At 43.7% G+C, this 141,251-nt stretch overlaps 8 protein-coding genes and 1 non-coding gene across 20 annotated transcripts in view; 3 read left to right on the forward strand and 6 right to left on the reverse strand.

The window, feature by feature from the left end:
• Nucleotides 1–6,239: 6,239 nt before the first annotated feature.
• On the reverse strand, nt 6,240–19,148 carry WBP2 (WW domain binding protein 2). The gene is made up of 8 exons (XM_033139348.1): nt 19,036–19,148; nt 16,330–16,438; nt 15,560–15,695; nt 13,216–13,308; nt 12,080–12,214; nt 10,983–11,102; nt 9,701–9,777; nt 6,240–8,769 (listed from the first exon to the last, which is right to left on the reverse strand). Exons 1-8 carry the CDS (start codon nt 19,092–19,094, stop codon nt 8,716–8,718), a joined length of 783 nt encoding a protein of 260 aa, XP_032995239.1. The 5' UTR covers nt 19,095–19,148; the 3' UTR covers nt 6,240–8,715.
• A 5,294-nt stretch (nt 19,149–24,442) lies between these two features.
• Nucleotides 24,443–54,450, reverse strand: TRIM47 (tripartite motif containing 47). Its single transcript, XM_033136209.1, is given in 14 exon segments — nt 24,443–26,728; nt 28,312–28,386; nt 30,320–30,515; nt 31,990–32,220; nt 33,057–33,152; nt 41,719–41,873; nt 41,876–42,571; nt 46,261–46,380; nt 47,737–47,786; nt 48,233–48,311; nt 49,691–49,853; nt 51,691–51,924; nt 52,321–52,416; nt 53,980–54,450. Coding segments are annotated over 14 exon segments (3,258 nt in total). The 5' UTR covers nt 54,421–54,450; the 3' UTR covers nt 24,443–26,102.
• Nucleotides 54,451–57,587: 3,137 nt separating this feature from the next.
• Nucleotides 57,588–66,591, reverse strand: MRPL38 (mitochondrial ribosomal protein L38). Its single transcript, XM_033139349.1, has 9 exons — nt 66,470–66,591; nt 65,242–65,421; nt 64,211–64,339; nt 63,908–64,116; nt 62,794–62,866; nt 62,268–62,313; nt 61,472–61,630; nt 58,874–59,010; nt 57,588–58,189 (listed from the first exon to the last, which is right to left on the reverse strand). Exons 1-9 carry the CDS (start codon nt 66,534–66,536, stop codon nt 58,053–58,055), a joined length of 1,137 nt encoding a protein of 378 aa, XP_032995240.1. The 5' UTR covers nt 66,537–66,591; the 3' UTR covers nt 57,588–58,052.
• A 260-nt stretch (nt 66,592–66,851) lies between these two features.
• LOC117043034 lies at nt 66,852–66,970 on the forward strand. Its single transcript, XR_004426125.1, has one exon. It is a non-coding gene; the product is annotated as a 5S ribosomal RNA (ribosomal RNA).
• A 3,384-nt stretch (nt 66,971–70,354) lies between these two features.
• Nucleotides 70,355–94,572, reverse strand: FBF1 (Fas binding factor 1). The gene is made up of 28 exons (XM_033139350.1): nt 94,516–94,572; nt 93,203–93,244; nt 92,469–92,556; nt 92,120–92,180; nt 91,678–91,728; nt 91,417–91,552; nt 90,860–90,943; nt 88,997–89,116; nt 87,949–88,102; nt 86,883–87,016; nt 85,820–85,919; nt 85,294–85,725; nt 84,977–85,048; nt 84,270–84,367; nt 83,393–83,451; nt 82,238–82,393; nt 80,630–80,730; nt 78,880–79,086; nt 78,456–78,563; nt 77,017–77,156; nt 76,485–76,603; nt 74,333–74,455; nt 73,771–73,956; nt 73,154–73,330; nt 72,155–72,292; nt 71,263–71,401; nt 70,994–71,115; nt 70,355–70,627 (listed from the first exon to the last, which is right to left on the reverse strand). The coding sequence occupies exons 1-28, from the start codon at nt 94,538–94,540 to the stop codon at nt 70,544–70,546; spliced, it is 3,456 nt and encodes a 1,151-aa protein (XP_032995241.1). The 5' UTR covers nt 94,541–94,572; the 3' UTR covers nt 70,355–70,543.
• A 4,015-nt stretch (nt 94,573–98,587) lies between these two features.
• ACOX1 (acyl-CoA oxidase 1) lies at nt 98,588–123,141 on the reverse strand. 3 transcript variants are annotated; one of them, XM_033139353.1, is made up of 14 exons: nt 122,922–123,141; nt 120,966–121,125; nt 115,122–115,282; nt 107,775–107,882; nt 107,149–107,268; nt 106,554–106,669; nt 105,516–105,685; nt 105,021–105,183; nt 104,217–104,407; nt 103,613–103,792; nt 102,002–102,107; nt 101,764–101,907; nt 100,818–101,024; nt 98,588–100,288 (listed from the first exon to the last, which is right to left on the reverse strand). In XM_033139353.1, the coding sequence occupies exons 1-14, from the start codon at nt 123,046–123,048 to the stop codon at nt 100,238–100,240; spliced, it is 2,004 nt and encodes a 667-aa protein (XP_032995244.1). In that variant the 5' UTR covers nt 123,049–123,141; the 3' UTR covers nt 98,588–100,237. The 3 variants fall into 3 exon arrangements, with proteins under 3 accessions (XP_032995244.1, XP_032995243.1, XP_032995245.1); XM_033139352.1 differs by lacking the exon at nt 115,122–115,282 and adding an exon at nt 110,938–111,098 and having other exon boundaries at nt 122,922–123,137; XM_033139354.1 differs by lacking the exon at nt 122,922–123,141 and adding an exon at nt 110,938–111,098 and having other exon boundaries at nt 120,966–121,104.
• A 325-nt stretch (nt 123,142–123,466) lies between these two features.
• Nucleotides 123,467–128,611, forward strand: TEN1 (TEN1 subunit of CST complex). 2 transcript variants are annotated; one of them, XM_033139366.1, is made up of 4 exons: nt 123,467–123,531; nt 125,096–125,212; nt 126,964–127,121; nt 128,321–128,611. In XM_033139366.1, exons 2-4 carry the CDS (start codon nt 125,124–125,126, stop codon nt 128,455–128,457), a joined length of 384 nt encoding a protein of 127 aa, XP_032995257.1. In that variant the 5' UTR covers nt 123,467–123,531; nt 125,096–125,123; the 3' UTR covers nt 128,458–128,611. The 2 variants fall into 2 exon arrangements, with proteins under 2 accessions (XP_032995257.1, XP_032995256.1); XM_033139365.1 differs by lacking the exon at nt 123,467–123,531 and adding an exon at nt 123,575–123,721.
• Nucleotides 128,612–130,854: 2,243 nt separating this feature from the next.
• On the forward strand, nt 130,855–140,251 carry CDK3 (cyclin dependent kinase 3). Of its 9 annotated transcripts, none has more exons than XM_033139361.1 (8): nt 130,855–131,042; nt 132,244–132,392; nt 133,139–133,216; nt 134,238–134,358; nt 135,101–135,271; nt 136,277–136,378; nt 138,529–138,732; nt 139,029–140,251. In XM_033139361.1, the coding sequence occupies exons 2-8, from the start codon at nt 132,265–132,267 to the stop codon at nt 139,152–139,154; spliced, it is 930 nt and encodes a 309-aa protein (XP_032995252.1). In that variant the 5' UTR covers nt 130,855–131,042; nt 132,244–132,264; the 3' UTR covers nt 139,155–140,251. The 9 variants fall into 9 exon arrangements, with proteins under 9 accessions (XP_032995252.1, XP_032995254.1, XP_032995247.1 ...); XM_033139363.1 differs by having other exon boundaries at nt 132,247–132,392; XM_033139356.1 differs by lacking the exon at nt 130,855–131,042 and adding an exon at nt 131,133–131,248.
• Nucleotides 140,252–140,677: 426 nt separating this feature from the next.
• Nucleotides 140,678–141,251, reverse strand: part of EVPL (envoplakin) — a 41,712-nt gene continuing 41,138 nt past the window's right edge. The window contains exon 23 of the mRNA XM_033139351.1: nt 140,678–141,251. This exon is cut by the window's right edge and continues 3,394 nt beyond it. Within this exon, the coding sequence (XP_032995242.1) occupies nt 141,229–141,251 (23 nt within the window). The 3' untranslated portion in view covers nt 140,678–141,228.

The following is a 141,251-nucleotide window of genomic DNA, read 5'->3' on the forward strand; positions in this document are numbered from 1 at the left end:
CTGTGGAGTGAGTTCCACAGTTTAACTATGCACAGGCTAGTTTTCTGGACAACTGGCAAACATACATGAGGACTGTGGTTTTTATTCATGACTTGAAGAGCTAATGATGTGACCTTTAGACTACTTCTCAAACAGCAGCCTGACACACAGATTTTCAAAAAGGGTTCTTTGTCTTTGCGGCTAGCTGACAGAAAAGTATTTGAGAGTTTCATTTCTACCTGTAAGGAAGCTGTTATAGGCACACAGCCTCTGTCAGGAAATATAAAGATGACAACTGTAATGACAGTTGCCCTTGGGTATAACCCAGTTTTCTAAAAAAACACTAACCAAGAAGAAATGTCACATCAAAGAGAAAAAATAATAGTCTGTAAATAGGCGGCCTCTGTATGTAACAATCAGACATTCCTAACTCAACACTTCAATATGAAGAATTAATAGTCACACCAGAAACTGAACTATTTACTAGGCCATGTCTAACAAACAGTAGCAGATACAGGTAGGTAGCCGTGTTGGTCTGCCATAGTCAAAACAAAATAAAATTAAAAATTCCTTCCAGTAGCACCTTAGAGACCAACTAAGTTTGTTCTTGGTATGAGCTTTCCTGTGCATACCAAAGCTCATACCAAAGCTCACACGAAAGCTCATACCAAGAATAAACTTAGTTGGTCTCTAAGGTGCTACTGGAAAGAATTTTTTTATTTTAAGCCAGGCATGGCAAAACTCGGCCCTCCAGATGTTTTTGGAATACAATTCCCATCATCCCTGACCACGGGTCCTGTTAGCTAGGGATGATGGGAGTTGTAGTCCCAAAACATCTGGAGGGCCAAGTTTGGCCATGCCTGTTTTAAACAGTAGCAGAGAGAAGGCTGGTTTGTACACAAGTGGGTGTGTTACATCTTTTCAAGGTTTGGATTGGTGAAATCCACTAGACAGATCATTTAGTTGAGGAAATAATTGTACTCGGGGTATTCCATAACCCCCAACTCCACCTAAAATTAGAATAGAATCATAGAATTGTTGAGTTGGAAGGGACCCCAAGGGTCATATAGTCCAAGCCCCTGCAATGCAGGAATCTCAACTAAAGCGTACATGACAGAGGGCCATCCAACCTCTGCTTGGAAACCTTCAAGGAACAAGAATCTACTACCTCCCGAAGGAGACAGTTCAACTGTTGAACAGCTCTTACTGTCAGAAAGTTCTTCTGTGGTGTTTAGTCTGAATCTACTTTCTTGTAAATTGAATGTTTTGGTTTATATCCTACCCTCCAGAGCAGAAAAAAAACAAGCTTGTTCCATCTTCCATGTGACAGCCCTTGAGCTATCTGAAGATGGCTATCATATTTGTCTGAGTCTCCTCTTTTCCAGGCTAAACATACGGTACCCAACTCCTCAACCGCAAGGCTTGGTATTCAGACCTCTTTAACATCATGGTCACCCTCCTCTGCAACTTTGGGCCGGGTGCCTGGGACAAAGATTTGACCAGTAAGAACTCAGTAACAGTCCATTAAGGTACTCATCCGCAAAACAAATTCTGTAATGAGCCCGTTTTGCAGCATTCTAGCCTGAATTGCGCATCTAATTTTTGTCAACTAGATCTCTATAAAATGGCATCTTGTTGAAAGCTAAATTGCTAGCAAAATAAGATAGCAAATAGCAAAACCTAGAGTTCCATGAAAGGCCGGTAGGTTGTAATTAATTTAGCATAATATTATTACTAAAATGGAAGGGGGGCACCATTCAGATTTTTCTCCCTCAGGCAGTTATTTGGGGTGCCATTGCTAGTGAAACTCTAACAGCACTATCTGAAATACAACCCTCAAGCCGAAGCTTGCCCCGCCCTGCTCTGCCTTGAATTCTTTCCTGCAAGTAGCATTTTTCCGCGTAACATCTCTCAGATTTATCAATGCATTCCTTGTTTGGAAGAGAGCTCACCGGCAAATGCCGAACCAGATAAAGACCAGGTGGGTGGGCTTGCAACAGTGCTATTGGGGAGGCCATAACTCACCTCGGTCAGCACACAGATTCTTCTGCCAGGTGTGCCTTTGCTTCTCATGCAGGAAACTGCTTTAACAGCTGACACGCTGGACTGACTCATTGCATTGTAAACCAATGGGCAAGACAGCACTGAGCAGGAATGCAGGCAGCAGTACAGCGCTGATAAATCCCCTGAGGTTGTTGATGGAGTGGACACAGCAACATGCAGCAGCAGCTGGCACCCACTAGACCAGGTGGGGCTGCTAGGAGGTCATGGAGGGGCGTGGCCAGTGTGTGGTCACAGGTGTGTGTGACCAAGTTGTTCTGGTTTTCTCCCCAATCCTCTGCCATTGCAAAGCTACTGTGGATGCTTATGCATTACAATTTTACAAACAGCTCCTGACCAAACTGAAAAATGTATTACTTTGGTTCTGAAGAGTTCCCTGCTGTCACAATTTTGAGCGTGCGTTCATGCCAACGAAGCTGTATATTAATCAGGAGTAAACCCCACTGAATTCCATAGGGATTGCTCCCTGATAAGTAGGAACAGGATTGCAGCCTGAATTGGTTAGCCTTAAAGGTGCCACACAGGACTGTAAACAAAGAACCCCATAATTTTTCTCTGACCTATAAGAAACCATTATTCCCCTGCCATGGTTGTAGCCAGGATTTGGGGGCGGGCAGGAATTTTGTTGGGGTGTGTGTGGCAGAATTGAGCGATCTGTGATACAATTGGTCGGTTAATTATTATTTATTTACTTGATGGGGGTAGCTACCCCCCCTGCACCCCCCTGGCTATGCCCATATCCCCTGCTTATGTACTTCTGTATCTTTTTTCCAGAATGTGGAATTAGGTGGAGGGAATTTAAGTGGATTAGGACCTGGCAGACCAGGGTTAAAATTGGTCAGTGTGTGACCTTGGCCCAGTTGCTGTCTCTCACAGGGTTGCTGTGAGGATAACATGGGGAAAGAGGAGACCCATGAATGTCACCTTCAGCCTCCTGGAGGAAAGGTGGAATGGATAGAAATGTAATACTGATAAATAAACAAAATAAACTTCTCCCTCTAGCTTGTCTGCCCCTTATTTTGAAATGGTGGAGAGGGGGCTAGTTTGGAAACACAGAATCACAGAATTTTAGGGTTTGAATGGACCCAAGGGTCATCTAGTCCAACCCCCTGCAATACAGGAATATCAGCTAGACCATCCATGACAGGTGGCCATCCAACCTCTGCTTAAAAACCTCCAAGGAAGTACTCTACCACAGACTTGTGTGAGTCTGTTCCACTGTCGAACAGCTCTTAGTATAAAAGGAAAAAAAGAATCCGGGACACACATTAAGGATATTCAGGCCTACATACACTGGACTTTACATGTAAATCTGTGGCACGTCCAGTGTGTGGCTGTCTGCTAAGACAAGCTAGTCTCTGTAGGGTGTATGGGCAAGATGCAATTGATAATTCTGTACTACATAAAGATGCTGCACACAGAGTTCTCATCTGAACCATCCTCTGCACCTCCATACTTTTCTGAATTGCCTTTTAAGTTTGCCAGTTTCAGCAAAAACAACAAAAACAGTACTAGCACCTTAAAGACTAAAAAATTCATTATGGCATAAGCTATTGGAGGCTAAAACCCACTTTGTCGTATGCATCATTCTTAGTAATCTCTGAAATCTTAAAGAATAATATTTACTAGTCTCTTGACTATTGTGTCATTTCATGGCTGGTTGGCTAGCCCTTTAAATGAAAGAACACAAGATTAATGTTCTCAGCACCACACGATGAGCCTGTGACAGAAAGGAGGATTTTTATGTTAAGTCTCCAGATCCTCTGGTGCACTTATTTTTTAAAGGTATGAAAATAGGGAGGCTCTTGCCAATTGGCTTTACTGAGAAGGAAAATGTGCAGGCAATATTCTACCCAATCAGGGTGTGATGCAGACTAAGGGCTTTGACTATTAGCACGACCAACTCCTCCTAACAAACCTTAGCACAGGATATAGAATTAGGCCTAAAGGATATAAGCCGCCTTACCACTAAGGAACTTCTGTCTGTATTTACTAAGGCGATTCCACAAGCAACCTTTATATACGTAATATATTGCATAATCGCCACAGTAGAATTTCCTGCTGAATATCCTATCTAGTCCAGCACCTTGTTCTCACAGTAGACCACCACACAGCATGTTTCAATGCAAAACTCTATACCTCTCTCAAATCTAGAGCCACACCCAGAAACCCTATTGTCCCAACAACACGCAGTGTTGAAGGTTGCAACACACATAGAAACCACCCACTATTTCTCCTCCCATTCACATAAATGAATGCAAATTATTTAAGAATGGATATTAATGAAATATACTTACACACACTGTTCACCTTAACAATTATTCTTCATTTAAAAAGCTGCTCAAGCTAGCAACCATAAACTTCTAGTGAATTACAGTATGAAGAATGTGCTTTGAGGCATAGCTTTCAAGAAAACAGCTCTGAGCATGCTCAGACTGCTCTTCAAGGCAGCCCTAATAGGTCAATAATACTGTTACGAATGCTGGTTAGGCCTCATAACAGCAGATGGAGTGGAAGCCTTCATTTGAGGCCTGCCTTGAAGGGCTTCTTTGCTACTGCTGTGTTTTGGGTTTGGCTGAGTGCTGCAGAGACCTGACAGAAATGTTTGCAGAACTTCTGTGAGAAGTAAAAAACGTATGTGAGAAAGGAAATTGTGGCTTTCAGATTTTGGAGGGCTTTTTAATTGCTTGGCATTCTCCTGGGAGGATTATGCCTTAGTGGACCAGCCTCCACTGGCAACATGTGCATGCTGTGTGTGTAAATAACAGTTCTGGAATTATGCGAATTATCGTTGATAATTTTTCATTATCACTGAGACGACTACGTCGTCTTCCAGCCATACATTGTTGAACAACAGACCCCAGAAATGCAGACATTGCCACCAATGCCATCACTGCATTGTATTACCTCTTTATATCACTCCCTGATCACGGAGGTCTTTGGGCCAGTCACTAGTAGCCTTACCCACCAGGCAGTTTGTTTAGTGTTGCAAGCCCAATTTTACAGAATTCCTTTCTAGCTGAAATCAGACAGGACCATGCCCTACTGAATTTCTAGCTGCTGCTGAAGATTTCTTTATTGCATCAGGCATTTTAAGTGAAGTTTGATTTTATACTTCCGATTTTTACTTTTTGTATTGTACCCTTGTAATTTGCTTAGAGACAATTGTGGTTAATGGCATATAAACTGTTTAAACGAATGAATGCAATATCAAGCAGGTGTCCATCTCTTCAGATGTGGCAATGCTTACTCCATCTACCTGAGGGCGAAGGTGATGAGAGGTGAGAGCAGACTTCATGGATTCCTTGAACTTGCTTCTGGGAGAAACAGTCTGGAGTCACCAGAACTAGTACGGTAAGTTGCAAATCACCTTCATTTCTGGATATTGTACAAGGTGCCTCCTACCAGGAGTAGTAAAAGGTATGCTAGAGATTCTACTCTAGATTTTTCATGCAAGAGCTTCATGGGCCAAATTGTGCATTTTTTCATGAGTGATTAACAGGAACTCTTGCCTTCCTCTAAAGGAAACTTGAACCGCCACCACAGAGCTGCCACACGGAAGTGCTCCCAACAACTCCCATCGGGTGGCTATTTTAGAATTTGAAGCAGTCAGGAGTGTTTCCCCTCTGTAGCATATAGTAAAACCTGCCTGTCCCCCACCATCCTTTTTTGTGAATTTCCCTACCCCTACCAGCCAGCGACACAGAGCACTGGTGGAGGAAAGCACATAGTACAATGACACTGGACACATTAGGTGTGTCTATTTGGGGGACTGACACTGAAAACAGCAGCACCATATTTATTGTAAGGTGTAGTCTCTCCACCCCTTGTTATGAACGGTAGGTTACAAATGTAATAAAGCATTTCACAGAAAAGTTCGGAGAGTGAGGAAGGTGGCAACTTTAGGGTCCATTTTGATCCACCACTCTCTCTTCTGCCTTTCCTCTCCTCCTCACCTCATCTGTTCATTTGAGCCTCTGTTGTGGTTTGCATCAATCTTCTGGTGGAGGAGTGAAGTAAACACACATAAGGGCACAAGAACCATCTGATTCAGAACAGGAATGTTCAGAGAGAAGAGCACTCTGTGTGCTGAGAGACTTTGACAGGGGAATAACTTGGGAGTGCTCAATATCTCTATGGCAGAAGGTTGTTGACAGTCCAAGTTAAAAAAAAAACACCCAGCGAAATAGTTAAGCAAATCCAGAAAAAATGATACACTTTATTGTGTTCCACTTGAGTTGTGAATACATTTATGCAGATTCTTTTTTAGCTGGCTTCTGCAATAATATCTAAAACCATGCAATTTATTTAAACAAGGTCTGATGGAATTAACTAACTCTGCTTCAGTTGTGATAGAAATCAGTGGAAGACACAAAAAGAGAATCACCCTGCACAAGCATCCTGGGCTTTATTTGTAGAATGACTCTTCCATCTGAAACCCTGTGAAGGCCATTTCACCACAGCAAAACAGCTGCCCACCCAAATATGCAGTCACAATGAGCCACAGAGAGTTGATGTAAGTTATCTTTACTTCACAGTCTTGAGCAAATCAAAAGTCAACCTTGCATTCAGAAGACCCACTTCACATCCATAAGGTATCGATAGAACTTCCCCAAAATACAATTCTTTAAATAATCATTTCTTTACATCACTGCAGTTTAAATACCAATTCTAGAAAAAAGTCAGTGCATTAGATGGGGAGGGGGCGTGCACACGCATTAACACCACTTGTCAGCTAGAAAGCATTTGAAAATTCAAACTAAGGACTCCAGAAATGGGCTTTGCCTATCTGGGGCATCACACACCTAGTATCCCAGCAAGCTTCATTAGTACAGGGTGTTTTTTGAGCTCCTGCAGGAAACACCTTTCCCACTATTCAAAAAAGCACACAAACTAAATTTGATTCCTGCAGAAACTCAAGATTCTCATCCACTTGGCTGTCACTCAATTTTGCAGCATAGTGCGGTAACTGCAATCAATGCAAATAGGGACATTTTAAAGAATAAACAAGTTTGCACTTCCACCCCCTGGCATAAATCACAAGGTCAGGAATGTTATTCAAAACGAAACAGACAGCTAAGTCAGGGGAGCACAAATCAAGCATTGCAGAGGCATGCAGTTAAGCCATCCTACTTTGCCATGATTTTGGCCACAGGCACTACCTGTGTTTTTCCTTGGGACATCTCTGCAGCAACAACAGGAAGCAGTTGGTATCCCTTGCTAAGTGGAACAGTGTTGCAATGTGCACAAAGCTGGAGTTAACTAGGGTGGTCTCAAACACTGCCGGATACCAAGGATCAAAGCAATTGTGAACAGATGTCCCAGGTTTTCTGCATGGGCTCAGTTAGTTAGCATTTGAGGGAGCCATGATTTGAAGCATTTGCTCTGCGTCACAGATTACAGGGAAAGAGGGAAGATTTTTGTACAAATCAGATTTTGTTTTTATTCCGGTGTAAGTCACAAGTGATGCTAATGAAATAGATTTCTGGTAACCCATGTGTGCTGGGTCACAGAGCTCTGTCAGTATATACCAAATTCCAAATATTCTGGTAAATGGGTTTCTGAGATCTTTGGGAGTCCGCTATGCTCCGTGCATCAAAAGGCTACTGCTATTCAAAACCAATTGCTAATATTCTGCCTCAGAGAGGAAACAGAAGCTGAAGAAAACCCCAAGAGGCTTTTCTTGTTTCCCCATCTGTCAGTTTAGACATCATCTAAGTTATCCCCAGTCCAGAAGGTGATCTTTCTCTACCTCTTTGAGTAGAATTAATGGCTTTTGAGCATAAGCAACCAAAGGGGAAATGCTTTGCCTCAGATTATGACATGCTCAGAATGCTAGGGATAAAAATCAAATAAATAAAATCAAACAAAACTAATTAAATAAATAGATCAAAATACGAGCCATCTTCTTCCCTAGAAATGCTTTCAGTTGCTAAGATGGAATTAGTGTTTAGGTAACTGATCAAACCGCATGGTCAAATAAATTACCAAGTTTACCACAGAGGTATGATGTTTTACTGCCAGAACTTTGCAGCCAATGTTTTGTTGTCGTTGTATGAAAGAAAAGGACCAAGATGCATAAGTGACTCAACAGGAATGTTCAAAATGAAAAGATGATGCATACATTCCACCATACATGCATCTTGCGGAAGAAATGGCAGAAGAGTCCAGTGTCCAAACAGAACCAGATGATCTTGTCAAGAGATCAGTGCACTTCCTTGGTCGCAACATAGCAGGGGTTCATGCAACTAAGGATTGTCTGGTAGATCACAAAGTTGATTTTCTTCCGAAGCGTCACCACGAAAGAGCTGGTCAACACCGTCAGGGTGTCAACACCTATCTAATTCAATAGCTGTTGGTTAGGTTTTCAGTTTAAGTGGTCTTTGTTCAGGAAGGAACGTTCTCCATGACAGTTGAAAGATGGGATGGGAGAGGAAGAACAAAACTCTTTCTCCATTATATCATCAACATGGAGAAAGAACCATACAGAAGAAAACAATATATTTTTAGTTCTATATGTGACAATCCAGGAAAATGTTAGATCTCTTTTCTAATGCCGCACGTATCTACCACTGCTGTTTGTGGGAGTTACGTGTACGAGAGGGAGGTTAAATGGTCCTTACCATTGTCATATCCCTAATCAACATTTAGCCAAATGGCAAAAATGGTGGCTGTTTACTGGGTTTTCTTGTCCTCTGGAGGAAAGTAAGGAGGAGGAGGAGGCTGGTCCTAAAATGAGAGAGAGGGGAAGAGGGAGGGAGAGAGAGAGAGATTGTGTGAATTAACTTCAGTTCATTACCTCATAAACAATGCCAACCGTGAAGGAGCAATCCATTTTACTACTTCAGAGCACTCAAATATGTAAATCAAGGTTGGTGAACCTGTGGTGTGAGGGCTGTATGTGGCCAAATTTTATTAGGATGCAGGGGGTGAAGCTGAAACAGACTGCACAAAAGAAGGAAGAGCGGGGAGACCCCTGTAAGCAATCAGGTCAGACCTCTGGCAACAGCAATCTGTCTCTCCCCTGGTACTCGCTTTTGGCTGTAGCTCCATTCACCACTGGCAAATCCCCCCCCCCCGAAGTTTCCCAGCCCTGAGGTAAATAAATATTGTTAAGCTTGCGAACTCCAAAACAACCTCTGCTCTACAAATAAATTCACTAAGGAGTGCTATGAAGACTGCAATGTGCTTTTTGCATCAAGAGTACTATTCAAGTGATTGAGTTATGAGAATATATGAAACGTCTTCTTGAATTTACATGGACATTTCTTGTATTGAACTAAAGAACCTTCGCCAACCTAGCACCTTCCAGATGATGGTGGACTACTGTATCAGCCCCAGCCAGGATTAATGGTTATTGATCAAGGGTGATGTGAGTTGCCATCCAAAACAGCTAGAGGGAACCACATCAGAGAAGGCTGCCCTACGGTAGGAAACAAGTCTCGCTCTTTTTTTGCCACCAGGATCTATTTCACAAAATCCTCAATGCTTCCCTTGCCCTCTCCTGCTCTTTGACTGCTGCACCACATTAATTTGTCTTATTTATCAACAGTATAATATGGATGGAAGAGATGCCGAGAGCAAGATGGAATACTATGTGCCCAATCTTCCCTTCCTTTCTAAGACTGCAGTGACACGCAGGGCAAGGTGCAAAGCCTACCATTGGCATGTAGACGTTGTGTGGGTTGCCTGGGTTGTAATAAGCACTTGCAGCAGCTTCTGCAGCCTTGGCTTCAGCTGGAAGAAAAACATATCATGGGTTAGGTAGGATCAGCATTTGCAATTGCAGCATCTCAGGTGAGGCTCCCTGTCTACTGATGTCAGCCAGGCACCTTCACTTCCTCTTTTCAGTGCCTGCTAAAAACATTTTTTTAGATAAGCTAAGCCTAGCCATCTATATAGAATGCTGATGCTTGTTTAATCTGTTTTTAGTTTGCCATTCATTGATTTTTATTTGTTAATATTTTAAATATTTGTTTTTAACTGCTCTAACTTATCATCTTACTGTTTGATTCTTTTTGTAAACTGTTTTCTTTTTTGTAAATTACCGATCGCCAAGCATCAAACTCAGACCCACTGTAGGAATTTGCTGCAAGATCTGTGATTGTATAACAGCAGTTCTGTCCTAAGAGCCAAACGAGAAATCTGCGACAGATTCCAGTTTGGAAAGTTGAATCATTGCCTTGTTTCCCAGCCTGGATTCTGAAGCATTTGTCAGGAGATGGAAGTACTGGTGGAGGAGGAGGGAGAAAGGGGGATTACAGGGATGAACGCAGTGGGAAAGAAAAGGTTTAAGCAACTGCCTCCCACCTGTCACTGTAAATTAAGCGCTCTCTGCCATTTTGCAACTCTTCAGTGGTGACACAGATCTGCATCTATTTCAGCCCTCAGAAATGCCTAGAAAACCATCTCTCTCTGTGTGTAGTTCTTGTTTAATCTGTATTACACACAGTGACACCAAATAAGCAAAGCTTGTACTGTTATTCTACGTCATTGCTAAGGTAAACAAAGCTCAACCCTTGCCTGGCTCGTCTGATGGAGCAATTGCTGTATTTTTATCCCTATCCTGATCACCCACAATGTAGAAGAAAACCTCTATTTTCCCTTATTGCATTAATTGCATTCGCAAAGTTGGCAGCGAGGAAACAATAATTTCTTTGTAAACAGATTGTGCTAGCTCTGGTGTTAGAACATGATGTTTAACATGAAACCTCAACTGTACCATTTTTAGAAAGGTGCCCTTTAAAGTTTTGCTTCTCCATGCAATTCTCTCCAAAACCACAACCCCCCACTTTAGGAGGTTTGCAAGGAGAAGCTAAATAAACATTATTCAGGCTGCTTAAAGTCTAATGAATCCTGCTGAATCCAGGCTTGGAGGCCCTTTACAAATATGTCACTGTTCAGAGGACATGTGATGCGGCCATCCTGGCCCCATCTCTTACCTGCTGGAGTCGAGGGAAGGTCTTGACCACTGACAGGTGGTTCCATGGGCCCTGGATAGGGAGGGGGAGGAAGCTGCATGTATCCCATGGCTTCATCCATTGGGGGACCAGGATACAATTCTGCTCCAAGGGAGAATAAAATGTTTGAAGAGAGTTTTGTAATGCATCACTAAACCATATACCTTCCGGCTGATACAATACATTTTAAAGCAATGTCTATATTTTTAAAAACAGGGAATCTGAGAGGAAGAGAGTGTCAGATTCAACCCTGTCATCAGCAAACCATTTTTCTGTATTGTGCCTGGCAAGTTATGGCAGATAAAATGCCAAGTTCAAAGTTACTTCACAGCATGATGGCTACCTTATGCCATGAAGACTACCTCATGGCATCTGAAGACACTCCTCATTATGGGTGTAAGGTTCTCGGTTAGTTGCTCTCGAGTAAGCAGCCAGGAGTCCGCTGTTTCCTTTAATGATTTTATTGTGCAAACTATGTACAGTGCAGAGCTAAAAAGTTCATGTCTGTATCAAGCGGTGTCAGAATCTGGGAATGGCCCCTTCCGGTTCTGACCCCAACAAAAGAGTTTCGGTATACGAAAACCCCGCTTTCCATGCTTTCTTTTCACCCCATGATGTCTTTGGGGCGACGGAAATTGCGTTCCCCCTGTATCGCCCTTGAGACTGGGGGAGTGTTGGGTCTCTTGCATCCCCAGAGCCTCTACTCCCTTTCCCCTGTGAACTCTGCCCCCCCCCTCACTGGACGTCTCGCCGCTCTTTTCGCTACCAGAGGAGGTGCTGCTGGCAAGGTGGGACTGGGGCTCCCTGTAGCATCCAGAGAGGCCTTCCACCACCTTGCGCTGCATCGGGGACAGTTCCCTGACAATGGGAAGTATTAGGAATAGGCTAAGTTGTCTGTGGGAACTCTGTAGTTATTAAAAGTAAGTGCTTTCAAGCAAAACAAAAGTGGTCCACATTTAACAAGGGAGCAGCCAGAAATCAAGACAAAGCAAATGAGCTTTATTCTTTTCTCTCATTTTCAATTTTTTAAAAATAATAATTTAACTACAGAGATTCCCTCTCCCACATTCAAAACTCACCCGGAGGTGGTGGAGGATATGGATACCCCGGGGGAGAAGGGTACATCCCATTGGCAGCAAGCGGTGGGAAGGTATAGCCCCCATTCGGCATGTATGAGTAACCATAGGCTCCATTGGGGACCTCACCCCTTGAGGCTGTAAAACAAAGGAAAGGTTATGATCAGTGTCCGTTTCAAAAACACATCAGCCAAAAACAATATAGGGCACCAACTTCAACAAATTTGAAACTCGCTACTGTAAGGTCAAGAAATCTGCAGTGGGTGAGAGGAATAAATTATTCGGCCTGCCGTATCTTAAAACACCACCATAAAATCTTAATTAGTTCAGAGCACGCGCTGTATGGAGATCATAGTTGGCATGAGGAGTCTGGTGCGCTAGGAAAAGAGGAAATATTCAGCAATGTAAATTGTCTGGCCTGATGCCTAGTGTTCATGCACCCATCAGGCGGGGATGGAGGGAAAGATGACAAGAAGAAATGCTTCACTGAGCAAATAAGCCAAGGAAGGAGACATGGAAATCTACCCAGCTCCCATGACTATCAGCCATTTGGAAGAATTGGGAAGCAGCAGGAGCGGCTGACTGAAAAAGATGTTGAGGAGAAAGGCAGCAATGCATATTAGGGAGCTGGAAGGACTTTGGACTGTCCTTTGATAATCAGAGGGTATATGGAACAACAGGTCATTAATGACAATGAGCCAGGGTGGAAGAGAGAAATCCTGTTGCAAGGGCTAGGTCAGGTGTGAAAGCATCTATTGTGCCTGCCTAGTGCCACACATAATGGAGTGTCTTTGAGATGCTGAATACCAAGAGTGGTTTTGTTTTTTGCAAATAGGGTCAATGAAAAGCTGCAACTTAGCTTGGCAATTTCACTATGGCTTTCACTTTACTGATTCTGTAGCTACAATAGCTGTTATTTTCTCTCCTAGTAAGAGCTTTCAAAGCAAGCTATTCAATCAAAGTACAATTTTACCCCAAACCCTTAGAATTTCTCAAATAACTTAAATCACTCGGCTATATTTTAATATATATCTCTCTGCCTTTCTCTCCAACACACACACACACACTCCTCTTCAGCAAAATATATTCAGACTATATTTAGCTGAACTGGCTTCTTTTACCAAAAAAACAGTGAGTACCTTGAGATGCTACTTGCAGCATACGCTGTCCAAATTCAATGGCACCTCCTGCGGAGAACGCCATTTTGAAAGTTGTGGATCCTTCCCAACCTCCTAGGAAAAAGGTAAAATAACTGTAAGAATGGAATGGGAGTATCTGTTATCAGGCTGTCCTATAAAGCAAGTGTTATTCAGTATCCAAACATGAAGATTTGTTTCTCTTTAATTTGCCTTGAGACAAAGTAATGCACTTCTCTGATGTGAAGAGTTGATATTCTTTTGTATATGAAAGAACGGCTTGTAATATGTTTTTATCAAGCTGGAAATTTGCTGGTAATAAAAATTGTTTAAAAGCAAAAACCACCCATCTCTGATTTATGTAATTTATCATAAAAGTAGAGTTGCAATTTTCTGGATGTGAAACGTAACTAGACTTTTCTCTTATCTTAGGTCCTTAAGAAGGTTGCAAGCTGAGTGGAGTCAAAAGACTGAAAGGTACATGAATTTGAAACACATCCCTTAGAATGTGGTTAAAGGACAACAAAGGACAACAAAATTCTGCCTGCCAACCTTAAATATCAACAAGATTAGATTTATTCTGAGTCAGCAAGGGCAAATTCAATTTGCTAAAAAGACTCTACAACTCCCCTCACTAGCTAGCCACAGATCAGTCTGGAATTATAATCATTTGACAAGAAATTAAATGGGAATTATATCATAAGGCTCACAAAAGTTCCCTTGGTTTAAAGAAATAAAATTAATGATAACAGAACTTGCCATTTTAGAAACAAACAGAGTATATCATCCAGGTCACTGCTGACAATACACTACATGTGACTAAGTGTCTATTAAACCTGAGACACAAGTATGTGTGGAGGCAATATATTCAGGAAAGGGAACTGTTCTGAGGAAGTGTCTTTAGAATTGCCGCCTTTTAATACATTATATGAATGACAGAATTCGGAGTGGGATGGAAGATTGCTAATTTAACTTTTGGCAAAAGCCTCTCTCATGTTGTACAGAAGCAAATGCTGCTCAAGTACTTTTTAGTGAATTAAGTTTGAGGTTTGAAATGAAGAAATATGAGTTACACAGGCAAAAGAGATAAGGCTACAGCCAAGATAAAGTTATAGCTCAATCGTCTTTCTTAAATTCTCTGGGACCTGGACTGCTGTTCATTGTGAGCCATTTAAGGATGCTAAATAGATAAAATAATTTGGCTGATTTAGTTTTATTATCTGCAAAGTGGAGCATGAGCTCATTTTTTTTCTGTGACATCCTGCTTCATCAGAAGTACAAAGGTAGAGAAGGAATGGGACAAAAAAATTCCTTGCAGTTTTGTTACTAAAAAAGAGTTTTGACACACTGAATTTTGAACTTTAACGATGATACGTAGTTGAGCTCAACTGCTTGCAAGAAAAGTTAGAAACCATTTCTGGAAAGGTAATCCTAACTCTCTCTAAAGACCCAACTGGACAGATTAAAACAATCAATACTGCAGTTCTGGCATGTACTTCTAGAAATGCAACATTTGGTTTTTCATAGAACTCATATTTTTGGCAAGGACTAGGACAAAGAATGACGAGAACAAGATAGGAAGAAATGGGTGAGTTCAGTGAATTCATTACAGGAAGTTCTGAAGGCCGAGGGGAGTGGGTGCTCCCATACAATTATCCACTCTCTTAATACTGCAACTTGGGGTCATCTAATAAAATGCACTGGGCTAACAGTAGGTTCAGGATGCATATATATTATGTATCTTTTGACACAGAGCATGACTACTCTTAAGGATTATACAGTGGTACCTCTGGTTACGTACTTAATTCGTTCTGGAGGTCCGTTCTTAACCTGAAACTGTTCTTAACCTGAAGCACCACTTTAGCTAATGGGACCTCCTGCTGCCACTGCGCCGCCAGAGCACGATTTCTGTTCTTATCCTGAAGCAAAGTTCTTAACCTGAAGCGTTATTTCTGGGTTAGCGGAGTATGTAACCTGAAGCGTATGTAACCCGAGGCACCACTGTACTAGCAGAAGATATTGTAGTGGCTACCCAAGCACACAAAGTTTTTAAAACAGATTTAGAAAAATTCATAGCTAAAAATATAAACCACCACGTTTAAATAGGTGCAGAATTATCAGATTCCGAAGCATCTGACTGGCCAGTGGTGGAGATGAATCCTGGAATAAATGCTGCTTGATCAGATCCAGCACTGCAATTCTTAAGCTCTTAAGAGAAGTTTGTTGTTGGTAATAAAGCTGTCATGTGGTCCATAAGAACCCAAATTCTTTGTTAGTTCTTCATTTTCTAATTCATGTCAGAAACTGAATGCATCACCAGACACAATGGCTTTGGTATGATACCCACCTCCTGCCTCTGCTTTCACTTCCCCCTTGATGTAATTTGCTCCAAAAACTGGTTGTTTAATCTCACATTCTTTCATCAAATAAAAGGGCATCATGAAAGACTGCATTGCATCTTTTCCTTTAGACACAAAGATAACCTGCAGGCAAAAATAATACATCTCCTTTAAAAGGTACATTTAGCGCCAAAATAAAAAGCCATCTTACTGTTAGAAGTTAAAATCTGAAAAACTAAAATGGGCTTCCAAAGTGAATACTTTCACAGTTCATGTATTCATTAGAACAATAGCCAAGCCATTCATTCGACTTATACTATGATGCAGCAATGCATTTCAGAAACACACATAAGCTGCCATTGTTGCTCACCTCTTTCCAGAAACTTTCATAGCAGCCCCCCCCCCGAAGGTTAATGGATTTATTACACGAACATGCGTAGCCCTGGAAAAATCCACCTCTCACGGGACTTCCAAGTAACAGGACCTACTCACCCTCCCCGCCCTGGGACCATGTGGAAACAGGCAAGTTAAGAAATTGAATTTATCATCATCATAACCATCATATCTCCTCCACTCCATCCAACCCTCCTACATCTTCACATCAATATGCTTGGCTTCACAACTAAAGATACTTCAAATAGCTAGCTGGGATTCAAAACATCAATTCATCATGGAGCTTCACAGGAAAAGAAGTGCTGAAGAATCATGTGGTCTGTTTCTAAATTCTTCTCTCTTCATATTAGAATTTGACATACCAAATACATGTTTGCCAACTTACTCGATATGGGGTCATGAAGACACTGCCTTTCTTGGTCCCTTTGAATGCATCCGGCATGTGTTCCATATCATGGAATGTTATTTCAATGTGATCGTAGGTCATCAAGATGCTATACACACACAAAAAGAGGGGTTTGGTACATGGATTCACTCTTTAGTAATAATTTCTCTGTAGGTTAGGTAATGTGGGGTCTGACAAATCTCAGATCATCACCCAGCCTCATTCACCAAGTGAAACCCATATACAATGTGTCCATGTTGCTAAACACATGTACAAACATGCTGATTGTCTGTGGGGTTGAACGAAAATAAATAGGAGAGTGAACACAAAACTGACACAAAATTTAATTAGCACAAGAGGCATAGCAACAGCAAAGCCGGTATCCTTGACTCATATTCAGCTGTTCAGATTGAGCACAGGAGGGCTAAGTGTGCACAGGAGCCCTCGTTGGTACATGTACTGGCCCCACCCCCAATGTACTCAGCACATCAGATGTAGCCCCCCTTCCACCCCAATAATCATGAAGGGGGCATTTAACCATGTTCAGCAGAATGTGGTTAAGAGCTTCCACACAATCAGGAACCCTGTACAATCAGGATTCCTGATCTCACAGAGGCTTCTAACTGCATTCAGCTGAACACACAAATGCCCGCTTCAAACCTTTACACTAAAAAGTCAGGGGGGAGGGGTGCACCTCTGCATGCAGAGAATGTGGGAGGCAGGGTCAACACACATCCATTATTCTATACATATTTAGCTCTCCAGTGATCAGGCTGAACTCCTGAACTGGGCCATGACCCTGCCAGAACTATTCAATTTGCAATGGCAACATTTTGTTCACGCCTTATGTTACATGTCCCAACAGGCAATATCTTATCAAGAAGGGCCTACATACAGTGTCCTCTCATTAGCGGTGTGGGAATTCCACACAGCTTTTTTGTGGTGGTGGTGATTTTATGAGCCATTTCAGTGTATCCAATTTATGCAATATGAACACAAAGGTCCCTTCAGATCCCATCGGACCCCTATTCATCTACATGACTGTTAGGAAATACTGTGACTATATAGTTTGAAAGAGGGGAGGTACTCTCATTAGCATTTTCTAACATTGTAGGAACCTGTGAAACTGATGGTGGTGTATAAACTGCTCTGCAATGTTCACTTAATAAAATGTATAATAGGGCTCTATGCAGGTGAATTTTCACCATCTCAATTCTGCTCTGGCAAATATGCTCCTGTTCCATCCTTCCATCTGCAGCATATTTATGTACCCTGCAACAAACTCTGCCAACTGTTTCAGGAAGAAAAACATACACAGAGGAAATTGTTGATATACCCATGTGTGTGTGCTGCCATCTCCAGGGTGCAGTGCTGCTCTTCATCCATATTTGTGCTGTGCCAGGCAGTTGCTGCCCCATAACATTTTGCTACAAATACAGGGAGCAGCAGGAGGTGGAAGGAAAATAACAGTGAGGAGAGGATAGGGAAAACACCCCCTTGAAAATTTATTTTTGCAATACTGTACAGTACAAAGATGGCATCTGTAAGCCTTCCAGATGCTAGTTTCACTTGTAGCTGTAATCCCTTTATACTATGCCTTAATAATGGTTTAAATAGATTCACTCCTACAGCAGAAGTGTATGAAGCACCAATTGTGACGGCTCCTTCTGCAATATTCCCATTACATATACTGGTACTAGCAAGAGGTAACAGCAATCTTGGGATTTGATTTCCTACTGTGGAAGATTAGAGCTCAGCATTAATTACTTTGACGTTTGATGCCTGGAGAAGATGAGCAAAGGCTGTGAAATCTTATCTTCAGACATGACAAACTTGTGAAATCCTATATGAGGAGTAACCAAGACACTTAACTACAAAAGGTTAAGAACAAAACATGAGAGTGGTAGAGGGTAAATCCTTCTGCCAGATGCCCATGAACTCACAGGTCATGTCAACTTTCAAAACAAGCAAATATGAAGAAACTGCATATTCCCTGGTTCCAGCCCTCCAGCATCCTGGATCTACTACCTGGCCCTGGATACCAGCTACTCATTGGTCCCATTTGCACTATGCATTTAAAGCACTATATCAATTTAAACAGTCCTGACTTCCTCCAAAAAATCCTGGGAACTGAAATTTCTTAAAATGCTGAAAGTTGTTAGGAGACCTTTATTCCTCTCACACATATACAATTCTCATAGTGGTTTAGCAATCAATCCCTCTTAGAAGGGAACCCAATCTTAGAGAGAAACAACTGCAAGCCCTCAACTGGGAAACCTAGGAACATTAATGAACTTGTGAAAATAGGGGGGGGGGAGTGTTGCCTCTCCTTCCTTAAAAATGCTAAAGGCTCAGGACAACCAGATTAAGTTGTGGCGTGTTCAAAATAGACAAGAGGAAATATTATTTCACATAATGCATGGTTAATTTACAGCAAGGATTAGGATGCTACGGCCCTCCAAACGTGAAAGTAATTAATGCTGAGCTCTAATCTTCCACAGCAGTAAAGGTGCCGTTGGCCGAATCCTCCAACAGGATCCAGGGCTATAATATTTCCAGCGAAAGGAAGAAAAGACGTTAAGGCCGAGCGAAATAGGAAGGTAAACATTTGCTGCCCCGCCCCTGGGCGGGGTGACCCCCATCAGACGCAGCGCTATGGACGGCATATATACAGTATATACACACACACCCGTCGCACCAGCTCACCTTTCGCTGTTATTGACAATGACGCCGCCTCCCTCGGAATGGTTCCTGTTCAGCGCCATGGCCGCCAAGCAGCTAAGCTCCCCGCGATGCAAACGCTCCCGCCGGCCTCCGCAGAACGAAGTTGTGAAGAAAGCGCTACGCAGGCTCTGCTCACGGCTTCCGGCGTAGCCGCGCTCCGGGCAACGCAGAGACCGGAAGAGGGCGGGAGGAAATGGAGCATGATGGGAAATGTAGTTCGGTGCTGGACCGTCTCTAGGGAAGAGAAAACGGCTGCTGTCGCCGCCGCCGTTTGTAAATAAGAATATTTTTTTAAAACTTTCTTAAGAGAAAAAAGAAAGACAGGCATGTACTTTTGTAAATCAAGAAAATATTTTATATATATATATATATATATATATATATATATATATATATATATATTTGTTGTTGTTGTTCAGTCGTTCAGTCGTGTCCGACTCTTCGTGACCCCATGGACCATATATATACGGTATATAAATTAAAAAAACTTGATGCTGGTCTAGTGGTTGTGAAAAAAGGAAAATCCTGTTGCAAATATGGTTGAAGTTACAAACTGCAGCGCAAATGGCTCGTTTGGTGCTAAACGTAAAAGTAAAGGGACCCCCTGACCATCAGGTCCAGTCGTGTCTGAGTCTTGGGTTGCGGCACTCATCTCGCTCTATAGGCCGAGGGAGCCGGCATTTGTCCGCAGACAGCTTCCGGGTCATGTGGCCTGCATGACAAAGCCGCTTCTGGCGAACCAGAGCAGCGCACGGAAACGCCGTTTACCTTCCCGCCAGAGCAGTACCTATTTATCTACTTGCACTTTGACGTGCTTTCGAACTGCTAGGTGGGCAGGAGCAGGGACTGAGCAACGGGAGCTCACGCCATGGCAGGGATTCAAACCGCCGACCTTCTGAATAGCAAGCTCTAGACACTGTGGCTAGATTGTTGTAAAACCTGAAACGCTGGGAGAGGGAGACATTTGTGGCCCTTGTGGGACTCTGACCCACATCGCTCAAAGCCAGTAGGAGTGGAGTTCAGTTCAATGACATCAAGAGCATCGTTAGTCAATGTGGTGGTCCACCAACTGGTGCTGGTCCACAAGCCGTTAGATGCTGGTCTGCAGTGACTCACAGCTCAGGTTGGGGGTGGGGGATGCTTTGAGGACCAAATATGGTACTGACCATGGCACATTTTGTGGGGTGGGGAATGCCCTTCCCCCGCATCAGATAGTTGGAGAAGCACTGATATAGAGGTCTGCAGGTTAGCCTGGAAGCTCTTGACCTCAGTGGCAAACGGAGCCGCTTGGCTGCCCAGGGTGGCAAATGCGGAGGCACCCCCCGGGAACGGGGCGTCACTCCACAGTGTGCATGCGTCCTGATGTCACGACACGCACATCAGAACAAATGGCACATGTACGCTGCTGCTCCCACAGCAAGACAAGCGGCCGCAAAACAAAATGACCACCCCGCGGCCTCCAACCGGGAGCCCACCCAAGTCCCGGGACTGGTGAAGCGCCACAATACAAGCGGCGGCCACGGGGGGACGCTGCCCCCCTCAGTGCCGCCACAAAACAAAACGACCTTGCGCATGCCAAAGTCCACTACCACGCACACAGCCCCAGGCACACATTACCTCTCCAGCTTTTTCAATCAATCTCTTCAGCTGCTGGAAGGCTCAACCAAAACTGGGAGCCACTCCTGCAGCAGGAAGCGACTAGGCAGGGAGGCCGTGTTGGGGATCAAGAGTGACACCCCTCACTGGCCCGCCCCCACGGCTCCGCCCAACCAGGGCCCAGCAGGGAGAAGAAAAGCGAGCGCCGACCAAACGAGCAAGCAAGCCAGCCATGGCGCCACTGCGCCGAGCGAGGTTTTTGCCGGGCAGCGAGACTTGGCTTGGGAGTCGCCGGTCGTGGGGGCAGGGCCCCAAGTGTCACCCCCTCCAGGGTGGAAACTGGGTCAGACCGCCCCCAACGCCCCGCCCTTGCTCCACCCCTGCTTGATCTTTGTACTGGTACTTCACTTGAGCCCTTCCATGGGGGGAAGAACCCCCTCAAATTACATAAATGTTCTCCTGAGTAGTTTTGCGTAACCAGCGATGGGCAACCTGTGGCACTGAAGATGTTGCTGGACTTCAGTTCCCATCATCCTGTGTCATTTTAATGTAAAGCTTAAATTAGACTGGATAGGGACATTGGGTTCTGGGCTACAAAAACTTATGGTATAATAAAATGTAAGTCTTTAAAGTGCCACATGGCTTGCCTCTTTTGTGTTTCGCTATAGCAAATGAACTCTATTGAAATTTGTCTTGTCTCCAAATTTGTTTGTTTTTCACTGTGTATAATAAACTGTATTAATTCTATGAAGGCCACATACCGGTAAACAGGAAGCAGTAGTGGTCATATGAATCAAGTAACTTGATTTCTAGTGTTTCTGCCAAACAGAACAGCTGCAATTCACAGCAGGTATTTAACCTTTAAAAAAAAAAGATATTGGCACTTTAGTGGTTTTATAAGCTATTTTTACTACTATTTTAGTTTGTTGTGGTTTCATGCCAATTTTTTTAACAGAGAAGTTTCCTGGCTGGCAAAGTCACATGGCTAAAACACTCATTTTTCCAGGGCTTTAGTCCAAATTAAGAGGCTGTAAGCGAGAACTGGATGTACATCCACGACTGATCCCTCACTAGCAATTGTGGTAGAGTTGGCAAGCCCTATTCGAGAGAAGACTGGAGTTGCAACAGAATGGAAACTGGATTATTTTTAATTTTTAGCCAGTTTGGCAGAAATAAAATTTGCAATTGGTCATTATGAGAGACCAACAGCTGTAGCTTTTTAGCCCGTCTTGATCCCTTGGTTTCAGAATGATTACAATGTTGTATTTATATGCTGGGCTCATGCACTTAATATTAGCTAAAGAACCAGGAAATGCTGAAACAAATAAACAAAGCAGACATCTGCTCCTACTCTCTTAGTCCAGTGCTTTTCCAAGTGGCAGCCTAATAGGGAGAGGTAAGACATCAAGGCTTTCACCATCTGCCAGGCCCAGACTCATAATCTATGGGTCCTCCTCCTCTTACAAAACTGCACCCACTGGCCATTCCATCTGACTGCAGCAGAGATGTGAAACAGTGAGGGCCCACCCCTTCATCAGCCTGGATAGACTCAACTACGTTCTGGGTCTTCCCAGAACTGAAGCAGTATTGTCTTTTGCAAGGATCATCCCATCCAGTTCATTAACTTCATCATATAACAGGGGAACACTCTTCATCTCAAGGGCTGCACTCCATCATTGGCATCCTTCAGGGGCCACATGCTGGGGTGGGCAGGGCCCAAGGCAAAAGTAGGTGGAGACAGGGGCAAAAGTGGGCAGAGCAATGGATGTGACTCATACAATAGGTTACATTCCACCCATACAAAAGCCGGAGGTTTCTGTGTGCATGATTCACATAACAAATCCTTGCGCAATGGAGCTTCCTTCCTCTCCTCCCTTGGCACCCCGCAAAATTGGTTCTGGGGGTGGTTGGGAAAACCCCCAGAACAGCACACACAGAGGAGGGAAGATTGTGCCTTCTGACAAGCTGATATGCTTGCACAGGTAAACATTCAACATAGGTCGATGTTGAGTTCCACCCTGTATATCCACCAGATATGCACACCTCTCCATTCAGGCAAACAAACAGCCTTATAACAATTCTATGACATGTTTTAGCCAGGCAGAAGCAGTACAGTAGAGGGTATGGAGAAGGACCATTGAGCAACATGGTCAGGAGAAAGTCCTGAGGGCCACACAGAGAGATGTGAAGGGCCACGTCCAGTCCCTGACGTTACACAACAATATACAGTATACATGTTCTTGGCCAAGTGCTGATTATTTCCCTATTCTCACCATTTTTCTTTCGTACAGTATGTTGGACAAATTTGCCCCAGGGATCTTCCCCAGAGGGAGTCAATTGCTCTGTCTTTGATACTAAGCTATCATTTTCAACTGTTTGCCACCTTCAGCACTTAGGCAGAAAGTGGGTGGGCAAAATGAAGTAAATAAAGTTAAATCCATACTCCCCAAACTACTTTGCCCTCCCCACAACCACAAATACAACCCCTGAACCTGGGCCAGACATACATCCCCTTTACGGCAGAATCCTTTATGGGTCTGCTTAAAAGTTCAATGGGACTTATTTGCCGGGATCATACATTGGACCTTAGCACCCTATAACCTAATAAAGACTTAACTATTAGAAAACCCTGGAGGAGACTTGAGAGTCCCATGGACTGCAAGAAGATCAAACCTATCCATTCTTAAAGAAATCAGCTCTGAGTGCTCACTAGAAGGACAGATCCTGAAGTTGAGGGTCCAGTACTTTGGCCACCTCATGAGAAGGCAAGACTCCCTGGAAAAGACCCTGATGTTGGGAAAGATGGAGGGCACAAGAAGAAGGGGACGACAGAGGATGAGATGGCTGGACAGTGTTCTCGAAGCTACTAACATGAGTTTGGCCAAACTGCGAGAGGCAGTGAAGGATAGGCGTGCCTGGCGTGCTCTGGTCCATGGGGTCACGAAGAGTCGGACACGACTGAACGACTGAACAACAACAAATTAGAAAACCATAAATTTAAAATAGGACACTCAAACCAGATATGGTATTTTCTGCTATTTTAATTGTGTTTACGCTGCCTCTACTGCATTTTTATTTGGTTGTCACGTAAAAAAAACCCAGGATATAATCCGCTCAGAGTCCTAGGAAGGTCACGGGAGGTCATTACTTTCAGCGCGAGTTTGTGTTAAGCTCACTGCCTTACAACTTGATCCTAAAACTTGCTTTGTGGCATTATCAACAGCTACACCATCAGCACTGTAGCTATGGGAAGTTGCTTGGCTATTGCAGTGAGATTATTCCAGTATCACAGGCAGCAGTCAAAACAAACGAGAAACTGGAGCGTGAAGCTTTTTACTGCAAAACAATTATATTGCAGAGGCTGTATCCATTCCAATTTTTCATGGAGAGTGGAATCTATATAATGTGAACAATGAAGATTACTCTGGTTGTGTTACTTACCAGCTAAGCTTGACTTTAGTGGAAATTTTGTAGTGCCACGTGTTACAGTAATCACGAGTCTCTCACTATGATATTTTGTGGTAGAACTTAAAAATTGCAAGACATTTTTACGAAATTAATCCAGATTATTTTCTTCAAAGAGGAAGTACGCGCTGCATGAATCGAATAAATAAAGCCCTCAGTTTATTAAAAATAAATACAGACACATGGGTGCGCAAACTTTATGGTGTATAGTTGGCTGCTGCTATCCACAAAAGTGTTATTATTTGCCCATAGTAAACTGGTATTGATTGAAAACATTGCAGAAAGTAAGCTCATTCATTTGAGGTTAGCAAAGAAAGACAAACCAGGATTATGTTTGCATATTCTTTAATGGCAACTAGATTCATTTAAACTTTTTTCCTTATTATTTCCTCACACGTTAGATTATACAACTGTGTATTAATAATAATAATAATAAAACAAAGCAGAAAGGTTACCACCACCCAAAAAACTGGGGTGAAAAACAAACAGCAGCACAGTATTACCTAAGGAAGCAAATATACTGGCTTTATTATTTTGCTCATTGAGGAACAATTAATACAGCCAATTTTGGTTCAGTGTGAAATTTCCTATTGTTCCAGTTTATCCCCAAAGTCTTTTTAAGAATACAGTAAGAATACAGAAATCACAACACTATCATTGTGGTATTCTTTCAGTAACTAGTTCCAATGGCAATAGGTGAAATCGTAAGGACTGCATTTAATAATGCTGACCAATGATGGTGTGTGTGTGTGTGTGTGTGTGTGTGTGTGTGTGTGTGTGTGTGTTGCTATTGTGAGCAATTGCGCTGTAATTTCCATTAGGGGAAGTAGAAAATAACTTTGGTGACCTCACTGTTTCTTGCTGGTAGGCAGGAAGAATTGCATGAGCCCAGACAGCAGGGACAAGTGAACTCATACAATTAACCATCATGTTTCACCAAATTAATAATATTTTTCACCCTGTATCCTGTATGTTGCCATTTATTTTGTAAAAGATCCACCCTTGGCAGATAGGCAACCAACTGAATAACTGGAAGGAAACTCTTGCAGAAAATAACCGTAATGCTGAGACCATGGGGCTAATAAAAGACACAAGCATTTCAGCAATTCAGTTATTGTCAGGGAATCCATGAGGTAAAAAATAATAATCTTCGAGTGGTAAAAATTTCTGTCTCTGAACTAGCTAAATTTTATTCTTCCAGCCTTCCTAATTTATATGAAGAACTGTAATTATCTGCTAAAATCAAGATATCCTAGAAACAGAAGAAATCCAGTAGGTCGTCTGTTTCAACTCAACCAGCAGCTCCCATCTTAAAGAACAGCAGTTTAAATCAGAAGTTAAGATTTGGCTCAGTGCCCACAGAAAAATTTGAAACTCCTCACAAGCTGGGCTAGAGGTGGGGAGCCTGTGGCTCTCCAGCTGTTAGGGGACTCCAAATCCCAGCAACCCCTGTCAGTCTGGCCAATAGTTAGGGGTAATGGGACTTGTAGTCCAGCAACATCACAGGTTCTTGACTCCTGTCTTAAAGTAACACTGATATTCTCCCCGCCGCCACCACCCACCCAGTTAAGAGAGCAGGAAGAAGCCCTAGAATTGATGAGTACAGAATCAGGAAACTGTGTGTCTGTGTGGTAAATATATTGGATTAATATAGAAAATGAAAATTCAGACTAGAATCAATCCTCTCCAAATCCCCAAACTGCAGGTGAAAGGTAACAAACTTGGTCTTCGAGTTTAAGCCCAGTGTGAACAAACTATAACTATGACTAAAAATCCAAGAGGTGGCAAGAGAGAGAGAGAAGACCAACACGGAAAAGGCCCATTATCTTTAAAGGCACCAGTCAAATGACTCAAAAGGTAGCAGGGACAGATATATGGGTGAAGAGCCTAGTAACCCTGTATCATGGAAGTGACAAGCTGTTCTAGGAAAGATCCCATTTTAAATCTCTTTACCAATTCCTTTCTTGCTCTACTGCACATGGGACGAGTTACCGTCGCTTCAGCACCGAAACACAATCTTTCTTGAGAGGCCCAAGCTGCATGTGGGCATCGACACTTTCAAGGAAGAAGGCCGGCTTGAGGTTGTGCGTAAACAGTGCCGGAAACTGGTGGTTGATCTTATTCTGGAAGGGGTCAAAATGGCCCTTCTTGAAGCGAGCCACTTTGAACTGCTGCAGGCACGTCATCTTGGAATCCTTGACTCCATAGAAGGTCAGCACCTTCTCCGAGTACTCCAAGTACACCCCAATCGTATGGAAGAAAGGCTGCTGTATCACGCAGTCAAAGCCACCGAACCAGGCCACGTAGTTCTGCCCGTTCCACTGCAGGCAGCAGGAGTTATCGTTCCTGCCCAGGCGGCCCCTGTCATAGGACTCCTGCGGGTTGTAATCTTCCGTGATGACGCCAATGCTCACCCAGCCGTCAATGATCTCCACTTCCCAGTAGTAGTTGCCTCGGTTCATTAAGTTCTCGCCCAGCACCTGCTCGCAGTTGACAAACCTAGTCGAGCACTCGGGGTACGCGATAGGGTTCAGCACCCGCTTGGCTCCCTTGGTCCCAAACAGCTGGAGGAATTTGTCGGCAGTGTCGCTGTCCAAGTCGATGATGAAGGCAACTGTGCGGGGTGGGGGAAGGCGAGAAGAAGGTGGAGCAAGGAAGTCGCACAGTATTAGTTATCTTGTCTTCTTGGGCAACAAAACTGAAAAATACCATCACTGAGGTTGGTGCTCCTCAGTAATCATTCCGTCTCCTGAACTTAGGAGTCTTGGGTAGGATCTAACGCTGTACAAATGATGTTCTACTTATGCAATCGGACTTCCCCCTTCCTCTCTCTGCACCCCACCCTCCAAAATATGCTCCAAAGGGTCCCCTATCATGGTGGGGGGGACCGCAGGGGAAAAGAGAAAAGGAGGGTGGCAACACAAGAACAGACCTTCTCTGCAGTGGCTCCCCGGCTGTGGAATGCTCTCCCCAAGGAAGTTCTCCTAGCGCCTTCATTATACACCTTTAGTTGCCAGGCAAAAACGTTCCTTTTTAACCAGGCATTTGGTTGATCTGATAGACATCCTATGCTCTTTTAAAATGTGGCTCTTTTGGGGGGGGGGGGTTATTTCTCTTTGTTATTTTGATTATATATATTGTGGTTTTTATGTTGATCTTTTCTGTGAACTGCCCTGAAACCTCGGGGTATAGGGTGGTATATAAACAACAACAACAACAAAATTGCATTGCACAAGCAGAAAGCTGTTGCATGAGTGGAACAGCAGTGTTGGATACAACCACGTGTTCTAAAAACTCCACTGCTGCAACCAACATATATTCTGCAAAAATTGTTGGATTTTTCCTAACTGTATTTAAATTTGTGCATACCACTTGTGCGTCTGCAGTTTAGCCCTATGGCAAACTTTAGGCTGGATTGGGTTTTTTAAAAAAAATCTTTACCCGCACCTTGTGTGTGTGTGTGTGTGTGTGTGTGTGTGTGTGTGTGTGTGTGTTTTGGGAAGGTGAAATAGGGAAAGCAGGTGGGCAGATGGGGGTATGGAGAGTAATAGACATTTAGAAGCAGAGAGTGGCAGAGCTATGGAAACAAGGAGCAAAGATGTGCCGCACCCCTTCTGCTTTCTATACTTTCAAGGTTTCTGGTTTCCTCCTCCATATAAATGCATTTTAAATACTGATAGTTCAGTTCTCCAGATTTACTTTTTTTAAAAAAAATCCAGTTTCTAGTCCTTATGATATATATTTAACGTAAATCTCTTTTTATGCCACAGTCTTTTTTTTCTTTCATGCAGTGTTTGAACTGAATATGTGTTTTCCATCTCCTCCAATATGTGTCCTCTTATGACCGGAAAAGGGGGTGGTGTAGCTTTACAAGCATCATAGAATCATGCAGTTGAAAGGGACCACAAGGGTCATCTAGTCCAACCCCCTGCAATCCAGGAATCTTTGCCCATGTGGTTTAAGTCCCATATTTTCAGCTAAACCTAGCAAGACCAGTAAAGACCAGTAACTGAGACACTGAACGTTTTTCTAAAACAATACTCAAGCATTTTGTTTTCACTGGACTGCACTCCTAATAACTTTGAGTGGGCTGACATTTTCTGCTGTCTGCAACACATCTGCCGTCTGCCAAAGGTTACGCCATCAGCAAAGAAACAAAAGCCAAGGGAACAAAAACATACAATAAAATGGTCTTACATTTCAGAAAATAATCTCGGGACTCCAAACAGGCGGGGTTGCTGCTTTTTTCTGGAATCGGGGGCTCAAGGGTCACTGTGAGGAGAGGAAATTGTCAAAAAATTACCTCAGCAAAAAAAGACAGCAAAAATGGAAAAGAAAAAACCAACACATCACACAAGGAAAAGAGCCTCGTTCATTAGAAAGTATCCTGGCTGATCAGACGCAGGTGTACTATTCCATGCAACCACTTTTTACCTTAAATTCAGTTGTCATCAACAGGCCTGCTGTGATTAGATTCTTAAACCTATCAATCAGAAGAGGGAAATCCCACAGGATGTTATCCAGGATCTAAGATCCTAACATGTCCTTGTGCTACTTACTACAAAGCCAGCCAGCAGAGGGCTCTGCTCATAACTGTGTTGTGGTCTTGTGCTCATCCAAAACAAAAACAAACACATTGCTGGACCCTGACAACTTTTCCTTCTAGGTCTGCAAACCCTGATTCCATCTCTACTCTCCTTCCTTCAGCCTCCCTACCACCACATAGGGGTCTGCGTGGTGGCGCCCAGTTCACATAGAATCATAGAGCTGGAAGGGACCCAGGAGTCATCTAGTCCAACCCCCTGCAATGCAGGAATCTCAGCTAGAGCATCCGTGGCAGATGGCCATCCAACCTCTGCTTATAAACCTCCACGGAAGGAGAGCCCACAACTTCCAGAGGGAGACTGTTCCACTGTTCTCATGGATGTCTTGTTTGTGCCTCTGGCTGGGTCTTGTGGGGATAGTGGCAGCACACTGTGACCTGGAAGCAGTTAGTGCAAACTCCCTGGTAAGTACCCAGGAAGTACAGTACTCCTCCCTGAAACATGGGGAATGTATGGGAGAGGGTGGGGAAGCCCTGAAGAGAACAGAGCCAGTGCTAGGCAAGTAGTCACACGTTGCCATAGTTTCTTTAGGGAGCAGTTGAACTTGAGGACGAATCCAGCAAGATCCACTCCAATACTGGCAGGAGAGTGAGATTTAAGTATATACCTCCCCTGTGTTCTGAAAGACAAGGCTCTGTTTCAAAGAAAAGCCACTCTGGACATCCTCCCCAAACCACTGCTGGCCACACCCGGTGATGTCTGTTTGTTGCCTTCTGATTTATTTGAGTCCTTATGGAAACCTCATAAAAAAACAACCCCAAGCAGGAGGCACAGGGCCCAGAAACCCGACACCAATTTAAGAGAGTCTTGTTATTATGCAATTTCAAAACAGCTGCACCACTTGCAGTGCTTTGGCATGGAGGCTGTAGCTTGAAACATCTCTCCCTTAGAGGCTGCTGACATATTTTATTTTGGGGGGGGGGCGGGTGTCCCTGGGTGGGCATTCATTTAGGCAGGTACAAACGCCAACATCAAGAGGAGACTTGGAGATGTCGAACAGAGGTGGGGAACCTGTGGCCCTCCACGATGCTGCACTCAGCCCCATCGGTTCCAACCACCATGGCCAACGGCCAGAGATGATGGCGATAAAAGTCCAACAACATCTGGAGAGCGGCAGTTCCCACTTCCATGACGTAAATGGTGCCATGGGTTCTAATGCCCCGTTAGCGTTTACTGCATGTTAAAAGTAGCACAAAGTCTACAAGCAAAATTTAACATGTGAATGGAAGCTGAGCAAGTGGGTCCTGAATTTGCATAAGGCTGGGTACCCCAGCGGCATTTCAAGCTCCGAGAAAAGATTGGGAGAAGGGAATGTACTGAAGCAAAGATCTTGAGAACTGTCAGAAGGCAAGGCAGCAATGTGCATTCTTGTGCTGATACTTCCAAGCCCAGGTCCCCGATCACAGAGAGACTTCAGACCTCTTAGATACTAAGAGCTACAGGGAGACGGGATTCTTAGCATTGCTGGGCACTAATCATTTCTGCAGAAACAGCATGGTAGCTATCAGAGTCAGCAAAGAATTCCATAGTCAAAACACGGCAGAATGCATAGCGCTCTACATGGAATGCAAGGGCAGGATATTCCGTTTGCTGCTACAGACCTTCTGGCATGCCATAAAGAATGGGCCCTTCGTCTCCGTTCCCCGAGAGCTGGTCCCACTGGTTCTTGCAAATGTTCACTAGCATTTCCTTCACAGCGAGCACGGCCTGGCTGGATTTGATGAAGCTCAGCTCTTTGGGGAAGCTTGCACACGAGAAGTTTTTCTCTTCGGTGGCTATTTTCAGTGCTTGGAACTCCTGGGCCAAAAAAGAAAGAAAAAAATGGGGGTGATATACAGCAATTGACTGGTGGGAGGACTCATTCCACAGAGCCACCTCTTTCCTGAGCACCAGAGCCTATGGCTGCTGTTCGTGACATGGAAACACATACCAGAGGGAGGGAGGGGGACAGAGAGAAAGAGCAGCTACACTGGCAGGAGATGTTGGCATGCGGCTCTGTTCCAAATGTGGATCCAGGAACATAGAGCTCAGCAGAGCCTCCTCCCTCTAAGGCCCGTTTACCCAGGGCCCCTACACAGAGGATGAGGGCACATTTCCCAGCAGAGATCCAGATAGGAATGAGCACTGCGACTGCATGCCTTCTTCAACCTGGTGCCCACCAGATGTTGCTGGACTACAGCTCCCATCAACCCCAGCAAGGATGGCCAATGGTCATGGATTATGAGTTATAGTCCAACAACATCTGAAAGGCATCAGATTGGGGAAGGCTATCAAAAATAACGAATGGCCTACAAATTGTGGGAGCTAGTGAGAGAGACAAATGCCCATTGTGTCCTACCTTCCTCCCTCTGTAGTGTATGAGCATGCCCACCTTCCTATACAAAATCACCAGTCCGGAGCCAGAAAAAGAAGCAGCATCTGCCCATAAAAAAATTATGGACAAACTGAATCAGACTCTCCACTTGCGGCTCGCTAGAGAGGACAGCACGTCCCCACAAATCCTCCCCTTTTCTACTGTTTCCAGAGAGGGGAAATCCCTGCCATACATTGAAAGCACATTACTTTCTGTAAAATAATCCTGGTCCGACTGCACTAGCTACCAATTCAAAGTGCTGGTTCCGAGCCCAATTCAAAGTGCTGGTTTTGGCCTATAAAGCCTTAAATGGCTCAGGACCGCAATACCAAAAGGACCACCTCTTTCCATATGAACCTACCCCGAGATCATTTTCTGAGGCCCTCCTTCGTGTGCCTCCTCCTCGAGAGGGTGGCAACACAAGAACAGACCTTCTCTGCAGTGGCTCCCCATATGTGGAATGCTCTCCCCAGGGAAGTTCTCCTGGCACCTTCACTATACACCTTTAGGTGCCAGGCAAAAACATTCCTTTTTAACCAGGCCTTTGGTTGATTCGATTTACATCCTATGCCCTTTTAAAAGGTGGGGGTTTTGGGGGGACGGGTTATTGGGTTGTTGTTTTTATTTTGATTATGTATTTTGTGGTTTTGTGTTCTGGTTTTGTTCTGTGAGGTGTCCGGGTAGAGGGTGGTATATAAATTTCAATAAATAAAATAAATAAAATTGTAGTTTGTTCAGGGCATTGGGAACTGTAGTTCTGTGAGAGGAACTACAGTTCCCAGGATTCCTTTGTGGAAAGTCATGCTTTCAACGTATGTTAGATGTGCTTTCAATGTATGGTGTGGATCTGCCCAGAGGCAAGGAATGAAGCACTTTTAGGGGTGACTCTCCACTGGAATAACACCCAGGGGCACAGACCTGCAGGAAAGAGATGGTGTCTGTGCTGGGAACCTTCTCCAGATTCCGCTTGTGTTCAGCCAGTGTGTCACGCCTCTCTTCCTTCTGCCGCAGCTCCTCCGCTGCCCCAATCAGCATTGCTCTTTCCCCATCTTCGATGAAGCCAAGGACTTCCTTCTGAAAGGCTGCAAGGGCCCTGGCCGTCTCAGCAAAGAGTTTGCTGACCTTTTCCTTCTCTTTCTGAGCAGTGCCCTAAACACAACAGAGACAGCTTTATACCAATTAACATCCATGTAGATTACATATATTTCCAACCCCCCCCCCAAAAAAATGCACACATCCAGATCCTCCTTTTAAAGTTGGCCAGGTGGGGGAGGGCAGAAGCAATCAAATCTTCTCCAAGATCTGATTGCTTATAAATACCCACTTTAAGCCAGACTGGGCATGATGCTTGAATGCGACATTAGGAAACATGTCTGGATTATTCCATTTTAAAGCCCTCCAATTTTTATCCGGACCACAACGTGTAAAGAGGCAAACTTTAGGGGGGGGAAATCCCATTGCTGCCAAATTCACTAAGCCACTATATGCTCTTTTGTCTTTTATCTGAATGCCAGAAATGAGGGTCTCTCTGCAAGTGGAAATGTAGCATGTCATGGAAATGGCTACCTTGGACATGCTACTTTCTTACAGGCATGGAGTTTCCCCCAGTCTGATGGAACGTTCAAAAATGTGATCCTCCAACTGCAGTCTGAAGTGGTACAGTCTAGGAAAAGCACCATGTGATCCACTTCTCAGGAAACTTGTATATTTGTGCAACACGAGAGCATACACGCAAGAGGATTTTTGTTCTTTGCTTACATGTTATCTTTAATTAAACCTCCCAACACTGCAGCAGAATTGGATCGGAATCAGTGGATAAACCACCTCTTGATACCCAGGCCGAGAGACAGCCCAAACCCCTGATCCCCTCGGCACCAGAAGACAATGACATGGAAATGTATGAAAAGAACAGGGCACAGTGTGTGTGTGAGAGAGATCAACATCCAGTTTTCCTTCTGGGATGAAATCGACTGAAGCCATCTTACTTTGATCAGGTCCACAGTCCTCCTTGTCTGCGCAATAGTGACTCCAAGTTCATCCAACTGATTCTCAACACTGTTCAGGATTTTGGGTCTTTGGGCCTTTTGAAGAAAGGGAATCAGAATGTCACCTCGCATTGACAGAAAATAATACATTTCTCTTCCAGTCCTCATGGATGTAGAGAAATATTCACCGTTAAATCTATTTATGAAAAGCAAGAATGGGGAACTGTGGCCCTCCAGATTTTGTTGCACTCCCAGTTCCCATAAGTCCTGGCCAAGCTAGCTGCGCCTGATGAGAGTTAGGAGTCCAGCAACATTTGGAGAGCCAAGAGTTCCCCACCACTCTAAAGACTAAAAAGGACAAGTTCTTTGAAGGTGGTAGTGATGTGACTTCACTTTGCACTGTGCCTGATTGCCCTCGCTCCCCAAAACCCTTATATTCCCTCCTGTCCATTCATTTTGCATAACGTATTGCCCTTATTGTCTCTCCTGCCTATTATATATTTGTTCTTGACAAAGGCTCCGCTAGCCCATAAATCTAAGCCACGGTTTGTTCAACAAACCATGAGTTAACCAGGATGATTAAACACACCACAGCTTATTTCTCCACCATTTCTCCTTTAAAGCCCTAAACAGCCTCAGCCTTGTATACCTGAATGAGCATCTCCACCCCCATCATTCAGCCCAGACACTGAGGTCCAGCACCGAGGGGCTTCTGGTGATTTCCTCACTGCAAGAAGTGAGGTTACAGGGAACCAGGCAGAGGGCCTTCTCGGTAGTGGCACCCGCCCTGTGGAACGCCCTCCCATCAGATGTCAAGGAGATGATGATGATGATTATTATTATTATTATTATTAGTTTTGTTTTCCATCTCTTCTTTTCTCATGCTTTTGTAACCTGGTGAACATCCGGGGTGGAGTAACCAAACAAGCCATGATTGAAAAAGGGTGCTAGGTTCAAATACTACACACCAAGCCATAGCTAAACCAGTGCTTTTGTGTGTGTGATAGTACTCACAGGTACTGAATACTGTTACATATTTTTGTGGCTCATGGCAGCCATTTTGTGCTGGCACCCATGGCACTTTTATCAAGATATGAGTACCAGCACCTCGTTTTTTATTTAAAAAAACAAAACAAAACACTGAGTAAAACAAAGGTTCATAAGTCAACAATAAACACAGTTTGTTGTCAGTGAACAAATCAGTTAAACGGCTAGGCAGGTCTCTCACACAATGCTAATAATGTTTTTGATTAAACCATGGCTTAATGTTATGTGTGAATGAGGCCAAAGTAAACTAAACTGAACAAACCTTTCCCCTGGTGATCTATCAATATTGACCCCCAACGTGAGCTGGTTTGTGTTTGGAAATGTTATTGTAATTATTATGTGTGCATGTGTCTGGTTTTTTTTTTTTTTTTTTTTTGCAAAAGCAACAGTCTTTTGTCTACTTTTAAAGACCTGCAAAGGAAGCGGTCTTCCCAACTGTCTGACATTTGAATTTTGACTGGAAACGTGCCCAATTCTGGAAAGCTAAAAAGAGCAAAGTGCTACTGTCATGTGGCTCCAAACTCCATTTAAACAATGTGCTGGAGTGAGATAAAGACCAGACTGAGAGGGTTGCAATGAAAGGAACAATCGTAGCTCTATCAGAGAAAGCAAGAGCCACAGCCCAAATTGCATCAACACCCTCACCCGGACCAGAAAGCAAGGAAATTAAAGTGCCACGGAGAGGGCTTATCTGGCGATGCCATAATAACCCATTGATCTCTTTAAGCAGACACAGGGAGAGGGAAGGAAAGGGATTTAACTGAGATGTAGCCAAGATGGTTTAACAAAAAATTGGCATTATTTTTTTCTGGTCATAAAAGCTGCTTCTTTTCCAAAAGCAGGGAATACTTGTTCCTTAGTTGTATGTGCTAATTTATATAAACATATAGAACATAAAATTGCTAGCATTAAGCGGAGCTAGCATCACAATCGATTTGATTTGACACTGGCCAATAAGGTTAAAATTCTATTTCTTTTGGGGCATGCTCAGCACCAATCTGTCTGTGCTGTGTACTAATTAGGGTGCTGTTAAAGGACCAGGGTTCGAATCCCCTCTCAGTCCCTAAACTAACTGCCCAACCTACTTTTCTCACGAATATAAATAGAGGCGGGGGTGGGAAGAACAAGATACCCTTCCTCAAGGTGGAATATAAATGCAGCAATAAGAATGATTAAGTGCGTTCTGACTAACATACATATGCATGTGCTCACACATGCAAGGAATTTTTTTTTCAGGTGTGCCGCCATGAAAATATAAAACTTGCTTAAGCCATCCCAGGCATGGCAATCCTTGACAGCAAGCCAAACCCTATCTATTTTTGCCACACAGGAAACTCTCTGCCTCTTCCCTTCCACCAGGAGTGATAACATTTTATTCCGGGCAAAGGGGGAGGTAATTAACAGAGGGGTTCCCTTCTGTTAATCAGCTACAGACTTGCTCTGGCTCCATAACAGAACTGGAGTCAATTTTGGTTGTCTGGCAGCAGCAGAGAACTTCACTGCCTGGAATTCTGACTTCATACCAGCTCCAGACAATTGGTCCTTCAAGCCTAGTAGTGGCTATCCTGCCATTCTCTGGCATCTTGTGCCAAAGTCTTTCCTGGCCCTGCTACCCAGGAATGCCTTTCAGCTGAAATGCTGCCAAGGACTGAACCAGAGACCTTTTGTACGCAAAGAGGGTGCTCCTCCCCTGATCCATGGGACTGTCCAGTGGAGGCTGGTCCATTAGGGGGAAAGGAGAACTGCCCACCACCCTCGGCCTGCTCTCTGCCAGTTCCCACCTGCCTGCATCCTTCTTACTTACAGCCAGTTCGCAGGGCAGCACAACTTGCCAGCTTACTCCTCCTTGGTCTCTGTGTTGCCCTTGTCGACCTCAGCAGGGAGGAGGATGAGGACAAATCTAGACTTAGTTGGCTCTGCCAATCATTGGCTCTATCTACTGCTGGGCTCCCAATGGGTCGCAGCTGCCACTGGGACCATTTCTAAAATGTTTTGCTCAAAGTTTATAGGCAATATATCAGATTGCCTTTTCAACCCCTTCAATAAACTCTGTCCTGATTAACTTTTATTCCTCCATTGTTACCATGCTATGAGGCTCCTTCCCATGATGTGATATATGCTTTAGAGACTGTCCCTATACACCCCACTTCTGTGCCTCTACGGCAGCAATGTAGAAGTGGTGCTCCTCCAGCTGCTGTGAGATTCCAACTCCCACCAACCCCTAGCCAGCATGCCCAGTGGTCAGGGATGATGGGAGCCACTGCTTCCCCATCCGTGTTCTAAAAGTGACCACCTGGCGCCCATTTAGGGAGTTTGCGCCTATACTTTGAAAGCCACAGCTGTCCTGCCTGTGGCTGCTGTAGCTTCAATCCCTTTTGCAGGGCTTATGCTACATGCCAGAGGTACTGGAAAAGACTGCAGTATCAGGGTCCTTCCCACGCTAATGAACAGAAAGCAATATTCTCCAAGTAGGCCTTTTCGGGTGTGATCATAGCATCAGTTATGGTACATTACATGGCATTACACCCAGAGGGCTACATCTCCCCTCTGGGCGACCTTTCAGGGATCACATGCTGATGGTAAGCCTTGTCAGATGACAAAGTAGGAAGAGCAATAAATATGAATTTTAGCTTTGTGCACCTCTTTCTCTTCTGCTCCTCAATCCAGGCAAGCAAGAGGCATTATCAGAGTTCAAGGACACATTCCAGGCAGGCTGAACAGGGAGGGGTGTGTGGCTTGAAGAGAGTCTTGAGGGACAGACAAAGAGGTTTGAGGGGCCCCATTCAACCTCCAGGCTGAGGCTCCCAATAGCTGGTTTAAAGCATGTTAACAGCCAGTGCTTTGTCTAACTTTTTAGGTACTCCCTTCAGAGATCAGGAAGACATAGACCTCCAAATGCTACTGGACTACAACTCTCATCATTTCTGGCTGAGGCTGGTGGGAGTTGGGAGTCCAAGAACATGAGGGGCACAAGGTCCCCCACCTCTGGCTTAATGTAATGGGTCGCAAGAGTAGTGTGAACAATGAGGAAAACATTTTCCTGGGCATCCTGGGGTACGAGTAGTGATGTTAAATTATCGAGAATATTCTCCCCTCACATCACTAGGTACGAGGCATCTCAATCGGCCTTGTGACTAGAGAAACAATGGCGTTGCGATGCAATGAGAATTTGCCTGCTCTGTGTGGTCCCTTGAGGATTCCCATTTGCGGAAGCGTCCTCCGCCCTTAAATGCTCCACTTAAGAAAAATAACCTTGAAACGAAGTTGTTTTAGGGAGTTGTAAAGTACTGCTTGCAGCAAACCTTTCCAAGTTTAGCCGTCTCTCCCAAAGAGAACACAGAGATGGGGTTTCCCAACTAACCCGGCGCTTTAGGATGAGCTAAACCGAAACTGACAGCTCAATTAAAAACTAGCAAGTGAAAATCTAGGAGATGAGTCAGCGTCAACTGGGAAAGGGAGCGATGGAAAAAATCCCCCGTCTCAACGCAACACAAAGGGCTAACGGAGCAAGGAGCGGAACCTGGGAGATGAGCCAAGTGAAATAAAGAAGCCGGTCTGAGCCACTGTGGGAAAGAGAGGCAAGGGGAAGAAATGAGTCCCTGGTGCAACTGCACGGCAGCCAAAGGCTGTCAAGATCAGAAACTGGTTGGGCCCGGTTAACAGGCACACAGAATTAATCACACCCTCCTCCACACAACTTTTGTTTTAGCCTCCTCCCCAAATCCAAAAGGAACAAATTGTTTGCATGTGTGTAATCTGGCAGGCCGGGCTGAAGTTCAGCTAAATGTTTGTCTATGCATTAGGAACATCTCATTGAGGGTTTGGGAAACACAGGCCCCCCTACCCCACCCGCTTTCACTGGAAAGCTCTCTAGGCGTTGGCTGAGCACAGAACAGCACCAGAAGCAGAGATGTGGTGTGCGTGTGTGACTGTACCCCACCCATAAAATCAGAAATCCAGACACCTTCTTCCAACCTCTAGACAACTCTAAGGCTGCAATCCTAACTACGTCTGCTCTGAAGTAAGTCCTACTGAACTCAGTGGGATTAGGACAGCAGCCCAATTAAATAAAAACCTCTATGGCATGGGTAGGCAAACTAAGGCCTGAGGGCCGGATGCGGCCCAATCGCCTTCTAAATCCGGCCTGCGGATGGGCCAGGAATCAGCATGTTTTTACATGAGTAGAAGTGTGCTTTTATTTAAAATGCATCTCTGGGTTATGTGGGGCCTGCCTGTTTTTTACATGAGCAGATGTGCTTTTATTTAAAATGCATCTCTGGGTTATTTGTGGGGCATAGGAATTTGTTCATTTTTTCCGCAATATATGGTCTAGCCCCCCGCAAGGTCTGAGGGACGGTGCCCTGCTGAAAATGTTTGCTGACTCTATGGTCTAGGACTTTCAGAACATTGCAATTTTAATAGGAAATGTTCTTCCCTGATCAATTATCTACCTCACAACCCCTTCTAGATTCTCGGGCTCTAAGCACTAACCATAACAACAGCAGCTCCTCAAATCCCTTCCCAATGCTCTCCTCTCTGGGTCTTGGCTGCACATAGCATTCACCTGTCTTTCTTGGTAGCTCTTGGCAAAGCCCATCCCCACAAGCCCAAAAAGACTAGTTGCAGAATACTGCATAGCTTCAGAGGAGCTGAGTTCACACATGCATGTACCTCACGTGACGTATCAGCATTTGGGGACTTGCAGATCCATGGAAAATTACTGAACTCCTAGCTGCACAATCAGAAGTGCAGCAATGGATGTAACTGTCCTAGACTGTCGGATGGTAGCTATGTTAATTAGTAAGGGATGCGGGTGGTGCTGTGGTCTAAACCACTGAGCCTCTTGGGCTTGCTGATCAGAAGGTTGGCGGTTCCAATCCCTGCCACAGGGTGAGCTCCTGTTGCTCTGTCCCAGCTCCTGCCTACCTAGCAGTTCGAAAGCACACCAAAAAGTGCAAGTAGATAAACAGGTACTGCTATGGTGGGAAGGCAAATGGTGGTTCCATGCACTCTGGTTTCCTCACGATGTCCCATTGTGCCAGAAGCAGTCTAGTCATGCTGGCCACATGACCCAGAAAGCTGTCTGTGGACAAACGCCGTCTCCCTTGGCCTGAAAGCGAGATGAGCGCCACAACCCCATAGTTGCCTTTGACTGGACTTAAGCACCCAGGGGTCCTTTACTTTTAAACTTATGTTGATTAGTCCCCCTTTCCATTATGAATCAGGTTAAAAAGCAGGTACAGCACGTCTACATATGCACTCTTACAATGCAATTCTATTTATGCCCGAACCAAAGTAAGTGCAATTGAATTCAGTGGGACTCCTTCCAGGTAACCATGGGTAACAGTGATGGAGAACCTCAGGTCGGGGGGGGGCTTTATATGTGGTCCTTTCTATCTGGCCCTATTTCCCCAGGCCATGCCCCCTACTAAGCCACACACCCACTGACAGCTTTGCACTCTCCTGGAGTGTTTTTGCCTGGCTGGAAGGCAATTCCTCTAACTCAGATTCTGATTCATGCTTGCCTAGACAAAGAACAGAGGGGGAATGTGAGAGCATGCAAATTTCCCATTTACTGCTATGCTTATTTTGCCTCTGGCCCCGCATACTATGTGCCCCCCCAAAGGATGCCCAAAAGGTATGGCAGTACCTTGACTGAAAAAGGTTCCCTTCCTCAATGTGAAGGATTGCAGTCGCAAACACCTTTCCAAACTTTTAAAGTGCAAAGTTTCTGTTGGGAAAATTGACTAGATCAAAATCTGGTCTAGTCAATCAAACCAGTTCATTTATCAGCATGGCCACAGTTAGGAAGAACCAAGCTAGCTCTGTCACCCCCTAACAGGTTTGGGGAATCTGTGGTCCGCCAGATGTTTGACTCCAGCTCCCATCACCAGGAGCATGGCCAGTGCTCAGGAATGACGGGAGTTTGAATGACTTCTGGTATCTTACAAAAGCATAGCTCCCTATCAATCATTATACTGGCAGAGGTGTCCGGCAGCTACCAACTTTGGATCAGGGCTAATGCTGCAGCATGTTGCACTCTGCCCTGTTCATTTGCAGTGTTCTCTGTCTGCACAGCCAACATCTGATCAAGTCATCAGCCTTCCAACTCTGTGTCTCGACAAGACTGCTACAACCTAAAAGCTTCCTGCCCAAGTTGCCATCACTTTGGGATTCGCTGTGCAAAAATTTATTCCAATGCTTCTTGCACTTACAGTCAGAAACCTGAGCTTAAGACATGTCATGTATACCTGAAACCATCCTAACGCACCCTAAGTAGTAGCACTGTCCATAGAACACATACTCCAGTTACCCACCCCCTCCTCCAGATCAACAACCTAGCCTTACAGATTCCTTAGCAATGCCATTCCAAGGATTCCCCAGATAGGGTGTGCCACTTCAACCCAGGTCTCCTCCTCCTCCTCCCAAGGATTCCGTTCTCCTGCCAAGCTAGCTCCACAGATAACTTTTACAGCGCATCTCACCCTGCTCTTTCCTTTCTGAACCAATTTCCGAATGAGCCTTAATCTTGTTCCACAGCCTCCGCCGTTCCACTCATATGAACATAGGATTATAAGGCTGGCCAGATGCTCTGTGGCCCATGGCAGAACAGCAATCCTCCCTCTACCAGAGTCACAAGGTAAGATAAATAGTAACCAAGAGCTGGCCACATTATTTTGGTACCTGAGGCACAAACTCCCACAAGTAGAAATACAATAGCAGTAAAAATAACCTCAAATGTAACAATCTGCTGACAAAAATCAGCCGCCCAAGGCAGCTGCCCCACTCGGCCTAATGGTAGGGCGAGATTAGCTGCCTTTTACTGAGTCAGTCTTCTGGTTCATCTGGCCCAGTGCTGTCTACTGGCACCAACTGCTCAGCATCTCAGGGCAGAAGTTGTTCCTCAGCTGAGCTACTTGGTATTCTTTCCCTGGAGATGCCAGGGGCTATGGCACCCTGAGAGGCAGTGACTGGTCCAACAGGTCACAGAGTGCGTCCTGGCTGAGTGAGGATCTGAACCCTGGTCTCCCAAATCCAACACCTAACATGTTTCTCTCTCTCTCTCTCTGTTAATGTATCCCCTTTGCAATGTTTTGTGTCTTATTTAACTTACTCAAATTGCAGTAAGCCAGAGAGTAACTACACACTGCTTCAAATTCTGAAAGCTTACAGGGAAGGGTCTTTCAACAAGCTCACACTCCTTCAAGAAAATAAGTTCCAGGAACGGTTTCTGAGCAGACACAGAGTGCCTCCCCTTGTCCAGTTCTTTGGAAATAGGGTGCCTGCTTTTCAGATAACTTGGGGCACCTGACAAACTGCTGTCCCATCCAACAGGGATCTCCAGTCAGTCACTTTGTAGCGGCCTCAGGCAACTTCTCCCAAACCTTCCCTAGCGAGGCTCCTAAATTTAACACATCGAGGAGCAGCAGTGGCCGAACCTCCCCCTTCCAGTTATTCCCGGGCTGGAACTGGTGATCAAAGCTTGCTGGAATCTCCGCGCACTGCAGCCTAGGTGGGGACCCCCCCCCGGGTGTCCCCGCCCTCCGCGTCCCTGGAGCGAGGCTGCACAAAGGACCTCCTTTGTGCCTGGACGCCCGGACGACCGTCCTACCCCCTCCACGTGCTCCCGCTCCACCTCCACCGCCACAACTTCATGGCCCCGGTGCTCTTGGGCCCTGCACAGGTGGCAGATGCAGCTCCGGTCCGTCCGGCAGAAGCTCTCCAGGGGCTTGAGGTGCAGTTTGCAGAGGCTTTCCTCGATGTGCCGCAGGGCGGCACCAGCCGGTGGCCTTGGAAAGCGGGGCTTTTGAGATGAGGCTGCAGGTGCGGGGAGCAGAAGGACGCCAGGCACACCAGGCACGACTGCGCCGCCCTGGCGCGCTCCCCGTCGGTGCAGAAGTCGCACAGCACCTCTTCGGGCGGCGCGTCCTCCGACGCCGCGCAGGAGTCGCCGGGCGCGCACGGCTCCGGCGGCTTGTCGGGGGCCATGACCAGCCCCGGACTGCTCGGGGCGGGTTGCCGGAGCTGCAGCAGCTCGGCCAGGGTGTGGTTCTTCCGGAGCTGGAGGTCGGCCGGGAAAGGCTCCTGGCAGAGCGGGCAGCGGGAGCTACTTGGCGCGCCGCTTCCCGCCGCGACGCCCCCCGGGTGGTGCCTGTGCGCCCCGAGGCAGCTCAGGCAGAAGTTGTGGCCGCAAGGGGTGGTGACCGGGTCCTTGAGGGCGTCGAGGCAGATGGGGCAGCTGAAAGGGCCTTCCTGGAGAGTTGGGCTGATGGGGCCGGAGCCCGCATCCATGCTGCTCGACTGCACCGAGAAGGAGGCGAAGAGAGCGCGCCCGCTGCTCCCTTTCCCACATCCAGGGCAGGGCAAGGCAGGGCGCGGGAGAGCCAACTCCGCCCACCAGGAACGCGTGTCACCGACGGCCAGCTCCGGCCAGCCCCACAGCGGAGATTGCCGAGTCCAACCTCCCGCTTAAGGGGGCAGCGTGCGCGTTCCCGTTCCTCCTGGAGGCGCGGCCCCTTCACGCTCTCACAAAGGTGCGAAGCGGAGGAGGTGAACCCGCCCCTTCATCCAAGCACGCCGAAATCCCACCAAAAGGACAGGGGCTTGGCCCAGTTCTTCTTTCGGCGCACCGGCAGGGAGCCACATTAATAAAGGCTTTCCTTTTTCTTTTTATCCTGGTGTGAATGTCAGTAGCAGACAATCGTGCGAATGCCCCTTGTTGCGTGTTTGGGGCAGAGCGAGCTGAATAAGACAAATCTTTCATTGATTAAGTGTCCCTCGGAAAATGAGGAATTCAGCCAATCACACAACATTCATTCCCTGCTAATAAATCTACAACACTTAAAATATAAATCCAGGGACATTAAATGAAATCCGGGGACATTCCGGAGACAGACAGGAAACCGGCATCTGGTAACCATAGTTTATGTCCCACCAGTGTTGTTGGTCTTCCAAACTCCAGGTAGCATGGCCAGTGGTCGGAGTTGTAGTTCAGCAACGCCTGGAGAGCCGCAGGTTCCTGCTGCCTGATTTATGGTGTTGTGGAAGTGATGCACGATACTAAGCGTGCTTTCTCTGAAGTAAAACCCAACGAGTTTAATGAACGGGGTTTACACTCTAAACTTTATAGCATCCTTAGGCTTGCAGGAGCCTGCCTTATGAAAGTTGTGACAGAATCACTAGATCCCGGAAATCTCTCCTAGCCGGCGCCCTCTAAAGATCATATCCACAAATACAGGGGGGTGGGATGATTATTGCCCTGCAATTTTTTAGTTTGTTTTAATTTTCTCTGGTAATCAGGAATGGATTTCTTGATTTTGGGGCGGGGGAGGGGAGGCACACGGAATTATGAATCTCACGTACAAGGTGAGCCTAAACATGTTTACTCAGAAGTAAGCACTGCAGCTATCATAGGGAATACCATCCTTACATGTGTGCTTGCTTTCCTATGTTTGCTAACTTGGAGACTGAGCAGATTTTCAACGATAAATAGGTGCTGTGACCTAGACAGACACAATTTTGTTTGCCTAGGATAGGGTCAGAGAAAGGGACAGAAAAACACAAATTAGAGACAGCGCAACTAGCAAATTCAGTGTTCAGATTGTTTGGAATGGAACTGGAAGTAAAATGGCCAGTATCAAAATTCTCTTATTTAAATCAGTAGCATAGCTGCACTTGGGATACAGTGGCAGTTCTGCCCACCCTTCTCCAAAAATTCACTGGCATGAAAAAAGGGGGCAGATAAAGCGAGCAGTGCACCTTCCCTAATTTGGACAAAAGGCAACAAAGAAGGGGCATGATAGTGGCTTATAAATATATTAATAGGATGAGTGAGATAGAGGTGGGTGTAGAGATAACCCTCCCCTCCCCTGACATTAGAAATTGAGGGCAACTAATGAAAGGGAAGTACTGTGTTCCGCGTCTGCTATCAGAGGCAGCATACTTTGAAATACCAGTTTCTGGGAATCACAAGTGAGCAGTGTTGCACTCAAGTCCTGCTTGTGTTCTTACCTCAGGCTTCTGATTGCCACTGTGAGAAGGTTGCTGGACCAGATGAGCCCATTAGCCTGACCCAGCAGGCTGTTCTTCTCCTATTTCAGAGAACAAACGGTGATGGCCAGTAACACTTTGGAAAACACAAGTTCAGGTGATAGGTCTATCAATGGCTATCGGTCACCGTGGAACTTTGAAGCCCGGTAGTTACACCTCTGATTTTATCCACTGAATCAGATCTTATCAGATGCACAAGAAATCCGAAGAGATTTTGTTTAACCAACCTTCAATTCAGTGAGTAAGATCGTTACTTTTTTTCCAAGGCACAGCTGTGGAACGATGAGAAAAGCTCTTGGACTTAGGGAATTAATCGGTACACAAAATACAATCAAAAATAGGGCTCACTGAAAGTGTAAGGTAAAAAAAGGTAAAGGACCCCTGAACAGTTAAGTCCAGTCAAAGGAAACTATGGCATTGCGGCACTCTTCTCACTTTCAGCCAAGGGAAACAATCTTTGTCCACATACAGCTTTCCGGGTCATGTGGCCAGCAGGACTAAACTGCTTCTGGCGCAACGGAGCACCGTGATGGAACCAGAGCGCACAGAAACGCTGTTTACCTTCCTGCCGCAGCGGTACCTATTTATCTACTTGCACTGGCGTGCTTTCAAACTGCTAGGTTGGCAGGAGCTGGGACAGAGCAACAGGAGCTCACCCTGTGGCAGGGATTCGAACCACCAACATTTTGATCAGCAAGCCCAAGAGGCTCAGTAGTGTAGGATACAGTGGCAATTGTGAGCTCAAGGTCACCCTACTAAGAACCAGGCCAGTTTTGTTTCTTGGCTACTCCTCCCTGGGACTATGATAATTTTCTAGCTCACAGCTAGAACAGGCAATTATAATAAAGAAGAACATTATTGTAAGCTTATTTTTCCTTTTTGCTTAGAAAGCTTTATTTCTCAATAAAACTCTTTTAAAAGCTGAACAATAAAACAGGAACCAACTTGGCAAGTTTTCATTCCCACCATAATCTGCTGATGAGAAAGTGGCAACATACGCATGAGCAGTTAAGACATGTCAAGCCTGCAGAGAGAAGTAAAAAACTCCTTCCATCATAATTTAAACTCACACCATAAAACAGTGCAACCTCTGAACCAGAGTTCAGTTTTCTTGTATGGCAACTACACATATGCAGTACATACACAGTAGAGAATTTAATGTTTCAGGACAAGCCAACTCTGTTAATTAATTTGTCCCAAGGTGAAGTTATTAGTCCCTACTGATTTTAATTTGTTTTTTAAAATTACTTAAAAAAACAATTAGTTCTGTCTACCTCCAGTCATCCCCCCTGCCCCCTAATAATTGCTTTAGGCTGAAATATTACAAACTTTGTTTACTCTGTTTTCCCGCTCCTCTTCCTTTCCTGCTTAGCTTTTAATGAGATGGGATTGTCAGAAAGCCGTATTCTTCACCAGGATGCACAGCACACTAAGCATTGAGTGGTGAGGACAGCCGGAGTTCGGTACCCCAATCATCTTCCTCAAATTTTAATTCTTCTTGCACACTTGTCCCACTTGAGATGAGAGACATGGGGATTTGCAACTCCCAGGGGAAGATAGGTACAAAGTACCTTGAGATCTCAGAGAGTTGCTCTCCTTGTTTCAAAGCTACCTCCTCGTCTCGCAGTTCGTCCACTGTGGTGGTGCAGCAGCAGCTGCTTGCAAGACAGGGGGCACCCTGTCAGTTCGAACTTTGCCCTGTGGCTTTTGGCAGAGGGTCACAGTTATGCCTTCGCAAAGCCAGAAGACTGGGAAAAGGGGCTCTGTGAAGATCGTGTTGAAAGTGTGGAGGAGCATGTTGTCATCCACGCCATAAAAGGATAGCACTCCTTGGCTGCAATCCAACTGCACTCCAATGAATTTGCACACATGCTTTTTTATCTTAACGAACTCAGCGTTGTGCCAAGCCATATAGCAGTCTTCCTGGACGTGCAGGCCCCAGGAGATTTTATCCAGCCCAATGGTGAATGTGCGGCCAGCCCGCTTCTTCCTTGGGAACCTTCCATAAGCCATGCCAATGATGACAGAGTGGCCAGATAACTTGACTTCCCAGTAGTAGCTGCCCTGGCTGAAGCTCTGGGCACACATGACTTGCCATGGCTCAAACCTCTGTGGGTCTTTTGGCCTCGACCCCTGAATACGTTGAGAGTGATGCACTTCCGGTTCTCATCAGACAACTGCATGTATTGGTTAGCTGTGGTTGGATCAAAGGTCAAATTCTGCTGATCTACAGGAGTGACAAAGGTATCAAAGTAAGGTGGGAGAAAAAACACCCAAGTGTTTTAGCCTATTTTTAACTGGCTAATTCCTCTTCAGTTACAGAAAAAGGTCCCCCATCCCCAATATCAGGCATGCCATGGCTTTAATGAAGTGGCATTTCGGCAATTTCTTCTGTTGTTCTCCCTAACAGAGCTAGTTACAGGTGGGTAGCCGTGTTGGTCTGCCATAGTCAAAACAAAATCGAAAATTCTTTCTAGTAGCACCTTAGAGACCAACTGAGTTTGTTCCTGGTATGAGCTTTCGTGTGCATGCACACTTCTTCAGAAGAAGTGTGCATGCACACGAAAGCTCATACCTCTGAAGAAGTGTGCATGCACACGAAAGCTCATACCAGGAACAAACTCAGTTGGTCTCTAAGGTGCTACTAGAAAGAATTTTCGATTTTGTTTTGACTTAACAGAGCTAATCAGACTTCTGTTCTATTGTCAGCTCTGTTCTAAGAATGAAATACCAACTTTTTTAGTATTGCAGGGCATTTAACCAAAGCAGCAAGGAGAAAGTTATCGGTGCGCACTTGAGGGAGAGTGGAAGTTGGCTTTAGAGGCATCAAATCAAAGCCAAGGGAAGTGGGTGCCTTCCATTTTCTTCGGAGCAAGATCTCTAGGATCGGCAGGCTCTGCTTTATTTAAAAATCACATTTTGCTCACAATGGCCTATGAAAAATCCCTGCTGAGTGCCAGGGTGCCTATGAGGGGTGTCGGTTGTTGTCAGCAACGCAACATTCCCTTTGATCAGCCTTCTGCCTAAATAAGGTTAATGGAATAATTATTTCCCACAGGGATGCAAACCAGAAGCCTGGGCAGGCATTATGTGCAAGTATATACAAAAGACTGTCCCTTGTCCATTGGCTCTGGTCCATAGATTTCTGAAGGAGTTTCTAACTGTTTACTGTAGTTACCAGTCCTAAGTGCTTTTTCTTTGATCCATGTTCCACACGTGTCAGAAAACAGGAGCTGTTCCATTTATTAGTTTTAACAGATAAATTGTGTTCTTTGTGATTTAAGTGAACACCTGCTCCATAGCTTCCTGGTTTCCTGCTAATCTAAGCGCAAGAAGCTTCTCTTGAACAAGGAGGATCCTAGAGATCTTTACAGGGAACTCACCTAGCTGCCCCCCAAAAAGAGTTGGCCAACTTGGCTGCTGCCTCCTCCACAGGTGTGTGGGAGACAGTGAGAATAAAATGCAGAACGTATAGGTCTCCACAGTTTTGCGAAGCTTTTTGAACTCCTGGATCTGAAGGCAAACCGGGGCCAACTTATGCTTTTTTTTTTTTTAAAGGACTACACATGTGGGCAATGCTTACTTGCATGAGCAGTGTAATGTGGGAGCAGCAAACTCTTGCAACGTTGACTCCTTTGCATGAAAAACAAAATCCGGACTGCTTATAGGTGCTATAGGCCAGCACAATTAGCCCCACTAGTGCATTGTGCCATCCTCAATCAGCTCGGGGTAGGGGTAGGAGAACCTCCACAACAGTGCACAGGAGAGGAGAGTGATATCCTCAGCGCTAGTATGAATTCCACTCTGTAAGTGGAAGGGAAGAGTACATTCTTGTGTGACTTTGCAACTTCCATGCTACGCTGCTCATATGAATAGACTTGTTTATGCAGAATTTTCCACCCCCTCAGGTCAGCCACCACCAGGAATATTATTATAACCAACAGAACACACACACACACACAAAAAATAAATTTATGATCCTGACAGAGGACTCAAAGGAAGCAGCTCTGAATATTTATGCACTCGTGATCCTACTTCCCTGTTTTAAGTAACTGTGTGCAGCCCAGAAAGTTGCTTACCTTTCAAAAAACATTCTTAACTCATTTTCTGGAAGGCACGGTCCGGCCCTCCTCACAATTACCTTTGGCTCCGGTGAGACTGCAGAGTGAGAGATAAGCAAGGAAAACTTAAAAAGGAGGAAGGAAACTCTTTGCCCTAAAAACAACGATTTCAAAATGGTAGACAAGTCAAGACTCGGCAGTGGGTTGGGGGAGCCTTTTTGGGAGGGGTGAGACAAGATGCACAGGCAGCAAGGTTCAAAGCTGGCCTTTGGCTATATTTTAAAACATCTCTCTTTAAAAAGAAGAAGAAGCAGTGTACTTAAAGGCAGTGTACTTAAACAGAGTTATATCTTTCTTCATAATAACCAGACACTTAGGTGCTCCCAAGGAATAATCTCTCATGGTCTGAAACAAGACAAAGCACAAATACTCTCTGATGTATGATCAAATTTTTAAAGTTTCCAAAATCACTTTTCTGTGTGCAGCAAGCTTTACAATTCTCATCCTAATGCATCACAAAAGACCACACTTGTGGACTGCTGTGTATGAGTTGTTTGGTGTCATGTAGGTGCAAAAGGCAGGGGCTTTCTCCTTTGAGGGCAAAATTCCTTTGGGGGCAATCTGTTGGAGGGCTGCATGCCACCAGTGGGCAGGGCTGGAGCCAATGGTGGACCCAAACCAATGATGAATGGGGTTCTCTCACTGCCACCCCCTCCCACTCCCTGCCCTCCTTGGTATCATGCTGCTCACCTTGCCCAGGCCCATTATAAAGGGTTGCCTCCAGGTCAGGAGCTGAAATGAATAGGAGAAATCCAGATAAAGGCCACATGTTCACAGCTTGGCCCAATTCAGAATTTCAGTTTGCAACAAGCTTCAGTTTGCCTTTTCATCCAAATGTTGGAAACTGTGGTTTGCGCAATTGCAGCTAGTTCTCAAACCAGGATCTGAAGACAGAATCAAAGAATGGCTTTGAATCCTGCTTTGAGAACAAACCACAAGTTCCTGCACTTTTTACAACTAGAAGCAGAAACTTCTAATCTTCTCCTCTTATGGTCAGAGAAGGCTGGGAAGAGGAGGAGGAAGTGAATGAGCCCCAGGCTTGCTGTAATGACAAACTGTGGTTTGTCATGATTACATCTGAACTGGATCCTACTTTCCTAGGAAAACATTTGGGAACAAATGACTTTATAAGATCTAAAAAGTCTCTCTGAGGAAGTCAAAGTTTTGTGGACCACTGCAGAGAAAATTGGGGTAATTCTGGCAGTACAAATCTAATCTTTCTTTCAGAAGACTAAACACTGTCATTGCCCTACTATTCCTCTTCAATATGAAAATCAAGCAAAATAAATACTTCCCCCCACTTTACTGTAGCACTTAAACCTCCAGCCTGCCTTTATTAGAAAGAAAACTGACCAACCGACCCTCCACAGGTGATCTTGAATTTTTCACCACTCCATAAAACAGCTGAATGATTACCTTTCGTTTCAGTCATTGGTGGACTCAAGGAATTTGACTGAGCCTCTTGCAAAAGCCTGGAAACCTCACTGAAGAATTCAGTGAAGGCACCCACATTGCTGGCCAAATCAAAATCAACAGGTGGAATAACTTCTAAGTTGCCAAGAGGAAGATGATGCAGTTCCTACAAGGAACAGGAAATGTAGGAATCACAAAGTTTGACTGTTGATGTACATGAACAGAGCTGAACTTTAGCTTATTTAAGTAAACTGGATCGATCCTGGAATTCTTTGCTTTGGTACTCTACAGTGGCCACTTACATATTGCCAAGCAGGAGGAAATACATCACCAAAGAAAGGGGAAAAATAACACAAATTTGCATAAAATATGTTAATATATGCACATTTGGACATAAATGCAATTCATTGAAATAAAAATCAATTGGGAAGACCTTAATAGTGTCCTGTGTCCCTGCTCAGTTTGCTGTCCAGATGCAACTACAAAGCCCCTGCCTCTCCCTTCATTGTGGTTCATTATCTCTAAACTGGACTTGGACCAGGCAGCCCTTCAAGCAGGGATAGCTATAAAGCAGGACACATGCTCCCCTCCCCCCTTCTTCCCCTCCTCTGCCTGCCTTAGTGGTCCCCATAGCACTTGCTCAGAAATCCAAATGTGCCGACAGGCCTAAGCACATTGGTGGGTCCCTTTTGTGAAGCCACCCTGAGCGCTATGTTGAAAAACGAGTTTAATATAAAAGCAAATAAAGCAGTGTGTTCATTATATATTTGAAGGCAGTGGTGTGCCAGGGCATTCTTGCCAATCTGAGACTGTTCAGTTCGTAAAAAATTCAAAACGAAAAGGAGGACAATGGCACAGTAGCCCTCTGATGAGAAACCACACAATTCCCTGCTGCTGCTGCTGCTGCTGCATGCACAAGTGTTTATCGGCTACAAAATGTGCTGCGGGTAACCATTTGGGCAAAGCCATTTTGCTACAATAACCCCCTTTCACTGCACGACTTGCCTGTCTCTCTGAAGATAGAGGGCCCCGTCAACTGAATACCCCCCCCCCGACAGTTCAACTTCAGACTTTCCCCCTCTGGCATGGTGGGTGATTCACATTCTAAACTCTGCTCTGGAGTTGGCAGCCAAATTGTTTTTCAATTGTCTCAACTTGCTGACCATTAGGCCTAGCTAATCCTTTCTCTCCTCTCTCTGTCTCCTAGCTGAGAAGGCTAGAGAAACGCTTATAATTATGAAGAGTCCCACAGAAAGGTCAAAGAGCCTACACTCTTTTCTAATCTCAGTTGCATGCTGTACACATGGCGTGAAACATACCACTGCTCTCCTAGTTTACTATGCAGTGCAATGCTGGGGGGAAACTTTGAAGTATGCTGGGGGGAAACTTTGAAGTATAAGAGTTTGTAGCCACATTGGTGTATGACAGGACTTCCACACTTCAAGAACTTCTGAGGGTCTGGGACTATCTTTGCACAGCATTCAAAGCATATCACTGTTAAGAATTAAATAAACACAGAACTCCTGCATGCCAATGGTTGCCAAGGTTCAGAGGCTTAATTATGATATTCAAGATACTTTCCAGTTAAGAGCTTGTCAGCTGCCAGGAATGGGGAGCAGAGCAGGCAGCAACTCCCACTCTGTAACACTCTGGCTTATTTTAGGGGTGGGGAGCCTCTGGCTTGCTGGCCAAACGTGGCCCACTGGTTCTCCCCATTTCGCCTGCCAGGACATTTCCCCAAACCATAGGTGTGGGGCACGTAGAGACTGATGGGTGGGGAGTTCAATCCTGCTTGGTTTGGCTATGTAAGAACTCACTGGCACAGCTGATCTCTTCAGAAAGCAGGATTGAACTACTTGGAGTTCAGTCCTTTGTGGTCACTATCTCTCCTGTCTATGAACCAACTTCAACAAGTTGGCAGGACCATCCACCTATTAAAGTTGGCCCCTGGGAGTGGGGTATAAAGATCTGGCCCAAATGCCATCATCATACACATTACATACCTCCAGAAATGTGATATCATCAGTACAAGTGAGCAGCTCTTCTGCCTTCTCGTTGTGCTGGGTAAGACCATCCAGTTGGCGCTGTAACTGGTCCAAGTTCTCTTGCATTTTGCCAAGCGCAGCATCTTGCTCTCTTTCAATCCTCTCCACTGTCTTCCTCTGGCATTCCTTCAGGGCTTCCACGAGAGAAGCGAACTTCTCCACAACTCCAGATTTTAACTTCTCTGAGGAACCCTGGATGAAAAGGAAGGAAAACAAAATACAGTTGTTTCCACTGTAGCAGCCTCTATTCCCCTTGCTGCTCTGCATTCCGTTGGGTACTAGGGTGCCCCTCCTAATGGAAATAAGAAAATAAAATGTTGGGAGGCAGGCAAAAAGAAGAGACTGTCATCCTTGACTGGCTGGCAGGGGCTGATGGGTTGTAATCCAAAATATCTGGAGGGCACCAGGTTGGCAAAGGATTCGCTGCAAGCCTGAGCTGTTAGGAAAGGGATAAAATGCAGAAGGCCCACTTGCTCATTCAGCAACTGGAGTTTTAGCCATGATGGGTACCAAATGGGGTCAATGGAGAGCAAGCACTTCCCATGGGAGGCACTTTCGTCATTATGACGCTTTCTGTGGATTCCTTACCTTGATGTTGTCTATCTGCTGCTCCAGCTTCTGGATTGCTTCTCTGATAGGCTCTGCCTCCTTTCGAGTTTTCTCCAGTGTTGCTTTTAGGCACTCCTGCCAAAGAGTTCATAAGAATTTAATAGACAAGCACTTCAATCTCACCTAGCCACACCCGACCCCTGCATCTCACCTTCCCAAGAGGGGGCAGATTTCCCCAGATGATCTTCAAGATTCATTCATCTATTTGGAAGACTCCAGAGTTTCTATTAATATATCACCCTATTAGATTGAAGGTAGTCAGTGTAGGCATCAAGGTAGCCAAGTTATAGGAAGTAGGAAATCACTGAGGATGTCAGAAAGGGCCATGGTGTCCAGACTAACCCAAACAGTTAGTTTGTATTGAGTGGTGCTGAACTGTCTCACCCCACAGAAGCCCATAGGCTATGATTTGGGTCTAGCAATGTCTTCCAACCTGGCTGTATATTCAAGCCGAGGATTCTTGCTTGGTATCGTCACAGCAAAGCCATTATGCCCTAACTCAGGCATCCCCAAACTCGGCCCTCCAGATGTTTTGGGACTACAATTCCCATCATCCCTGACCACTGGTCCCGTTAGCTAGGGCTGATGGGAGTTGTAGTCCTAAAACATCTGGAGAGCCAAGTTGGGGATGCCTGCCCTAAGTAGTCTTAAAATGTTCCACTCATATGGCAAGCGATGTCTGCTTTGTAACTTTCATGGCTTCTCCTACAGAAGCTGAGGAAATGTAGCTTGGTGGCGGCACCAATAGTTAATGCCCGGCCATCCCTCATATGGAATGAATTAAATCTCAGGCTACAGTGGAGATAAAGGCCTTACTGCGTCAAACCCATTATTATAAAACATTTGGTACCTGAGAAGAGTCATGAGTCAATCAGGCAGACATTCAGCAAGTGAAAATTTCTCCACTGCAGCAAAACTGAGATTGGAGCAATATACACAGCCTAAGCTGTCGCTGTGTCACCAATGGGCATAGTGGGAGACGGTTAAATCAAGTACAGTAAATAATAAAATACTTAACTAAAAGTAGAAACTGTAGCAAGATTTTGACTGATTTTTCAAAAGAAAGTAATTTCTGAAGGCAGCCCTGTTTAGGGAAGTTTTTAATGTTTGATGCTTTATCATGTTTTTAATATTCTGTTGGCAGATGCCCGGAGTTGCTGAGTAGACTTGGCCATATGGGGGGGTATAAGTAATTAATTTTTATTGATTGATTGATTAATTAATTATCATCATTATTTAAAACAACTGTTGTTGAGACATTTCATTCCAAATCTGAGACAGAGGATGAAGACAGGTGAGTGTTCTGCCCTCCTCCCAACATAAATCCTGCCCCCGCCCACAACAAAATCCTTTAAGAGTAAGGTGCGCACCACGACAACTACAATGTGCAGGGACATGTGATGTCCCACAATCCCAAGTAACTAATGCACCAGAGGAATGCTTAATTTTAAAATGGGATCCCCGAAGGCTCCTTTCGCCAGCATGACACCCATCCATCAACAGCCTGGTCCCGTGCAGAGTGAGAGATGCCTAAGATCGCAGGGTTTTGGACTGTGTATATATATATGTTATGTTGCCATGGCCCCCAGTGGCCGGCTCCGGAAATGATTCTGCCCTCCTCCCTGCCAGGCAGCTTACTTCTTTGGCTCTCCGCTCTTCCTCGATGAGGGCCCTGCCGTGCTGCTGGCACTCCTTGACCGTGCACACGCAGCAAATGCCCCGCTTCTCCGTCTGGCAGTACAGCTCCAAGGGCCGGCCGTGCCTCGGGCACTTCCTTTCCGGAGCAGCGGCCGCCTGCTCCGTCCGGGAAGCCGTCCCGCCCTCCTCCTGCTTGAGGAGCAGCTCCACCAGACTGTCGAGCAGGACGGTCTTGCTGAGCTCCGGCCTCTCCGGGAAGCTCTTGCGGCACGAGGGGCAAGTGTAGCCCGCGGACCCTTTGCCCTCTCCGTCCCAGTAGTCGCAGATGCACTTCTCGCAGAAGCTGTGCCCACAGGGCACCGTCACCGGGGTGCGAAACGTATCCAGGCAAATGCAGCACGTTAACTTCTCCTCCAGCCTCTGCGAGTCTGGAGAAGCCATGGCGCGCGGCAGAAGCGCCGCTTGCAAAGCCGGGAGGAAAAGAAAATGAAACCCAGGGCCAAAAAAGAGGCTGCTGGAGATGGCAAATCAAGGCGCATCAGCCACCAGGCTCTTAAAGAGGCAGGGAGAGCAAAGATGATTAGCATCTCCTTTCCATGCAAGAAAAGAGTTTTGAGTTTCTGGCTCCCTTGTCCCCGTGTAAAAGGCAAACCTTTTCAAATACCACCCGCTCCTCTGGCAAAAGACAGGACAGTGCTGGATATACGTATAAACTAAACAAGCTATAGCTTAGGGCCCCACTCTCTTGGGGAGCCCCCCAATTTTTTTTAAATAAAAAAAACTGGATGTACTTTGATAAAATACATATTTTGTTATGTGCAAAGGGCTTTAGATACCTATAAGATCCATAAATTAACATACAGCACATATTAAAAACAAAAACAGTGACAATTTGTTGTTGACAAAGATGCTGGACATATAAAGGGCCCCATTACCTTCAGTAGCTTAGGGCCTCATCAAACCTAAATCCAGCGGAGGCAGGAGGTCTGATGACAGGCTTCCAGTTTCTTTGCAGGCTCAGTTGAAGGTGCAGCAAGATCTGTGCTCCATTTAGGCAAGTTTTTAATGTTTGATCATGTTTTTAGTATTCTTTTGGGAGCGCCCCGAGTGGCTGGGGAAACCCAGCCAGATGGGTGGGGTATAAATAATAAATTACTATTATATAATTATTATTTCTGAGCCCCGCATCCCACAAATTCACCCCTCTGCCAACAGAGAGGTTTTTGTCTAGACTTATCCTTGCCTGCTTCTGAATTTTTTTTCCTTGTAGGCATTTTTTTAAGAAAATCTCTAGATGTTTTTAATTGATGTGCTTTTTGTGATGGGTTTTTAAAAACTTTTTTGCACTGTTATTCCATGTTATCTTAGCAAAGAAATTGATTAGCCTCTATTAGGTAGTGCACTTCAGGAAACCAGAATGGCTGTTAGGCTTCACATTTGCTATGATTTTTTTTTTGGTTGCTGCTGTTATGTCCTGGTTTTCCCCTTTCCTGATTTATTATGTTTTATTGTCGTTCCTCTTTATTGTGAAGTCTCTATGAAACTTGTGCTTCTCCTCTCATAACAAACTGACAGTATTTCTTTTTAATAAAAATTGCTATGAAATACTTCATAGCATACACTCTTCCAACACAGAATAGTTGTCTTGAAAGACAAGAACTGTTCAGGCAGATAGATGCTGCTGAAACTTCACAGGGTATGATGGCAACAGTTATCCTCTGTTATAAAGCCTCTGATATAGGGACATTTGATTTTTAATTGTAGCACTACTGGAGATCTATCCTCCATGAATAAGACCCATGAAGACTTATAAAAGCTATATAGAGCAGTATCCATCACAAAACCTTGGAGCAATGAGTTTCTACATAATACACTGCATAAACACACAATACATTCTGTTTGGATGATCCTCTTGTATTCTAGCAATGAGCTTTATTCCTCTTACTTTCTCAACAGGTGGTCATGATTTTAGAAACTTCTAGCAAGTTCCCCCATAGTGATTTTCTAAATTACAAAAGCAGAGTCTTAAATCTTTCACCTGTTGAATTTCCCCCCCCCCCCGCAGTTAGTTTTAGTTGCCCTTTTCTACAGGATGACCCAGCTCTGTAGTAGGGACGGCAAACCTTTGGCCCTCCAGGTGTTGAGACTCCAGCTCTCATCAGTCCCAGTAAGAATGATTGAGAGTGATACAGTGGTAGTTCCGCATCCCTGCTCTACAGGTTGCCCAGGAGGATAAGGCTATCAGTGCCTACTAGCCTCAATGGCTATGTATTATATTCTTGATATTACTTATTATTACTACTTTTAGGTAGAAGGAAAACAGCCAGAATTTATGCCAAAATGCAGGACTGTATATTTGATACTTGTTTTATCCCAACCACACCCTGATTCCCTGCAACTGAATTTACTGGCAAAGGCTCTTGAGAACTGACACTTTCAGTAAGTTTTCCACTATGATCCAAAGCTTGGTTTTTTCCACACACACTTACACTCAATTTCTTAGCTAGGCTGTTGCCAAAAGCCATATGGAGAGAGTAATTTATTTCCCTTTCTTCACAAGACACTTAGGGATTTTTTTTTCCACCCTAAATAATTTTATTTTGCCTATAGACCTGTCTACCACATTGTCCACCCCATCTCAATGAGTGTTAGATAGCAACTAAATAAAATAGGGGGTTCAACTGTTTACGATCTCTCTAAACTCTGCTTTCCCACATTTCCAAATTCTCTCTTTAAAAACAAGCATGCAGCCCAATATTTCTCTTCTTCAGTGTTGCTATTTATAACCTGCAGACAAATAACTTGTGTAGTAAATGTTTTTTAAAAGATAGGGGACTCTTCAACTGGGGGCTTGCTATCGAATGCTATGGAACTGTTCTGCAGGAACAATATTTTGGAATAAGGAACATAAACACACTGGTTAGATCCAAACCTTCCTATCAGACTTGCAAACATACACAAAGGTAGCAGTCATCCATGCAGGAATAAAAGGTTCATGTTGTGTATGGGAAAGAAAAATGTGGATAGAGAGGATCCTGTGCTTCCCAGAAGATAAAGAAATCACCTACCAAATAAGCTATTCACACCAATTACCGTATTGTCTCAAGGTATCCAAATGAAAAAAGTAAGACTAATTTTAATGGCAAAGCAAGAAACACACCCATCTTGGTATTCATTCATTTCATCTGGTTTAATTCCGACAAATCGTTTAAACCATATGAACATATATCAACTGGTTCCACAGCCTGTTCCACATTGCACAAAGCAGGCATTGCTTATGAAAGGTTCATGCCACCAACCAAAGTTTTCATCTCTTAAGGTGTCACAACACTGATGCCCTTCAGAAACACAAAAGGTATGATGCTGCTTGACCTTAGAAATAATCTCCTCCAACTGATGGCCTCCTGATGTTTTGGACTGTAACCTACAGCAACTCCAGCCCCAGCACGACTGCTGGATGGAGTTGATGGAAGTTGTATTCAAAACATCCAGAGGGCACTAGGTTGAGAAAGGCTGCTTGAAGTTATTGAAGCAGTTGATATATTAGATAGTTCCAAGAGACTGACTGCTCCCATGTGCTTTTCCCCAAATATAAGTATTTTCCAGCATGAATTTAAAAGAATGTTTATTCATACTTTAAAGACAGCACACGGTCCAGCGTTTTAGTAACAACTCAATGCTTTGCAAGATTTCATGCATCCCATTCAAGTGAGGCTATTTTGCTGAAATGGCCCAGCAGATGATGAGAGAGAGAAAGAAAACTGTTTTGCTCGGAACATTTGATGGACAGCATCTGGCTCCTGAGAAAGTGAGGCAGAAACTCAGCTTCTGAATAGCCCTGGACCTCTGGACACAGCTTGCCTGCTTCCTTCATCGCAAGGACAGAGTCTCCGATATAAAGACAAGATGCAAGCTGCACCTCTCTCTTCTAAGTGAATAAAAGTGATGATTCAAATCAAATCCAGCTGTCTCTTATATTTCCATTTCCCGATCAGAGACACGAACTGCTTGGGAGGGTTCTTTGTTGCGCCATGGCTGCAGGGTCCCGTTGGCAAGCGGAGTATCAAGACACTTCAATAAATGCCATAGGTAGGCTCATCACTGTCCCTGTATCTGTCCAGATACCTCAGAGGCTGGAGGTGTGGAAACTTCTTCTGCGGTGGATGATATTTAGGGGGACGTACAAAATCAAACACAGGCTCCTTCATGTCTGCAAGGGGCAGATTGGAAGTTAGCACATCCTAACATCTACAAATTCCACAAGCACCAACCTGAAGCATCCTCCGGCTCAAAGACACCGATGATCTGCAATGGAAAATGGTGACTTTTGGCCCACTAACAGCACATGATTTCCTTGTGCTCTGGCCCTATTTATTTCTAGCTTTTCTGTTGTGGAAACCTGTACAAGAATGCAGTTGTTCTTCCTGCTAAATTGAAATCCAGCCCGCCACATAGCTCCAAAACCAGCTGTCCAAATGCTGGTGCTTTGCTGGCTTCAAACTGTTATGGGTCTGCAAGCTCCCCTGGCCTAGGCAGCTTTATATGAACTATTCTAGGTACTTCCCAACATGCTGTATGAAGCACAAGGACCCTGAAGTCCCTATCCAAATAATCACCTCTCCAAGCAGTTAAGAACTAGTCCCTCCCTTCTCTGGCTGGGAACTTGGGACTCAGTGGGTGGAAGAAAAAGTTTCCTAATTCTGTATACTTTTATCAAGCTCTATTGCATTCTTCCCCAATTTTATCAAGTTTTAAATTTAGCACGTACTCAGAAATATTTTGGTCTTGCATAATTACTGGACATGTACTCCAGTCACAATTTTTTTATTACTAAAAAAAATTATGACTACTTTTATTTTTTAGTACTAAATTATACATACGGTCCATTACTTACCAAGAAGGTGGTGAAAGACCCGTGTAACTGAATCATCCCACTGGCATTGGAAAAATGCCAGCCCTGCCGGTGTCATGTCACTCTGATGCTTCTTGTAGAAGTCGAATGTCTTGAACGTTCTCATCTGGAGACTGTGGCTGAAAAGATGAGAGGACAGAGATGCAATGGAACGCTTCTGCTGTTATTTCTAGCTACCTTTACAGTGGTAGCTCAGGTTACATACGCTTCAGGTTACAAACTCCGCTAACCCAGAAATAACGCTTCAGGTTAAGAACTTTGCTTCAGGATAAGAACAGAAATTGTGCTCTGGTGGCGCAGCGGCAGCGGCAGCTCCCATTAGCTAAAGTGGTGCTTCAGGATACGAACAGTTTCAGGTTAAGAACAAACCCCTGGAACGATTTAAGTTCTTAACCAGAGGTACCACGGTACTACCCTGTTCAAGCCACCATCAGTTTTCTTCGGTAGAGTAAAACGGACACATAAAAGGGTAAGTAATATTCCCTCTCCATCAGGTAGCAATTGCTCCCCCAAAGAAACCACTGAAATGGTAAGTCTGAAGGGGGTTTTCATTCCCCACACCGCCAACCTCGAAAAAGGCCTTTTTTTTTAAGATTCCTTGGGTGAGAAAGCAGTTCAGAAGTAGTTTATAAACTTCTAATATAAATGTAGTAGATATCCCTGGAAGGAGAGAGTTGCATCAAATTCACCCATGGCTACACTGTTTCTTGTTAGAGGGGAGGGGATGTTGGCTAGCTGTGTTTCTTGTTCCTTCCATTATCTCTAGCAATTAGTTTTCCATGCTCTTTTTCTTTCCAGAAAAATAAGGGGAAATTAGCTGCTGGAGAGTACAGAAGGAATAAGAAACATAGGCAACCACCACCCTTTCTCTTAACAGGAAGCAGCTCAGCCAAGGGAACCTGAGAGCATAAAATAGCTGGATTAAGCCAGTAGCCCATTTAGTCTAGCACCTGTTCTCATAGCAGCCAACCAGATGCCTATGGGAAACCTACAAGCAGGATTCGAGTACAAGAGCACTTCCTGCTCCTGTGGCTTCCAGCAACTGATATTCGGAAGCGTGACTGCCTCTGACAAAGAAAGCAGAGCATAGACATTGTGGCTAGTATATACTGATAGCCTTATCCTCTGTGAACACCAGATGTTTAGGGATTTACCGTATATCGCGGCGTATAAGGCGACTCGGCGTATAAGACGACCCCCCAACTTTTAATGTGAAAAAACAGACTTTGGGGTATACTCACCCAGCCCGGGATCCATGGCTGCTGAGGCGGCGGCAGCGGCGGGGAGAGCGTCCCCCGTGCCACACAGGAGATTTCCGCGCTTGCCGCCCAAGCGCACAGCGGCCCCCATGGCTGCTGAGGCGGCGGCAGCGACGAGAAGCTCCCCGTCGCCGCAAAGGAGGCCTCCGCGCTTCCCGCTGAAGCGCAGGACGGCCTCCACGGCTGCTGAGGCGTCGGCAGCGACGCCTGGGCAGCGGGGAGAAGCTCCCCGTCGCCGCAAGGAGGCCTCCGCGCTTCCTGCTGAAGCGCAGGACGGCCTCCACGGCTGCTGAGGCGTCGGCAGCGACGCCTGGGGCAGCGGGGAGAAGCTCCCCATCGCCCCAAAGGAGGGCCTCCGCGCTTCCTGCTGAAGCGCAGGACGGCCTCCACGGCTGCTGAGGCGTTGGCAGCGACGCCTGGGGCAGCGGGGAGAAGCTCCCCGTCGCCCCAAAGGAGGCCTCCGCGCTTCCTGCTGAAGCGCAGGACGGCCTCCACGGCTGCTGAGGCGTCGGCAGCGACGCCTGGGGCAGCGGGGAGAACCTCCCCGTCGCCGCACAGGAAGCCTCCGCGCTTGCCGCCCATGCCCAGCCCGGGCTCCATGGCGGCTGAGGCAGCGGTTGCGGCTGGAGCGCCGGGGAGAGGCTCCATGCAGCCAGTGGCGGGGCGGAACTCCGGGTCATGATGTTGCCGGCGTACAAGACGACCCCCGACTTCAGAGAAGATTTTTCGGGCTTAAAAAGTCGTCTTATACGCCGCGATATACGGTACCACCTTTGGGGGTGGGTTGATAATTATATTTATAATGATACAGATAAATGCTTAACACATTGCCTATTTAAGAAAACAATACGGCGGTAGGGAAGAGCAATTTACATGACTCCTTAAAGCAAGGCAAAAAAAAAAAAACCCCCAAGAAAAATTATTGTGTGATGCTTATTTGGATGGCAAGCAATGGTTTGCAAGGCAGACTATCATACGGAAGAAACAAACTCATGCAAGAGCAATTGATACTCTTGATTTCAAGCCCAATTGTTTACAATAGGTGAGGTTTCAGTGGGTACTACTCAATAGGTGGGTTTCAACTCTTAAAATCTATTCCTGGACACATCTTTTTTACTTAAGTGTCCCCATCCCCACCCTTTTCAACTTGAGCTGTGCCTTACATTCTGGCTGTGCTGTTATTTGACCTAATTTTTAAGTTTCAGAGAATACTGGATAGTTCATAATTCTACCTTCAGAAATAAGCCTGTGGCTCCTTTTTCAAAAGAAGCTGGAAACACCCAATGATTCCACCATAGTTATGCAAAATGGGAAGAGTTACCATGGCACGGGCCGCTCATCTTCAGTGAAATCAATGGGATGGAGCTGCTTGAAGAGAAGGAAGACGAAGCGATGGTATCCAGTTCCTTTGGCGGGGAATGCGGGGAAGTAATGGCAAATCTCCTTGCCCATCTCCATTTTGTTTCCTGGAATGTTTGTCCTGTTGAGTTCAAATACGATTTTCAAGAGTGGGTTTGTCTGCATGGTATTTGGAATTCAAATGGCCATTACACATCTGAAGAGGTAAAGACTTGCCCTCGTTCTAAATTGAATTCCCTAAGGCTACCACGGTACACGCAAAAGGGGTGGAAAGTGGCTCAATATATAAAAGCAAGGCTCCATCTCAGTGGTCCTCAAATCATGCTCCATGGAAGCCTGGGGCACCTTGATGAGAAAAAACAGTAATGTTGAATGTTGGCTGGCCTCCTGCTATCAGCCTACCCATACAGTGTACTGCCACAGTCAGAGGAGTATCCCAACGTGTGCTTTCAGTTTGCAGAAGGGCTGCACAGTCTCATTAGGGCTCTACAAGAAGAGTTTCTGCATCCTAGGACATGTCACAGAAACCTCTGCAACCCATGGTAGGTGTGCAGGAACTTCACAGTAGAAAAGTCACTGTGAGAAGAAGGATCTTTGAAGGTAGAGAATCTGGTATGCTATGGACCTCTGCAGTCATGCAACTGTCAGTTGCTGCATGCACTAGGAAAGCTGTAGTGGAATATTGAGATTCAGCTCCAAATGTAACCCAAGTTGGTAACTGATGCCAATGCAAAGATGGATTAGTAGCCAATACTCACACCAGCCAGTGGAGATACTCTGAATCGGCATCACGCAGGTGCCCATCTGTGTGTATAACATAAACATTATCTCAATTAAATTATCATTATTCATGTACAGTTATGTAATGCTTCTTTGTTGTGCCCTTTTTGGCTGCTCAAATGATTATTTTCCCTTCCCCTAGCTTAAAAGCTCCAGATCACTCAGCACCTTTGATTTTTCACTATACCACTGGCAACTCCTCCATAACCTTTTGCAACCAGGATTTCTGCTGTTACTGCAGAACCTACACATTAACTAGCAGCCTCTCAGTTACAGATAGCACCTTAGAGACCAACTAAGTTTGTTGATGGTATGAGCTTTCGTGTGCATACACACTTCTTCAGATAGAAGTGTGCATGCACACGAAAGCTCATACCAAGAACAAACTTAGTTGGTCTCTAAGGTGCTACTGGAAGGATTTTATTTTATTTTTTATTTTGTTTTAGCAGCCTCTCAGAAAAATAAAATCTGGGTCATTCCTAGGGCCAGGAAACCTTTACTTACCTAGGTTGGTGAGCAGCAGAGTCCATAAGGATCCTTCATCTGCTTCAAATGAGACTCTGGGAGGGTTAAAAGCCTAAGCAGAAAAATACAGTAATGATTACAAAGTAGCCAAGACTTTTGCCAATGCTCCCAAACATGATTAGTTTAAATTTCACCTCATTTTTCGTCTGCCAGCTCCTATCAGTCCAGCTAGAACTAGACAATTCACACTAGTCACAACTATTATCTTTGCAGCAAGATCATAAAAATGTGCATGCTTTAATATCGAACTAATAACTCACAAAAGCGGAGAACAAGAGACTTTTGACTTTTAAAAAAATATTTTAAAATACAGTCATACCTCAGTGTTACGAACGCTGCGTGTTGTGTTCGTCACGGGTTACGAACGCACTGAACCCGGAAGTACCGGAACGGGTTACTTCTGGGTTTGGCGGTTCGCGCATGCACAGATGCGCAAAATGACGTCACACGCATGCACAGAAGTGCCAAATGGCGTCGCGCAAATGTGGCACTTCAGGATATGGTCATTTCAGGTCACAAACGTGGCTCCGGAACAGATCCCGTTTGTAACTAGAGGTACCACTGTAGACTGAAGATAAGGATTTGCTACTGGCATACAGGATTTGCTACTTATAGCTACACAGATACTATACACTGAAGCGACTTCAGGGGTCTCACAAAAAAGGGATATAACATCCTCATTTCCAGAAGGAAGATGGAGAAAATGGCATATAATATAGTTTTTTAAATAATCAAGAATGAATACATTCAAGAAATTACATTCAATAGAACCAGACAGAAGAGGACCAATACCACAAAGAATGCTAATTATCACTATGAGTCATGAAAATTCTGAAGTGTAAACCGACTCCCAGATTAGCTGCCTACATTAAGCGGGGAATTAAGTCTGACGAACATTGTACTTACAGATAAACATCACACCAATTAGACTAATGAAGCTCTTGGTATATGCCATTGAGTGGGTGGGGGAGAACAAAGCAGTTGGCAAAGTACTCAAGAGAATCTGTTTTCTCAAAATGTTTACTAGATGAGTTGCGGTTAAAAAGAAGACAGGATATTCTCCCCCTCAAAGCTTATACACTTGGTACAATACCTCTGTGGGTGTCACCACATTCCCCTGATAAACTGGCATAACGTATTCATCATCCTGATTGTATTCTACCCTTAAAGGAACTTGGGGAACAAAGAAGGCATCATCAAACAAGTCCCGGTACAGTCCATAGTGTTCTGCCACTCGCTGCTTGTGGGGTGGGCCAAAGGTTTTCTCCCATTCAGCTCTGACATCATCAAGTGGAATCAACACTGCAAACAGGAACACAGCACTGTGAAATACTGAGTGGATAAGCTCTAGTGAAGAGAAAAGGAATAAATGAGGCGGGAACTGTGACCGACATACATTTCCGGAGGCGGGATGCTCTTTCCAATTCCACTCGATTCTGTTTCATTATAGCTTTTCTCTCCTTAAGTGTTTTTCTCCATGGTGGCGGAGAATAAGGTAGCCCAATGTCTATCTTTGCCTCTTCATCTATAGTTTTTAGAAAAACAGAGAAAACATAAAGTAAGTCTCGTGACATACTTTCTGCCTTTGGTTTTGCTAAGGGACAAACTATAAATGCCTGGGAAATTGGGTGGCTGATGCCTTGCTTTATGGTGTTGCTTAATACTCGCAAAGCTTAAAAGTTACCTGATATCCCAAGGTAAGTAGAAAGTGTCTTCATTAGGACTTGGCATTTATTGAGCAACTCCAATCTGCAGCAGGCCCCCAGTACACCCACATATGTGCATGTAGAACTCTTTGAAATGAATGAAAAAACCCATTGCTCAGGCTCACTACAAGGCTGTGAGTTTCCAGTTCAGTTGCTTTCCTTAGTGAACAGTATGGGCAGTTGTGTCTCTCTTTAAAGTTTAACAACAAAAGGCGAACTGTCAGCTTTTATTGCCTTTTGGTAACTTTCTCCTGTGCTCCCCCTCAATTGAATATAGGCATGTAATTTGCTCTCAGTTCTATGCTCATTTACTCAGGGAGGAAGGCACAATATTTTTATCCCCAGTCTTAAGTCAAAAAAGCTCCCAGAGCATTTTACAAGATCAGTAGTAAGATGCTCTCACGCTCATCTAAAATGATGGAGAGGAAGGAGGCAAACAACAAGCTCAGGCACTGGTTTTTAAATGTCACCATTCTTACAGTAACCACATGGGATTGAAACTGTTCAGATAGTCAAATGGAATGGCTGCTGCAAGGTGACAGTCTATCAGCAGAGACAATGTGATAGCCCTGCTTTACTTTTCCTCCTGTACTCGGTATTCAGGCACTTGCCCCCCAAAAGCACACATAGGATTGAACTTTCCACATGAAGATAAACTATTCATACAAAAAGGAGAGGAGCAGAAGAAACTGGGCTGAACTTAGCTGAACTAATGGTGTACCTTGCTCTGGAGTGACATATTTCCTGTAGGTTTTCCACCACTGAGGTTTCTTTTGTGCTTTCTCTGCTTCCTTGAAGTAGCGAGTGAAGACACGGTACTTTTCTAGTTCCTCCAATTTACTAACATCGATATCTTCATTAGGCATTGGCCCAAGAGGTACTCCCACTTTCCAGAGAACAGCTAAAATAAATTAGCATAAAAGGGTATAGAAGGTTTGGACTACATTTTATTTGAGCCTGTCCTGTTCAAACGAAAGCAGAAGTAATGGGTGTGGGGAGAGAAGAGACACTAGTAAACACTGCAGACACAAAAGTGATGGCAATACGCAGACGTGTTTTATACTAAAAGGTAAAGACTCCTGACCATTAGGTCCAGTCGTGTCCGACTCTGGGGTTGCGGCGCTCATCTCGCGTTACTGGCCAAGGAAGCCGGCATACAGCTTCCGGGTCATGTGGCCAGAATGACAAAGCTGCTTCTGGCGAACTACAGCAGCGCACGGAAACGCCGTTTACCTTCCCGCTGGAGCGGTACCTATTTATCTACTTGCACTTTGACGTGCTTTCAAACTGCTAGGTGGGCAGGAACTGGAACCGAACAACAAGAGCTCACCCCGTCGTGCAGATTCGAACCACCAACCTTCTGATCAGAAAGCCCTAGGCTCTGTGGTTTAACCCACAGCGCCACCCGCGTCCCTATATACTATATGCTTAAACACTTACAGAAACTTGTGTCCAATTGCATTTCCACCACCTTTGTGTTCCAACAGCAGATGAGGTGGAAACGAATGAATCAGACTTTGGGGCAGTAAACTATGTTTGTAGCTTCACTACGGAATGTGTAAAATGAGAGTGGCATACCAATTTTTGTGTTTCTTCATATATTTTCAAAGATGCAAAGAAGACTAAACTGATTTCTTGCCAAGTCAGAAAATGTGCTGCTTCCTCATAACATGAATATATTCCACAGCTATCCACCCTCTGAGCTCATATAGGTTTGCATGGGAGTTGACTATTATATTGGCCATTCACGGCACGACACAACCATCAGATACAAAACTCAGACGTCCCAAAACATTTGCCCTCGGAGTTCTAAATTATCAGGGCTAGAGAGAACTTCAGCGTATCGAGTCCATCAGTAGCGGAGGACAAGCTACCCTATAAAAGAGCAGGCTAACGGCTTCCTGCCCCCGCTCCTCCTCCAGTGTGGAAAGGAGACAGCCGCCACTCACCAGAAGTACTAAAAGGTCTAGTCTTCCGTAGTCCATGCAGCGCAGCACTCAGGATGGGCGCCGCCATTTTGCGGGCCACGGCGTCGCTCTACTGGAAAGCCCTCGCGGCGACGCGCAATCTGGATGACGTCACGCAGGAGCGGTTGTCCTCGAGAATGCCTGCCTTATTAGCTGTCAATTAAACAAAGCCCTGTTCATGCTCCTTGTGGGGTTGTTTTAATTTTATTTCAGTATGGTGGAGTTAGCATTTACTTTGCTGTCATCACTTGTGCTTATGATTATTATACAAAAAGCGAGGTATTTCAAGGTTTGCTATGTGCGTGTAGGGGGCGCACTTTCTCTCGGTTCCTGGTTAAAAGCAGCGGCAGCAGACAGCGTTAACGTCTACGGCCATACTACCCTGAACACGCCCGATCTCGTCTGATCTCGGAAGCTAAGCAGGGTCAGGCCTGGTTAGTACTTGGATGGGAGACCGCCTGGGAATACCGGGTGCTGTAGGCTTTTATTTTTTTTATTTTTCCTTCTTTTCCTTTCAGGTCTCCTATTTTTAAATTTTTACAACATTTTGTTTCAGATTTCATTGCAGGGTCTTCTGGCTGCTCTTTGTTTTTTCTTTTTAAAATTGCTTCTACTCTTGGCACCCCATTTCAGCCTGGCTCCTATCCATCTGCTTCCTTACTTTTCCTATGAATTCCATACTTGGACTACATTATAGGCAGGTATTATCTGGGTTCTCCTGCCATGATTACTTTTTTGAGCACTGTTTTGCAGTTGCCTTTGGGCAGACAGTTGAGCTCCATGCTGGATCCTATACACCAATCAGCGTAGCAAAGCATTGCAAAAGGAAGGAATCCTATAGAACTGGTTGCAGTTTCCACCATTTTTTTGCACAGCTTTGCAGGGGAGTTTATGACAAAATAATTCCCCTGCCAACCCTGAATTGCTTCTGTTTGTGAGCAGAATTATTAATAATATTGGGGCCAGTTTGGAGACGATTATTGTAGTCAGGGGGGATTCGGGTCTCAGGTAGAAACTCCATGCATACAGTATTGGTTACTTCACAATGGATGGCCCATAACAGTGAAAGAAGGTTGTGGTCCAGCACTTGGTATTGCCACATGTACAGCACTCCTATAATCTAAGTACTAATCAGGCCTGATCCTGCACTTGCAAGATCAGATGAGATCAGGATAGTATAGTCATAAGCAATTATTATTTCTTCCCAACTTTGCTGCGGTCTGATTATCTTTGAAACTAGGTTATAATAGAGCCATGGATGGATTGAATGATGATGGATAACTTTTGTTACTTTAAAGTGTCCCCTCTTCAGATGGCAGTCCGCTTCGTGTCTTTTACAGCTACGTAACAGGAATGAAGATCACAGAAATAAAATTACCTTAAACACACACACACACACACACACACACACACACACACACTACCTCCTCACTACCTCTTTCTGATCCTAATTCAATGACTTCATCTAAAGAATTGTGAGATTTTTCTTCTGCCACAACTTCCCATTTATTCTAGTTACAGGTAGGTAGCCGTGTTGGTCTGCCATAGTCACAACAAAATTAAAAATAAAAAATTAAAAAAATCCTTCCAGTAGCATCTTGGAGACCAACTACGGTAGGTTTGTTCTTGGTATGAGCTTTCGTGTGCATGCACACTTCTTCAGATACACTTTATCCATTTATTCTAGGTTTAGGTAAGCACAGCTAAACCCTTTTCTACACTGTCTGATCAACTAAATGCCCACTTCTGTTTGGGTGTTTGTTTGTTTTTAAACCACCCATTACAGTTCAAATAAGCAGCATTTGTCCTTGATGGAAACTGACGAAAAAAACAGTGACGTGGAGATTAAACACCTTCTGTCTCCTCTTGCTAAAATATATTATTCCACTAAGCAGTTTAGTTTTTCCTGTGGGTACAGATTTTTATTAAGCTTTCTGGCCTTAATGGAATGTGCCAATTGCTGAGAACAGATGGCTGCTACGGAGAAATAATGAAAATGGAAGTAATTCACTGAGATTATGGGGAGGGGGAATGAAATCTCTTTCTGCCTTTCCATTAAAATAGCTTTTTGTTTGTTAGTTGAAGTAACTCAATTTTTACAGCCTAATAGACTGGTGGTTAATTTGACTAGCTGCAGCTTGGTGGTTTAAATCAGATTTTCACAATTGTTCACTGTAACCGCACAATTACTGTCACCAACAGCAGAAAAACTAGCCATTGCTAAGAGTGCTTTTCACTGCCACTTCCCCCTTTGCTCCTGATAATTCACTTAAGCAGAAGTGAAAGTTAGCATTGCTTAGTTTAAATCAAGAGTAGCCAACATGGTGGCCTCCATATCTTGCTAGACTACAACTCCCATCGGCCATGACCAGATGAGAGTTGCAGTCCAGCAACATCTGGAAGATCACAGGATCTCCAACCCTGATGAAAGATGAGTAACAGCAGAAGTTAGTATTCTTAGGATTGTAGCCTTGGCACATCTGTCACTTTCTTGCACAGATTCAATAGCATACCAGAATTTTATATTTGCTTATTTAAAGTGAATTAATGGACTCTGGTGCCCTAGGGCAACAAATGTACTTTTCTTAAAGGGGCCTTTTTGTGGTATAGAAAGCGATGGGGCAATGCATTGGGAAGTGTGGAAAGAACAAATTAAATGACTCAAGACTGCAATACCTCAAGGACCACCTCTCTCTATTATGAACCTATCCAGACCCTGAAATCATCCTCCAAGACCCTTCTTTGTGTGCCTCCTCCATGTGAGGTCCAGTGGGTGACAACACAAGAACGAGCCTTTCCTGCAGTGGCTCCCCCTTTGTGGAATGCTCTCCCCAGGGAACTTCACTTGGCTCCTTTATTATATACCTTTAGGAAAAAATGGTCCTCTTTATCCAGGCTTTTGGCTTATTGACATCCGATGTCCTTTTATATGTGTTGTGGGAAGGAGGATTATTGGTTTGTTTTTGTTCTTATTTTTATTATGCATTTTGTGTTTTTTTTATATTGTAATTTTATGTTGTGAACTGCCCTGAGATCTACAGATGAAGGGCTGCATACAAATTTAATAAATAATAACAAAGAACAAAGAACTAATGGGAAGTTGTGTAAACATCTGTCAGGGATAAAGGGATTGCTTGAGAGGAGCGGGGGGAGAGCAGAGATGAAATGGCAGAGGAGAGAAAAGGTTGGGATTCAGCCAGTAAGGGGGAGGGGCTGAGATATCGAGAGCAATTACCTATAATTAATACAGATACCTCTAGCTCTCCCAGCCCTCATCAGCAAACGTCTCGGGAAGAGGGAGAGACTTCACATACTGTCAGTAGCCGACAAGGGGGGGAGCAGAGGGGGAGACGTAAGCGTCGACGTCATATTAGAGGGACAAGGGGCTTCCTCTGCTGGCGCGCGCACGAAGATTCCAGTCCGGAAAACTGATTAGCTAGGGAGTAGACATGATTTCAACACTCTGTAACTCTTAATGCTTAATAAACAGTTTTTAAGCTCACCGCTGGAGCTGGCCGTTACTCATGAGCAACATCAAAGGCTTGTGAAGCCTGTGACAACATCTGACAAGGAAAGAATGAATGCTCAATAAAGGTAGAATATAATCTAACCTCCACAGAAACTTTGTGCAAGCAAATCAGGATGAATGCTTAGCAAGTAGATAATCTGGAGGGTCATCTACTGACCTCTTTTGGCTCACAGGGGATGGGAAGAGCCCCCCACAAAAGGAATGCAAAAAGGCAATAGGGTGGAGAGACAGGGTAACCAGGAGCACCTTGCTACCCCAAATGGATCAAGCTCCAACGGCACCTAAAAACAAAAAGCTTCAGCCCAAAAAACTCCTATGTTTTTCACAAAAGCAGGGAGTTACAGGAAACTTTAAAAAGTTTTATTTTACAAATGTAGTATCTGTTAAGGTGAGGTTTGGCATTTACATGTTTACATTTACCACCGCCCTCTGGAAGCATTAAAAAAAAATATCAAAATGATAAAGTTCCATCTTTATTAGGAGAAACCATCAGTCCAGGCAGGGATGCCTTCAGGACTCTTCCATTCTCATGCTGACTGGGATGGAGCATTGTAGGAGGTTTTCTTCAAGGTTTCTAAGAAGAACTGTTCTTCCTCCAAGAAATCATGATCCTGTTGCAAAAAAAGAAAAAGAAAAGAAAAAGAAAAGTCAAACTAACAGGATCTGTGAGTGTCACAGACTCATAGTGCGACCTTCCTATTTACCAACTTACTTTAGTGAGTAAACCACTTAGAAGTTTTATTACAACCAAGTGGTATATAAATATTGTTAAATAATAATAATAAATCCATCTGTCTTGTGAGCTAAACAGAGCTTTTCTTTAGATAAGCATGCAATGGTTAGAACTGAAACTGAGCTAAGTATAAATCTGTAATATGAAAGTTGTATAAATACCATCAGAACAGAAACAACAAGCCCAGGGCAGAGGTAATGTTCCCAGTCTACAGAAGATCAAATGCTAGAGAATTAATTTTTACCCGATCAGCTGAAATCTTATGCAGCACCAGCTTAGCATAGAGATCTGCTGGTCCTGAACTTGATTGGCCGTGAGAGGTTGTGGGGTTGGCTTTAGGTAGATCAGTAACAGGAAAAGAGAAATCTGGGAAGGAAATAAACTTAGCTAGAGTAATGAGTCTCCACACAAAGGCCCTTACAGATAATGTCCCAAACATCTCCAAGGTTTATCCTTAGGCTTCCCGCCAAAAACATTCCTGAAGGGATTGGTAGCGGCTACGTAGCTACTTACAGTGTGTCCTGGAGATTGCATTGGCCTGAGCTCCTGACAACGGCATCTGGGATGTGGTCTGGAACACCAATGGATTGCTTGGAAGTCCCACCCGCAGTTGTTCAAGCTGCCTCCTCTGTTGAGACAAGCTGAGGTGCTCCTGACAGAGTCCAGTGTGAGAAAGAGAATTAAGAAACGTTCTGGTGGGAGGCTCTGTGGTACAGGGCAACAAACTCACGTTCAGCAGCTGTGCTGTGCACAGATTGAGTTTTTAAAACTTGCCATGTGCCTCCTAAATTTATTTATTTGACTGAATGGGATTTATTATTGCCCCTTCACCCAAAGGTGGTCCAAGGGTGGGTTACATTGTGTAAAAATACAAGAAAAGACACAGTTAACTCACATTAGACTGTAATAAAAGCAGCAGCAAATCAGTATGAAATAATGGAGGGAGTGGATCATTTCACATCAACCCTTCATAAGCCTGAGCAATGAAGTGTGCCTTGAGCTGCCTACAAAACTACACAGCATTAGCAGCAGATGCACCTCACAAGAGAGAGGGGAGAACATTCTAGAACACAGGAGCTACCACCAAAACAAAGCCTCCTGTGTGTGATTGTCTCTTGCACCATGTTCTGCAGAACTTCCTCTCTCCGTGCAGCCACCTGAAAGCTGCCCCAAAACAGACCTGAGGGGTGCATGAGGAGAGGAATCTCTACTGCACATGTAGTGGGATTTTTTAAAAAAGTGGCATTTGTATCTTTTGTTTAGGACAGCTGTCCTAAACTAATAAGTCTAATACATATTATTATGAATTATTATTATGAATCATTATTACTAATAATAATGCCAACACTGACAAAGATGTTGGCACACAGGCAACAAAATAGTTTAAAAGCTTCAGAGAAATCACCTGGTGCAGCAGTTCCTCCTGCTCCCTGAGTCGCTCCATCTGATGCTGCACAAGACGCAGCCTGGCCTGATGCTCCGACTCCACCTTCCTTGCCTCCAGGAGGGCTCTTTCCCCCTCTTCATATTTCTCTGAGGATAGCTGTGCAGTGTGAGGAGAAAGAATCAGGACCCAATTTGTTATTACACATTCCGTGTTACTGTGTGCTTACCACAACAAAATCCGTCTTGAGCAACAAGCAGTGAGGTCTTAATACTATTTTTCAAGGAGCAGGTGACACCACAAAATAATTTCCTTGCAACCGGCACATCCCCATATCTCCTTACTAGGGATGGAATGCAACATTGCACTATGGTGATCGTTAAGTCAGTGCAAACATTTCTGCTTGCCAGGCAGAACAATCTCCCCTCTCCTCCTCCTGTTCCGAGGGTTCTCCAAACCCCTCTGGACAGATCTCAGAGGACACAGAGGTTGTGCTGGGGGAGGAAGTCCCACTTTGCAAATGGAACTCATTGTGCTGGCTTCTGCTACAGCAACAACCTACTTGAATCTGGCACAAAGGGTTGACTCCAGTGAAGTAACTGCATAAGCAGAATGACTTCTGATTGTGCAATGGAACTTTCCCTCCCTCTCCCCCCACGTGCCCTTTGCATCCCCCACTCCCCACCAAAATCTACTTTCAACCCTGCAGAGAAGGTTTGGGGGAGTTTGGGGGCATACAATGGAAAGATAGAATGGAGAAGTTCCATTGCACAAGAAGTTGTTCCATCCATGCAATGTGTTTGTTGAATTCAACCCAAGAACAATGTGGTGTGCCTCAGCATCTCCATAATTGAGAGAACAAAATATCACATTCTGATGTTACACCTAGGACTAGAAACCAGACCATCAGAAGCCAAACCTGTTCTTTGGCTCCTACATTCTGCTCTGACTCAGTTTCCTTCTTCTTCTGCCTTCTTAGCACAGTTAGATGTGAAAAGGGGGGACATGAGGCTTTCTTACTTTGCTCATGCTATGGATTTCTTCAGTCCTCTGCTTGACGTGCAAAGCTGCTGCGTTGACCCTTTCCTTTTCCAGCCTCAGCTCCTGCTTCTCTTGCTCCAGAATCTCCCGATCTCTCGCCAGCTGCTCCTCCCTCGACCTCAGCTCACTGGCTTTGATTTGCAGGTCCGCGCGTTCCTAATAAAAAAAAGAGCCTGTAAGATTTGCTATCTTGTATTACTGTGAATGGAATATAAGGCAGCTCCTTATAATGACTTAGATCCATATAAGGCAGCAGGCAATGGCTATTCGGGAAAAGATCCTCCAGCTAATTTAATTATATCATCTCATATTTCCATACCTACATTGTATTGTTTAATTCTTTGTGTGTACGCATAATGGTAGAAAGACAAAGTAGAAATACGGTAATATATTACTGTAACCATGTTGGTTGGGCTGAAGGGAGTTGAAGTCCAACAACATCTCAAGGGTCGCAGGTTCCTCACACATAGCCCCGACCTAAATATCTTCTCAGATTCTCCCACCTCTTATTTTCACTTCATATCCTTTAGGCCCTAGGCTGCAGCCTTGGAAGAAAACTCCAGAACTCAGCATGCTCTGCTTCAGTCCCTTTTTACCTTTGCCAGGCTCATGATGGCCCCTTCTCTCTGAGAGTCAATCTGCAGAGCCCGGTCCACCTCCCTCTCTGTGCGTTCTTTGCTCAGCCTCTGTTGGGTGTGGAGCTCAGACCACTCTGCAGCAAGCTTGTGGCGCTCCGTGGCACATTTCTGCATGACAGCCTTCTGCTCGTCAAGCAAAGCATTCTGGGAGCAATGAAGAGAAACACAGGGAAGTAATGTGTACTTCTTGAAAGCCCCAGAACGACGTCAAATCCAACAAGAGGCCTCGTACACCAAAATTGCATGTTTAAAGGTCGATATGTGTGTCTTGAACTTATAGCCAGTTGCCTAGGCGGGGAGAGAAACCCAACACTTTAAAATTCCCTTTGTTGTCATGGAGGAACCTCTATCTAGAAACAAGAGCAGCAGGAAATGCAAGAGGTGTATAGAAATTCCCCTCCCACCTTCCAGGTTGGTATAGACTGCTACATATTTACAACTGGATCAGTCTACACTTTGCAGTGTGTTGGTAACATCATTTTGCTAAAAAACAAAGAAAACCACCAAGGGCCCTTCTAACCTTTGCCCTCTCTAGCTCTTCTTTCTCCATGCTCAGCTGCTGGGTCATGACCCTCCTCTGCTCCTCTAGTGAGTGTTGCAAAGACGATGCCTTGGATTGTTCTGCTGTCACCCTCCAGCGTTCCTAAGGTGGAAAGACACAAAATCTGCTCAGGGAAGGCTCATCCCACCATTAGGCAAGAAAGCAATGCAGCTGGGTGTGTCAGCAGTAGTCCAAGGGGGAGGCTGATTGACCATGTGGGAATGGAAAGCTGAGAGAGGGACAGACTCAGTTGGTTAGCAGGTCAGAGTGGACAACAATATACCTGTAACAGAATAGTTGCTAGAAAAGCTAAGGCAGACACACCAAGGCAGGGTGGTAGAATTACAAGATCTGTATCTATTGCTTGTCTGCTAATTAAAGGAATATTTATGCTTCAGGGCTTGAGCTCTATTTTGTCTGTGTGCAAAGGGTACCGCTGAGCCTCTTGGGCTTGCCGATCAGAAGGTCGGTGATTTGAATCCCCATGATGGAGTGATCTCCTGTTGCTCTGCCCCAGCTCCTGCCAACCTAGCAGTTCGAAAGCAGGCCAATGCAAGAAAATAGGTACCGCTGTGGCGGGAAGGTAAATGGTGTTTCCGTGTGCTCTGGTTTCCATCACGGTGTTTTGCACCAGAAGCAGTTTAGTCATGCTGGCCACATGACCCGGAAAACTGTCCGTGGACAAACCCCGGCTCCCTCGGCCTGAAAGCAAGATGAGTGCCACAACCCCATAGTCGCCTTTGAGTGGACTTAACCGTCCAGGGGTCCTTTACCTTTACCTTTACGTGGGTAATTACAGAAAGAGTCCTACATCTAAGGGTTGCAGCCAATGCTGGTCCTACTCAGAATAAACCCAATGAAGTTGGCATTACTAACTTAGGTGTGTTAATTTCAGTGGATCTACTGAGTTTAGTTGGATACAATCCTAGGGCAATGGGGTGGCGGCAGTGGCTACTTTAAGAAGAAATCAGGGCTCAGTGGAGCAGCAAAAGGACAAGCTCTCATGACAAGCCGAGGACGGGCCCTTGCAAGGAGGCAAGCAAGGGCAAATAGTGGGTGTTGCTCAACTGAAATTCATTCTAGACACAGCTGTGTCATCAACCTGATGCAATTCCACACCGCACAGCAACCCTTCACTTAGTAAGAAAACTAATGTACGCAGACAAGTTGCTATTGGCATTCGCCTGTCTCAGAAGACAGTGGAGGAGTGTGCCATGGAAATGGGGCAATCCTTAACCCCTGATCAGTGAACAATTTGCTTTTTCTTATTTTCTTCTGTTAACTCATGGGGGGGGGGGGCAAGCCCCTCTGAACAGTTTCAGAAGAATAAACATGGCTTAGAGCCACGCTCAAAGTTTCAAACTGGGAATGGGGAACCTGTGGCCCTCCAGATGTTGTTGAACTGCCATCAGCCCTGACCACTGCCCAGAGCTGGGGATGGTAGGTGTTCAGCACCTGAAGGACCACGTTCTCCATCCCACCCCCACTTTAGAGACATGTCATTCAATTAACCATGATAAATAAAAAAAATTCCAAAATCCCCTTTGCTAATATAATGACAGCGGGTAAGATAATTTCCTCTACTCTTTCAACGCACGTTTGTGAGATCTTTTCCTAATTCTATGTTAATACAGGTATTTTATTCTGAATTAGTTTACCAGGAGCAGTTTCATAAACAGCAAACTGGATCAGAACCACTACTCCGATCTCAACATGTCATTCTGAATCAAGAAATATGTCCACCCTTTACCATTTTATGTACAGTTACGATCTTAAGAATCTAGTGTTAACGGAAATTGTGGGTTCCCTCTGTAAAATTCTGCTTGCCAAATCTGATATTCACTTGCCCCTTCTGTGCACTCTACTCCACGCCTCACCCTGTAAGTGGTACCAGCCTGAGCGAGGCTGTGAGGCAGCATTTATTTGGTGGACCGCTTAGTTTCCTCGATGCTAGTAAATAAATGTAATTGAAAAGGACTCAGGAATCCAGTGGATAACTCAAGCCACCTTAAAACAAACATGTTATTTGAGGAGGAGCTGGGGAGGAAAAATAGTTCACCCTTTAAAGTTGCGAATCCCACAAGTCACATTCTTGCTACAATAAATGGCTGCCATTCCAGCAATAGCTCACCTGCTCCAGAAGGCGAGTCTGCTCATTCAGCCTGGCCTCCATCTTAGAGATGACGTCTTGGAGCCGGCTGCGTTCTTCTTCCATGTCTCTCTGCTGCCGGATCAGACGGTCTTCCAGAACTTCAGAAGGGAGGAAGAAAGAATTACCAACACTTTGCAAGGCTCCAATAGTATAGGGGCCTACCTCTTTGTTCAAATCAACCCTCCCCGCTGGTGCCAACAGTTTTAGGCTGCATTACTGGTGCTAACCAGCTTATCCCTACCAATTTCCAATAAATTTGTAATTTTACCTCACAGAAATGAAGTGGAAGATGAGGCAACCCCAGACAACAGCCGCCATCACATTTTGGAACACACAAAAGGGGGAGTTCCAGAAATACTTCTGCGCTGATTCTACACTAGTCTCATGGCCCTGCAGGAGAATCTGCTGAAGCTGATTCAAAATCTCCATTTCCTAAATTAGAAGTGCCCCAGTGAAAGAGGAAGTCCTGTGGAAGCGGCATTTAGGTCCCTAGAGTCAGGAAGGCACGTACCCCTGAGTTGTTCATCCCGTTGGCGAGACCCGATCTCAAGTCCTTGGGATGTGGTGTGGTGAGTGGCCTCCACTTTGTTAGCAAGGTCATTCAGGTTGCTGGAGAACTTCTCCATCTGACTGATGACACCATTCAAAGACCTGGGAAAAAGCAACGTGAGCGCCAAGCTGCCCAGTACCATACATCCTTTTGTTTCCCATTGGCACAAAGAACATGAGCCAGAAAGCTTCTTATGCAGTAGCGAGGCTTAGATGTTTCTTCTTCTGGAGGCGGGCTAGACATGTTTTGGCTACTCAGTCATAAAGGGCGCAAATTTAGAGCGGAGGAGTGTTGGCCCTTTTTTGCCCAGGATACGCAGGCTGCATTTCTGGCCAGCATTTTATTTATTCCTTCATTCATTTATGAATACCACTTCCCTTTCCGTGAAAGATCCTGAAGCAATTTAACAATCACAAAACTAGTTTCCCCCCCCCAGATTTATCAGTTTAAGATCCTTGCGCCAGTGCCTCAAAATTCTCAGGTCTTGCTCAGAACTTGTGTGTGTTTGGGGCGTGTGGCCTCTAACCTCCACCTCCACCTCCACCTGAACCCCCGTTTCTCTCACAACAGCACTGTTAAGCCACCTTGTCACTGGAAACAGCCTTGGAGAAGTGCGATTCCTCCTGAATTGCCCCTTTCTCCTTAGGTAGCAGCATCCCCAAACATACCCATTGAATCTCTCACATCTTAACTCCGTTTCAACACGTGGAGGTTTCCTTCCCTTTCCCATTCTTTGCAAAAACCCTCAGACTTCTCCTGACCCGTTTCACTTTCCCAGTAGTGCTGCAAGAGCAAAGCAGAGCCTATGGTTCACCTAGGCCAGCCTCCCTCAACCTGGTACCCACTAGATGCTGTTGGACTTCAGCATCCACCATTCCTGACTATTGGGCAATGCTGGCTGGGGGCTAATGCGGCCTGGGAGTCCAGCAATACTAAAAGGCACCAGGTTGGCAAAGGCTGATCTTGGCAAAGGAGGGAAGGAAGACTCCACCACCACTCCCTGCGGCTGATGTTAATGCAGTGCTCATCTGCGAAGCAGAACCACTCCCGATGGGGCCACTGGCCAGTAGGAGAGCAGAAGACACCCACACCTTCTGCAGACATTGATCATATTCTCCCACTAACCCTGAACACCCGGATTTGTGTACCAGACTGCAGCAGGTATCCTTCCTTGTAAAGAGAGGCTCTCAATCGTCATGTGTATATGAGAATTCCTATATGTCCAGCAACTCTGTCTCTGACTACCTGCATTCAAGTATCTCCCTTTTGGTTACTGCTGCTGAAAGACTAGATACCCTTTGAGCACCTCAGACAATTCTCCATCTATGCTCCTTGTTTCCTAGCACTGGCTTCTCTTTCTTTCCAATTCCTTGAGATCACAGGTGAGCAGCAGGTGTTACCTGGTGTAAGAGGTGGCGCTGGTCACTGCGTCGATCTCCTGAGCCTTCAGCTGTTTCAAACGTTGCAGTTGCTCTTCGTGGTCTTTGCGCATTTCCAGAATAGACATCCTGGGGGTCCCCAAAGGGGGAGGGGGAAAAGACACTAGACCCATGCTTGCTAGGAAAACGGAGTAAAACAAACAGGTTCTTGGGACGAATCTCACTTCAGAGTTTGCGCCAATCTAAATCGTGCTCTCTCTCTCTCTAAAGATATAAAGGTCTTTCCACAAATAAGGCAAGCTTTCAGGTCACACAGAAAGTGTGGCCAAATGTTGGAAGGACTGAAGTTCGAGCATTTTGTCAAAGGAAAAGGAACGGGATGGACTGTCTGACTTGGGCTTTTGGAAAACCACCCAAACCCCTTTGAACCTCCCTCACCACATACCGCTGAAGCTCCCGTAGCCGATCAATATCCTTGGCCTTCTCCTGCTCTAGCTCTGTCAGCCGGCGCTGGTGTTGGGCCAGCAACTCCGATTTGGCCTCCTCTGCATTCTGGCAGCAAGATAAATATCGACCCGCCAGCTCTTGGTTCTCTTGCCGGAGGCGCTCCTCACGCTGGTGGTACGAGTCCTCAATCACCTTTACGCGGTTCCTATGCCAGAAGGGGAAACACCACCACACGGGTTCTCAAGTGTGTTCGGGTTGGAAAAAAGCGATGTAGAATATTCTTGTGTAATTGTTCACTCACTGGTATTTCAAGGGAGGGGGGTTGTTGCTGTTATTGATATTAATTTTTGTATCTTTAGGTTTTTTTAATCTTACGATGTAATGTGGAAATTGTTAATTTGGCTGTGTACTTTTTGATGTGTGTTATTAATTGTTTATGACTATTGTTATATTTGTAATTATGTAGTTCTTTTCTTGTTGGAAGCTGCCTTGAGCATGGTTTTTAACTAGGGAAAGGTGGCATACAAATAAAATGATGTCTGCCTGTCCGCCTGTAATTAATGAACTAGTGACTGGCTTACGACTTATTTGCCTGTATAGCTGCCTAGGTTTGAAAACTGAGCTTCTCACACCAGCATCTCTCTCTCGTTTTCCATATACATTACACCAGGCATGTCCAACAGGTAGATCGTCTGTGGTAGATCACTGGTAGATCACTGGCTCCCCCCAAAGAAGCTGAACAACTGTGGCTCCCCTAAGAAAAGCTCAATATTTTACCTCCTTCCTGAAAAAACTCAACAACTTTCACCACCCGAACCCCCCCAAAATCCAAAATGGGCCTTCCTCCTTCCTAAAAAAAGCTCAACAACTTTGATCTGAACCCCAATACACGGGGTATATCACTGCCAGTTTTTAACTCTGTGAGTAGATCACAGTCTCTTGGGAGTTGGTCACCCCTGCATTACACTGTAGCACCAATAACCTCATCTTCTAAAAGTGGTTTTTATTTGACATTATCTGTTTCTTATGCTGTATGCTTTTAACCTTTTATGATATGCTTTTTTGGTTGCTTTGAAACACTGGGAGCTTCCAACACAACCTATTTATTGAGCACCCATCCTGATTTGTTTGCAGAGAGATTCCACAACTTTGGCTATTCAATGAGCATTCATCCTGATTCGTTTGTAGGGAGGTTAGATGAAGATGTGTCAAAGCAATAGTTCCGGTGGTAGAACTGTGATTGTAGCAAAATCCTCTAGCTCTCTTGCTCAAACAGGCTGTGACTGGCAAGGAAGATATATACTGGTCATACTGCATGCGCGCTCAGGGAAGGGATGGCAACACACTTCACAGTGGACCTAATCATTTGGAAAGAGGCAAGAAGAGAATATGCTCCTGGTATACATAAGAATAAGTACCGTGCAAGTCCCTGTAGGAAGATGTGCCTATGAGTAAGTTTCTGTAGTTCGTGTTTCATATGGATCCTTGGGGCAGGTGCTCTAGGATGAGTTTGTGCGTTCAGAACAACCAATGCCCAGTGGAGGTTGATCCATTAAGGCGAATGGAGCGCTGCGCCACCAAGATCAGTCTGCTCTAAGCCATCCACCATCCTCTTACCATTTTGCTTATAGCCAGTAATGGTGCGGCTCTCCCGCCTGCCATTGGTTCTAGCGCCACCTACTGTTGGTCTTCCTGCTTTCTGCTCTACTTGTCCCATTGAGCACCAGCAACGGCTGCCAATACAGTACCTGTGAGCATTCTCGATGAGCTCCAAGTCTTCTTGATGGCGCTGCTGTAAACTTTCCAACAGCAGCTTTTGCTGATTCTTCTCCAGCTCCAGCCGCCTGACCTAAATGTATTTTTTTTAAAACAAGTTTACTTATGAATATCCGTAAACAGGGTACAGCTACTTGGTTTGGAGCCACTCACATTGTTTCAGATTTAATGTAGGGAAGCCTTGGAGGGATGGAGGAGAGAGAGAAAGCAATTTGACCACCACAAGGATGTTTACTGTTAAATAATGTGACTAAGCAGTCATCATATTTCCGTGACTCACATGCACTCAGCTACTTACACAGACATGGTTCCTACAGCAGAGTAAGGCCATGTTTATCAACACTCACTATCCATCCACATTTATGACATATTGGGTCTGCAACAAAAGGTTGCAGTGTAGAGTCCTCTTGTTCAGATTTCTAGCTAGCTGGTCATACCCTTTTCCAGCATATTCCATTCCAATTTTCCATCCCTAAGAGTCAATCAACATTATATGCCCACGGAGCATGCTCAGTCTTTGTTGAGGTGCTTTAGGTCTCCTTACACCCCACACCCCAAAGATTTTTCTCCTAATACTAGAACCCAGGGTCATTGAACACTAAGTGATTAAGGACAGTTAAAATGAAGAATTTCTTCTCACTATGCATATAGCTGAACCATGGCATAGTCTCCCACAGCGACTTTAGAACAGGCATAGGCAAACTTGGCCCTCCAAATGTTTTGGGACTACAACTCCCATCATCCCTAGCTAACAGGAAAAGTGGTCAGGGATGATGGGAGTTGTAGTCCCAAAACATCTGGAGGGCCGAGTTTGCCTATGCCTGCTTTAGAAGATGATCAGGGAAATTAATGGGGGCTATAGTTATCAAAGGCAACTACCCATGAGGGCACTGGCGGAGGAAAGGGGGGCGGGGGGAGCGCAGTGACCCGGCACCATCAGGGAGGGGGATACCATTGCAGCCGCCCCAACACACGCAGTGCACCCCCACCACGCTGGCACCCCGCAAGCGGAGCACCACACCCCCGGGACGCACGCCACGCCCCCTGGGACGCACATCAACCATGCCCCGCCTGCTCTCCGCTCCTGGATGCCGGAGCATGCAGCTCTGCCACTGCATGAGGGCTATGATCTACACCCACTGTCTGAATGCTGGTTACAGGGAATCTCATTGGGGAGAGTCCTGGTTAGATGGCTATGTGCCATGGATGCTTTAGTTGAGAATCCTGCATTGCAGGGGGTTGGACTAGATGACCCCCGGGGTGCCTTCCAACTCTACAATTCTACTATTCTGATTCATAGGCCTCTGGCAGTCACTGGGAGAACCAGATGCTGCACTAGATAGGCCTTTGGCCTTATCCAGAAGGGATTTTCTTGCATTCTGTACTTCTGCAAACCTTGGGATTTCCTCAAGTCTACTGAAACCTCCTCCACTTGCAGTGGATGGTGCTGTTTTGGCTACATAAGGATTCATGTTCCTTCTCTGAGGGTGCTGTTAATGCATACCGTGGTGCTTCCATTAAAATAATTAGATGCAAAAAGCAGCTGTTTCTATTTCATGCCTTAAGCACAATTAACTTACCTGTCCTTCCAGCTCAGCGATGCGAGTTTGAGCACCCAGGAGATCCGCCTGATTGCTCGCCAGGCTTTCTCGCAGCTGCGCTTGCAGACCCGCCAGCCTTTTTTCATACTCGCTGCTATTAGGTGGGCTCAGCATGTGCGGTTCCAAGTGCAGGAGCTGGGAAAGGGCAGAGGAGTTGAGAGAGAAGATAAAGGAGGCCGTTTTCACAAGGGAATAATGTGTTGCAGGCTTCACTGCATCCCTCATGTGTTGTGAATGTGATGGAACTGGGGTGGGGAGCCTTTGCCCTCCCCAGATGTTGTGGGACCTCCATCATCCCTGACCACTGCTGACTGATGGAGTCTGAGCCCATCAGCAAATGTATGGCCACAAGTGCCCCATCCCCGTGGCAGAGAGCACACAAAAGAACCACCGTAAAATGAAATGAACATTCTGTCCAGCACTGCTCTTATCATTCAACTTGCAAACAGGGAGAACTTTGAATACTGTTCTTAGCATCACTCGTGAAAGAGTGCTGCAGTATCAGCAGATCATGCCATCCGGCAATCATGCCTGAGTCTGATCTGCTATAGAAGAAAACAACATGCTGGAGAGACATCTCCTGATATAGAAACATACAAATATGGGAAGTTATTTCCCCTGTTGAGGAACCCTACACTTATGGAAATTAGTTTGGGAGTGCTGTATATAATGTGGAACTGTAGAATCTCCCTTCCCGGATGTTTATCTAAGAAGAATAGCTCAGTATCTGTTGGGGAATGCTTTAAATCAGGAATTTTTTTTGCAAGTGCCAGGTGCTGGCCTAGGGGACAGTTGGGACCCCTTCTCAATCCAGTGGGTTTATGGGAGTATGAGAGCCTCCAATTTATCCCCATAGCTGGAAAGAGAACACCAGATCCACAAAGTGCACCAAGGTTATCTTGGGGCAGGATGTGGCCACTCCAGAAGTCAATGCACCCTGGTTAATGGATTATGCAGCCTTCTCGGCTAAGTTCAGTTTCTATTTAAATACATGCACAATAAGAAAAGAAAGTTCGGGAACTGTTATAACGTCTGTATGAGCTGCTAGACGAGTGTTTGTTAAATACATTTATTCATCTATCCCTCCCACTTCTGTTCCTCGATAAGTAAAAAAATATATCACCTCCTACCTACCGGAGAGTGCATAGGAATGGGGAGGATTTCTTCGTGTCCAGGGAAAAAAGCTGCAGGTGCTGTAAAATCAATCCATAAAGAGCTCAGATGCAGCAATGGGTTTAGATGCTTTCCCTATATAGCAAGACACAGGTAGGGACTGTATCTCCCATTTCTGTTATCTCACGGTTAAAAGGAGGCAGGATAGCTGTTTAGCTGCTCTTCAAACATAAAGGAAAGAGGTAAGGGACTATAGAAATTTCACCCTTCTCTGCTCCGCAGGTCCCTTGCACAGAAAACCTTGTGGGCAAATGGAAGTGGGAAGAGAGTGGACAGGATGGGGCAGCTTAAGGATGAGTGGTCCCTTTCACTTCCATAGCACCAAGCGTGGCTTCAAACCTCTTTCTACCACACCAAACCCAACAGGAGGAGGAAAGGAGAAAAGGAACATCAGCAGACAACAGGGCATATTAGCACTGAGCAAAAGCAAGTATCAGATTTCCAAATATAGAGTATTCTACAAAGAGTGGGATGGGGAAGGGGCCTCAGCACAAGTCTAAATCAAACTGGAAGAGAAATGAACTAAGAGATGATGCCAGAAGCAAGATGTGCAACAAGAAGCTTTCCCCTTCGTCAGAGCACCAAACAGTACTCTCTCTCCCAGACACCAAGAGGAAGTGCAGTTCAGTGCGCCGCATTTGGTAGCCCAAACATGAAATGCTTCTATCATTTGCTATTTCAAGGTTAGTGAAGGTCAAACAGCATTCTTGGAAAGCGACTCTGTAGGGGCAGATTCATTTATACAATTGATTGGAAAACAACAACAACATAAGCAAAGATGGGAGGTATGCTGGCAATGTTTGTTCCCTTGGCAGTTTAACTGGAGTTTGAATCTTACTTGTCTTACTGGTGTCTCCAAAAGGAGTCCCTTTCCTGGAATTAGATGGAAAAGCAGGAGTGGTTTGTTCCTGAGATCTTAACAGAGGTATGGAAGACCTGTGTCAAGCACAGAAAGAGATAGAGAGAGATTATTAATAAATGGACGTCTGAATAATCACCTTATATTATGGAATAAGTGCCAATCTACAACTCAATCAGGTATTCTATCCATCTTTAGATCATCCAATCCAACAGCTAATGAGCTGGCACCCTCTCTTTTAAACATCCTTGAATACATAGGAATATCCTCATAATTCCACACAAATGCAGGTATTTTGCTCCAGATTAAATAATCTCTTCTCACACAACAATCTGAAACATGGTTACCCAGAAGCAATTCCCAATATGTGTTCTATGAGATTTATTCCCTGGTAAATGTGTTTGGACTTGCAGCTTCAGTCACCACGTCGATTAGAATTACCAGCATCTCCTGACCCTTCAGATCCTCCTTTGTAGGAATGGAAAGAGTCTTCCTCCTTCCTTTTTCATTTTGTGCATTCATGTATTCATGTACAGCACCAGGAAGAGCAACTTGACAATAACCCAGAGGACTTAACCTAAGAGAAGCCCTGCTAGATCAGACCAACGGCCTATCTAGTCGAGCATCCTTGTTCCTGCAGTGCCTTATGACAATGCCCAAGTGGAAGCCCACAAGTAAGTTCTTACCCAGGTTGTTCCAGTCTGGCAGGCCTATCTACTGGGGCAACAGACTGCTGATAGGCGGATGGAGCCCCCTGGCTGAAAACAAACAAACACAAAACCCAAAGTATGGGAATAGTTAATTAACACAATACTTCTCCCCAAAAACCAGCCTACAAGACTTGCAACGAGGGAGGGTGACATGTGCAACACCAATGGCTAAGTGCATCATGACTTGGGTGCCCATGGGAAATCTGCATAGTAATATACATATTGAATTTGGAAAACAGTTTAGGGAATCTGAAAAACGTTAAGTGCAGAATTCAAGCGACGTCTGAGCTTACCTGGTAGGAGTGATGGGATCCACTTCTTTTCGCTGAATCTCCGAGGACGCAGGTCTCCTCTCTTTCTCCTGAGCTCGAGTTCTCTTCTGAGATAAGACATTGCTCAGCCAGCTGTCCCCACCATCATCCTTGATGGGTTCATGCTTTGGTGCTGCTGCTTCTTCAGCAGATGCTTTTGACCTAGAAGGAAGATGGCTGGTAGGAATGGGGGGCTCGGCATCGGAAGGGCTAGGCGGCCTGTCCAGTGTGGCTCCTCTTATGCTGGTCTTGCTGGGTTCCTTTAGCGGAGGTGAAGGTGGCAGTTTAAAATCATCCTCTTTCAGCCCCAGCCAATCAGCTGCAGTCCTGTTGCGTACAGGGCTGGTGTGGCCAGAATGAGGAGTCGCTGGTTTCTGGTCTGTTTTAAGATCACTGAGATTCTCCGAGGAAAACCTGCAAATAGAAACGAATGAGAGAGAGCCACGATTTTACAAGCAGCCTTGTGGGAGACCGAACCACATTTTGTGACTTGTGCATCTACCATTACCTGACAGACTGTCGTCTTGACTGCCTTCCGTCTGGAATCATGGCCACAGTGGGCTGGTAGGCTCCAAAAGTGAACTCTTCTCCCAAAGTATCTTCCTTCTCTGTACACAAAAAGAGCCCAGAGAGTCAAGCTGATGGGATGCACAGCCACGTCCCCCCCTCTTGCTTTCCTCAGAGACTTAAGAGCAGAGGAAGCCCATGTGTTGCCCTCCAGATGTGGTGGGCTTCCAATGGTCAGGGATGGTGAAGGATGGAATCCAACAACATCTGGAGAGCCACAGGCTCCCCAGCCCTGCCTTGGAAGCCCTGAAATCTCCAGGTACTAGCAGGTCTAAAAGGTAGGTAGAAAACAGGGTGCAGCTGCCTCCTGTTTGGGGCATAATAGTCTTCATTTCATTTTTTTTTTAAATGAGAAGTTGAAGCAGTAGCTCAGTGGCAGAGTGCATGGAGAAAGTCCAAGGTTCAATCTCTGTTCTCTCAAGGTAGAGCTGCGAAAGACCCCTGCCTGAAAGCTAGAAGACACACTGCCAGCTAGAGTAGACAGTAAGGAGGTAGGTGGACCAGGTCTACCTTGCTATAAGGCACCATCTGCTCTGAGAGTGCTTAGTGGCAAACAATAACCAACAGCTACTCTCCAAGGGGGGTTGGCGTGTCTTGCTTACGAAAGGAAGAGGAGTCGGAGCTCAGCTTGTGAAGTGGCACCAAACCCTGGTCCATGAGCTGGCAAAGCAAGAGGAACAGGCTTTGGGTACAGTTGCCAAGGAGGTGGGGAGGTGGCAGGAATAGCAGCCCAAAGGGAGAGGGAGAGGAAGAGGCAGATAAGCTCTAGGTGGGGGAAATGGAAGTCATGAGTGGATATGGCTGTGGGTTGGATTAAATTCGGCTGTGGGTCAGGAGATCCCCACCAATATCTAAGATATTTTCAATCATCAAACAACCTATGAGAGAACTGAATTTCAGCTGCAGGCTTTTCCAGTGTTTTAGGAGGAGGGGCAAAAGGACTTTCCAGAATACTGTGTGCATGAAGAAGCAACGAGAGGCTTCATCACCCCTACAGCACTTGCCTGATTGCTTTTGATATTTCTTGTCCAGTTTGAACTCCTTGTGTTCTCCTGTCTTTGGTCTCTCTAGAAGCTTTTTGGCTGTTCCTTGCCCAAGCAATTCATCTAGCATGGATCGGGCGGGACGAGACTGCTCCCTGCCAAAACGAAATGCAAATTCTCTATCAACTAACCCATACGATCAGTTCAGAGAATGCGGAGGTCAAGAGGAGAATCTTAATGGCTTTTTAATCACCCTTTGCTATTATTCCAGCATTTACTTTTAACTGTACGGCAGATGAGAAAACAATGAAAACACACAGGCCACTTCTGATAAAGGCTCAGAACTAAAAAGTCTGGCTGTTTCCAGAAATTAGTAGAAGTCTTACACCTCTATGCTAGAAATAGGTTTTAAAATGCTGCCTCCAGCACTCTCCCCTCCTGCAGTTTCCAGTAACTGGTATTCAGGCTACTGCCTTGCCAGAACATAGTCCTCATGGTTAGTAGCCATTGATAGCCTTATCCCCCCTGAATTTGTCTGAATTCTCTTTCAAAGCCATTCCAGTGGGTGGCCATCGATTGTAGGGGTGAAGAAGTACTTTGCTTTGCCCGTCTTGAACCTTCCAGCATTCAGCTTCATGGGATGTCCATAAGCTCTAGTGTTACGAGAAGAGAACAACTTTTCTTTATCCATTTTCTTCATGTCATGCATCACTTTAGAAACCTCTATTGTATCACCTCTTAACTCACCTTTTCTCTAAACTAAGAAGTCCAAAATGCTGTAACCTTTCCTCACAGGGGGTTTGCTCCACCCCCTTGATCATTTTAGTTTCCCCTTCCTGAACTTTCCCCAACAATATCCCTTTTTGAGATAAGGAGACCAGAACTGTACACAGTCTTTTCCCTAAGTCGTGCCAGCCCTATCCTAGATGCACTGCAACTAAATCAGGAGTGACAGCACAAACTAGGAGCTCGTTCACCTTAGCTTATCCCCAATGTTCAACTTTTCCAGTCGTGCCATTAATCTCCTTTAAGCTGAAAGTATCGCACAACTCACTCCATTTTAGTGAGTTTTAGGGAGATTGCTTACTCTCTGTCCTTCCTTCCGGATTTCAGCTCTGTCTTCGGGCTCTCACCAAACCCCATGGCATCCATGAGATCATCTCCATCAACTTCAAATGTTAACTCGTCCCGCTTCCGTTCGGGGGCAGCAACATGGCCAGGAGCTGCAGACACAGGTATTCCTAATAAATGGAATTGAAAGAGATTTCACCAATGAGGTCTAACTATTGCAGAACTGGTCTAATGGGCTTCCCTCCCAAATCAAGAACTGCTCAGATTATACTTAAAGTGTGACCAATACATAGCTGATAATTTCCATGCTAAATATTTTGAGCCAGATTCAAATAACCAGTCCTGCTAGCAGAAGCCTGCATAACAATTCCCGTTAGTGCAATGGAAGTTAATGAACATGACTAAGTTAGATCCAATCTTTTCAGTGAGCCTGCTTGGCGTAAAACTTAGTTTAATGCTACCAGTGGAACTTGTTGCCAAAAATATACCATTACAGCCACTAGCTGTATTGGGGTATTTGTGTGTGTGTGTGTGTGTGCTAAAAACAGCTAAATGTTGGAGATTTGATTTATGTTTTAAATTATGTATATTTTATTGCTGCAAGCCGGTTTGAGACCTACAAAGCTTAAAGCGGAATATATATATTTAAAAAAAATAAATAGATAGATCTAGAAGGGGAATAAACAAATTCATGGGGAATAAAGCTATCAATGGCTACTAGTCATGATGGATGTATACTCCCTTCTGGGATTAAAGGCACAACACCTCTGGGTGCCAGTTACTGGGGAACAACAGTGGGAGAGGGGTCTTGTCTTCACGCCATGCCTGCGGGCTTCTCAAAGGCACCTGGTTGGCCACTGTAGGAAACAGGGCACTGGAATAGATAGGTGCTGGGCCTGATCCACCAGGGCTCTTATGTTCTCACAGACTTCCAAAAATGCTACCACAAGCATCGATGAGTAGATGAAGACTGCCAACTGTTTCATTTGCACAAACAAATGTGTGATGTGCTTTTCTTTAAAAAGAAGCCAAGCCAGTGATGCAATTCTGGTATCCTCACTAACCTTTCTCTTTAGAGGTCCCAGCATTTGTTTCTGGAACACTTTTGGTGGCAAAGGAAGGAGCTTTCTTCACCATGTCCTCTTCCTCATCAGACAAAAGACCAGCTAGAGGGTCGTCTATATCTGTGGGAGAAAAAAAAACACATCTAAGAGAGTGGGCAATCACTTCAAAACAACAGACAAAGAGCAAAACGGAGCAGCAAAATTACCACATCAGCCACTGCATGGGAAGAAAGAGACTGCATTACTAGGAAAGGATTGAAGATAGTGCTATAGAGCGAATCCTTATCCAGTGCTTAGTAAATTAATTTTATGATGCCTAATAGCCCTTTCTTTGGTGAATTGTTGTTCCATGCCCATCACTTAGGGTTGGATGGATTCCTGCAGCAAAATGGCCTCTGAAGTAGCGCAGTGTTTTGTTATTGAAGAATCTGTATATTTTAGATTTGGAAGGTCATGATAACATATATGGCTGGCACATGCATTTGCGGTATGAAAAGGCAAAAGTACATAAAGGATTTACAAACCATATAATTAGGAAAAAATTGTATAGAGTATGGGATACATATAAAAATTTATTGCACACCAAAATACCACTATGGCTTACACCAGTAGAAGCTATAGCGGTGAAAAAGAAGACGGAAAACTAGGTAACTTATAGAAATTTGTTAAAAGAGGAAGGAGGAAAAGTTAAATTAAAAGAGTTTAAGGATTTATCAGGAATGTTAACAATGTGGATACAATATTATCATCTGAATGTAGTATTCAAAAGTGATAGGAGACACCCGAGAGACCTGCTAAATTGTAATGTTAAAGTGATGTCTAAAATGTATAAGATGTTATTGGAATGGGAGACAAAAGATGAACAAGGGAAATCTTCAGTTATACAATGGGCAATAGATATTGGTCATAACATAGACATGGAAGCATGGGAAAGACTGTGGAACATGGACATAAAATTTACAGCATGCTACAGTTTAAGTGAAAACTATATGAAAATGTTATACAGATGGTATCTAACACCAAGTACATTGGCAAAAATGTATACCGGTAAATCAAAATCGAATATGTGTTGGAAATGCAAAGGGAAAGAAGGCACCTTTTTCCATATGTGGTGGTCTTGTTATAAGGTGAAAGCTTAATGGGAAATGATATATAATGAATTGAAAAAGGTGTTTAAGATAACATTTGTAAAAAACAAAACAAAACCCAGAAGCTTTTCTTTGGGGAATTACGGGATCAGAGTTACCTAAACAATATAGAAATTTATTTATGTATGCAATGACTGCCTCAAGAATGATAGTCACCAAAAATAGAAAGAAGAAGTCCTGGCAAAAGAAGAATGGCTACAGAAATTAATGGACTATGCAGAAATGGCAAAACATACCGGAAGAATAAGAAATCAAGACAACAAACTTTTTATTAAGGAATGGAAATCATTTATTGAATATTTACAATCTGTAAACAAATTAAGACATTAGCTGGAAAAGAATAAATTGTTAATTGGGATGTGCAGAAGAAGAAAAAGGGTAAATTCATGGAACCGCTGAAAGAGGGGGAGGGAAGTTGAGGTTTGATATGTGAAGATTGTTTAATTCTTTTTTGTTGGTTTATTTGTTATAAATGAAAATTATAAATAAACTTATTTTAAAAAATGAAGTAGCACAGTGTTGAATCAGGTAGGCCCCATGCTGGTTGTATATAAATGTGTCACTGTCACACCCTAACCCTTCCCCATCCAGATGTACTTGTATGCTCAAACTTAGGTTTTTAAAAAGGCATTTTACACGCGCGCATGTGTGCGTGCGTGTGTACGCACATACACACACAAATAGCCTCCCTCTCATGCTAACAAGCAGAGCTTACCTTCAAAAGAAAACTTCTGTTTCAGATTTCTGGAAGTGGCGAGAGCAGAGCTGGGATTCTTAGCGATTCCACTTTCTGAGTCTCCTGTATTAAAACAACAGGTATAGCGGATACTTTTGCTTGTGTCCAATTCTAATGTAACAAGGAAAGTTCTGTCTCAAATCAATGTGAACTTAAATGCTCCTTGCAGGTGCGAGTCAACATTTTTGAAAAGTCTGGAGAGGATTCTGCAGGTGCAATATTAGAAGCAGATAAGGGCACAACCCATTCATTTTCTCAGGGATGTCATTAGTCCTTAATCAATAAGTGATCATCATAGACATGGCCACAAGGATGACAAGAAGTTGCTTCAAAGGTTTAAGTTGTTTTAAACTGTTTCTCATATAGTGTTATATTGTGTTTTAACTGTTGTAATCCACCCTGGGGTATTAGGGTGAAAGGCTAGTAATAAATTGTAGTAATGATAAGAACAGGTACCACTAAAAGATCGTTTCTACTATAGTAGCTCTTTACATAAATTTGAGTATTACTTGAGTCCTGAAACAAAGGAGTCTTACGTCTCTCAGTGACTGATGTTTTCTTAGCAGAACTTGCTGGCTCATTCAAAGGCCGAGTTTTTGCCACATTCTTCCCCAGTTTCTGAGCAGGCGCTTTCTTTATGCCTAGAAGATCAGCGTCCATGTCATCTATATCCTGGCACAGGAGAGAACACATATACTCAAAATGAGTGTATTCCACTTTTTCACATTTGGCAGAGCACAGCACACTCAACTTATTTTTGCCCTGCCAAAGAAAACAAAAAAGTCTTCTCAATTTACCTTCAAGGTCTCTAGAAGAGCTTCTGGGTCTGCATCTGAGATATCAGGATCCTTAGAGGTGAATGAATGAACACACAAGTTATTGCTTAATTGCTTGCAGTATTTGTATGCTGCCTTTCAATAAAAGAGGGGGGAAACCAAACACTCCAAGGCACTTAATCCAAGTGCTGCCAACATATGCATATTATTAATATGGGGCTCATACTCCAAAGTGATAAAATACTGTGCCCCAGTGGGAAATGGTTGGAAAAGTTCTACAGGTCCATGTCCTCCCCACCACCCATGACTGAAGTTGATGTACTGTATATTCTCCTTTCAATGCCATGTTTTCAGATACAGCAATAACCTGCAGGAAAAGACCAGTAGCTGTCCAGTTGCTTCAATGGAAATGCCTTCATTTACCTTGCAGAGAATATGTGGACTCTTATTTTTTCCCCCTCACCTCTGCAACTTCCTCTTCCTCAAGAGCCATTTTGCTGAAGACATCATCCCCCAGGAGGCCCCTGGGGGAGGGAAATCCAGAGTTTAGGATGTGCAAGAATAATAATAAAATACGGTAGCCTAAAAAACAACACTTGAAAAGTTTCACTGGCCTCATTGAAACGCCCTCAAAATTACTCAGATTTCAGTAGTGCCTCTACTTTGAAAAGGTTCTTGAAACTGAGGGCAAACTGAGAGATGCTGGGGGGAAATAATAAAGGGGGAATTCTCAAGAGGCTCCAACAGTACCGCTATCTTTTTTTGCGTGTGGCGAAAGAATTAAAGTCACAAATAGCAATGCCATTCCTTACTTTTTGCTGGTCTGTGAGGCGATTCCTCTGGGTCTTCCTGCACTATTACCAAATGAGGCAGGTTTGCTGGATTTAAGGGGAACGTCATCTAGGAATGAGAGATGGGGATTTTAGGAGGTGGCAGCATAGGTTATATCCTTTGTCCTAACAGTTGCACTGCAACCTGAGCAACCTCTGATGTTGGTAGTCTCAACAAACAACCTAGGGCTTGAGCACACTTTGCATAAACATAGACCCAGGTAGATCAGTTGTGAAGTACATGAGCAGGCTAGCATGGTGAACACAATGGTTGTCTCCATCTCTCTGAAATGCAGTGAGCCCTCAATATTCTCCTCACTGCACAGCAGCCATCACAGCTAAGTCACCTAGGAAAATGTTTGCCCACATCTCCCTTAAAACAGAAGACAACTTACGAAAATTAAAGCTGACCATAGAATCTAAAAAGATCCTTAAAAACAACCTCCCCAAACCCAACAAAACAGTGAGAGCAAGAGTTGAAAAAGAAAAGCACAGACTATTAGAAGCATGTATGAATAGTGTGACTTTACCTGGCACCTGAAAGAATAATGATGATTATACCAGGCGGTTTTGCTAGGGGAAGGAACTCCACAACCAGGGCACCATCATAGAACAGGCCCTCCCTCTAGTAGCCATGTCTCATTTGAAAGTCTTACTTGACAAACTGGTTCCCACGGAATTGTAAAACACTTTTTTCCACTTCACTGCTTATTTACCTTCATCACCAAGGAGATCACCAAGAACGTCATCAATGGAGCCTAGAATAAAACAAGAGTTTACAGTCTCAAAAATCTATCCCAGCATAAATTTAGGAAAGGGCCGCCGTATTTTGACAGGAACTCCAGAGACAATAAATATATATAGACGAATCAACTCCACATACGTCATAGATCCTGTGTATTGGCTCCCTGTGAACCGATATCAACCACTTAACAAAGGTCTCAAATGTGGGTTTGAAATGGGTTGGCTGCGATGGAACCTGGTTAGCACTAACTACGGGCACTATTGATGCAGATATAGGGATGTAGCTAACAAAGTCATTCAGTTAGTACAAGGACTTCCACCTCTCCCTTTCCTTGCACCCCCCCCCAAAAAAAAATCTGTTCTGGAGCAGATTTCAGTGGAAGCGCGAGGAGATAAATTCCTGTTACACAGAGAGAAGTCCTTGTGCTCCTGGAATGACTGGATATAACCCATAATGCTGGATTTTGGCAGTCAACAAAGGAAGATAGTGGGGAACTCAAATGGGCTGGCTCTCAATGGGCAAAGCAAAATTTGCAGTGTTACACTTTTATTATCAGGCACTATATTTCTCCATGGAGAATGTTCTTTGTTCTAAGTTCATTAGTAACTATGAGTGGATATCCATAGCAAATAGAGTAGTGGGCAATCTTTGTTGTTTCAAAGTTGGAATTAATGTTTTTCAGGTGATTGTCCCTAGCAAGTATTCAAGTGAGCATATCATGTGTAGTTCTTTGGACTGCTAAAATTTATCAGAATTGTCAAAAGCTTGGGTTTTTCTTAAAATTAAACAATGCATAAGAAGTACATGCTATTGTCCTCAAATATTTTTAAGTATTCCAATAAAAAATTCTACAATTTAAAGAGCATTAAATGCGCTTTAATTTTCCCTCTCAAATATTTCAGATCAAATGCCAGTGGTGTATTGGGACAAAAAAAATTAAGATGAGTCACTTTTTTTAGCTTTGTTTACAAAATAGAAGTAAAATAAAAACACTGAATTAGATCACTCTTTAGTGCAGCAAAAAATGTTCTGATGAAAGCTGGAAATTTCCCAGTACACAGTAACTTATATAAAATAGCTTAATTAGCATAGAAAAAATATCCAATGCATTTTTTTTCCAAAATAACCACACTATTACATTGGGCCATAGTGTTATTGGCTCTGCTTTTGCCTCAAGCTGATGATGAAAATGTTACATCTGCTGGATGACACTATGGGAAAGTATCTCCACCCCAAGCCAATATCGAAAGGGTCATAAAAGTGTGGAAACACAAACACACATACTTTTCAGTCCTTTCTTCGGTTTCATTGCCTAAAGAGAAAAGGAGCAGACAATTTGTTAGACAAACAAAAGCAAAGACAAAAACTTTAGTAGCGCAAACTCTCTAAATGCATACAGGTGCATTAACAAACTCCAGAAACCAAGAGCTGGTAGCCATAGGGAGGGTTCTCAAGTCACACTAAATGGTTTAGCCTTAAAAGGATAACTTGCAGTGAGCCTCAGATTTGCACATCCACCACCACCTGTCCTCTCCTCCGGCAGAGAGCTACAGTTCTTTAAGAGTGGGTTTAACAACCAGTCACTCTTCATAGGGAATTCTGTGTACTGTAGCTCTGGCAAGGGAATAAGGGCCTCTCAACAACTCTCAGCACATTTAACGAACTACAACTCCCAGAATAATTTGGAGGAAGCCATGACTACTTAAAGTGGTATCATAGTGCTTTAAATGTATGGTGTGAATGGGGCCCTGTTGTGTTCTGGCTACAGTAGAGTGTACAGGGGATAGTCTTTCCTTTTTGTGTTAATTAAAGTTACAGTGGTACCTGGGTTTTAAGAACAGCCCTGTTTACAAACGATTTGGTTTACAAACTCCGCAAAACCGGACGTAGTGTCCTGGTTTGTGAATTTTACCTTGGTCTAAGAATAGAATCCGAACGGTGGAAGGGCACTGGCAGCAGGAGGCCTCATTAGGGAAAGCGTGCCTCGGTTTAAGAACGGGCTTCCGGAACGGATTAAGTTCGTAAACTGAGGTACCATTGTAGTTGCATGGACAATTTCACTATGAAGTGTATTAGCTTGGTTGCCACCCACAGGGATTTCCTGGGAGGAGTGGGAAAGCAGGAACTGTAGATGTGGATTTGGACTCAGAAAAACCTCTCTGTGCCTGAGCTAACCTCTCTCTGGAGTATCATGCTGGTGTTTAGGCTGGCTGGGACAGTGGGACAGGGCCTTGCACAATCCATTAGAAGTAATTGACTATTGAGGCCTGCCTTACCATATCATGCCTCTCAATGGCATATTCTGTCTCTTTCTCGTGTTCCAGTCAGACATTAATCATCTTTACGATGCTAATACAGTGGACAATACCTCCGCCTCCCTCATCTAAAAAAAGAAACAATAAAAACGACCAATTTAGCCTCATAAATATTTTTCATTTATTGAGGCGTTGAATGTGGTTATTGGCATCCGTCTGTCTCGGAAGACAACAGAGGAGTGTGCATTTGGTCAAGATGTTGGATGGCAGCAGTGCCTGCTGTGTCTGTAGAAAGAAACCATTGGGGGTAAGGAACGCATCTTATTGATTGTTATACGGTGGCAAAGAACTCAGAGAATTTTATTTATTTAAAGCAATTTCACCTTGCCAAAAAAACGGCTTCCAGAGCAGCTATGTTTCTAGTCTCACAACAACCTTATGAAGAAGACTGAGCTATTGCAACTTGCCCAACAACACCTGCTTCCCAGCTAGTAAGAATCTAAATTTGGGTGTCCCATATCCAGCTCCAATACTTTAGCCATCACAGCACACTACCTCACTGGAATGACTATGGCCTTCATAAAACAAGCACCCTAATGCTTTTGCAATTTATTACAGCCTGATCTTATACAGTTGTGACACACATTTACCGGTACTCATTGAAACAAATGGGCAAAGGCACTAACAACATGGGATTGCAACCCTGGGTGTAGCCAGGATTGGGGGGGGGGCAGAACCGAATTATCTTTGATGCAATTGGTCAGTTAGATACGCATTTTTATTTATTTGCTTTATTTGGGGGGTGGGCAGCTGTCCACCTTGCCTACGCCCATGATTGCAACTTTTAATGCTATCTTTTTCTTTTTGTCATGCTTTTTTTTATTCGTGGGGTTAACGATAAAGGATAATATTCTCATGTAAAAAAGAAGTTATAACTAAGCCTACAACACAACAGGGCCACAGAAGGAATCCGGAGTACTCCACTTCAAACTGGGTATCTATCTGTAGCCCCTTGCTAGCAATCATCAAGCATAAAGCAGAAGGGGATACAACGCACTTAAGGCAATACCATCCACAGGGTTGACAAACAATCCAGCCCAGTCGAGTTAGGTTCGCTTCCCAATATCAAATTTATGCTGGCAACACTTGTACGCGTGGACATGCACGCGTCACACCTGTGGCATTTTAACGTTACGTTTTAAACACGCTTCCCGGTGCCGGTGTAGGCGTGCCTGCACCGTTGCCCATGGAAGCATAACCGAGTTACCATGGCAGACAGAGTCTGCGGCAAATGCTACCCTTACACCGGCAGCGGGAATAAATCGCCCCGCAAACTGCCCCCTTTCCTTGGGCTGAGAGCCGCCTGAAGCCTCCGGCGCCTACGGACCCCCTGCAGCTTCCATCCTCTTCCTTTGGAAACAGAAAAAGCACAGCGACTCTCACCTGCGGCGACCAGGTGCTCTCCAAGCAAGGGAGGTTCTTCCCAGCTGAGTGGCCGCAAAACTTTCTGGGAAACGTAGTCCCGGCGGAACCCTCTGCCCATATACTGTACTGCGCACGCGGAGCTACGTTTCGCAGCACGCCAAACCGGAAGTCTCCCTCTTTTGAATGATTCGTTCAAGGGGGCGGGGGGGGGGAGAGGGAGAACGTTGCTTCCTTCTGCGCAAGCGGCTCTCTGCAAGACCGACCCCTGCAAGATCGTTTCGTATGGCCGAACTGTGGAACTCGCTGCCGATTGAGACCAAGCATGAGGGCCCATGAGGCGTTGCCCCAGCCCCCAGCTGTCATTCCACCCGTCCAGGACGTGGCCCTGTCTGTAAGCTACGTGTGTAGTCTTATCGATTCCATGCTCTGAGTACAAAACTAATATTGGAAATACCCTTTTTTAAAAAAAAATACTGTATATCTTTTATTACCCAGGTGGGAAGTTTCTAGCTAGCCAGTAGACCAAAGGCAGCCTGGCCCTCAGGACTTCACAACCTTCTGGAGTGCTTTTGCCTGGTTGGGATGATTCCTTGAATTTTGATTATGCCCCTTGCTTAACCGAATGGAGAGAGGGGGTGGTGTTTGCTTCCTTTATGACAATAATGGTCAAATTTGTCGTTTCGCTACCGTTTTGCTACTAGCCATAGGGGAATGCAGCCATCAGGCTGGGAGACGGTCCTCCACCCCTGGTTCCATGGTGTTCCATTCTCTGTTATTAGCACAGATAAAGGATGGGATATACATCTTTTAAATAATAACCAAGCAAACAGACAACAGCTGAGCTGTACCCACCATTGTGAGGAAGGAGATTATGATGCCTCCTCAGCTGCTGCCATTGGTTGTGAACTGCCTGTGATGTCACAAAAGAACATGGCACCTGAGTGGATATGTAAAATCGGGACAAGGGGAAAACCAAGGCAAAAAAAGAGAAGACAACTTTTTTCCTTCTAATAACCAAGCAAACAGACAACACATGAGCTGTACCCACCACTTGTGGGGGCGGAGGAGGTTATGATGATGCCTCTTCAGCTGCTGCCATTGGTTGTGAACTGCCTGTGATGTCACAAAAGAACATGGCGCCTGAATGGATATGTAAAATCGGGACAAGGGGAAAGCAAAGGCAAAAAGAGAAAAAATGACTTTTTCCTTCCTAAAGAGAACACAGTGGGCAACAGCTGTGGCATTCAGCACCAGGTCCTTCAACATACAGGTGAACTGGCAGACAGAATTACATGTTCATGGGGTGGCAGAAGTCACCCTTCAGGTGCAATGTGAATGGATGAACCAGTGGATATTCATAGGTGGAAGTCAAGGATGAAGCTGCCAGGCAGAAGCCACTGGTGCCTGGGAGATTGTGTTGGAAGGTAGCCATCCTCCTCACTATGTCTTTGCCATTCAGGGATGTCTGAAGCCAGCAAAGTTTTCCTCAAGACTACCCTGAAAGTAATGAAGAGAACCACAGGGCTTAAGCAAGCCAGCTTCTATTTCCAAATAAATGTCTTTCTAAATACTTCTATCTTTAAAGTAGTGTTCATTGCACCTTCCCCACTTCCCTTGCTTCTGGTGCTTTACATGAATGAAAAGACACAATCATAAACACAAAAGTATTTTTACTGTTTTAAAATGAATTTATTAAGGGTACATAAGGTGTTCTCCAACTGCATCATTTTTCAGTCAGCAAGGTATTGGAAGCACACAGTATGCACATTGTTAACAGTACAGTAATTAGGTACGTTAGATGGAATGCTTCAGCAGCTAGACATTAACATAAATTTTACAATCAGTATTCAGTTCAAATATACAGTGCTTCTGCTTGAAGGTTGTAGTGTGAGGATAGCCTTGCAGTTTGTTCAGCTCTTGAATGGGGGGCATCAAATTGGTCCAAGAATCAACTCTGAAATTCCAGTTTTGACCCTTCCCTTACACAATTTCACATAATTGAAGGCAACTCAAAGTTCCTCAGTTGATGATCTTTAAATCTTGATGTGCCAGGATAACATTAACAAGGCAGAATCCAACCATTTTGCCACAATTTTTAGTCACGCTGATTTCGTATTTCTGTACAATACTAAAATGTTAGCCTGCTAACAGTATAGTAATCTGGAGTTACTTAGTCTAAAGGCACCTTACTGGGTACTCTTGTTCTCTACGGTACCCCGAGATCCAGATTGTGTAGGTAGGCTGATTAAGACTTCTGTCCATCATTAAAGTTTGGACCATATTCCCATCAAGTCTATGATTCATTAAAATGCAGGGCACAAATCATTCCCTCTTAAAGTGTTTCAGAGACCGTGATCTTGCTCACCTTTCAGGTCAAATGGGACAAGTGGGGTGAAGGTTTCCTCTCTTGACTAGTTGCATATTAAAAGCCTTACAGATCAGAAACTGTAAAATTATAAGAACTACAAAGGTAAAAATATTCCCATTATTACTTTCTAGACTCAAGAGCAGGGAACACTGACATTTTTCCATTCCTTATTACCACAGTCCTAGATGAAAGGCAGCCCTACAAACTAATAGTAACTGCGGAAGACAGAATACACTTCTGTGCCTTAGAGGCAGTTGTATGGGTGATGTGTTATGATTTACAGCTCTAGAGAAAGGGAGATGAACTAGCTGCCGTCTGGGAAAGCATTGTGTCACACAAACAAACAAGATGATGGCGACTCTTGAGAGTCTGAACCCATGATGACAGGAGTTTATTACTGGTACACAAAAGTATGGAAGCTATGATGAACACAAAATATTCCCGACCAGGTCCTCAAAGCCCAGTTCCTGACAAGACTTTGGAGACCTCACTAAAGTAGAATAAATGTGGAGGATTCCGCCAATTCTCACCTGTATTGGGTATAAACGCTGACAAGGTGTGCAATACTATATTGAGCTTCAAAGGAGTTTCCAGACGAGAAGCTGTTGCTCCCCAGCAGCTACCTCCATAACTACTTAGTAGTGAAAATTCTGCTATAGATGATACAGGCCTCTGCAGCAGTTTAAACTGCTTCACAAATTGACACTTCACACCAACCTGTAAAGCTTTTTTTGAATCATTAAAAAGATTAGTTTCTGAGCATAATTACAATTGCACTTTTATAATCCTGTGCCCCCCCCTCTAATCCTTTCAAAATTTATTAAAAATTGGGAAGAAAGGCTACAATTAGTAACTACCCTATGACTGTTTGGATTTGCCAAGTGATTCAAGTGCTCATAGGGCAAATGACATCAATTCCAGGAACTGGAGAATAGTGCATTAAGAGCAGCAAATGCCATCACAGTTTGGCTTGCATTGGCTTCAGGTGCTTGTGAAAAGATTCATGGACCTGTAGAAGTAACAAGATAAGTTGTTATTAAGTGTTTGGTTTAAAGTACGTCTCTCGTGCTGCCAGAACCATGCAGCTCCCTCACAGGGCTGGAAACCTTTTGAGTACCTCAGAATATACATGCAGAGCTTATCACTACTGTAATGGTAATAGCACCATATCAATTACTACTACAAATGACAGTGAAACAAGGCCTAGGGTCCTTTTTAAGTCAGAGTTTGGATGTTTGGTAGCAGCAGAAAAATGAGGAGGGCACACCTATCCACCCCAATCATTATGTTTTGTGGTTTAGTTAGGATGTGAACCTTGTAGTTTCCTTAGTTCAGGGTGTACAACTCAAGCAACCTGGGGCAACTTTAAAATATTTTTACTAACCCCAAGAGGCCTGCATCACTACATTAATCACAGAAAAAGGTCACAATTTTACCTCAGGATTTTCTTTTCAAACCATTGTTTGATAACACTGCATTTCTTACTGCGCCTCACAATCGGTAGATATACTAGAGAAGGGAATAAAATATTTACTGACCTGTGTTTTATTTAGTGGCGATTTCTTTGACCACTCAAACATGTTTTCATAGACGTTACCATCGTATCGGCCAAGCACAGATCCAAGAACGTTGTCATGGAAGTCAAACGAATCCACTAGAGCGACTGCATTGGGACGGATTAATGCCAAGAGCTCCTTCACACGCTGGTTCGCCTGAATTATCTGTGCATCTGTCAAAATGCCTCCCTGAGGCAAAAAGGAATCCACAGTTACAGATCCAAGCACTTTGTGGTTTGCAGCTACAGCCTGAATCACCCATGAAGGGCAAGATTACACAGGTGAATATAAAGCTGTCAAGAATCAGGTTGGCAGGCATGCCAACCTCCTCTGCAGCCGCCATGGAAACAGGTTATTAGCTTATTTTCAGGCTAGTAAAAAAGAAGTGTAGGCTAATAATTTTAACATTTTATATGTGTGTAATATGTTATACACATGCACACAGACTCCTCGCACAAAAAGGTGTCTTCCCAATTAATACTGGGGGATATTAAGTTAATGTGAAGCCCAAGTCAGCCAAAGCCTGACCAGGACCTAAATACTAAGTAAAGGATGATAGGATGTTTGGAAATGAGCGTCTCCCTCCCTCCTGTCACTGTTATACTTGTATGGGTTTCCCTAATATGAATGTGGGAAGCTGCCTTACAGAGTTCATCCAGCCCAGTACTGTGGACTCTGGAAGCAGTTCTCTAGAGTAGAGATCTTTCCCAGATCTGTCATCATACCTATTTATATGCTCCCCTAAACCACCTCTACTTTGCAAACATACATGAAAATTCTAACTTAAAAGTATGGCCTGCTTTATCCATAACCACCCATCTCGCCTTTAGCTCCATTGCCAAAACGTCACCCAAAGGTTCCCACCCCCCTTTTTTAAATTAACAACAGAGCAGAGCATTTTGGCTCAAGATAGAATTCAGTCACTAACCTGCAAAAAGTCTCCACTGTGCTTATTGATCCCACAGAGTGCATACAGTAGACACAAGTTGTTAAGGACAGCACGAACAGCTGGGTCACCAATTTCTGAAAGCTTTGCTGTAAATAGCTTGAGCACCACATAGTGACAGTGGGCCTAAAACGGAATATTTAATGGACAAGTGAGAATTCAGGTTTCTGTGGGGCAGTCAACGGGCTTCCAAAAGTAGTATTTGAGTGGTTCTACTAACCTCAGATGCTCGCACTAGATCAATGGAAGTCCGGTTCCAAGCATCCTCCTTGCTCTTTCTACGGTTCAGTTCAGCTTGAAAATTCTTTGCAGCAAATTCAACCAGCCTGTACCAAGGAAGGACATGAACACAGCTTATTCAAAGTGGCACCAAACCAACAGTTGGCAGAGTGAACTCTCAAGCCCATTTCATGGAACACTAAGAGAACCTAGGAGCTGGTACAAGCAAGAACAAATGTCATAACAACAAGCCCCCAAAATTATACATTCAAGTACTTGCCCAAATCCACCTAGAAGCTATCAAACATGAATTTGGGGTAGATTTTATTCTTTAAGGTTTCTGATGTGAGGAAATTGAAGGCAGGTAAGTCTCACTCTTAATATTGGAGCACCCATTCACCATCCAATACTGCTCTCAGGTGGTTTAAAGCAGAATGAAAATAAGCTCTCTGAAGTGACGGTGCTGGCTTCAGTCATGCTCATTTCCACTCATCTCTGTCCACATAGGAATTTCTATCCTGTTGCATAGGTCATTTTGCTACACTACGCAGCACAATTTTAACTTTTGCACTAATTTGGAATACCGTCAAGACCAGTATGTTTGTTTATTCTACAAGTCATGGGCTGAACATTATGTTTACCATTCTGCGAAGTAGTAAAAGTAATGTTGAAAGTTGGCTGCGCATTATGTTTTTCTTTTTCCCTTTGGAATCCCAGCTATTTGTGTCAAGTAATTAGGGGAGAGGTTCAGTAGCCATAGATAGAAATTTTGTGATTTGTACTCCGATACATGCTATGGTAGCAAGGGTGCTATTTTAAGACCTGGTAAGCACTGACAGAATCCTGACTTTGCAACATTAAAAATGCTCGAAACAAAATAGGAAACAAAATAGGAAATTATTTCCAGTAGCACCTTAGAGACCAACTGGGTTTGTTCTTGGTATGAGCTTTCGTGTGCATGCACACTTCTTCAGACCAACACGGCTACCCACCTGTAATTAAAAATGCTGTGATTTCTCAGGGAGCAGAAACATTCACTTCTGAGTGACTATGAAAAAGGAAATCCCCACCACCATCTCCCAGGAAGGATGGTGGCGTTTATCCTCGTCCACTTGCAGCCAATCCCTTTCTGGATGGGGAATCCTTCTCTGCCAGTACTCCACCCACCATGCATTCTTTTATCTATTCAACTTGATCAGCAGGGCATCTTATCAATTGTACTAGATATTCCTGTCCAGTTTCTCTCCACTAGCTTGTTCCTAGAGCATTTCTAATTTACCGAGAGGTTCTACCACAGTGGCTAACACCCTTTCCAGTGTTACTGCACCCTACAACAGCTCCGTAGTTGTTAGCACATTCTCTCCTGTTCCCATAGGGATCACAGCATTGCCCATCCTGGAAGAGGCATTTTCATGTTTGGAAGACAGCAGCAGAGATAAGCAAGACTCACTGCACCCCAACCAAGTGTGAAATTGTCAAAAAAAATGTGTCCTGAGATGGGCAAGTTGCGGTTTTTATTTTTAATTTCAAGACGACAACATGTCATTCTTCAATTTCAAGAAATCAACAGTGTTACTATGATCCGCTTTATGCACCTTTTATATAAACTTACCTAGAAGCTCTCAGTTTATATGCCTCCACCAAACTAGATGGATTGTTAATATGCACTGCTGTGGGTCTAGCAGCCACCTGCTGGGGCTGAATGCGTAGCCCTGGTAGGTCATTCAGGTAGGACATCATGCCACTCACTAGCTGTCCAGAACTAACTTGGGTATAGCTTTTGACAAGGAACCTGGATGCCAAAATAAAACAAACAAATGCACACTACATTACTTGGCTGATCGCAGCTTAAAACAACTTATAAACTGATTTCAATCAGTCGTCGTGTGAAGAATGGGAGAAAGCCACATGCAGAGTACAAACAGGAAGGAAGGCAACATGATAATAACCAGTGTAATTTGCACCCCTCTTGCCTATAAAACATTGATAAGGTTGGAAGCTGCACCTTCTCGAGTTTTGTTCTTGGACTGACATGACTCTTGTATTTTCTGTATCTTCCTTGCACAAGGGGAGGAGAGGGGCAATCATTCCGTCAGGCAAGTAGAAACGTTTGCACTGACAGGGCGATTTCCTTAGAGCTATGCTGAATCCCTCTTAAAGAGATGACTAATGACATGCAACAAGTCAAGCTACAAGCGAAAAGCTGCATCACTCACCGTGCCGTCTGCAGCATCATTACTGTATTCTCTCCTTCATATGTGCAGGAGGGGGTGAAATTGACATAAATGTCAGGTAGGCCACTACAGCGGGAGTAGCCATGCCCACCACACGCCATTCGACATTCCTCAATGCCTGCGTTGGCAATCCAGGAACTGAAAGCCTTTAGCCCTGCAGATAATGCATGCAGCTGGGGAAGTAGAAGTTAAGAACCAAGTTATCTATAATATTTCTGATAGGTTTGTCATTTACTGCAACATTAACACACCCACCCAGACTTCAACGGTGAGAAGATGAAGCCTTAAAACTGACCCAGGGGGAGCCCACATGTTTCAAATGCCTAGGACGATATTAGCTAGATTTCCTTTTCCCCTGGGATCCCCAGGTCCAGTAACTATTACTGCTGTTGTTGACCCAATATACAAATGCAAGATTTATTGCAGCACATATTCTACAACCATTTTGGAGAACAATGGGGGAGGGAAGTAGCAGAATTACATTTATCTGGTGGCCCCCTTCCCACAAACTCCAGGTACAATAGCCTCTTCTTAGACAAGGAAACCCAATATGAATATTTATTTATGTATATGTTTTATTTTTCCGTTTTCTGTTTGTATCTCGGCGACAGTACTTGGAAATGAAGCTATGCCATTCATTTTTATGCATTCACTTGGCAATGTTTCTCTCAATCTCCTGCCTTTGACCCAGCCCCTTCCCTCCCAGGAGCCACCTTCAACCTGATCTTTACTGAAAGAAGAGGGTACACTGCCCAGCTTCCCGTTTTATAAGACCAAGAGTACTACCTCTGGCAGCTCACTCAGGTCTCCTTCACTGATGTTCCCAGTGATGCGCCGATAGGTATCTTTCATGTAGGCACCCACAAAGTGGAAGGCATATGCCGCTGCCAGAAGAGGGAACAGTTTGTACTGCTGCGTCTGATAATCCAAGATCTGAGGCTCTGGCTCACTGCAGCAGAAAGCAAACAAAGAGTTACATGCACATTTATTTAAATTTTAATAAAGTGGTTAAAAGGCAGAAGCTTAAATATACTAAATATTCTTGAATAGTTGACAGATGTGACTGAAAATCAGATCAGCAGAAAGGGCATACGGATTGGGGAAAGTATATGCGTGGAAGGGAGGGTGAGAGACTAGGTGTCACAGGACATTTACCAGGGGAAAAGAGGTAAAAGCTCAGGGGATGCTAAGTTGTTTTAGGCTACCCATAGTGCTGTGGACACTAATCAAGAATTTCACCACATGAGTCAGGAACTCTCATCCAGTAGCCGTGCTTCTTACCCTGGCTTCAGTTCAGACTGGTGCCGCACTGCGCTGTAGCGAATGGCAATTGTGCAAGCTCTGGCTAAAGAGCGAGCAGCATCCCCAACAATCAGTGATCGGATGAATACCATGGTTCCATATGTCAACTTGGCATTAAGAGGTTTCACGTAAGTGCCATCTGGTTCAACCTAGCATGACAGAGTTCACAAATCTGAAATGCTTGTTCATACACATATAGCTTTTTAAGAGTTTCACAAGTGCTTTGCCACAGGGGCACTCAAAATATATGTCCAGACAGGTATTCAGTCATTAGACCTACTTCAAAGACTCTGTCATTCTATACTTGGCTTTGTTTATCGACTTTATTTAAAACATAGTTTGTGCATTTGTATAAAAAGATCCCCATGTTCAACACTTTTAATTGCTTCCTTCCCAAGCACATGCTGCGTATCCAGTGATATTGTCAACCTGGTGGCCAAAAAGCTAATATGATCCAAGCAATGAAATGTAGATTAGCTGTTAAAATCATTTATTTATCATAGGCCTATTGTGCAAAACAGAGGCCAGCTATGCATGGAGAAATAGGTTGGAGCAGAAAATTAAGAGTTTGACACCTACCCTGCCCATCCAGATACTGAATTCATTTCACAGAGACTGGAAGATCAGGAATGTTACCAATACCAAATTGCTTATGAGCACAGTTGCCTTACATAATCACAGTGTACTGAACTTTGACACACTCCTGGAAAAGCTTCCAGAGAGCTAACCAAGAATGGCAAACAGATTAGTAGAACCCTAGAACTCCAAACTCTCTGGCAAGAGATAACAGGACTAATTTTAAATGGAAACTTGATTGTTCTTCCTTGAAGACAAATTTACAGACGGCTGCTTTCGAGTACAAAGTAGTCAGCTAATTTTTGAAAACATATCCTTCTAACATCTAGCCAAAGTAACCTTAGTAAGCCTCCAGATGGAAGAGTCTCTTTAGAGTTGGCTAAAATAACTGGTAATTCCACAAATCAATACAAAAAAAGCAGAGAGAACATAACAATTTACCTTGGCATGTTTCATAAGCATGTTTTCCCGAGGAATGCGAAAGTTGTCCATTTTTAAGTAACCATTATCCATTTCATCATAACCAAATTTTGGTCCAATATCACCAACAGTTATACCTAACAAACATGTTATAGTGGAAGGATAAGGAAAAGAGGCAGAGTTTTAATGCAAAGCCAAAATGAGGCATTAATAGAAATACCTTCCGCCACAATATTAACCAGCTACAAGTGTCAAACAGCTGAAGTGTGTCTTCAAAAAGACTTTCCTCACCACCTTTTCCACATTATTTTACACCCTTTATCATTCATTAACTTTTTTTTTTTAAAAAAAGTAAAAAGGATAAATTCTGGAGATCTTGGGGATAAAAAAAATATTTTTTTGTATTAAGGTAACAGGGGACCCATGGGAACAATAATTTTAATAATACACTTTTAATGGCAATATTATGCGTCTCCACCTCTAAAAAGAAAGAAAGAAACCCCTTTGCATATGGCCCACAGGTCATGAATTAGCGACCCATGAGTTACAGCATACTACATAGCTAGAAAGTGACTAATAAGGCATTAACCCATTCTCCCAAATAGGATGCCCATACCTGGCAATGGCTCATGAGTCCCCAACTGACGTATCGGCACAATGAAAGCATGTAAGCCATGGCATTTGCCTTGGGTGTAAAGCTGAGCCAAAACGATGGCATGGTTTGATGTTTTACCCACTGCAGGAAGGGAAGGAAAACAAATGCAAACAATTGGAAGCTCCACTATACAGTTCCAGAAGCACCCCATTTAGGTTGCTAAATAGTGGCTTTGTTTAATGCATTCACAAGACTCTTAAAAATATAAATGTAATCAAGTTCTGCCCCAATAACAAAAAAATGAGTTTCCCAAAAGCATAAATTAAAACTGACCAAGCCTTTCCAAGGTAACAGCACTTCCTCTACCATGAGAAAAAGCAGTATTGCTATAACAAAAACATATATTCATGTGTGGTAGTTAATTTTAAAATGTTGGTTTCACAATCTGTCCCTAAAACAAAATCAAAAACGTTTCTCTCTCTGTGTACACTCTCTCTCTCTCTCTCTCTCTCTCTCTCTCTCTCTCTCTTTATAGAAACACAAGTTGTATTTTTAAAACGTTAACTGACTTCACCCTCTTAAAAAATATTTGACTAAATGAGGAGAAAATTCCTTCTTTAGCTTCAAAGTTGAAATAATTCACTTACATCCACCTGGCCACCATTTAATAGATGTCACAGTTGGACTATTTAGGATAAATTCCTGGGTAGCAGGATCATATGTAGCTGTGGTTTCCAGTCCTCGGAGATGAGTTCCTGTAGACACGTAGCACATCTTATTTCAACAGTCATAGGTTACAATATGGACACATACATTTTTTCAGAGAACTCCAGAGGCAATGCAACTATACAGGTATAGGTAATACAAAAGCAGAACATTTATTGCAAATTATAGTTACACAGTGGGAAACAGATGAGACATTACGAATAAAATAAACTGCATGTGTGAATAGCAGGAAGTATGCCACTCTTCCTTTGATCACAGCAGCAATAAAAGATTGCAAACCAGATCATTCCACTTTTAGGCACCTCCATCCTGAAAGCTCACTGGTTTTACAGCCAAGAAGTTTTCACCGTTCACGACTTCTGTCTCTTTGCTTACTTGTCACTAAAGCATGTGTGCAGAGTGTAAAACGTAAGTGCCTGATAAGGTGAATTAAAGAGAGAAGCACAATAATTGAATTCTGCTCCCGATCATCACCATTCATGTGAGGAAGGTATTTTCTCAAATCCAGATACTGAGTGATCCAACATAATAATAGGGCAAGAAGTAGGAGAGTTTCATTGTTGTGCAAGTGATGGGCACAATTGTACCTGTAATCTTCAACATACATCTTAATAAAAGCTCATTTCCCAATTCATTATCTATGCACCTGTTTGTGTTGCAATGTTAAGTGTGCACCAGCAGTTGTGCAACATTTTTGACCAGCATGTCAACTCGATGGATGGAGCTGCTGTGCTATGCTAAGAACAAAAAGTCCAGCTGGCAGAATGGCTATTCTGCTTGTGTGTTGCATGAAAATCCTCACAGGCTAAAATCTTCAACAACTGCTTCATCCATGCTGATCTTCATTTTGATTCCCCCCCCCCCAACCATCTTCTTCATAGCTGTTGTTGGAAACACATAATTTTCAAAGTGAGCAATGAAGACTAACAGGTGTTGGGTCTCTCTCTCATGGCTCAAGGAAATGGAGGAATCGAAGGCTGCTTGTGTCAAAATAGCAACTGAGCTTCCACTGAAGGTTCCAGGTGACCCAGACTGGGTTATTTTATGGCAATACGAGTTCCTTGAATCGGACATAGGCAGATTGTGCTTTCTAGGTTCTGAGAACGTAGTGAAGGATTTGGTTTTCAAAAGAGTCAGAGCACATTTAAGGTATACTGGGCACTTTTTCCAAAACTTGAAGCAGATGCATGGCAATGCTGAACAAGACACTGAGATACGTATTTGGCCAATTGCATAGCAAATTGTGAAGTCCAGAGCCTGGGCAGACATCAAGGCATCACCAGATGCTGGACTACAACTCCCATAATCCATGGTGATTGGCCAGACTGATGGGAACTGGGGAACCTTGTTTGCTAGCCTGTTCTAGAGAAATACTATAGATACACCCCTCCAGCTTTTAGCATTTAAAAAAGGGAATGTCCTCAACCACTGGCTGCAGCAGTAAGATGTGTATATTAATAAATATTAATATTAATAATTATAATAATTATATTGTTTATTTCTGTCATTTAGGGGGAGTGTGGGGAAACTAGAAGCTATTTAGATGACTTAAATTGTTTTGGACACAGTCTGCAAAAAGAAGCTGGACCTTCCTAGTGCTGCTGAAGAGTAAATTCTAGGCTTTCTAGCCAGAAGCAAAACTAACTCGCTAAATGGGGGCGGGGGGGGGGAGCGGAATCATCTAACAACTGATGAGGACCACTGCTAGCAGGAAAGGCCCAATGAACTCCAAGTATAAGCAATTTCTTGGGCCAGTTCCTAAATAAGGAGAAAATGATCTGCTGTTTTAGTATCTCAATGAAACTTGGTTTTCCCATCTTCAAGAAGAAAACATCAAGTAGGGCAAAAGTCAGATGGGCTGGAGACTGACTGAGGTGCCATGTGCTGAAGATCACCACACCTTGCACATTGAGAGCACTTTGCCTAATCACAGCCTCTCACTGAGGAAAACAAGAGAGCACCTCAAACACACCCAGAAACATTGACACACCATAACCTTAAAATTAGAAGCTTAAGTAGTATCTTGCAATGTGCCACACCAACATGAACATTCACCATTTGGAAGTTTCCAATGATACATCAAAAGCTGGAGAGGAGGTTTCCTTTTCCTTAGGTGTAGTAGACACATGGTATCTCACAAAAGAGAATGGATCAGGATTAATATCCTTTTGCTGTATCTTCATATTGTGTTGGTATGAAAAGAATATGAACTCCTGATTTCAGTTTGTACTAAAAGCCGAAATGTCTCTAGTTAACTGGGAAGCCTTACAAAGATGCAGAAGCCTAAATTAGAGGCTACATCGAGCAGAAGAGTCCACCAAAGGGGGATTCTAGCTGTTACCACAAAAGCCATTATCTTATTTACAGTAGATGTGGTGAACCTACTGTTTGAAAAGCCAATATGTTTCCTACAAAAGCATCTAAGTTTAAAAGTTGCTGTTGTTGTTGTTTTGTTGTTGTTGTTGAACATGATGATACAGGACTGTTAGGAAAGATGCATCTCTCTCTCTCAGATCTCTTTTGAACTGTGATTTAAAGTAAAGACGGCTTTGTCAAAGAAAATTCACGTTTCTTGCTCAAGATTATTTGCTGAATCATTGATATTGCTTTGTGCAAGCTCACATATGCAATCATAACATGTAATCTGAAAGTTGATGTATGTATTCTTAACAAATGTATATGCTCATGCGAGAAAAACGGAGACGTGTCTGCATTTCATATAGAGGGAACTCCTTGGCTGTGAATCAGACAGCCTGAAGAATCCTAGACTGGAAGGGGAAATACCCCCATGCCTTTTGCTCAACATCTCTTACCCAGAAATACAGTGGTGCCTCGGGTTACGAACTTAATTAATTCCGGAGGTCCGTTCTTAACCCGAAACCGTTCTTAACCTGAGGCGCACTTTCGCTAATGGGGCCTCCCACTGCCGCCGCACTGCCAGCACGCAATTTTCGTTCTCATCCTGGGGCAAAGTTCTCAACCCGAAGGTACTACTTCCGGGTTAGCGGAGTTGGTAACCTGAAGTGTTTGTAACCCAAGGTACCACTGTATTACACTTGCGAATAAGACTTGAAAGTACTGTACCATGGCCCATCTCTGTCTGTGCATATGTGCCAATGATCTCCAAGTTCCAAGCAGGCATGAAGAAGCGATCCTGCTGTTCTTGGGTTGCCTGGGTTAAGAGGGTAGGTAGGAACATGCCCAGGTGGAGGTCCAGAGGCTCAGGTCGTCCATGGTGAGCAGAGCTGTGAAGAAATGCCGAGGGAAGGGAATGTGAAGGGGTGTTACAGGATTAAAGCAGGTGAGATTAGAGGTGCAGATTGGAGGGGGGGAAGACAAAAATAATTTTATATGAATAAAGAATTTAGAAAGCACACTTTTACCAGAGCATCATTCTTTTCCCAAGGCCCACTAATATTTATGTCAATTATAGGACAAAAGGGTGAAGATGATCTTCCAATTCTATTGCGGCAGGAGGGCAAGAGAGAATGCAGCCCCATTTTGTGTCTTATAGGAGGCAGTGTTTTATCACAGAACTAGCCAGAAATTTTTACCAGGTCCTCTTTTGCCCCTTGGAAGTGTATTCAAAATGAATAAAGCACTGAATATAAAATAGCCGCCTGTCTTACAACTGGAATGGCTTGGGAGCAAATTAGATAAGGAAAGTTTAACATTGGGTTGACAGCAATCCATCCTTACCCAATTCATGTTCCGGGTGGGGTGGGGGGGGGAGTTTAGGCATAAAATCCAAACTGGTTTACTCTTGTTCAAAGCAAACCTGTTTGTCAACTGTTTTATTTTCTTTTGCTCCAATTTGTTGGAGATTATCCATCCAGAAAAGTATGATGCTCTGAATCAGCAATCAAAGCTAGTGAACAGCTCCATAGCTTTGTATCAACAGCCAACATTTATAACAAGTGAGCCATCACCAGCAAAGGTCACCCAAAACCCAACAAAACATGCTTCCTTATGATAATCCAGTCACCACACTTAAGTTCCATAATGTTCTGATCCAGAAAACAGCATTATATACTTAAAGTATTCCTATACCAGCACCCCGTCCAACACACCTTGATGTGCAGTGCTCATTTCACCTGCTGCATGAAATGGTGCAGTGACTAGAGATGTGAGCAAAATCAACCCTGGTGCAGATCTTACCTCTGCCATGTACTGTATTCACTAGAGGACCTTAAACAAGTCATTATTCTTTCACGCACACAACATCCCATCTGCGACATGGAAATGGTAACAGCCTAGTTCACAGGGTTTCTGCCGGGAGTACTGCAGTAATGGATGTAAAGCCCTCTGAAAACTCAAAGTACTATTTATTATCCCCTCTATTTTATATATTCAGGTTACGAGCACTTCTGTTGTATAGTTAAAACAGCGCCAGCCATGAAGGAGGCATCTGTAGGCTGGGGGGAACTGAGATTCCTAAATCTCTCTCTCTGGAAAGCTCAAAAAATTGTGAAATCCCCAAAGAGTTCAATGAGGACAGAGCATGCTCAATTGAAACAAAATACTGACTGATCGGGTGGGAGAGTGAATGGAACGCCTGGAATCCTAACCAGGGAGCACGTCACACTTATATATTTATATTTTTAGCCTGCTTTTCCACTGCAAAGCAAATTCACAACATTTTTCACATGGTGTGCCCCCCCCCCCCCCGATGTTCTGGACTACAACTTCCATAATCCCTGGCCATTGGCCATGTTGGATGGGATTCATGGGAGTACGACGGTACTTTATTTATTGTAAGTGCATCAAGATGTTTTAAGCTGATTGTGTGGCATTTTCTCATGCTAGTGAAACCTGAACCACAACTAAGGATGTACATCTTACAATGGCATGTACTAACTGTATTGTTAATACCAGCATTAAAACTGAATACGACATGTCCTAGCTTCACATACCAGTGAGTTGAGGGACGGTTAAGAGTTTGCTTATCATAAAGTTAACCAATCCCTTCCAATACTATGGGGATAGTGCAACAAACATACTACATTATTAATCCATAGCAAGTTATATATGTGTGGCTGCCTTTGTAACTGAAAAAAATAGAACAGTATTAAAAGGACCGGCATGTAGTATCTCTGCCTATTGGGGACAGACACCTCTCTACAGTAGAGAGAATAGAAGAGTCCATTTTTAGACAGCAATGTTCAATGTTGTAATTTTACAAGTGAAGCAATCGTGCAGGTTTCCACTCTAAAGCACAGAGCTGCTGTGGTCCCCCTCTGTTTACGCAAGTGGAGCTCCAATACCCCAGGGCACCACACAGGAGAAGAAAAATGGAGAGCAGGCTGAAGTAGCAAAATGGTAAAGGGTCCAGAGCTGCCATTTGGAGCAGGGATCCAGCAACCAAATGAAGAGTTCCATTCTCACTTGGACTAGCAAACCTATAGCTAATGCAAAAATACCAGGATTTTAAAATTTGGGAATTGTGTTCATCTAAAACGTCTAGAAGAGTTTACTTCACATGCACCATTGAAGAATGCTGGAATATTAACCGTACAGGGATTTCTCCTAAAAATCAAGTTCTTGCCACGCCAGCCCCAGTATAGATTATTGTTTTAAGTAGTGCCTCCATCCTAATGCAATGCAGGTTCAGAAAGTCACCCACCACTCAACAGATGTAATCCTAGAACACACATGCTATTGAAGAATCATTTCGCATGCGAAATGGTAAGCGGGAACTGCACTGCCCCACCACCACACACAACAATTGATGGTGACAGCACGATTGAATCATCATCAAGACACTGGTTAGTTGACAGAATACAACAAGTATTACACATCAACACAGAGACAGGGAAATTAGTAAAATACAGCATGCAAAAAAAAAAAGTAATCACATCCACAGACAAGGTCTCAAGGGAAGGGGTAGACAAACGAGCGTGACAATGATTTGCTTATTCACAGGATGTTCCATTCATTTTGCAGCTTCTGGCCTTCAAACTATTTGCTTGAGAGGCGGTACCGTTAATTCAAATGGTGATGTGAAGTATACCATAACAATGCGGAATGTTCATTTGCAAAAGGCAAGACTTCAAATAGTTAACAGCAGATTCATCATATAACCCAGCTCAACTGAGACACCATTCTCCGGGTTTGATTGAAGATTATGAATTAGGAACCAGAGGTTTTCATTCTCATCCATGTTCTCTCCGTCTTCATGGAAGATTCCATTTCTTCTTTAAAGGGGAAGTATAGTATTCAAGCAATCCAGACCAAGTCATAAAAGTAGTATTGTATTGGGCTTTGATAAACTCAGAATACTCCCATAACTGATAGAGATTAGTGCTTTTTTAAAACTACCTACCACAGAAGAGTAGTGGCTAGAAGGGAAAAGAAAATATTCACATTCTTGATGTGGGGTTTTGTCCTGTTCATCTTGTTCTTGAGAAGTGTTCTTCTGGTTCATGAAATTGGATGCTGGCCAGAACTTTGCCCTCCTTCATGCAGCAGAAAGGCCTGAAAACAGTCCAGTCAAGATTTTTCATCTTGCCTGACTGTGGGGGGTATTGAATTACTGATTTCAGCAGCAGAAGAGCTAGATCTAAAATACAAGGCTGCTAATACAAAACACGAGCAAAGGATCTAGAAGCTTCTTCTACTGCCAACTAATTTTCCCCAACAGACCAGCATAGGGCTGTGTTACAATGCCCTTACATGCTACATTTTTTTCTGCTCTAAAAGTACACCAGTTAACAGCTGCTCATTTGGTATACTCATGAAGGAATACACCTGCCCCTATTCTTCACTTTTGGCTTCACACTTTTGTACACGACTCACATCCTATGTCCAAGTACATACAACAAAGTACTTGGGACATAGGTTGTGAGTTGTGTACAATCTATTACATATTACATAAGCTTAAGGCAGCTGCTTAAGTGGAGATGAATGTTGGAGATATACTACAGCAATGTTCTTGGGCATCTTCACAATTAAAACAAAACAAAACTAGGCTGATTGAACAATTCACTCATGCCCACTGTCAGCAATCTAGGAAGCAACTTTCAGTAACTAAAGTATTATATAAAAGATCTGAGAACAAGGATATAAAACCAGCTAACAGAAAGGAGGTGCCTTTGAATGCGTGAAGAGCACAACTTTGCATATATAGTTACTGTCAGAAAAGTCAGAAGTGGTGATGCACTGAATTCTGACTCCAGTATTTTTTAAAACAACAATTTCACCCTAAAAATCACTGCCGGACTGGAGTTACACTGCAGAGGATCACCCGTAAGTCTCTGGAAAGAACTAACCGTGCCCCATTTCCGTCTGAGCGTAGGTGCCAATTATCTGGAACCGCGAGGCCAGAGGCAGCCATTTCTCTCGCTGGGCAACAGTGCACTGGTTCTCTAAGGTGGGTGTAAACATGCTGTAGTGCAGACCAAGAGGCAGAACAGATGCACCCATGCACACACTATGGGAGAGAGAGATGGCAGATTAGGTTGTAGCTGTTATTTTTCCAGCAAGGCTTTCCTCCCTCCATTTTTCCGTAATCGTATACCCCCTAAGTTTTCCAGCCTTTTCATACTTTTAAAGATATTAGATATACCAGTAATGACAACAGGAAAGGCATAAATGAACTACTGTGTATGAAAAAAAGTTTATAAAATGCAGTGACATCAAATTCAAAACCTATACCATTCATGCACAAAGAGTGCTTCTGCCCATCTGCACCTAAGCAGCCAAGGGCATTTCTTAAAATCCTGACCGTAGCTTTCCTCCTCCCCACAGCAAAGTTTTAAGGCAAATCTCCCCAGCCCCATCAAAGCTTCAAATATATCAGAAGAGCCCAAATTCTGCCATTATCAAGCTTTGTCTCATCTAGTTTGCAATTATTACTTTAACAACATTGGAGCTTATACAGGATGCTGCTTATGCCGACAAGGCTATTTGAAGACAAGGGAAATGGGAAGACAAGGACTGTGGGCACAACATGAAAACAGGGTTTAACAAGCAGTACAAAGGAGTGTTAAAAGGCATGTTGCTGACGGCAGATAGTCAAATTGCAGACTGAGCTTCCCACCAGAAAGTTTGTTTTTATAAATCAGCACTAGATTGTACTACTATTGTTTCGTCTGCACCACTGTGACACTTCAGCAGAGTTAAGTTTGCAGAACGCCACTCACTGAAGTGAGCAGGCACTATCCAACTAAACAGTTCCCCAGGCACAAGAACTGCAGAATGAAACATCTCCACAACTTCTCTTCCTATATGCCCCCTAAATCTGTCCTAGGGGTTTCCCCTACCCCTCCAGAGCAAATTTATGGGGTGCAAGGTGAGAGGGAAGTTCCACCACCCAGATAAAAGTCTGTGTCCTAGTAGAATCATTTAGTTTGATACCACTTAAGTGTTTTGTTTCCATCCTGCCAAGGACACCTAGATTGTACTTCATACTTTGAGATAAGCTGCTTCAGAAAGGGAAAGGGAAGCTGAATATTCTGCTAAGTGTGTGACCAGGCTTCATGTTATTTATTTCGGTTATTTTTAATCTTGCCAGACTCTCAAAGCAGAGTACAATTAAATATTTTTTAACAGTACAAATAAAACTATAAGGAGAGGGGAAATGAATGTGAAGTTCAGGTATCAAGGCAACCACCAGGACACTAGTTACAATATATATAGTTAATTGCCCCCCTCAGAATTAAGAGTTACGCTAGTAAACCTGTCACACCGTGCGGTGAAGTGAATTCCTAAGCTTACTCATGCCTGCTGCTGAAAAGGTAGGTTTAGCATTGGCTACCAGTAGAACAGATGGGAGGATTGCCAGAAGGTTCTTATGCTCAGATCTTAGTGGTTGGAAGGTAAATAGGGATGAAAGAGCTGCCTCAAGTATCCTGGGCACAGATCATTAAGAACTTAGAAGGAGGCGAACACCAGGTCTTTGAACCGAGTCCAGGAGCAAGCCAGCAACAAATCAAATCAAATCAACTGCAATCATTGCCACCTCAGCCTGAAGCTACATCACCACTTGCACCTGGGCTCCTCCTTCCTACAGAGTACGGTAGAACCAGCTGTCCTATGAGCGGGCGAGGATAATGATCATGACACAAAATGCCATCATTGCTACCATCTTAAACAGGAATATAAAAGATCTCACACCGCTTTAGATTGTTTTTATGTCATTTTTATTTTCATATCAGCTGCTCTGGAAACCCTGTCAGCTGAACAGCAAGGGCAAGCGGAGTGAAAATGCTATAAAGTCATTAAAGATCAGGTGTTATCATTAAAGGGCAGGTGCTTATATATGTTACACACTTACTGCTTGCCTGGGAGTAAAATTTGTTAAAGGACAGAAGTAGGCCCTTCAGACACCTCAACTTGTGAAAGAAAGAACCTCAGCTTGTGTATTTTCCATAATAACCTGGATACAATTTTACATAGTACACCTCCAAGGAATCAAGGCCTCTATCAAAATAGAGAATGGTTTTATACTTATTCTCATTTATACCCCACCAAAACTGGGGAACCAGCAACGGCCATCTATTACAAAAGAGGGAAATGGTGATTAGTTTGATCATCTATTTCATAGAGGGCAACACTAGTGTTTAGTCCACTTGATTAAGAAAAATGTTAGGAGGTGACCATTTTCTAATGTAGGAACAAGTGGGATGAAAAATGATATTGTGTGCTCTCTAAACTTTGGTTACTGGCAGAAGGCACTTGAATGCATTTCTCCTCCACTGAACAGCACTTTTGATTTCATATTCAGCATTCTGTAGGGTGTGAAGAACTCTTGAGACAGAAGAAGACATTCTCTTTTCTGGGCAAGTGAGAAGGATTGGAAACTCTCATCTTTCTATCTGTTATCAGGAATTCCTTTTATCGAAATAATTTGGATTGCAAGCAGGGAAAAAACAACAGCACTAGATGTCATTTTGTTCTACCTTCTTGTTTATTCTGTTTAAACATGAACATCTTAGTTCTCCAACCTACTAGAAGCCCCAAAGGGTAGGGTGGGGACAAAAGAGGGTGAGAAAAGAAATATTTTACTATTTTCACAGCCACCCACATAATGAGCTGTGGGGAAAATAGTAAGCTACATTAATAGTGAGCCTTATGATGAAAGAAGCAAAGAGGCAAAGTCTACTCTCTTGCATAATCTGACTGCTGTATTAAAAAAAGCCCCAAAAGATGAGCATTCAGCAATTTATCTTATGAGATTAGACTGAGAAGGTGCAAGCGCTGTCCTGCTGATAAGTTATTTCAACAACTTTTTGAATCAGCATTTGGCTTGCAACAGTGGGAGCAACAGATGACTTTGGCCACACTGCCCTTTCAAACAGTTAACTTTGCCACAGTAATAATTCAAATGGGTATGTAATGTAATACAAGCCCTTCCAGTTAGTCACCTGACAATTCCTCCTGGGACCAAAGCTAAACAGATGAGTTGCTCACACTGTCACATGACATATTGAGGCACCTTCTTTTTGTACTTATAAGAAAATACACAAGATAAGTGGATGTAGCACTTACCTGGGAGTATGACAAATTAATTTCAGTAGGACTTACTTCTGACTACAGGTAAACATGGTTAGGATTGTGCTACACAATGCAATTTCTGTTAAAGGCATTTCAACCACTACCATTTTGCTATATTCTTATTATATGTGGCATTCTAAACTATATAGAATATTCTGAATGGAGTTGCACTAGTCATACAGAATGGGAGGATTTGGGTGGAAGATTAGGAACAGTCTCAAGTATATCAACTAGACAACTAGATGGCTTACTTGATTTTGTTGTTGTTGTTGTTGGTGGTAGAGACCGAATTTTCCCCCAGGAACTTAGGTGATAGCTCACCTGCACAGGAAATTGTGACAATAGAAGATGCATAGGCATTGGGATGGGAAGAGATGAACTAAGGCTGGGAGAGGGAGCTGAGCAGAATGAACATGCCTAACTAGTGAGCTCAGCTAATCCATTTCCTGAGCCCCAAACAAAACAAAACACTGATTATGCATTTTCAGACTTCTAACACAGGCGTTATTGATGCTTTTTATTTTTTAAGGGGAGAGAGAAGAGATGCGCTAAGTTCCCACTGTTGCTAAAAAGATTCTGTGGCTAGGCATAATAATGGATTTGGATTTCTAAGCTACTTTTCGTCTCTTATTACAATGCTTAAAATGCGGGATTCCGGTGCTCAAACAAAGAGTGAGTGAGAAGTCTCCGTGTCAGAGAGCAGATCAAATAGCAATATCCCAGGCAGGCTATCTGCCTTACGCTTTATCCCACAAACAGGACCAAGCCTGTTGTTAACTGGTGAAAAGGAAACCAAGCTCCACCCACTTGACTTCTGCCCATTTACTGAACTTCAACCTGCCCCATCACAATTACATAAGCACAGGGGTTGGGGGAGGGGGAGAAAAGCTTTTGCTCACAGATATAAGTAGCTGCTTCATTCAATAGTTTAAGGTTTAAACTTTAAAGGGGTGGTGTTAGCTACCTGATTCATAAAACAGGAGTGCTTAAAAAGCAGTACAGATTAGTATGTTACTCAATAGAATAGAGTTCAGATTATAGTACATCAATGTAAGAAGGTACTATATTGCACAGCAATGTAGTTTTTTATTTATTCAGCAACTTGTATTAATGATTTCCTAGTATCTCTAAACTCCAGACACCATTCTACTTATAGAACTGATGCAGAATAGCAGGGCTGAAAGAACTGAAGGTTCCTCACCCACTACTTGACACATCAGATCAGATCATACCCTTTAGAATAAATTATGCCGCAAGCACAGAAGAGGGACTAACAGAAATCATGCTGGAGTTACAAGTTTCACAGGGCACTAACTCCAAGAAAGTGAACTGTAGCATGCCAGAAACACAGCAGAGAGTCACCACTCTGGTCTAGAGAGAAATATCTTTCTTACTGCAAATGTGGGAAATTAAACAAGGTCCAAACTGGGCCAGAAGCAAGGTCAGTACAAAAAAATGTGGTTCTACCTTGCAGAATCTCAGCATTTTGACACTTTTATTGCTTCTTAAATTATAGTTGGTTGATCTGCTGAGTCAGTTGCCACTTCTGAGGCTGAACTCCTGGACAGAAGTCGACAGGCCTGGCTCTGAGCAGGTCAGGTCTGCACTCCTGCCTCCCTGTCCAGTGCTGAATTTCTGCCTGTACCCTGTCTCACAAAACCGGGGGTGGGGATTCCAACTAAGGCAAAGAGGAGCTATGTTTATGCTAGAGTGGCACAATAAAATACTTTTAAGTTGGCTTGCGGCACAATTGCAATAATAATTGGCCAACACCGCTTTACTTAAAGAGAGATTTGTTTCTTTTGGAAACAGTAACCAGCTGTATGAAACTAGCATGTGCACATTGCAACATCATAGCAAGGTTTTCCCCCAGAGTTTTTTAAATGGAAGTTTGAGTGGGCCAGAGCAACCCATTTGACATCAACAGTTCCAACAAGAATAAACTATTTCAGAGGAAAGACTTGCAATCCTGCTTCAAGACCTATGCATTCAGCAACGTTCAAAGAGGAATAATAAAAAAAACACACATCTAGCTAACAATGATTAAACCAAGTTAATTTCACGGGTTCAAAAGTCACCTAACTTTCTGCACGCTTAAGGTCACAGCAAGCTGGCAGTCTTCCATGTTGTAAACCTCATCTTTGGAACCTCAATGGTGCCCAATCATCTCATTTGGATTAAAAGAATGCTTAACCCTTTCCAATCTATTTCAACATGAAAAGGCCTTAGTGGAGGAAGATGTGGTTGAGGAAATGAAAAGTATCTTATACTGTAGTTATACTGCTAACTTAACAGCTTTATCTGCAGTCTAGATTCATACCGAAACGTTGGAAAGTAGCTCCCCACCTTCAATAGCTTACAGTTTGACATTATTCATTGTTAGAACGTAAAAGAGACTATTTTTATAGCCTTAGGAAATGTTGGCTTATCAAAATGAGCATGAAGTTGCATATCAATTCCAGGAGGTTTTACTCAGGTAAGCCTTACAATCAGCTGACAACTTCTGATGACTTTCCAGTGTCCTTAACCTTTCAATCCATGACAGAATGAAGAACAACTGCCCTTGTCTTTACCGGAGCACCTGCTATTTTATGTGCCTTGCACTGGGTTTCCTGTACCTTTTAAACCAGTAGATCTCATCAGGATCTGCTATTCCATATTCTCTTAGCTTCATCACCATAAGAGCGCTCTTCCTGATAGCAACTTCATAGCGCTGGCTGCGGGAGAGGAAATTTACATCACTGTGCTTGAATTCTGGGTCGTTTGTCACAAGTGCTTCTGTAGAGAAGACAAAAGAGAAATTTAGTGCTAAGTCAAGACATATTCCTTTAAAAAAAAATGATATAAGGCTGGTTCTATGTTGTGGCTTCACTACTGATAAACTGTTGACAATTTCAAGACATAAAGGTGAGAAATTGCTTTGAGTGGCACAAATAGTGGGGCATGCATCTGTTGTGTTTGGGCAGCTTGCTATCACTATTGCTACCATCAGCAGGCCATCTTTGTACATCCTAACATGGAAAAGAACATAAGACAACTCCAAACTGTGTTAGAGATTATAAGGATGGCACTGGGGGTATAATAATTAACAAAATTCAAAAGATGCAACAAGCATAGAAAGCAAATGAAGTGCCCTTACATGCCCTTAGAAAGGGCAAGAATTCAGGAGAATGTAGCAACTGGTATCTCTCAGGTGCCACCTGCCACATTCTCCCTCTGCTTAGTCTCTTTATGTATTGGGTAAATCTGGAATGGCTTCCTGCTTTCCTACTCACAATTACAGCACACCACGGTGGCTAGGAGAATGAGTTGCAACCTGGGAAAGCCATGGTTGAAATGTCACCTCACTGAACTCACTGGTTAGTAACAATAGTAGGCTACCAGAGCAATCCAAATCAGGACACTGGAAGCAGTGAAGCAGTGGATTTGCTGCTGCATCTGAAGTCTGTTGGCTTTTGCCTACAGGAGCTTAAAAAAAACTATTTCCTACACAGGTTCAACCTGGTGTTGCCAAGGGACCTGACAATCAAGTCTCTTGAGGATCCAAAGCCACCAGCACCCCAAAACACCGCGTTCTGTGAATTTCTACACCCTACCATTGGTGGTACCTTACCACCCATATGGGAAAATCCAGTGCCTGCTTTGCAAAGGAATCCTTTCACCAGTAGTGAGTGGTTCTCTCCAACAGACACCAGAGGAGAGAAACCTGGATATCATCCTAATCCACTACCCCAGCCAGGAAAATAGGTAGGGATGGGAGTGGGTGTTAGAATTGTGTTGTGCAACATTTAGACTGGAACCTAGGAAGCTACTTTGTACCATCAAGCCACTAGTCAGATTAATCCTCCTTTTATTATAAATGCCCCATTAAGTGGACAAGTTCTTTAAAAAAATTTAAAAACCAGTTATTTAAATGCAAGCACTTAGAAAAATTGCATGCAGCAGAGATCACACAGATAACAGTCTAAAAACAAAGGTGAGGAAAGCACTCTTGTTCAGAACAACTACTTATTCACACAGTATATAAATCTAGTTTTTAACAACTGCATCCGCTTAGGGGATGCCTTCCGCAACCAGACTCACCATGCAACATTAAGAGCATTTCCGCAGCAGATGTATACTTTGTTTCTCTCCCTCCAATGCCTTTTAAATCTTTTCTTTGTAAAGACAACAACATCTTGGAACGGTCTATTTCTCCTAGGTGCCGCGCCGTCCCGTCCCCCCCCCCTTTTGGCATGCACGGTTGGTATTTAATCTGAGGTTTCATAGTGCTTAATTACTACGGTATCGTTTTAATTGGTCTTCGCCTGAAGCGGTTTGAGGCTTGCCGAGACGGGTTCCAAATGAGACAAGGTGAAATTATACCATCTGAAAGAGAAGGATTTGTGGAATCGCGGGGCGGGGGGGGGGACACCCCTAATTTGATAACGAATCAAATTATCACCGCCAGGTAGTAGCTGCACACAGAGGAGAAGGAGGCGCGCCCACCATCCTACTAAACCCCCACCTCCCGGGGCCAGAATGGCAGCAGCAGCCGCTGCTATTCCGACCCACCCAAAAGCGGCTCCTCTTACCGATCTCCTTGCGGCGCCGGGTCCGCTCAGCGCCTCCGTCCAAGACATTGGTGAGCTTCTCCGTGTTGAAGGAAGCCCCCTCGCGCTCTTTGCGCAGGTCCGGGTTCATGGTCGCCGCGGCTGCCATGGCGAAGATTGCGCTCCAGTGCGCTCTGACGCCAGCAGAATAAGGAATGAAGGGGAAGAAGGGCGGACGGCGAGGGAAGAAGAACAACTAGCGCGGCGGCGGCGGCGGCGGGTAAAGAAAGGCTCGCGGCAAAAGCTTCCGGACGGGGCAATCCCGCCACGCCCACCCGTCCGGCACGTGACGCAGGCGGATTTGCACCCGCCGCGGCGGCGCCGGCGGCGCCGGACGAGCGCCGTCCAGGCCACGTGACTCTGGGGAGGCGTGGCCTCGCTCTTCAAGTCCCCCCTCTGGTAGGCGGGGCTTATGGAGCGAGACGTACGCTGGTTTCTGCTGCGCGGGCGGCGGTGGTCGGTTTCAACATCCAATAAGGAGGAGGAGGAGGAGGCGAGAAAGGAAACGAGAGCGGGAACTCCCTGCGCTTTGATGCCCTGCAAGGAAGCAGTTGTGGATCATGTAGCTGCTCCTCCTCCTCCTCACTAATAGGTGCCTTAGCTGCGATGGGGAAACCAAGGGTGGGTTAACGTTGCCTGCCCACTGATTTGTGGCTAAGGGCACATTGGCTTCGCGTGGCTGGGCGACAGAAACTCTGCGGCATAGAAGGGAATTCTGGACAGACTGTCTCTAGTTGGGTGTTAGGAGGATATAAACGAGTGTTTCGATTGCTGCTTTGCAGGTAGTTTGCCTTTCGCCTGTGGTGCTTGGCACATTCTCGGTCGTCGCGCCTACCTGTGCAACGCCCTCCCATCAGATGTCAAGGAAATAAATATCTGTGTAAATTTTGGAAGACATCTGAAGATTGGCCAGGGAGGTTTTTCATGTTTGAGGGTTTTTGTTGTGTTTGAATACTTTGTTGGAACCCGCCTAAAGTGGCTGAGGCAACCCAGTCAGATGGTTAGCATATGGATAATTAAAAGAATAATATTGCTACTGGGCCCCCCTTCTCCATATTCAAGATTTTCATTGTCTCTTTGCTTCAAAAACATTAAGTGGGGAGGGGGGCTTATTAGAGGCCCAGCTAAATTTTATTAATTTATTAGACTTATTGGGATGGTTGTGGTTAAAATTACATGGAGAACAAATAGAATGCATGCCTTGACATAAAGAGGTCTGTTTTCCTAGTAAACATTTAATCAAAAATTGACTTTGCATATTGATTTGGAAGGGGCTGGAGGATGTAACTAGAACTTCCTATGCAGTCCCCTGTTGTGGGCATATTCTGCTGCTGTTCTTCAGATACCCATTTTATTTTATTAAACTGTTTCTATTCTGGCTTTCCATTTGTAATGGCGTCCTCAAAGGTAGATTCTCCCCTCTTTCTATTGTTGCACTTTGGTTCCTTCTACATATTTTTTGTTTTGGCACTCTACTACCTAGTTTGCTTAGAGACATTGTGGTGTAGTGGTTATAATGTTGGACTAGCACCTGGGAGACCAGGGTTCAAATCCTTACTCAACAAAGTAGTTCACTGGGTGAGCTTGAGACAGTCACTGCCTCTCAGCCTAACCTGTCTGCCAGCATTGTTCTAGGGATTAAATGAGGAGGAGGAGAACCATGTACGCCATTTTGAACTCCTTGGAGAAAAAAGTGGGATATTCAAAACATAATAGACTATATTTGATGATGTATAATACTGTATGTGACACTTTCTTGTGCAGTGACGTCTAAAGAGTGAGATACTATAAGATAAAGGTATGGTAGATAGCAATCCTATCATCAGATCTGTAAAATAGTAATAGCTACCTGCCCTTACAGCAGAGATGCGGAACCGGTGGACCTTCAGTTGATGCTGAACTACAACTCCCATCTTCCCTATTCCAATGGCCAAGCTGGCTGGGAACCTTGCAAAGTACTTAAAATGAGGTTATTATCATGAATAAAGTAGGTAGTAGTCTATTAGAATCAATTTGAGCATAATTAAAGAAACCTGTCAACTGAAAAAGTAACACCTGCTGTTGCATAGTAGGGGAATCTAATTACCTTGAAGGCTTGAAGCGGAAAGATAATCTTTTAAATACCAGTACTTACTTCATTTTTTGTCTGATTATAGGGTCTGTTCTCAAGAACAGTTGCGCAAAATGCTGCCAGATGCTGGGACATATCACTTTCCTTGGGAAATAAACTCTGCATTGATCCCAGAAGGGAAGACCCTGAGAACCTTTGGCAGGTCAGTGTAATTCCTTTCGACCTTAAGATTTCTGTTTCTTTTGGTCATCCTATCTAACATTACTGTACTACTTCTACTCTTTTTGTCTCTTATTTTCCTTCTGATTCCTTCCTTTAGATTTCATAAAAGAACCAAATTCATAAATAACCAAATGCCACGTGTAAGCGAAAGCATAACGAGTTTGATTTCTTCCCCTCTACCCTGCACATCTGTGAAAAAAATTGTTTTGTTTCCTGTCTCCCGTTTACTATATCTGCAACGATTAAGCCCAACCTCGAGATCAGCAGGATAGAGCGGGTTAGCACTGTGTGGAAGTGCCCCTCTGTTGGTGAGGAAGGCCTATGCTGGTGTTGGGGTGTGGTGGTTGCGGGGAGACATTCGCAATACAGGCCACTGCTAGCTCTACCGCTGGTGGGAGCTAGTGATAGTCCATAAAATGCAATGGTTTTGGGGACTTAGATGTGTGAGATGCTGGCTTCCTTGGATTTACTGGAGCAGGTGTGGGGAGTGGAGATATTAAAAAAAGACAACCCAAAAGAGGTAAATCTGCTCCCCACACCTCCTGCCCTAGATGGTACAAACTGGCAGGGATTTGGAAGTGACAGATCATTATTGTTATCATGTTATTGTTGTAAACTGCCTTGAGATTTATTTTTAAATGAAAAGTGGTATAGAAGTGATTTTAAATAAATCACCTACCACTTCACTCTTCACCCCTCCCTACTTAGGGTTCTCATCTGTTGCATAGTGTCCTTGTTAGTTTGTTAATCCATGTGTTGGTGCCACCATTAGATGTTGTAAAGTATTTGTTGTTGTTGTTGTAACATAGTTTTTATTCATCTTCATTTTTAAACTTTTTAACATGGTTGCATTGTTTGCATTAGGGAATATGATGTGCAACAATGATATAAAATTTAAAATAAAACAAGGATAAACACTCAGATAAACATTTCTGAATTAACAAAGTTATGTCAAAGTGTATATGCCAAAATTATTACAATTATTACAGATATGAAAATATGTCTAGCAACGTTTATTGCTTTGTTGACCCTTAGTAAGAGGTATTTTGTATCAATAACAATTATAATTTATAGGAAGGGGGAGGGGGGAAATTAAAATGTGTACTTCATGCATGCTAGGCTCTGTTGTAATCCATGGGTACTGTTCTGCCATATGCTTCATTATTTGTGTAATCCATAAAGTCACATGTAAAATATTCATTTTATTTTTCTGGCACAGAGATGAATATGTGAGTTAAAAGAAAGAAACATTAGGCTAACATTGAGTTGTTTATCCTAAATGTCATATTGTATGTATGTATGAGCTCAGGCACTCATTCAGTATAGTATTATTAGACATGCTTAGCTGGGGGGAAAAGCTTTGAAATCAGTTATTTATTTTCAATTAACTGGGTGGTGTTCAAAGTAGTTTCACTTAAGAGTCAACCCACTGAAATTAATAAACACAACTAAATTATATTCATTGATTCAAATGGGTCTCTGAGTAAAACCTAGCTGAACACTACCCAGTGTTTAGCATTGGGAAGCAGATATAGGTAGATCTAATTTCTCTATATTTAAATACATTATTTGATTATTTAATTTCTATAATACTTAATATATTGAAAATATCTCTAAGCAGTATACAAAAAAATGAAGCAACAATGGACAACTTAAAACAAAATCATTCTGCACATGATTTCACATGCTTTATTATTAAAGATATTTGAGACCCAAGTTTTTGTTTTTCAGGCTACACTCCTATGATGCGGTCAGCTCCCAAGCCATCTTAACAGCTCAGCACACTTCAGTTCAGCACTGTATCCAAGTTTGTACCAAGTTTGTGGAACCATTCCAAGCCCAGCCTGGGGCTCTGTATATTGTACTGGGGGAAACTGAACATAAAGAGGGTAAGAACACCTGTATTTTTTTTTCTATCCGTGAAACCAGTAATAGTCTAGATCCTGGCCTGGTGGACCAACCTTTATCTCCTCCACCCCAGTAAGCCAACTTTGACAGGTGGGCAGGACCACCCGCCTGCCAGTCATCAGGCATTATATTGATGTTGGGTGAGTTGTCCCAGCCACTTGCCAAAAGTTGGCCCCCCAGGGTGGGGAGGAGATCCTGCACACAGCAGTTCAATCCTGCTTTTGTGCAGCTGCTTCTCTACCTGGCCCACACGTGTAGTCACATACAGCATCAAGTGTGGGGCAGGTAGGTGTGGTTTCAGAGAAATGGCCTTGCATGTTTGCCCATGGGCTGGAGGTTCCTCACCCTTGGTCTAGAAGGTAAAATAAGTAGTCTTGGGAATAGGGACCCTGATCTTCTGATGCAATCCTTTTGCATGAAAGGAAAATAAAATTTGCACTGGTTTAAGTTAGTTACCTAATCTCTCCTGTTGGTGTTTTCTTTTCATTCTCTGGAACTGTCACATAGGGATAACACTTATTTTCTAATCATGCTAGCCCTGCGCTGCAAGCCAACTTGTTTGGTGCAGCCTGGCTTGTAATTTTGTGCAAAGGTGGCAACGTTTGATCCTAGACTCTCTTAGCATATGGAAAATACCTTTGACCTGATTGTACAATACAGAAACTTTAAGTTGCTTGTGTACACTTATTAAAAGTTGCATTAGCTAGCCATGAGATTTGAAATGTTGACTTATGCTACAGTGGTAGTAAACATTGTGTGGGAGGCACTAGGGCTAGTGCACGTGTGTTTAAGCCTCTGGGTAGGGAGGAAAGAAGAATCATGTCCTTAATTTCAACCACACAGATTCAATGTATTTTTGAAGTTCATTTGGAGGTGTTCATGCCGTACTGATTGCTTACACCTGTCAAAGACTTCAACCTGTTTTGATGGCCGTATGCAGTGGTGGCCTCCATTAGAACATAAAAGGAGCCTGTTGGATTAGGCCTATCTAGTCCAGCATCCTGTTCTCACAATTGTTCTCCAGATGTTATTGGACTACAGCTCCCACCAGCTGTGAACATTGTCCATGTTGGCTGGGACTGATAGGAGTACAACAACATCTGGGGGCACCATCTTGGCTAACATCCATGTATGTCTGTGGTACTACTATTTCTGATTACTTTAATTTTTATATTTACAGGTAATGAGATGGTGATAAAGGCCCGTGTGTTTACATGTGTGGAAGGAATAAACCTTCAGTTGCTGGAGAAGGCCATAACGGAACAGAGAAAATATTTCCAGGAGAGAGAGAAGCAGCTGGAAGGAAATGCCTCCTAGTGCTCTCTGCATTAGGAGAGGACTTATTACTGAACATAATTAGTAATATACTATACTGAATAGGGCCAGCTTACCATTTTCCTTCACTCTAGTACCAGTTTGTAATGCTGTCTTAAAATTGTACTGCTTGCTATTGCCTTAAGAGGACCCCCCCAAAATATATACAGTATATATAAAATGTTCAGAGGGAGAAAGTATGCCCCCGGTGTTCTAGAACTGCTTCACATATTACACTAGGCTATGCAGAAGTTGCCACAGTGTTTTGAAAGCCATTTAAACAATGCAAAATGCAAAGGGTTAAAGGAGTTTATTACGATCGTATTTTGAAATAATGAAAACAGCCATTAAGTTTACAGCAGCTGGATTTTAAATACTCTTTGGTTTTTTGTTTAATAATAAAATTTAAATAGTGTTTAAATGCCCATTCTTCTTTTGCTTTTGTGACACTGCCACAAAGCAGCCTTGATGATGTTCACTTGCTCATTTTTCAGTCCTATGTGGCCAGTCTTCAAGTCCCAGGCTTTATGGATACTGTGAGAAAGCTGATTTGTTAGCATGCCTAGATTCACTAGTACTTACTTGGCTATTTATTTGTGTTCTTCCTGACAACCTGTAGCACTTAGCCTAATTATATGCAGCCCTTAGCCTAATTTCAAAATCCCTCTGCTATGAAACAGCTTAGACCTCCAGCAAGAGTGATCTGTACTTCCTGCAGCAGCTGGCTGGACAGGGAGGAAGAAGACAGAGAAAGAGAAGGGATGGCAGTAAGAGAGAGAAGGGGTGGTGGCTATGTCGACATTTGGTCCTGCCATTGGTCAACTTCCTCTGAGGGAATGCAGTCCTCAACAACAACAAAGTTGTGCACCTCTGGTGGGGGGAGAGAGATTGAATGGATGTTGATTAATATCTGTTGAGGGCTTTTCTGGATCCTTTCTCCACCAGAGAGAAATATTACAATATTACAATATATTAATATTACAAAATCATGACAGGTTATATTTCCATATTACCTAATGGGAGCTCAGATTCTTAAACGTCCATTATGGCTTCACCTTGATATTAGATTACTGAAAGTTGTGCCATAGCCATAATCATGTTCAACTAAGATTTATACTGAAAAGGAGGTGTCCCCCCACCCCCATAGTTACGGCACTTTGCATGGTTCTTGACTGATATTTCTACTCCAAAGAGTTAATGATCAAAGTTACTATCTGCATTAGAATTCATAGAAACAAGTGTTTCTCTGTTCTAATTATGTTTGTATCAATCTCAGCTGTTAAGATCTATGGGAGGGGTTCTAATGTGGGAGTCATCTTCTTGTGAAATAAAACCTGTCAGAGAAAGGAGCAGAGGCTAACCTTTAGCAGAGTGCCCATACTGGTACCTCATATGTAGATAACACACATTTGCCTTCTAGAGAATAGTCCTGGCTATCTCCTAACTCAGATGAATACTGAACTCACAATCACTGGTGCTGGTAAGAGTTGCCATGCCCACTTATAAAAATGTGTTGAAGGGATATGAAAAATACACCCATGTGCCATTTCTTCCTTAACACACTTTTGAGAGCTCAGCATCAAACTTCTTTCTGTGCAATAACCTTAACCACCATGTTCACTGTAGTGTCAGAAACAGACCACCACCACTTCAAATTAAAAATTAAGACACGTTCTTGAAATGATGAGGATCACAACTTTTTTGTAAGTGTAAAATGGTTCTCCATATGTGGATAAGCATATCTGTTTGCATATTGATAATTGCAATCCTTTAACATTGTTTAAAGGCTGGGGGTGAGGTAGGAGAAATGTGTTACTCATCCTATACTTCAAGAATGGTTACATACTTTTTCTAGCTCTAAATACTGCCTAACTAAAACTAGCAGAATCTGTTTGGCTACACACCATGGCCATATTAAGGCTTCAAAGAATGCAAATTCTGAGGATAATTGACCACTGTGGCCTTTCAGGTCTTGTTGGGCTCCTCTTTCCATCAGCCCCAGCCAGCATGGCCAATGGTTAGGAATTATGGGAGTTGTGATCCAGCTAACCTGTGGAAGACCACAGGTTAGCTACCACTGGCAAAGGAGAATAAAGTGCTTTGGGGTAGTGTATGCCAGCCTTTTCCCCAATGTCAACAACCCCACTAGCTCCTCTCCTGAACTTCGAATGTTGGACAGAAAAGTCTGAAGGGGGATTTTGAATGTGTTTGGCTGGATATTGATGTGCAAAAGTTGGGGTGGAGCCAGCAGGGATGGGGATATGGGCTGCAGGGCTGCTGTGTGCCCACTTTATCCTTCCTTGCATTCTTTGAATGTCCAAATATTATTTATTTACTGTATTTGATATTTGCATCTCTTAGTCTCACTTCATAACAGAAGTTATCTAGGGCTCACAAGTGCTTTGGTGCTATCACCAAGTCTCTGAAGAAAAGATCGCCTGTGAGCAAAGAAAAACTTGCCCAAATAATGTGATTTTGATCATTTCCCCCTTGCAAGAAATTTTAAAAGCAGGGCCAAAGTCTAGCCTGCAGTTATTGCTCCTGCCAACTTCCTACAATATATCCCTGTTGGAAGGGATGCAGAAACTGTGAGTATACTAGTCAAACAGCAGCAAAAGAGATCTCTGTGTTTTCTTACACTGTACTGTATTTGATAACAGTTTGCATATGAACATCTCCCTCTAGTGGGCAAAAGGCACTTTGGTGGTGGTGTGAGGTGAATTTTGACCCCTTGGAAACACTGTAGTTCAATAGCAAGGAGGGTATGGAAGCAAATGGAAGACTAGATGAGCAGGTGGGAAGCATTCTGAGAACCTGAGAGCTTTAATTTTACCCTTGGATGATCACATTAGTAATTTGTGACTCGCATGGGAACGCAAGTGGCTTAGTGGCTAGTGCCTTGGGTGTCAGGGCAGGCCTGGGCCCAAGGCCTTCCTCAAATATGACGACGTGCAGTAAGTCTCTTCCGTTTAACAATGCCATGTTCTTGAAGGATTCTTATTCAGAATATTCCCAACACTTCCCCCCCTTTAAGTCAAGAAATATTTTGATTAACCCTGTTGGAGGGACAAGAATATTCCCTATATCTACAGTTACCCTATAAAACATTGTGGCTGTGGATCCAATGCAATTAGGCATTGTGTAAAGAATCCCTTCACCTTGCCTGTCCTGACTCCAATCTGCTCCATCGGTGACCCCGACTTCTAGGATAGGGGAAAGAGTGAAAAATGTGCAATTTGCCTACATTCTGTGCTCCACTCGTACGAAAGCTGCGCTTAATTTTGCAACTGAGGCAAACAAACAAGTCCTGGGGGGTTTAGTTGCTAAAGTTTGACGGTGGGAAAGTCAGGGACACATCTTTCGCTATGAAACCAACTCCCTTTCAGGCTCATCTGCATTATAGGATGGCGTGAGCCCCAAATACCACCCTGAACTCCTTGAAGGAAAGGCAGGATCCCAATAAGGCGCTATCCATTATGTGGGGATGCATATTGTGTTTCTTGGACCCAGGGCTGGGCTGTCATAGCGCAAAGGGAACAGTAAGTGTCATTGTAATCAGCCAGACACCTTCAGTTAACTTAAGTAGGTTAATGTACTGGAAAATACGAGAGTAGTCCATTTGAAAGGAATTATTAAAGATGTTATTTAAGCATTGTGCTTATTTGTTTAAATGGATTATTATTACTTTTCAGGGGTAGGGTGAGTGGAAGAATGGAAACATGCAAAATGCTTTGATGTATAGAGATGACCAGATAGTACTACTGCTAATTGTCTAATCAAATGTTACAGCAGCAAGTAAGAAGACAGAGAATGGATGCGTTCCAAGATGTCTTCCAAAAGGTAGAGAAGATTGGAGAGGGCACCTATGGGGTAGTGTATAAAGCCAAAAACAAACAGACAGGCCAGCTAGTTGCTTTGAAGAAGATCCGCCTAGATTCGTAAGTACCTAGTTCACTGACTTTCCCCTGAATTGGCTACTCTTAAAACTCATGAAATGGTTTTCAGGTAGCATTTATATTTTGAGTTTTAATACATTGCAAATTGTGGAATTTGAGAGATATCATGCGGAAAACCATGGGCAGAATTTATTCACATAAGGCTCAGTTCCAAATAGGGTCCAGCTGTTAATGTAAAGGATACTTACTGTAACAGTAGAATTGCAAGCACCTTAAGCATGGAGACTAATGGCTGATTTAGAGTTACCCTAAATATGACAATGGAGACACATGAATGTATCTGTCCCTTTTTAAATTTTGTGCACATATGCTTTTCTTATTGAGGCAACTATCAGAATTGAAGGGGGTGGAGAAAAAACTTATAGGAGTATGACAAGTCTTTGAGGAGAAAGGCCATCTCCTTCTTAATTTTATATTTTAATAGTTGTAGTTTAACCTGTGTAGAAGAGTCTTACTCAGAATGCATTGAGATTATAATATCTTATTCCTTACTTGTTCACATATGTTATGCTTGATGTTGCTAAAATATTAACCCTATACCTGTGTAGTTTTCTGCATTTTCTCTTTTTTGTGATTGATGGGACACCCTTTTTCCTCCTTGCTTTGGCTGACAAGCTCTATGAACATTCTCCTAGAGAAGATATGTGAGTGGAAATAATCACTGATACCCAGTAAAGCATTCCTTAGAAAGAATTAGATTGCTTGATACCAAATCCCTTTCTTTACAGGGAGACGGAAGGAGTTCCCAGTACAGCAATTCGAGAAATCTCCCTGCTGAAAGAATTGAAACATCCAAACATAGTGAGGTAAGAAAAAGTCTAGACTTTGTGTGTGTGTAGATGTGAGCTGTTCTCATCTATAACGTATAACAGCATTGCTTAGATTAATAGAAACATGGAATAGAGAGGCTATTTCTAGATTCAGACTGCAGTCCTATGCCAACTTTCACAAAGGACACCTTGAGGAGACTAAAACAGCCTTGGGGTGACTATCAAAAAAGTATTGAGCTGCCACTCACAGGTTTGGAGCATAGCTGTCAACCTTTCCCTTTTTTTGCGGGAAATTCCCTTATTATAGTATTGGGAAACACCAGTCTATTTTTGAAATTCCTTTGTAGTAAGACAGCTACTTTGAGATCTTGTATAGAATGTCCTGGGAGACTGAAGTGTTCTTCTACTTGTTTCTCTGTCTTGTGATTCCTGATATCAGATTTATGTCAATTTATCCTTTGGCGTAGGGTTTGCCCTGTTTGTCCAATATAGAGAGCTGAAGGGCACTGTTGGCATTTGATGGCATACACAATGTTAGAAGATGAGCAATCAAATAGTCCTGGGATGATATGTTTGATGCTGTTGTCTGGGTGTATGTGGCAGCAAAGTTGGCATCTGGGTTTATTGCAGGCTCTGGTACCAGTGTCCATGTTAAGTCCTGTTGTTCTATTATTGTGGGTGAGGAGCTGTTAAGATTGGGTGGCTGTCTGTAGGCAATGAAAGGTCTTCCTCCCAGAACTTGACAAAGAGAACTGTCATTGTCTCGGAGAGGTTGTAGATCTCTGATGATGCGTTGTACTGTTTTAACTGTAGGTTATGGCGTAGGTTAGGCTGAGAGACAAAGCCCAAATGAACTTCATGACTGATTGAGGAGTTGAACCTGGGTCTCCCCATTCTTAGTCCAGCTCCCTAACTACTGTCCCACACCGACTCTCCTTCTGTTGTACCAAAAAATGGAGGGTGTGTGTGTGTTGGAGTGATGGATGCATTTGTTCAGCAGGGGCATTAATTCTTCCAAACCCAGATGTTCAGTCACTGAATTCCATTTTTATTCCAGGCTTCTTGATGTGGTTCACAGTCAGAAGAAACTCTATCTAGTCTTTGAATATCTGAATCAGGACCTTAAGAAGTACATGGACTCGTCTCGTACAGGGGAGCTGCCTTTAAGTTTGGTGAAGGTAGAAGTTTACGCAAACATACGCACAGTCACTTACAGTATATACCTGGAAATATTTTTCTTGAATTTCAACTCCCATCAGCCTCAGACGGCATTGTCAGTTATCAGGGATTGTGGGAGTTGTAGTTCAGCAATATGTGACAGGCTGCAGGTTAACTACCAGTGTTTTAGACCTTGAAGCATTGAAAAGACATTCACATTGCAGAAAGGCCTGTAACATTTTAACTTACTTTCTATCTGATAGTGCCTTTAAAAACTGACAGACAACAAATCAGGCAAAGGCTGGCATAGGAGAGCTTTAACTGTTGAATTTTCTCCTTGCGTTCTTCCTGTCATTTAAAAAAGACATAGGAGCCCTGACAGGAAACAAACTAGCTACTCTAACAAGGAGTGTGGAAAGTTTCTTATCTGGTCACACTGCTGTTCTCAGAGAAATATCTTAACAACGTACGTGGAACCTGTTTGCAAGCAATTGTTTAAGATACATCCTGTTGAATTATGGCATATTATGTACCAGCTGCCCATGGCTTCTTTATTCCTACGCTGGATCTTGCCACATAAAAAAATAATGTTTCAGGAAAACGCATTGTAAACCTCATAATTGGAAATTACGTTGCCGAAAGATGGAACTCTACAGCGCCATCTGGTGTCACAGTGTTATAATGCATTTTAAATGCTTGGTTTTTTTTTTTTTTACTAATGTAGCTGAGTCCATACTCTCTGAAACCTTTGCTTCTCCTTAGAGCTACCTTTATCAACTGCTACAAGGTGTAAGCTTCTGTCACTCCCACAGAGTCATCCACAGAGATCTGAAGCCCCAGAACTTACTTATAAACGAAATGGGAGCCATCAAACTAGCTGATTTTGGCCTAGCAAGAGCCTTTGGTGTTCCACTGCGTACTTACACTCATGAGGTAATGTTCGTCATCATCTCCTTCTCCTCTTTCTTAATGTTGTTAGTAGGCAAGAAGGTTGCCAAGTCATCCTCTGAGAAGGTATGTGTGTGTATTTGTGTAAACACAGTTTTTGAGGCAGATTTTGCACCACCAGAGTGCTGCTGTGATGCTCCACAATGGTAGGATTTTCCTACCTTTGAAACACTTAAAGATGCATGAGACCCTGTCAGGGTGCTGCTCTGGCTATCTTATTTGATATGAAGTGAGAAGAAAAGTAGCCATGAAATGAGCTATTATGATATCTAGTCTTATGCAAAGAATGGATTGGAACTGCAATTGGCAGACTTTAACGTAAAGACTGTGCCTATACCTTTAATGTTCTGGGGCAAGACTAATAAATTTATTGGAGCATCTGCAGATTAAAAGTTCACACCACAATACATTTGTTCATTTTGAAGGTATGTTTTTACTACCTCAGACTAACATGGTTTCTCTCCAGGAATTTAGATTTTTTTAATGTGCTGAGCCAGAAAAAGAGGATGCAGCCATCTTGCTTCTGAGCTCATTGCTCCATCAGTTTCCTTTCACTGTCAGAGGAACGGGGGCGGGGGGAGCGTACCACCCCCGGTACCATCGGGGAGGGGGGTACCATCATGGCCACCGCCCCCAGACACGCATTCGCACCCCCCACTGTGCTGGGTGCTACACCCCTGCGGGCAGCGCACCATGCCCCCAGAGTGCATGCCACGCCCCTGCAGGTGTCATGCCACGCCCCGCGGGATGCACGGCAGCCATGCCCCCACCTGCAAGGAGGGATAGCAACACCTGCTTTTCTGGCTGGCGTTCAAGAGGCCATGGTGCAGTCCAGTGGACTTCATCCGAGTGAGAACAATTTATTGCAAAAGTCTGCACCATGAAAGTTTATGGGCTCAATCATAAAAGTTTTTTAACTGAGGGTGGAAAGGCATTTGAATACATAAAAAGCATAAACTGAACTCAAGCTTTAAATGTGGTTCCTTCTAGGTTGTAACTTTATGGTATCGAGCTCCTGAAATTTTACTAGGTTGTAAATTCTACTCAACAGCTGTGGATATCTGGAGCATTGGCTGCATATTTGCAGAAATGGTAATAGACTTCAGTTTTTTTTATTCAAAAGTAAAGTGCACTGCGTTTTAGACGCACAAAAATGTTAATTTCTTATGAATATTTTATGTGGTAATTGTGCCTTGTTTGTATTTATCTCTACCTAGCTCCCCTTGTCTTTGTCTCACACACTCTCTCTGAAGATAATTTGTAATCTGAGCCCTTAGCCCAGAAGTCAGTATTGAAGCTCAAATCAATACTTGCATTTTGGCAAGAGAAGCAGCTGGTGCACTGTGTCATCTGGATGACGTAAAAACCAGTGATGCTGAGTTAACGTATACTCTTAACATTACAAATATCCAAAAATGTGTCATCTTCCGAAATACACACTATGAATCATGTAATCAATGTGCTCTTATTTTTTTTTCTAATTCTACTGTGTGACAGAACCAAGTTTTGCATTCAAAACGTGTTATTCTTACCACCACCTTTTTAAAATTTCAAGTCTTTGATAAGACTTCCTTCTCTGATATTGTTAAAAGCTGCAATGGGCATGAAAATGTGCATTGATTGCTGCTGCTGCAGTCTTCTGACTCTGTTTAGATATATGCTTCCTGATCACAGCCTAGTAAAGGAGAAATTTACTTTCAATTTTTTATCCCATTTAAAAATGTTTTATTTTATTTGAGCATTATACCTGGTATTTGTACACTGTTCTGAGGGGTGCTGTATCTTTCAAATAAATAAGATACATTGCATAATGAGGCTCAAGCTACTGCTGTATTGAGGAAGGTTGAGACCATGGCAGGTAGTCTACGGTTAAGAAAAATTATGCTGAATGTAGCTTCCATTTTGGTTTGGTAAAATTTTCTCTCAATTTTGTGAGGATGCTTCCAGAGGGGTGTATATTCCTTATGCATGCATTTTTATTTTATTGCAAAGCCTACATAACATTATTCTCGTCAATTGCTTTAAAAAGATATGGGCTGGCATCTTAACTCAGATTTCTCCTTTATGGGAATCATGATAAGCTAAAAAAACATACATTGCTAATTACCATTCTGTGATAGCTGAACAATCCACTCACAATATTAAGCCCCCATCTGGAAGTATCTGATTGATCTTTAGCCAGTTGCATGGGGCTAGCTTTCTGCATGAGGAAAGGAAGAACTATGGCTCACGGGGAAGGCTTGCAGCTCAGTGAGAGAGCACATACCTTGCATGCAGAAAGATCCTAGGTTCAGTCCCTGGTGCTTCCAGGTAGGGCTTGGAGAGCCGCTTTCAGTCATTGTCAACAGTGCTGAGCTAGATGGACCAACAATCTGACTTTGTATAAGGCTGTTCCCTAAGTTCCTATCAGAACAGATCTATCTGGTAGATCGGTGATGCGTTCCCTTTGTTTTCAACCTCTTTTACACACACTACCTGGCTTCTCCTGAAAAACACCTTGCTATGAGAAAGATGTGCAATGTGGCAGCAGCCACTAGAGGTTGCTGCTGTATAGGAAGAAAGTGGTGAAGATGACATGGCACTCGATTAAAGGACATGCAGCCCTTAACCTAATACTGTTTACAACATTTGAAAACTGCAAAGGTTGAAGCATTTAGGCTCTTCCTTCAGCCTTGCCTATCATACAGCTCATACTGAAAAGCCATATCAATTGCTTTTGCAAAGATCAATTAAAACAATTTTTATTTTAAAAGTTTCATATTAATACATTTCAGGTTTTTATGTCTATTTGCCTCCGCATGGCTGTCCCCATTGTCTTTCTATCCTGAGCTCTCAGCAGAATAAAACATGACTGAAGTTTTAGTTCAAATGAGGTTCAAGTTTGTAACATAGGGCAATGGGGTCAACATTAGATTTCATGTTCTATATTATCATGTTGAACTTGCTTTAGTTTACTGTATGTCTTTGCACCTAGCTCTGGTTGGTAGATCTTGGGATTCTAGTACAAAACAAAGGAGATCCAACAAGCTTGAAGTCTGCTCCGAATCTACACTATGTGTTTCTGGGGATCTGGTGTGGTGTTTAGTATATTTCTCCTTTCTCCTTCAGCACCAGGTGGCTTGTACTAAAAGGTTAACAGTATTTATTTCTCTCTGTTCCTTCTCCCTGGGACTTCACTTGGATAAAGATTAGGGGTGCCTATGGAAAGATAGATGAGTGAGCCATCCTTTTTCTTTCTCTAGGTAACCAGAAAAGCCTTATTTCCTGGGGACTCCGAAATCGATCAGCTTTTCCGTATTTTCCGCACTCTTGGTACACCTACTGAATCATCATGGCCAGGAGTGACTCAACTTCCGGATTACAAAGGGAATTTCCCAAAATGGCCAAGAAAAGACATGAAGGTGTTAATTCCAAACTTGGACCGAGATGGACGAGACTTGCTGATGGTAAGAAAAAGGCTGGAATGAAGGGTTTTGTTTTTAAAACAACCTTGGGCCAGAGATGCTGTAAACCAGAATTTCAGCCAAGAGCTCAATCTGAGATTTAGTCTCAACCCTCAAGTGTATTGGGTAATATAGGTGGCTCTGCAGGGATTTGTGATTTATGCCATTTCTGATTATGACATTACCATTGCATGCAAAGCCTATAATTGGGAACAGAAAATTAGTATTGCCTTTGGGATGATAGGCATAGTATCAATCCATTAAAAGAGATATTTATGTGTCCCCCCTTTTAATTGCAGCAACTATTACTGTATGATCCCAACAGACGCATCTCAGCCAAAGCTGCTTTGACCCACCAATATTTCTGGCAGGCTCCATCACGAGATGCCAAAGAGCAACGTGTAGTAGAGAGGTATGGCCCATGAGAGGAGGCAAATCTGCAGTGTGCTTCCCTGACAATAGTTCCCTGGATTAACTTTTCCTAATAACTGAGCCTCTCATGCTTGGAATTGGAATGGCTGTAGAGGATGAAACTTGTTCATCTGGTTTAGAAGTTCTCAGCCTTTTAGTGGAGTTAATGCTATATTCATATAGATTTTGACTGTTCTAAATAGTACGCAGCCTCTCATGTTCTTTGAAAACAAACTTGGCACTCTAAGCATTTGATGAGGCAAAATATGATTTGAAATCTTAGGATTGCTATGTATTTGAATTCAATCCTAATCCAGCAACCACATATTATTCAATCTTTGCTGTAGTTCAGGTATTGCATTGCAGAGAAATTGGTTATAGTAACTTAGGCACTGCAAGCACAGCCTGCAGAAAAGGGAAAAGTTGACAGCTATGACTATTGGCCACTAACCATGCTCAAGAGGAAATTGTGGGAGAACCAGACATCATGAGTCCACCCAGAAATACCACAGATTTTAGTTTCTTTTTGTATCCTTTATCAGCATACTTGTTTACCTTTCCCCCCAAGATAGGACAAAAAACTTGGTCCAAACACAATTCATATTAAAGAATGGGCTTCTTAATCTTGGAGCAGCTGTCGGGCCCTTCAAGTTTTCATTTCTAATTTAATTAGAATGTGAAAGTCTTTGATCATCAATGTGCCACGAGAGACACTGAATGAGCTAGATAGAGCAGGATGCTAAAGAATAAATATTTGAAAGACTCCAGTTACTGATCTTGGCCAAATACATGTGGGTTGGATCCTACAAGCAGGGTTCTGCTCATGGATTGCTCCTGCTGATAGAAGGGCGGGGGGAGATAATGTCCACTGATTTCCTCTTTTGCCTGCAATCTCCTGTGTGGTTCCTGAAAATCTGCTCTGGAGGGAAACCAGTGAACTTGTCCCCTACTTCTGCCTGCTCTGAATCAAAGCCACTGCTTAGTTATGGGGTTGTTTTTTAAAACCTTGTTATTGATGTTTTAAGTCATTTTTATCATTAACTGTTAATATTATTGAAGAAGTTTCTGTATGCACTAAATAAAAAAAATGCTTTGATAAACCTTCTAATGTTGGTTCTCAAATGTCCTTACTGACATGAGTGCCTATGATAGGAAAATCTTTTACACCATGGCCATTTTTGCTTATATTGAATGCATGGTATACAGAAAGAATCTCAAAGCCCTTTTGCCGTTTTGAGCTCCAGCCCTCACGGTTACCAAGAGAATGAAATGTTCTCTGTGTTGTACATCAGTCTTGCTTGCCTTTTATTACCCATAATCCTGCTCTGACCTGACCATTAGATTTCTGATAATGTGTATTCTTTGGCCATGAATCTCCATGTAACCTTCTGCACTGTTGTTCTCCAAAGTTGTATAATGTTCATTTTATGGGATCCATTTTTTAGCACAGCCCTTTGTGGTTTACTCATGGTTGGGATCCTGATGTGAACACAGGAACTGTCCCAACTTTTTAACAGATAAATAATGGAGCCTGTTAAATCTTTCAACTTTTTTATTGCATGCATGACAACCATCTAACTCAAAGCTCCTTGATACACATCCCTTTAAACTTGCCATGAAGGCACAGAGTAAAAGTTTCCCAAGCATATTTGTTTATTTTTAAAATCCCATTTATTTCCCTATAGTATACAGCAGGGGTTCCCAAACTGGTCCCTGGACCACTAGTGGTCCATAAGCTTCATTCAGGTGGCCTGCAGCATTTCTGTAAAAATACAATGAAAAATCATCTAGCACAGCACATCACAATTGCTACAACAGGCAGATAAATCATTAAGAGATCTGCAAAGACCCTCAACATTTTTCAAGTGGTCCATGGGGTGGGGTGGGGGAGTTTGGGAACCACTGTTATGCAGTAACTCCTGCATTAGAAACCTTCTACCTTCAGAAATGCATCTTAAAGCTGCATTGCTGCCTTGTTATAGTGAAGTAAGACTAGCAATCTAAAATAGCACATAGCCATTTAGAACTGCCAGGCACTCTGTTTATCAGTGGACAGTATATGAGCTCTGTTGAGGATTTCTTATTTTCTCAGTGCCTGAACTGATATGACT

Source organism: Lacerta agilis, chromosome 2 (assembly GCF_009819535.1).
Source record: "Lacerta agilis isolate rLacAgi1 chromosome 2, rLacAgi1.pri, whole genome shotgun sequence".
In the NCBI taxonomy this organism is placed as follows: Eukaryota; Metazoa; Chordata; class Lepidosauria; order Squamata; family Lacertidae; genus Lacerta; species Lacerta agilis.

What these genes read in the sequence shown, in the direction of transcription:
- WBP2 (XM_033139348.1), bottom strand. Translation starts at nt 19,094, where the DNA reads ATGGCGCTGAACAGGAACCATTCCGAGGGAGGCGGCGTCATTGTCAAT. An exon ending in ATTGTCAATAACAGCGAAAG is followed by an intron (nt 16,439 to 19,035) that starts GTGAGCTGGTGC and finishes GTGTGTGTATAG; the next exon opens with CATCTTGATGACCTACGATC. An exon ending in GCTGCAAGTAGCATCTCAAG is followed by an intron (nt 12,215 to 13,215) that starts GTACTCACTGTT and finishes TTTGTTTTACAG; the next exon opens with CCTCAAGGGGTGAGGTCCCC.
- MRPL38 (XM_033139349.1), bottom strand. Translation starts at nt 66,536, where the DNA reads ATGGCGGCGCCCATCCTGAGTGCTGCGCTGCATGGACTACGGAAGACT. An exon ending in TCTGCTGCTCACCAACCTAG is followed by an intron (nt 62,314 to 62,793) that starts GTAAGTAAAGGT and finishes TTATACACACAG; the next exon opens with ATGGGCACCTGCGTGATGCC. An exon ending in GAGTATCTCCACTGGCTGGT is followed by an intron (nt 61,631 to 62,267) that starts GTGAGTATTGGC and finishes TGAACTCAACAG; the next exon opens with GACAAACATTCCAGGAAACA.
- FBF1 (XM_033139350.1), bottom strand. Translation starts at nt 94,540, where the DNA reads ATGAAACCGAAGAAAGGACTGAAAA. An exon ending in GCCTCACAGACCAGCAAAAA is followed by an intron (nt 92,181 to 92,468) that starts GTAAGGAATGGC and finishes TCCCTCCCCCAG; the next exon opens with GGGCCTCCTGGGGGATGATG. An exon ending in TCGCTGAGCTGGAAGGACAG is followed by an intron (nt 80,731 to 82,237) that starts GTAAGTTAATTG and finishes AAATACATTTAG; the next exon opens with GTCAGGCGGCTGGAGCTGGA.
- ACOX1 (XM_033139353.1), bottom strand. Translation starts at nt 123,048, where the DNA reads ATGGCAGCCGCGGCGACCATGAACCCGGACCTGCGCAAAGAGCGCGAG. An exon ending in TAAATGGTGGCCAGGTGGAT is followed by an intron (nt 107,269 to 107,774) that starts GTAAGTGAATTA and finishes CCCTTCCTGCAG; the next exon opens with TGGGTAAAACATCAAACCAT. An exon ending in ACCTGAGTGAGCTGCCAGAG is followed by an intron (nt 104,408 to 105,020) that starts GTAGTACTCTTG and finishes CTACTTCCCCAG; the next exon opens with CTGCATGCATTATCTGCAGG.
- TEN1 (XM_033139366.1), top strand. Translation starts at nt 125,124, where the DNA reads ATGCTGCCAGATGCTGGGACATATCACTTTCCTTGGGAAATAAACTCT. An exon ending in ACCCTGAGAACCTTTGGCAG is followed by an intron (nt 125,213 to 126,963) that starts GTCAGTGTAATT and finishes TTTGTTTTTCAG; the next exon opens with GCTACACTCCTATGATGCGG. An exon ending in GGAAACTGAACATAAAGAGG is followed by an intron (nt 127,122 to 128,320) that starts GTAAGAACACCT and finishes TTATATTTACAG; the next exon opens with GTAATGAGATGGTGATAAAG.
- CDK3 (XM_033139355.1), top strand. Translation starts at nt 131,931, where the DNA reads ATGTGGGGATGCATATTGTGTTTCTTGGACCCAGGGCTGGGCTGTCAT. An exon ending in GTCATAGCGCAAAGGGAACA is followed by an intron (nt 131,994 to 132,243) that starts GTAAGTGTCATT and finishes CAAATGTTACAG; the next exon opens with CAGCAAGTAAGAAGACAGAG. An exon ending in AAACATCCAAACATAGTGAG is followed by an intron (nt 133,217 to 134,237) that starts GTAAGAAAAAGT and finishes TTTTTATTCCAG; the next exon opens with GCTTCTTGATGTGGTTCACA.